Here is a 144179-nt window from a genome sequence, read left to right as displayed (position 1 = left end):
AATATGTCTTTATGGTTTGTTCGGAATGCACATAACTTCAAATAAACAACGAATAGAAAAAAAATTCGAAAGTTTTGAAAGTAAAAAAAATGATGTATGAAAGGACACAATATTAGTTAATAAGATGGTAACCAATTCCAGCGAAAACCCCCAATATGAAAATATTGTCTGCGGGGGGGAAATTTCAAAATTTCACCAACATTCTAACATTTATAAGTTAAGATTTATAAGAAAAGAAACGGGTGCGTATGCTAGACGAAATGATACAAAACTATAAAAAAAAACGTAATTTTCAAAAAAGAATCCACACAAAACTTATGCGCATCGTTTGTAATTGTTGTAAGCTGGCCTTTGTTTTATTTCTAAACATTTTTTTTAATTGTTAATTTTACATTTTTTTAGGATTATAAAAAACACCGAATAATATGTGTATATGTTATTATATTTGATATTTTTTTCATCGTTCATGTCTTGTACAGCACACGACATGGTGTGTTTAAAATAGGCTGAATATACAATACATTTCAATTGTATTTATATAAGTTACACTGTACCATTACAATTATAATTTTACGTGATTATTATATTGTTAAGTGTGCAGTCATTGTTGTTTTTTGTAACTGTATGTCTTCATTTTACCAGAAACATGTGAATACTAGTATCTATTTCACGTGACTGTCAGAAATTTGTTTCGTAACAACATACCAATATATATAAAGTATACATATACCTTCCGACAATGTACCGTATAGTGTTTATCTTGAAATTTGCCCTAACACTTAAAACATGCAGCAGTTATTTGAAAAATCTAAATCATTGTCTTTAATTCCTCAAAGAAATCGACATAGTTGAAACGCAGACCGCGAAGAGGACCACAAAATGAACTGGTTAGGAAAAAGAAGTATTAATAATCCAGCTTGCTCGACATGGAAGTAGGGTAACAGGAGGTTCACATGTACAAAAAAAGCAAAAATGCATTGGTATACCTGTTATTTGCATACTAGATGGCTAATTGCAGGATAAAAAACTTTTAAACAGTAAGCATAACATACCTACCATTGATTATTTCATTGTGTAAACGATTGTAATAAATTATCATGCACAGTATGAAGATATACGAGATGTCAGCGCCGCGTGTAATTGCGTGTAATAAATCCAATCAGCGGATGGGTTAATACTCATGCAATCAGACATTTATTGGTATTCCTAACAGGCTTGTTATACTGTTTTTATACGTTACTGATTTAAATTACCGTTAACAATATGACAATCTCAAGGGGCAACTTACTATGTAATGAATAGAGGTAATGAGCCTCTTAAATACATCACTTAGCAAGGTTCAATGATATACGAAGAGGGTTAGAAATGCAAATAAGATATCTATCATTATAAAATCATTATGACTTGCTGCAATATATCACAAGTCTCTGAAACTTATCTGATGTCACTAGTTGCTCGTTATGCGTTTAACAACAGCCACAGATGCATCAGCTATTTGGCAGACCAATTAATCTCTATTTGTCTTACAAGATGGTAGTTCCGCTGATGCAAGTTGATGATGGTATTCAAGCGATTATCTGAAATTTGCACCTTCTATTTTATACTGTAAATTCAGAAATTATTGCGTGCGATTATTATTTCGATTCTGTCATTTTTTAATTAAATGCGATTTTAATTTTTACGATTTTGAGAAAAGTCATGCCTAATTCAGTTAAAATATTACAAAATGCGAGTTTAAATTATTGTTGTTTTTAAAGTATAAATTTTCACATACTCTCAAACAGAGGAACCTAACTTCAGATTTGTTTTTTTTGGGCAGTTAATTGAATTATATATACATTTTGAAAATAGAAAGAAACTGAAATTTGTTGCTAAAAAAAAGGTTATTAAATCATGATACTACACAAAAACAGTCATGGCATTTCTACTTGAATCTTATAACACGACATAGGACATTTTCAACTTCACACTGTATGTCCAAAATGAAAATGTAAAATATACTGTATGAGTTTGAAGTGTAAAAAACAAAGACACGTTCTAAATTTAAAAAGAAATTCAGTTATTATACATTTTGGTGAATTAAGACATTATTAATGTCGTATTCAGTATATAAACATCTTAGTAATTTTAATCTTTCTTGTTTTTATGAAAAAAACATTTACTGCATTAACTTCAGACTCAGAATAATGCGGAAATGGGAATGGCCGTTCATAGCGACGACATATTTTTATTACTGATGATGTCATTATAATCTTTTAAATATCCTGTACATATAATGTTCTTATCATGAAAGATTGCTAAATTAAAAAAAATAAAAAATAAATACTAATCTGTTATTAAGTCTATATAGCTAGCATTGAGCATTTACTCATGAATGCTGGGAATATCGCATTCATGGGTGTAACCTATTCATTCAATCGATTTGACAACGAAACAATATCACAGCTCAATGATTATATTGTATGCATTCCGCAAATGATTATGTAATACAGAACCTTCTGTTTTAAGATCGTCTCCTTTTCACCACAGTTGCAAAAATAATAAAATGTATCGCTCATTTAATTATTTTGTTCTTCTATGATATGAAACATATAACAGGTGTTGGCTTCCGGGTCAGAAATATATGATATTATCTAAATGCTGAGGTGTTCTTATCAGACGTGATGTAAAGTTCAGCAATAAATGTGTTACTTGATTTAAAGTTCATGTATTTGTATTTTTTTTAAAGACGTAAACAACTGATGTAATGACGATACTTTAATGTGTATTGGTTGATAAATTCATTGATTCAAGCAAAAGCTTACATTTGTTGTAGCTTACTTTTCATTTCCTGTGAACTTTTCCACTCGATGTGTACTACCATGATTTCCGTATTGATATACATGGTATATGGTTGAATTCAATACGAAGCACAGCCATATGGATATTCACCCAAACACATAATCAAACAGTTTGCATGAACCTATTCACAATAAACTTTGACTGTAGAGGTCTAAATATTTACTTGGATGTTTCAAATATTGATGTTTTTTTTTTTAAGAAAATGCCTGCACCAAGTCCGGAATATGACAGTTGTTTTCCTTACTTTACTTGGTTGTATTGAGCGTTTTATTTTGCCTTTTTATTACGGACTTTTTGTTTTAATTTATTCACACAGGTTGGTATTTTTTTTTCATTTGACATTGTATATTTAACATTCAAGATTAAAACATGAAAGCTTTGAAGTATCAAATGCTTATGAAGCGATACAAATAGAACATTCAATAAACATTCATCTACCATGGTCAACACATGCAGTCGATCAAACTACACCAAAAACACTCAACTGAAAACCAAACGGTGATAATAAAGATCTCATACAAAACAAGGATGCAATATACTTGAATTATACAATGGAAAATAACTGTATATAATGCATTTACAACATTTGAACATTTTTTTTTATATAAACATGAGTTTTGCCGGAAGCATGTCCTATTTTATATTGTGTATCAAACCCTGTTTACTTGGAGGGTAACTACTTCAATATTTAATTGATAGGGTTGTCACTGGGGTAAGGTGATCCTACCTTTTTTTTTATATAAGTTAGATGTTTAAAATGTATAATGTTTCATATATTGCGTAGGTAAACTGTTAATCTTCATATGTGTTGGGGTTCGTTTGGGTTTGTTGGGAAAGTTGTATAACGGCGAGACTTTCGACTGTGAAAAACATGATAAAGGATCGACATTATCATACAAATGTCTGTTGTATGTTTCCTTTTATATTTGACTGTGAATTCATATTATTATAAGACGTGTCACAGTACTTTTCTATCCCTGATTCAGGTATTTAGTTTTGATGTTATATTTGTTATTCTCATCGGATTTTGTCTAATACTTAGCTAGTTTCTTGTGTGTATTACATTTTAATGTTATGTCGTTATTCTCTTAAATTTAATGCGTTTCCCTCGGTTTTGGTTTGTGACCCAGATTTCTTTTTTTTCTATCGATTCATAGTTTTGAACATTGGTATACTACTGTTGCCTTTATCTATCTACCGAATTAGACTGTTTACCGGATTTGTTATCTCATAACCAGCACGACGGGTGTCACATGTGGAGCAAGATCTGCTTACCTTCCCGGATCACCTGAGATTACCACTAGTTTTGGTGGGGTTCGTGTTGTTTATTTATTAGATTGTTTCATGTGTAGTATTGCTTGTTTGTTTGTCCTTAAAATTTTTAGCCATGACGTTGTCAGTTTATTTTCGATTTATGAGATTGACTGCCCCTCTGGTATCTTTCGTCCTCCTTTAAATATTCACAAGTGTAAGTGTTTAAAAAAAAACATGTATTGTCTATTTTGTTATATTTATATTGAAAAAAGCAAACACATGTATTCTTTAAGTTTTAACATATTTATTTATAGTGTATTGCGAAAAAAGAAATTACAACATCTATTTAACCCTGTAATCGTTTCCAATGCATGTGATTCCTGGAAGCAGCATTTACATGCTCTGTATTGTAATCTACAAGGTTGTCTGTTCCGTGTAAGAGATATTGCTCTTACTTAACATGAGCCAGTCATTTATCGGCCACTTTCGACGAACTATCATTATTTCTAAAGACCATGTTCGCAAATGGAAAGCCGAATTTCAAATCCCTAAATTGTCTACCCGCAACAAGGATTGGACTTTGTGTTGGTAGTCTATTGCGTTTATTATTTTTCACCATAGTATTTTTTTAAATGTATCGTAGCTGTTTGTTGATTAATCTTTTGTCGTTTTTGGGGCTAAACTTCTATCATTTTTTACTTAAGCTAAACTGAAGAGTCTTTTGTCGTCGAATCGCACGTCTGCGCACAACATGTTAAGCTAATAGTTTTAACTACCTAACACAACTATACGCTATATTTTTTTTATCATGTTCCTCACATGGATAATGAAATGCACCATCAGATCGTCTGTATATATTTAGCTACCCAATGATAATGTTTCTGTTTCGGTTTTAAAAATTGTTCCACTAAATACTTTTTTCTTCGTCTTATTCGTTTTAGAACGAAACATTTTCTGGTTGAAAATAAGAAACACTAAAGGATTAGCCAAGCTGTTTACCGGAGCAAGTACATAGAGTATCTGAAACCAAAGCCCATATTCTGCTATTCCATGGTGCATTAGGACTGCTGCGATTGTAATTGGAGCCCAGCAAATAACATATGCTGTAAAAATATTTGAAATGATATTATTATTAAGTAAAGTAATATTAAGTTGACATTTTTTCATGAATATATAAGTATAAATATAAGAATCATGATAATCATAATAACTATTAACATGCAGTTTTAGTACTTTTGAAATAGATATAAATACCATGTAGCTCACAGGAGGATATATGTTTTGCACCAGTTTGTTAGCCCATACAAGTGAGAATAGAAATTAGGAATGTGTCAAAGAGACAACAACCCGACCATAGATCAGTTTGATCCATCGCATCAGATTATTCGACTGAGCAATGCTTACTTTTTCTTGGTGAAGTTCACATTTTCCTACTTTTGTAGCAGAAAATCGTAGAAAATACAACTTTGTTTAATATTGATGACGAAGTTACTAAACGAACTTTTTCTCATGCTTTAAGTTTGAAATCGTCTCATATTTCAATGCATCTGTTGTAATTTCTATAGTCATTTGTTCAGGCAAATATAAAACAAATGGTTATATTGTTGATATTTAAGAGTCATTCTCTGTAAGCATCAAAGGATTTCAAAGAAAATCATAAATGCATACTCATGGATATCCTTTATTTTCATATCATGGGTTAGTAATGGTGCACTGACAACAAAAATAATAATCATTTAAAAATTTTAAGTGTTGGTTGCCATGGAAACAAGTTGCTCTGATTTTGGTTGAAAAACGTCAAAAATGCTCGATGAAAACTCCATTTTTACCCTTTTTTATCGCTTTTTTTCCAATAGACTGGATACATCTATCCCAAGTTTTCCTTTGCTCTACAACTATTATCTATTAGTGTTTCAAAATACATTTGAAAGTTTCGAAAGTTTTTTCATCTAAAGTAAAAAAAATGAAATTCAAAATTTGATGTTTTTAAAAAAATCCAGATTTGCAAAAAATCACAAAATAACCCAATTTTATGGCTTCAAAAAAAAAAATCCAGATTTTTTTGCATAAACGAAGATCATCATTATAAAATATTGCATCTGATGCATTCTTGACAAAAATATCTCAGAGGGTATATTTTTTTATTTTTTTTTAATTTTGTTTGAAAAAAGGTCACTTCTGAATTTTTGGATTTTTTTTTTATAATTTTAGTGGGAAAAAATCTAGGCATAAATATTATTATTGCAATCCTTATATCAGATGATTGGTTATGATCAAATAAGAACATGAAAATAAACTACACACATTATGATACCTTACATACTAGTACATGTAGTCAACGAAAAAAAAAATGAGATATAAATATCATGTTTTTTATACGAAAAATGACCAAAAAAAATCCTTCGAATGATCTTGTCTGTTAACTTTTTTCATACATTCCCTGATTAGACAACTGAAATCTACATTTTGCATGCAAGTTGTTGGAAACTGGTAACTTTATAATGAACGACTGAATTGCAAGCTTTCAATTATCTGCCTTTTCTTTTTACATAGTATGTGTCGCAATTGTTTTCATAACCATACTTAACTATTGCTATCAAAACTTATGTTACGATAACTTGACGTGATAGAATTAACTTGCATTATTTATTGTACTATTGACAACTGATCTCTGTCAAATAATGCATACATTTGTTGATCCATATACTATAATAGGTTTTAATCCAACACAGTAAGATTAAGATATTGTAGTTTTTATTCAGAGAAATATTTTTAATTTCTACAAAGTACAAATATACAGCAATGATTATAGTAAGATAAAAAGTAAATGAAGCAAAGAATGAATAACGAGTAAGCTAAGTTGTTATAACGAGTGAAATTAGCTAAGTCGTTATAACAAGTTAGCTACGTTGTTTAAACAAATAAGCTAAGTCGTTAAAACAAGTTAGCTAAGTTGTTATAACAAGATAAATATGCTAACTCGTTATAACAACTTAGTTAAGTTGTTTAAACAAGTAAGCCAAGTCGTTAAAACAAGTTAGCTAAGTTGTTATAACAAGCTAGCTAAGTTGTTATAACAAGTTAGCTAAGTTGTTATAACAAGATAAATATGCTAAGTCGTTATAACAACTTAGCTAAGTAGTTTAAACAAGTTAGCTTAGTCGTTATAACGACTTAAAAATAAAACTGTACCCTGACACTAACTGGTTTCCGTAGATTTTTTTACCCTTAAACATACAGATTTCCCTCGGACACTGACTTCGGGGGAAACATGGTGAACAAATTAACATATCTCCCATGGGCCAGGGAATCAATTGTAAATTTGTATAATATTCAATGTTGATTCTGGTTGTTTGAGAACTGATATTCAGGACATCTAATTGCATCCAAAATGTCTCGAAATATCACAATATAGCTGAAAGCGGCATACAAACCATCAATCATTGTTAACCTAGTTAATTTTATAATGCTTTAAATGATAAATTGATCTTTCAACCTTTTCAAAAAATAACAGTGGGCAAATTATACATTTAATTTTCAGTGAAATTATAAATTAAATCTAAAGATATGAATATAGAATGCAAATTCATCACCGGTCTTCGTCCACATATGGCGATTTTTAGGAAATGTTTACCGCAAAGTGTAACATGAAAGCAATGGTTTTTGTTCTGTTATTTAAATAAATTCCATTGGACACATATAATGACCTCGCTTGCATAAAGTTATAATAAGACATAATTGAGGGATGAACAGTTGAAAGTGATGCAATGTGTACTTGGTCCGATTTTGTGGCAATAAGTTTTGAGTATACAATTCATAACATTTTTGTCGAGCCTGCAACTTTTGTTGCAGAAAGCTCGACATAGGGATAGTGATCCGGCGGCGGCGTTAGCTCACTTTTTAAAAGCTTTATATTTTAGAAGGCAGAAGATCTGGATGCTTCATGCTTTGTATATAGATGCCTCGTGTTACGAACTTTCCGTCAGTCACATGTCCAATGTCCTTGACCTCATTTTCATGGTTCAGTGACTACTTGAAAAAAAAGTTAAATTTTTTTGTAATGTTAAATTCTCTCTTATTATAAGTAATTGGATAACTATATTTGGTATGTGCGTACCTTGCAAGGTCCTCATGCCCGTCAGACAGTTTTCACTTGACCTCGACCTCAATTCACGGATCAGTGAACAAGGTTAAGTTTTGGTGGTAAAGTCCATATCTCAGATACTATAAGCTATAGGTCTAGTATATTTGGTGTGTGGAAGGACTGTAAGGTGTACATGTCAAACTGGCAGGTGTCATCTGATCTTGACCTCATTTTCATGGTTCAGTGGTTGTAGTTAAGTTTTTGTGTTTTGGTCTGTTTTTCTTATACTTTATGCAATAGGTGTACTATATTTGGTGTATGGAATGATTGTAAGGTGTTCATGTCTAGCTGACAGGTGTCATCTGACCTTGACCTCATTTTCATGGTTCAGTGGTTTAATAGCTAAGTTTTTGTGTTTTGATCTGTTTTTCTTATACTATATGCAATAGGTCTTCTATATTTAGTGTATGGAATGATTGTAAGGTGTACATGTCTAGCTGACAGGTATCATCTGAACTTAACCTCATTTTCATGGTTCAGTGGTCAAAGTTAAGATTTTGAGTTTTGGTCTATTAGTCATTTTTTTTTCAATACTTTATGCATAAGGTCAACTATATTTGGTTTTTGGAAATATTTTATGATATATATGTCTGTTACGCAGGTTTTACTTGACCTTGAACTCATTTTCACGGCTTATTCCTCAGTGTTAAGTTTTTGTGTTTTGGTCTGTTTTTCTGAATTTATAAGCAATAAGTCAACTATATTTGTTGTATTGAAGAATTGTTAGCTGTACATGTCAGCCTGGCATGGTTCATTGATCAATGTTTCGTTTTCTTGGTTAATGTTGAGTTTATGTGACAGTTGTAATAAAGCTTTACATTTTGTTCTATCAACATAATATCTATGATTAGTAAAGAAGGCGAGACATTTCAGCGTGTGCACTCTTGTGTTTAAGTAAACTTACATATAAGTTGGAGAACTGAATTGAAAAATTTAGAAATTCTTCTATATGTTAAAGGACATATAACTCGCAGTCTCTGCACTAAACTACAAGTAAAATTCTTCTATTCCAACTAACAGTCTCAATTTCATTGTCCGTCCGTCATCAATATTTGGGACATTTAACTCAAAAACGCTTTTATCAATTTGCATAAAACTTTGGTGAATTGTTTATATTTATTGACCATAATTCCCTTTCGTTTTTAAAATTTTTAGATTTTACCTTTCTAAGTTTTTCGGGTTTTATTCATCAAAAAAGGAGAATTTTCCAGTTTTCAGACAAAAATCAAAAATGCTTTTACCAACTTGCAAATAATTTTAGTGAATTGTTTATATCTTTTCACATGGACTCCTTTTTGTTTTGTAATTCTAGATATTACATTTCCAGTACATACCTGCCAACTTTTCAAAATGCCCATGGCAGTTTAGCGTGCAATATTGCTTTAACAGTCTTACAAATCCTTCAAGGGGGCCTTAATATATATTTTAATGTTGTTTTTAAGCTTCTTCATTCTGTGACAAGCCTATAATAGCCCTTGTAAAATCAAATGTTTTGTTTAAAATTGTGAACAACATTGCTCTTTCAAAATTTCCATTTAGGAGCTTTCATGGGGGAAAGCCCTGCAAATAGTGACAGTTGGCAGGTATGCAGTATACAGGATTTTATTCATAAAACCAGAGGCTCTAAAGAGCATGTGTCGATTACCTTGGTATATGTGCATGTAAAATAAAGGACACAGATGAATTCATGACAAAATAGTGTTTTGATGATGGTAACGTGTTTGTAGATCTTACGTTAATGAACATTATTGCTGCTTACAATTATCTCTATCTATAATGAACTTGGCCCAGTAGTTACAGTGGGAAATATTTTGTAAATATTTAAAAAAAATGTATACAATTCATGAAAATTATTTAAAAGTGAATATAAAGGGCAATAAATCATTAAGGGGTCAATTGACCATCTTGGGTATGTTGACTTATTTTTAGGTCTTACTTTGCTGTTCATTATTGATGATTACAGTTTATCTCTTTCTATAATAATATTCAAGATAATAACAAAAAGCTGCAAAATTTTCTTAAAATTACCAATTAAGGGGCTGCAACCAAACAACGGGTTGTCCAATTCATCTGAAAATTTCAGTGTAGATAGAACTTGATCTGATTAACAATTCCCCTCCCCCAGGTCGATTTGCTCTAAATGCTTTGGTTTCAGAGATATAAGCAAAAATCTACATTTTACCCCTATGTTGTATTTTTAGTCATGGCGGCCATCATGGTTGGTGGGTCGGGTCACCGGACACATTTTTTAAACGAATACCCCAATGATGATTCTGGACAAGTTTGGTAAAATTTTGCCCATGAGTTCAGAGGAGAAGATTTTTTTTAAGTTAACGACGGCAGGTGACGGACGCCGGATGCAAAGTGAAGAGAAATGCTCACTTGGCCCTTCGGGTCAGGTGAGTTAAAAAGGGTGATTTTCCACTTTTCAGACAATATCTCAAAAATGCTTTCAGCCATTCTTTTCAATCTTTGATGAATTGTTTATATCTATTGATGTAAGCTTCCTTTATAATTTTACAAATTTTACAATTTACATTTCCAAGTCATAAGGTTTTATTCATAAGAAAGGGGGATGTATAAGTTTTTTTTTTATAATAACTCAAAAATGCTTTTGGCAATATCATGAAACTTTAGTGAATTGTTTATATCTATTGATGCAAGCTAACTTTTGATTTTCATACATTAGCTAATATGACATTGAGAAGTAATCGAGCTTTTTTCTTTGAAAATATGACGGACGTATCATGCACTCATGGCGCAGCTGTTTAATAGACAGGTAAATACTGCTATAAATGGTGATCTTGGCTTGAAGTCCCGTTCCTTGTCTCAACCCCCACATCAATAATTTCATACAGTTAAAGATTTGATATTTTTTTCGTGTCACAAGTATGTCTCTTTCTGGCAGAACATTTTCTCTTGTCATCAGGTTCACAGCAAGTACTGCTCGACCCAATCTCTTCTTTTAATTGTCTACATGTTTGGTGTGTTCCAATTTCACTCAACACCAGGCAAAGAGTTTTCCTTTTCCTTTCTCCATTAAATGGCATTTTGCATGAGCAATTGTTGGGAATGTGTTAAACATTACAAAAAAAAATCATTTCTTAAATTTCAACTAAAATAATTTAGCACAATAACCAATTGATGGAATGATTTCATTTTCTCAAGTTCAGTAGAGCACCGGGAATGTTTTCAACAGTCTTATTTGTGATTAAACCGAGAGCGGTAAACAAAGCACATTATATTGTGTTTATAGTACTTTAAATACATTTGTCATGGTCCTACAATTGGAATTGTTTTCTGTAGACAAACAAAAACGTTTGTGTCTTCTTGTCTGAAGAGTAATTCAGGGGAAGCTACTCCTGCTACACAGGGGTAATTAAAAGGGGCTTTAAATTGAGATTTTAGAGTTCAGCAGTTGTTATATTTAATTTTGATTACATTTATTTTTTTCTGAGATCAAGATTAAGTATTTGCAAACATTTAAAGCATTTTTGTCAATTTCAATAGTATTTTTGTAACAATATAAAAAACGGTAATTTCGAAAACCATGTTTTCAAAAAATTGAATTTACCAAAATTTTCAAATATACCCCTCCCAATTTTTTGTATTTTAATTAAGCAATGGTTAAACTATTAAGAAATTATTTTAACCATATTGGGAAAATCTGGGTTGAAAATTTTCGAAGCTTTCGGAACAGGGTAAAATTGGATTTTCAATACACATGGAATTTGACCCTTTTTGGAGCTAGGTTCTTGACATACATGCAATTAAATAAATTTTTTAAATGCAATTAAGTATATATATAGGATTATGCAGTGCATTGGTACTCTACAGTGCGATGGTCATGCTAAAGTGCCATGGTCTACGTTAAAGTACGATTGTGTCTCATGCTAAAGTGCGATGGTCTACGTAAAAGTACGATTGTGTCTCATGCTAAAGTGCGATGGTCTACGCTAAAGTGCGATGGTCTACGCTAAAGTACGATAGTGTCTCACGCTAAAGTGTCATGGTCTATGCTAAAGTACGATTCTGTCTCACGCTAAAGTGCACTGGTCTACGTTAAAGTACGATTGTGTCTCACGTTAAAGTGCGATGGTCTACGCTAAAGTACGATTGTGTCTCACGCTAAAGTGTCATGGTCTACGCTAAAGTACGATTCTGTCTCACGCTAAATTGCGACGGCTGAGTGTTTGCTAAAGTACGATGGTATAGCAAGGTTAAGTGCGATGAACTATTACAGTAATGTTTAAGGGCTTAAAGTACATAGATGTTAAAAACAAGACTTTTTACAAAAGCTATGAAGCTAAGGTATAACATATGATGTGGTAGGCTTTATAGTTTACCGGTAGACTTAATTGTATCTAAATTAAGGGGTTTAGCCAGGTAATAAAGGTAAATAATGTAATATTTTAATTCTTAATTCAAGTGTGAGAAACGGCGGTGTGATCCATCATTTACTCTTTTTCTTAGCGACTACATTAACATGTTATAATTCCTTACAATGAACAAACGAATGTTTGAGTCAACAACTTATAACTTAGGCTTGAAAAAAAATTGCCTTTTCACCGACGTTACATTTAATAAAAGCGACAATATCTTAACGGGGACCGCAGAGTAAACTTAGCGTGCAAAGGCATCGCATTTCAGCGTGTATCATCGTACGTTAGCGTGATTATCGTACTGTAGCGTCCCCGTTGCACTTAAGTTTGTCCAACATATATACAAGACATGTCCTTAAAAGAAGAAGAGCAGACATTTGTAATGTTCTGTTTTTTAAAACATTTCTATTTTAGAAGGTGATAGAGGAATGATACACAGGACCAAGCATTATAAAGTTTATTTTGACAATAACACAATTTTATGGATATCCAAATTGTAGAAAACAACATGCTTCACGAATGATCATACAACTCAACATTGTACATTGCAATTGTGTGTCGTTATTTTCTGAAATAAACAATAATATACATAAAGCATGCATGTTTAGAAGTGTAATTATGGTAATTGTACTTCAGATAACTCCCCCTAAAAATGGAACTTTCCGTAAGCAATCATTCATTTAAAAAACAAAATAAATATCATTTCTAACTGATAATTCATTTTTAGCCTAATCATGCTAATGAGTTGCAACTGACATGTAAACATAATGCAAAGAAGGGTGAAAAAAAGATACTTCTTACCACATACAACAACGCATAGTAGTTTAATGGTCCTGATCTTTGCCTTTGAAATGCTGTTATTTCTTACATTTGTATCACAACCATTATCTATAATGATTAATCATATGTTCTAAAAGCTAATTTTAATTTTTTTTTCTATCTAAAATTTAAAATATTAACATCCTTCCTTGTTAAGTAAATTGTGGGATTGTTTTCTTTAATTCAGAAAAAAAACAAATATAAGATATTTTTTTTATTATTTGTTACAGATCATTTGATTAGTGTGCATGGTAAAACGATGGTATGCAGTCTGAAAGCATCTGCATGTTGGTGTGCATTTTTTATAAGGTATATGTGCTCATCGTTTCCCTGTTTTAACTACTATTGATTTGAAAATGACTGTGATTAGGTTCGCTTGATCATGACTGTTCGAGTGAGTCAAGAAATAGACATGAAACATTATTAATAAAATCAAATGTATTATCAATAGTTTCCTTGTTTACAAAAGTAAGAATTCTTCGAAGGATTTTCTTATCCAAATCATATATTACCTTAGCCGTATTTGGCACGACTTTTGGGGAATTTCGGTCCGGCCGCAATACTTTTAATGCATTTTTACTTTCTGACTATTTTGATTCGAGCGTCACTGATGAATCTTGGGTAAACGAAACACGTGTTTGGCGTTTTGAATTATCAGCTCTGTACCTTTGATATCTAATTAGATTGACAATATGTACCTGCATCATTGTTTTTACCACGCAAGAATCCGTTTCGTTCCCGACCGCGTATTGTAATAATGATAACAATGTAGCATACTGTTATGATTCCGATTGGTAGTATGATAATAGTGGTAAGATCTGCGTATAGCAATACCTACAACAACAAAAACAAGCACATAATGCCAATGCCTACATTACATATAAAAACAAGCACAGTGCCTACAAGAAATAATAAAATCTCCGTATTGCAATATCGAATAAATGCATAATAGGTGTAATAAGATATAGTATGAGTGTCAATGAGACAACTATTCATCCTAGTTAAACAAATGTAAAAGTATAATAGAAACGATATATACATATATTATGTCAAACTTCAGTTTTAAACACAGAGCCTCTGCTCTCACCAAACATAAAACTGTAAACGACCCAAATATAACTAGTATTTAACCATTCAAACAGGAAAACCAACGGTCTTATTTATATCAACAGCGAGAATCGAGAAACAGTAATGAACTTTTAAACACGTCTGGCGTACTAAATTCAAATCCTGGTACCTTTGATAACTATAAACAAACTACTTTACCAAATAATTGTGTATTAATTTACGTTTTTTGATTGAGTTAAGTCTGCCAATTGATATTTTATCTTGTGTTTTTTTATGTTGTGATGTTATGCTATTGTTTCAGAAAAAGGGAGAAGGTTTGGATCCATTTAAACGTTTAATCCCGCTGCAAATGTTTTCACCTGTCCTAAGTCAGGAATCTGATGTACAGTAGTTGCCGTTTTTTTTATATAAATTAGACCGTTGGTTTTCCCGTTTGAATGGTTTTACACTAGTAATTTTGGGACCCTTTATAGCTTGTTTTTAAGTGTGAGTCAAGGCTCCGTGTTGAAGGCCGTACATTGACCTATAATGGTTTATTTTTTTTTAAATTGTTATTTGGATGGGGAGTTGTCTCATTGGCACTCGCACCACATTTTCCTATATGTTCAACTGGCGAACATCATATGTATGACTTAAAACAGGTTCAAACAAATGCAACGGGTTCAAACTTGTTAATAAGTACAAATCTTTGCCCTTATCTGACACAATAATGTAACATCAAAACATTGAAACACGCACTATTAACTATCAATTAAAATTACGTTACTCAATCAACAGACCTATTACTACACTTGAACATACACTGAACGAATACATTAAATACACTACTATTAAAATTTAAAAGTAGGGCATGTTATGTTCAGAAAAATTCTTTGTATATGCATTTTTGATACTTGATTATTTGTCTGTTAATTATGTTTGTTTTTTAACTAGCTTTGGGTAACTGAGTATGCTATCAAATTGTACTGTAACTTTAAGCAGTTGTATCAATATGTTTTGCCTTTTTTTTTCTTTTTTTTTTTATCTCAAGTCAAATTATGTGGTGTTATTCTGTTGTTAATGTACCATCTTTTAAAATATACTATGGACAATAAGTTCATTTATTTTGTAACAAATATTTCCCTTTTCATATCAACAAAATGAGTATATTAAAATCAACCTTTGAATATTATTTTATTTAAAGCCATTTTGTTTCAGGTTTTAGCTGTCCTCGCAGTTTGACATTGTTTTACATTACCCATTTTATTTGATAGTGTACATATTTCACAATGCATTAATATTGTGTCATAGATAAAGTGGTTTCATTCAGTTAATGTAAACCGGTTCCAATATCTTGTGGGATGTATTCATAAATCTAGAAGGCTGTACGGTTTCACATAATAAGTCACATCGCCTTATATGAAGTCTATTTGAACGTTGTTCAATGTTCAATCATTTACATCTCGTTTAATATATATCTAATGTATATGTTGTGAAACATATGATACATTACTTTGAAATTATCATTACGCTTAACTACAATATATTGTTATCTAAATTGGCTATTACGAGAGATGCAATTTGTTACAATGGCTCATCGGAGGTAATTGTGTGGGTCCATCTGTCGACTTTAGCACAAAATTGCAATAATACACAGGAAAAGCGAATGTAACTGGTAACACTCATTTCAAGGACAATGCTTAAGATATGGATTCATCCAATTCCTCGTTTGTTGTTTTACTAATAACAGAAATTTGGTAATAAACATAACAAAATAGTTGAATACTTTCATTTTTTTTTAAAAGGACAATAGCTACAAATCATTTTGTCTACGGATAGAAGATCTAATTGTACAGACCACTAAGGGCACAAAAGCAGATTTTGAATACCTGAAAAAAAAAATCGACCTTATGTATGTTTTTGTGAGGTAAAAACTCTTTATCTGCTCAGATATTTGTCTTTTGATAATTAACATGTATAACAACATCAATATTCAGACTATTGTAACTTGTAAAAAAAAACTTACTAAACTTGGCGAATCATGCTTACAGTATACCTTCTCTTCACTATATGTACCAAACACTCCGTATGGAATTGCAAGGATACATCCAATAATCCATGCAGATAATGCCATACCATAACGGTAAGGTTTGCCTTTCGAAGCAGCTGCTAATGGTCTTACAATAACGTATGCACGGTCAATTGACAAAACAACAATTGCGTATGTTGACACATAAAAAGGAACCATTGAGAAATATACGTAGTAAATATAGCACACATAGAGATTCCATGGCACATCAAACCCATTAAAAAGGGTTTCAGGTAGAACAAACAAAAGTCCTACACAACAATCTGAAAATGAAATATATAGCAGTATTTACATTTATCTTGGGTTATGTATGTATTAGTATGCAACCTTTCTCTTACATTTGATATTCTTACATGCAGTGGTGTTTGTTTGAAAATGTTTTTAATATATGAGTGTTCGTAGAGATTATCTTATGTATTCATGTTAAAATCTTTAAATCATTATATTAGTAATAACGTTTTACCTTTCGTAACACCTATATTTCACATGGTTTTATGATATTCATGGCTTCCAATTTATTATGTCGCATGTTATGGGAATGGTTTTCTTCGTATGAATTTGTTTGTCCTTTTAAGTCGACAAATGTTGAGAAAAGAGACGTTGTGTAAATATAGATTACTAAATTGCAACAAATATATTTTTCTACTCTCGAGACAGTTAAGTTTTATTATTCAAAGCATGAGGCTTGAACAGCTTTTTAGATGACTAAAATTTAACAGATTCTCTTCATACACGACGTATAGCGTAGGAATATGTTTCTATTGGGATTATAATCCTACTTTTTCAAATATTTTTAGAAAGCTGTGTTATTTCTTTATGACTTCACAATACATGGTCACCTTTTTTTGAATTAACAATAAGAACATGTATTATTGTTCGGTATAATTAACTTATTTTCCAAAAAAACAGCTGGGAAGTTTGCTATGTCATATAATTTGCTCTTTTAGTGAAACAACGATTAGTACGAACTCACTCTGTATTTCAGATACTAGTAGTGAATTTATGATCATTTTTAAAAATGGCAGAAGGACAAAATATTATGCCAATAGAACTAAATTGACATACATATCAAACTTATCATGATAATGTACTTTGACATTTTTGGGAACATATGGAAAAAAAGATATGCATGTGTGACGTGTTAGTTTATTGCGACACAATGTTGTTGAACATTACGGGTTTTTAAGTAGTCATGTTAATGAAAATGCTAAATGTGTGATGATCCAGGTTTCCAAATGCGATCTGAGTGCTAAAACAATGTTTTTACAAAAATCAGGACGCATATTGTGAACCAGTTCCGTCATTCGAACATTTTGAAAAATAATAAAACAAAATGTGTTGTTCTGTACATTTGACGTCATTCAGTAAGATGTATCTTTGATTATTTAAACTCGTCTTTTTTAATTCAGTATTTATTAGAAATAAAAATGGTACATTATATTTTTAACATTTTAACATTTAATCATTGTTCATTCTATAAAATTATTTTCTGGCATTTTGTAAAATGTCTTTCAATTTTTCCAGGCATTTTGTAAAATGCCTAAAAAAAATAGTCATTAGGTATAAAAACTAAATCTTGCAGGCATTTTAGGAAATGTCTAAAGTTTTCAGGAATTTTACAAAATGCCTGTAACATATATATTATATTGCATATTTACACTACAGTGCTGACTATAAGACAGAATGTTTCTTTAGGATATAACGTTCATCAGCAGTGGCTTCGAGCTTAGTACGACCTTATCAAAATCACCGGGGTTTAAATTTATATCAATGCTTAAAAATACAACAAAATATGTGCTGAATTGCTCTATAATAGATTTATACTATCCTTACCTGCAATAGCTAGATTAATTACGAAAAATTGCATTCTTGATTTATGATTTCTTAAAACCAAAAGCACTACCACCAAAAGGTTAAAGAATAGTATTCCAAGAAGAATTATCAATGATATCCATTTAAGACCCTGTAATAGATTAAACTTTTATCATACATGCATTTTAAATTATTAAGATAACACTAGTATTATTATTTAATGACGGCAACCATACTTTTTCTAAACTACTTTTGTTCATGCATTATGTCATATATCACATTTATCCAATGTTATCTTAATTTATCATGAATAACTCGTTTTAATAAACATTCACAAATATGAAGATGATGTTAAATTGCAAATAAGACATCTATAACCCAGAGATGGAACAGCTACAACACACTGTAACTTGTAGTCAAAGTATGCAAAGCCAATGCTATTTAATAAGATAGATGACTACCTTTTCACCTTTCTTCGGTGCGAGTACACATACATTTTATATTTCCGACAAATTTACATATACATTTGTAATGTGTTCATCCTGAAATAATCCAAACACTTGAAAATTTTGTTAATGAGATCTAAATCATATCTCAAAGAAAACGACATAGTTGAGATGCGGACCGAAAATGACCACACAATTAACTGGTTAGGAAAAAGAAATATTCATATTACCGTTTGCTCAACATGGAAGTGGGATAACAGGAGACTTTGTACAAGAGCAAACAATGCAAAAGTTTATTTGTATACCTGTTATTTCTACAATAGGTGGCCAATTGCGGGAAAAATTAGAAATATATAATTTTGTGTGAGACTTATCAAATTAGTCAATTCTACAGAATCAATAGACGATACAAAAACAAATTCGATGTTAATCTTTTTTACGTTATTTCGAAATCATTATTTACGTTACATAATTCAGGAGCGCATTATTTGTGTTACATGTATCATCGAATAGTTCATATCATATAATGGTCCATTAAATGTAGTAACTTACTGTGAAATTTTATGACTGGCATTCATACTTAATACAAGAGAACTGTTATCCTTCAATATCAAAATTATGACGTGTGATATGATGACTAATGATGTCATAATCACTTATGATGCTTATAGAACACACGTCGTGGTGCATGCAATCAACGATTGGTGGAAATATGGCCGTTATCTAGCAGTAAACTCTCGTACGGTACAAGGCTCACAATCCCAATATTTAGTTAGAAAAAGCACCAACATTAAACACATGAAAACCAAAACAGCTTTTGTAATAGAAAAAAGACTTTATTTTATTTCTTATATATTTTAGATAATGTTAAATTAATAAAAGCGAGTCAAACGCGCAAAAAAACCCAAAAAAAAACAAATTACCTGATATTGTATTGTGTCGTTGGTCGCCGTCTTATTCAACATACTCCCGTTTATTTGAAATGTCATATTACTTAAGAACGCCATTGTATCTAAGATTGAAGTAAGCCTGCAAAAGAAACAAGTTGGCAAAATCAATTATGTAACATGTAATGTATCAACAAATCTAATTAGAAGAACAGACTTTCAAACATCTGATAAATCGTAATATATACAATCGTGTGGTCGTTCTTGCTATCATTATCAATTCTTCAGATATAGAAATAACAGTTGTGTTGCTCTGTTGTACATCAATGATCCCAGATTATGTAACATATTGCATATCCGCTGAGACAAGAATCAAAATCTATCAGATGATGTTCATTACGGCATCATAAAACGAGTAAAGAAAGAAGACGTTGACAAAGTTAATACCGAGAAAACCTTTTACTAAAACAAATTTTATCATTGTATATGAGACTTTCAAAAAGATAAATTAAATGTAATCTTTAGAATGAAGTAGGTACAACTTCTGATGATAAATTTTGAGATTTCTGATCTCATCTCTGGTTGATTCTTAATATCCCTAAATCTGAAACTTAACGGTATTTTAATTCAAGTTTTTATTTTAAGAGTAAAATCAAAATTATAACATTGTTTTAATGGATTAATGCCTTAGGACTGCTGACAATTGCAACTGTGACAACTTGTTTTTATATTTCACCAAACAGATTGAAAAAAACAATCCTTGATTAACTTTAGAGTAACTTCAATCTCATTAGTTTATCATTAATACTAATCAATATTTTAGTACCGTCAATTTCTTTAAAAAAATATACATATTGACTTTTAAAACGAAACAAAAGCATGATCAATTGACCCTTATTTTTATGTTTTTGTATGTTCGTTTGTAAATGTGAATGTTCGTGTTTTTGTCTAACAACACTCTTTGCGTGCAATTCCTTAAAAATAAGTAATAAATATTTTGTAAAATTTTATGAAAATCTTATATTCCTGATGAGGCATGTGTAGATGTATCTATACAAACATTTTGTAAGATCTAAAACAATACTTTTTTCCTTTGCAATCTACATAAATGTCATATATAGACAATTACCGTGAGCAAAGTACGTTTTCTAGTTTTATATTTACAGGTAGATTAACTTATGACATTATTCAATTTTCCAGAACCTCTTCATACATTGACATAGATTCTACATCACGGAAAGTTTATTTTGTTTAGAAATATGTCGTAATAGTTTAAACAAAAACATGATATTATTTTTGTTTTCAACAAATTAAAGTTAGCTGTTGAGTAATTCATGGCAGGTGGTTTTGATAAATGTAAACCATATCTGCAGTTAATCAGGAATAAACCCTAATGTTTCACGATTTGGTTCTTTTAGAATTTTAAAATCAAGTTTAATATCTAATGTTATCGTGAAAAGATCAAATGAACATGTTTGCAGATTTTTGTATATATGTAACACTTATGAGAAGTTGCACATCTCTTCGTAGTTGCCATACTCATCAAAAGCTAGGAAACACGTGCTGTTTATCCATGTTATCTGTTAGATTTCTTCAGTGGTTTTTGAAATAAAACTTCCATCATTATGAGTTCAGATCTAGTTTTTGAATGGGCTTATCATTTTTTCATTTATTTATCTGGTTGGATTGAATGTTGTCTGTACTTATCGTACTTTTATTGGTTTTTTTTCTCTACTGGGCATTTTTTTCTTTCTCTTTTACATTATGTTCTCTATTATCAATTAATAATATGTTATCACAAAATTCGAGAACACCTTAACCTTTGCGGTTTAGCGATATATATTTCAGAGCTTTCGATAGTTTTCTGACACTCTTTTTTAATTTAGATATATGTGTTACTAGTTACGAATGACTTTTCTGTTATGATATTAGATAGAAGGTTAGTCACGTGTAGTAGTCGCTATATAAAAAGGAGAAACTGGGTTGAATACACAGGCAAACTTCATTCACATCAATTCCACGTGAATTTAAATTCATGTGAATCTCACGTGAAATTTACCTCAAACGAGCTTATACGTGAACCTCCGATTGAATTAGTTTATGTGAGTTTCACATGAATTTCATATGAAATTCACGTAAATTCACATGAAATTACATGAAATTTGTTCACGTTAATTTCACATGCATTTTTAAAATAAAGTTATTCAAACAGCATCTAAATTTGTATATTCAAGTAAAATCATGAAAAATACCAATATTTTTTTTTTAAAATTTGCATGAAATTGATGTGAAATTTTAAACGTAAGAATCATTTGAATCTCAATTTACATGAACATTTGCACGTATTACCTTACTAAGGCATTGCCACTATGTCTTAATTTCGGTTAAGCATGTACGTTTTTCAGTACCAAATATGTCCTTTTCACGAATATGACTGTTTTGCTAAACTTCGAATGTAAAAATAAAATAAATAATTACTAAGTTCTTTTGTAGATTTTTAATTTTATAAAACTGCATTAAATTTGTTTGTTTTACACACTAAGATTAAGAAGAAAATCGATTATAATTAAATAACACAATTAAATTCAATATTACAAGCACAATTCTATATTAGTATTCTTATGCACAATACAAAATAAAATAATTATAAACATAAACTTGATTTATATCATATTTTCGAAATTTCAACTGTGATGTCACTTGATGTGGCATTAATATATTCGTGTGACTTCACTTGTTGTAGCATTCATACTTTCGTGTGACGCAATCGTTGTTAGCATATTGAAATGTCAGGAATATAGCAGTTGTCATCTAAGAGTTCGTTTGCATGTTGTATTGTCGTTTTTTTGGTGTGTTCTTACTTCTATGCTTGTGTTGTGTAATTACATCGGTGTTTCTGTCGTTACCAGATTATTTTACTCGATTAATGATTTTTGTACAGCAGTATACCTATCGTGTCTACAACTTGAAATCTTCCCTAATCCTCTCGCTTGTTATTGGTGAATTGCCTCGCTCGGATCGGTTACCTCCTTTTGTTAACATGTATGTACTTTGGTCTCTGTTGGATAGTTGCAAGATTTGCAATCATACATTTGTAACACATCTTCGTAATATCATAATGACTTTACAGATACAATGGGATAATATTGGATTTAACTCTTAAATTTATGTACTTTTTACGCAATTTCCACTCACATGCATGACGGTCATAAAGGAGTTTACATAATAGAGAATAATGGATCAACAACACATCTTTTGATTTTCCTGGTATTTTTCTATCGACAGTTTTATGGAATATAGTCCAAACATATGAAAAATCGAGCATGATAATGCAAATGATGTACTTGAGTTTCATACAATAAGGGAATATATACATGATATACAGAATGCAGATCATATATCCAGGCCTGTGTAATTGAACTATATATTCCTTTTATTTGGTCTCTCAATCTTTTATACTTAACCTTTGACATGATCCAGTGTCTAAATGCAATTAATGCATTCTTTTCACGATGATCTAGAAAGCCTTATATTAATTTACGTGTTTTGATTGAGTTAAGTCTGCCAATTGGTATTTCATAGTGTGTTTTTCTATATTGTGATGTTATGCTATTGTTTCAGAAAAAGGGAGAAGGGTTTGATCCATTCAAACGTTTAATTCCGTTACAAATGAGTGCACCTGTCCTAAGTCAGGAATCTGATGTAGAGTAGTTGTCGTTTGTTTATGTAATATATACGTGTTTCTCGTTTCTCGGTTTTTTTATATAGATTAGACCGTTGGTTTTCCCGTTTGAATGGTTTTACATTTTTTGGAGCCCTGTATAGCTTGTTGTTCGGTGTGAGCCAAGGCTCAGCGTTGAAGGCCGTACATTGATGATGGTTTACTTTTTTTTAAATTGTTATTTAGATTGAGAGATGTCTCATTGGCACTCCCACCACATCTTTCTATATCTATTATAATAGTATTTAGAAAAAAATAGGAAAATGATAAATTCTTAATACAAACTAGGTTGATACTGAAAGCGTGAGTAACTTAATATCCTTTGTACAAGACTCAATGTAGGCATTATCCATAATATAAATACAAACAACAATCATGTTATAAGCCTAAAAAAAGTGATAGCCCCAATTTGCGAAAAAAAATTTAAACATTACCAATATATATCTTGTTTCAATTGTTTCATATATAGATGGTTTTAGACCGGTTTTGACAATTAAAACAAATTAGAAAATTATTTTTTGTCTGCGATCTATCGAATTTTTGATGGATTAATCGACAAGAAGTTTGATCGTTTTAAGGACTGTATTATAATTTTCAAAGCACAAAATATCATCAGTGACGGTCTTATATCAGAGAGACATTACACTTTTTCGGTATAAGCCGTTTGATAACTGCCTGTTTATTCCTTATAAATGAATCCCTCATTGCAATTCCTTTTTTATCCCCGAAATACATAAATATAATCAGAGAAAAAAATCATCGATGAATTCCTCTGACACGGTTAACAAAGATAAGTTAAGAGACAAACAAATTATGCAATTGCAATAAATATAAAAATGACATGACTGTTTAGTCTGACATTGTTTAAAAACTGGCAAATTAACTTAAAAAATATAGTAAAAAATGTATTAAATGTCGTCAGTATAAACCGGTATTTATTGTAGGGAATGATGATTTTGAAAATTAAAAAAAAACTATCCATATATGTCTATACAAACGAAGAAGTTTACCAAAGTGTCGGTATAGTAGTACCTAATAAAAATAGTGTAAATGTATACATGGTAGATGTCGTTTTCGATAACAATTTATTTTAAAGTATTGTTCACCGTCCTCGCTAGTCACACGTGCATCAAATTAACTAAACAACTTCTTTGCAGCATGGTTATCCATTTAAAATCATATGTTTATACGTGTTTAACTTGGATTCGAAGTGTTTATCACTGCATATTTTCATAATCTATTACACTTGTCATTTCATATAGTATTCGAAGGAAAATCTATAATTTTAATGATCTATAACATATTATATAAATAACTATTAAACGTCCTGATAGAAAAAAAATGGCCGTACCGAAAGTCGTAATAGATACAATTAGATAAGAATAATCAAATTGATTCAAATTCATGTGAGGAATTAGAGCTTGGCATGAGTGAGATGCATTCCTTAATTTATAATAATTTCTAATATTTGGTAACAGCAAATTTCAATAAAACAAAAATCCGTATTTTCATGCCAGTACCGAAGTACTGGCTACTGGGCTGGTGATACCCTCGAGGACTAAGAGTCCACCAGCAGGAGCATCGACCCAGTGGTAGTAATAACATTAACGGTACCAATTTTCCTGCACCAGATGCGCAATTCAATAATACATGTATCTTCAGTGATGCTCGTGGCCACAATACTTGAAATCCAAAGTTTATATAAAAGATGAAGAGCTATAATCCAAAAGGTACACACAGTATAGCCAAATCCATGAAAGGAAACAGAGCTTCGCCTGAGGGAGATACATTCCTTAATTTAAAATGATTTCTAATATTTTGTAAGAGCAATTTTTAATAACACAAAAAAAAACGTATTTTCATGCCAGTACCGAAGTACTGGCTACTTGACTGGTGATACCCTAGGGGACTTATAGTCCACCAGCAGAGGCATCGACCCAGTGGTAGTAATAACATTAACGGTACCAATTTGACAAACTATGCAATAGCTAAAGATGTGTCTACAGTTCGTCGTTCGTCGTTTGTTAGTACAAAAGCTACATTTTTTTCTAACTTGAACTTGATTAAATGATATATTTGTTCTACGTTTGTAAAAAATCTGTTTACCAACCATATGTGCATGCATAATTGAAAGTTGCATCAGGGTCAGGAGAGACGTATTAAACATTGTATTTGTTTCTACTTTCGTAGCGTTTAGAAAACAACAACAAACGCCGCACAACGTTTACAAAATTTTGGTAAGACAGAAATGCAGCCATGGTATGCAAATGTTAAATTTCATAATCGGTATTTGAAATAAATATTTCGGTATTTCAATGGAAAGCAAGCGTTTTTAAGATCAAATAATTCTACAACTTGTAACTATTGGCCAATTTTGGCCTTGACTAAATTTATGTTCACGTGTATACAGCTAGTACGAAAGCTAATCGTGACTTATATTGAATTTTGGTAGCATTGATGTTATTAGGTTACTTTCTCAAATTACTTAGCGCTGTTAATAACCTAAAATCACGATAATATTGATTGCTTTATCAGCCCTTAAAATTAATGAATTATTCAATTCTTACGAATAATGTTTGTAATATAACACACTAAAACTGTTAAATCTAGTATTTTGTCTGTCTTTGCATATATGTATCGTATTCATGGAATATACGTTTTTTTCAAATCTGTTGCATAGTATTCAGTAATCAAATGTTACTTTATGAATAAATAGACCAATCAATACAACAAGATCAAATGCGTACACTACAATGTTGTTTTTAAGATGACGAACAGAAGTTCAAGTATAATGTATACTATTTCTCAATGTAAAATCTTTCAGAAGCTAGTCAGTATTAAAATAAATTGCGACATAGTCAATAAAATACAACTCGTACTAACCATTAATCAACGATATATGTCCCTAACAATCTAAGTTACGTTCTGTTTATGATTTGTAGTATCTGAAGGATATTCATTCCAACATTGTTTATTACATTGTTAACCTGACAGCAATGACAATACGATCGGTGATATCATTTATAAAAAATAGAGGTTATTTTTAGATAATGAAAATATTGTCGAATAGCTGAAAGATACGTATTTTCTTTCAATATATTATTTCCTGTTTCTTTTCATTTCATCCCATAAAATCAATCACACTTCCTGGCCTCAACATTTACTTGTTAAAACATGTTTTATCTGAATACAATTAAATGAAAATTTTAGTAAAATATACAATATTTTCTTTAAAGATTTGTAATTGGTGTATAACTGTCTCGACAATGGATTATATCACGTTAGTGATATTTTCATTTGTGCACACATAACATAATTTACGCTCCCTTTGAAGGTACTGTGTGTCCATTCTTTTTAGATGCTTATTTTACCATAATATACGTCTTTCTAATAGATTTATAAAATCTAATATTTGTAAACTACTTTGATCTACACTACCATTCTTCGTATAATTACGTTCATAACTCATATGAATAACTGGGTCTTCGGTCGTCAAGTTAACTGAGTTTTAATTAAACTACCAAATGCAGTTTTTGATTGATTTATTTCGAATTTTTCGTTAGTGCTCGAAACTTAAATGACTAAAATGATAGAACACGTTTATGTTGTAACAGAAACGAGATAATATTTCGTATTTCTTCTTTATTAATGTTTGAATTGTTTTTGCGTCAAGCAGTTGATTCCTATATTCAGTCTAATGCATACAGAAGGCAAACCATTACATTCATCACACCTCACTATTTAAAAAACAATATTGTATTCCCTCAAGAAATCTCAATATCTAATGTATAAAGCAATTCTAATACTTCCTTTGAGATAATCTAAAACCGATTTGACTTTTTTGTCGTAAAACAATGTATTGTACTTGGTCAATCTTATCAAACTATCGCCTACATTTCTAATTAATATATTCTTTTTTGAAAATGATCTTCCACGTTTTACCAAGGGAACACATTAATCACATTTATAATCAGTTTTGATAATATAGTAACTCTCTTTTTCTTCTAGCATTATTCAAAGTCCAATTATTTTTGTAAGCTGATAATAGGTATTTATCTGGTCAGTCAAAGAGTTAACAACTGGAAGACGTAGTGTTGTGATAGTATATTAGAGAAGTAAAACAATGGAGAAATCAAAATTCGAAATAGTTGTACGGCGGGAAAATCAAAGCGGTTACGTTATCAATGCAATTCCAGTAAAAAATATTGAAAACGGAAGTGTCTTAATCAGATTAGTTTTCTTATTTTTTTACCAACAAGAACATATGTTTAACACAACTTCAACTCTTTCCTGGACTTCATGACTTTGATAGCTTATTTTTTCGTCATTGTAAACCGATATGTTACCTGTATTTGCTTACATATACTTTGGTTTATATTGGATAGCTGCATGATTGCCTATTATAACGTATGACGTGTTTGATTATTGACTGTTGAGATGATGCGAGATTACGTTTGATTTTACCACTAACGTTAATTTACTAGTCACCAATTTCCAATTGCATACATGCTGGTTTGAAGGAAGTTACATGTACATACAAGAAAATAATTAACAAATACAAGACCTTTTAATGATTTTTCTTGCATGTTTATATCTACGGTATCCAGACCAACCCATTTTCAATTCCAGAATATTGGGTATCAGAATACAAGAAAAAGAGACCCATTTACACAATCAGGTCATACAAAAATAAAAGTCCCCCACCTCGATCCTTATAATTGAATTCACATTTATTTTATTCGGCTTTTCTGTATTCGTCATGTTCGTTTATTCTGAAAAAAAAAATGTGATTTCTGAATTTTCTATCAATATTGATATAATATAACATGACGTGTTTTCGTTTCTAAAGTAATACATTTTATTCACGATGAAGTAGAAAATCAATAGACATGTATTAAAGTATTGTTATGAACAGTTTTTATTGTTTTAAGACAGAAAATGTAAAAAAAAATCGGTAACCCGGTTTAGTTTTTCTCTCAATAGATTAACGACTTTTGAACATTTGTATACTTTTGTTGAAATTATATCTATCTAAAAAAGTGAATAATATACTGAAAGACCAATCATGATTTGCATAATGTCACAGCAGGAAAACTCTAATTAAACATAATCCATCAAGTGAATCCTGTTATTATCCCCTTTTCAGTAATTGTCTGCATTTTTACCACAACATAACAATATATTTATGATATTGTCTCGTTTCAATTGATCAACTTTTTTTTCAATTGATCAACTTTTTTTTCAATTTGGTACGTTTTATAGCCAACAATAAGGAGTGGCGCGTATTTCTGAGTACCGTATAATCTCTATAATAAATTTAAGATTAAAAGGAGCATATGTTTTCCCGTTTGATGGAGAGTTGTCTCATTGGCACTCACACCACATCTTCCTATATCTATATATGTTGATTTCCATCTCATTTTTATCTTTCAGAAAACGATTCAAAATCCAAAAGTTATTAAACCTACATTGTACCTATACTATTTTATCAAATAGAATACATATGGTATATGTATGTTTAATTAGATAAGCATTTTTTTTTATATTCCGTTTTGGTTTTCGTTTACAAAATCTTCTTTGCTTATTCTTTTGGAATTATACTTTGTTGGAGACAGTTTATTTTTATTTTTATTTTTTTACAAGTCTTTTTTTGTTTTGCGTTTATAGTGCGGACGTAGCTTTTTTAGTGTGTAATACTGTTTAGATTTTACATTTTTAAATTGCAATAATATTAATATTGCCATAGCGTATTACAGAACATCTGCAACTGTTCTATTACCATAACACATTGAAAAAAGGAAGCATAAGCAATAACAATAGGGAATGAATAGACTAGCTGAGAAAATTACAGTGATAATACCAACATTTCTTAATTAAAGACAACTGTTGCATACACTAGTAGTGAAGTTGTAATTTGGATCATTGGTAATACGTCTCGAGCCTCCGAAGACTATTTATCCTATAAAATGTAAAAAATTAAGTAGCAGAATTATTTTGTCACTCCTGTTTTTAATCTACTCTTGAAATAGTCGACGGTGATATATTGATATTTGTAAGCGTGAAAACAACAATCATCGACAACATTTCAGTTCGTTGTTTCTCTCTTTTTTCGTTACTGCAGGCATTCGATCTTACGTTGTCATGTCTTGGGATTTTTGTCAGATTTTTAGAGTCCTCTGTTTGAATCATATGAACGCATCAAATAAATTTCCCATTGGCCCTTCTTATTCGTTGTATAATTTTTTTCATGTGTAGTTATTAGCCAACTGTAAAAATCTGATAAACTATTTGTTATTTTTTTTAAATAGTTTTTGAGAACTTAAACTAAACCAATTTTAGAACTTCTTGTTTTGATTCATTTGGTAAAGTCTAACCGTTCTAACTTTACATATCGTTATAAAACATAAGAAGTTAGCAATATCCTTTAACTCTACATTCCGCTATATAGATGATGTTCTTTCACTAAATTATTTAAAATTTGCTGATTATGTCAATCGCATCTTTCTCACTGAACTAGAGATAAATGACACAGCAGATACAGTTAAGGCTGCCTCATATCTTGACTTACCATGAGGGTCGGTTGAAAACAAAATATTACGACAAAAGAGATGATTTCAGCTTTCCAATTGTGCACTTTCCATTTCTAAGTAGCAACATTCTAGCAGCACCTGCATACGGTGTATATATTTCTCAATTGATACAATATTCCCGTGCTTGCATTTCCTATCGAGATTTTCTTGATAGACATGATAGAGGGTTGTTGCTTACAAAAAAGCTATTAAATCAAGAGTTTCAAATGGTGAACTTGAAATCATCTCTTTGTAAATTTTACGGACGCCCTCACGAGTTGGTTGACTGTTATGGAATAACCGTTTCACAAATTATATCGGATATTTTATTTACATCGTAACTGCAATCCCCTTCATAAATGTGACCTACAGAATTAGATTATTTACCGGATCTGTTATCTTATGAGCAACACGACGTTGCCACATGTGGAGCAAGATCTGGTTACCTTTTTGGAGCACCTGAGATCACCTTTAGTTTTTGGTGGGGTTTGTGTTGTTTATTCTTTAATTCTCTATGTCGTGTCGTGTGTATTGTTGTCTGTCTGTTTGTCTTTTTTATTTTTAGCCATGGCGTTTTCAGTTTATTTTCAAAATTTATGTGTTTGACTATCCCTCTGGTATCTTTCGTACCTCTTGTTTTGACTGAGACATATACATGAGGTAATATCGTTTCAAGAGATAATCGTGCTTAAGTAAGGCACCAGATTTACTATCTTGGTTACACAATAAATACGTCTTGTCAAAAAAGAAAAAAAATAACTACAAATTGATTGTAAAATTTTAAGGAGAATGTTTAACCGAGTCAGTGTATGTGTATTGTACTTTAACCAAAAATTCATAGATGAATAAATAAATCGATGCCGTACGGCAAGCTTAAAAAACAGCACTGAAACAAAAAGAGAAAAGAGAAAACTGACAGCATGATTTATGCACAAAACATTTGCGAAAAGAACAAAAGTGATAGGTATATGTATCCTAGACTCAAATATCAAATATTATCTTACCTCCTATACATTTCTAGGAATATAATTGGTTAAAAAGCGACCCCTTAGTGACCGTGTATATGCCATATTAGGTTTGTAGGGAGGCGGGGCTTATTTCAATACACTGTTAGTAGTTGTGAAAGTTCTGTTGAATGCTGTTATATCACGGTTGTTAATAACATATAATTATCGTTTACATTAGTTTTTTAGTTCATACTAATTGAAGAAGGTTCTTTAAATTTTACACATGAACACTTCATACAAAAAAAAAGATGTGTAATGATAGCAAATAAGACTACTTTAGTCTATATTCAACAAATAAAGATAGTCGGTAGGATAAGTTCGTTACATAGTGTGCTAGTAATCTAATATGATATATACAGGGTGAGTAAATTCCATATGTTTTCAAGCTTTGCTCTCACCCCATATGAAATTTACTGACCCTGTATATTTTATATTAGGTCACTAACACACTATGTAACTACAAAAAAAAAATGTAATATTACACATCCAAAATCAAATCGTTTAATTTTGTGTGTAACGCGTCATTTGATTTGCAGACAGTGTTCTATCTATGAGTTCATAACATAATTTTGCCATGGGATCATGACGTCATCAACGTTTTTTTCCTGATTTACCCCGATTTAAAATTTACTTAATATCAATGAAAAAATATTAGGAATAACTGTAATATCTGTACTGTCTCTTTAAAATGAGAAATGTGGTGCAAACTTTGAAATAACCCGCTAATAATCACATATGAAGTGATAAACAATTGACATATATAAAACATATTACAATTAAAGCCAACTGTTATATTTATTTTTCAATAGCTACCAAATGTAATCAAAAACATTTGACAGTTTGGCCGCATGATTCAAGACATGCACATGTTACTGCGTTTTATTTCTATCTATTTTATGTTGATTTTTAAACCAAGTTTAATCCATCATTTTCTGCATAAGAAAATTATTGTACCTAATCAGGAATATGGCAGTTGTTTTCTATTCGTTGAACGTTTTATTAGCTTTTGGTTTTCCTATTGATGAAGGATTTTCCGTTTTGAAATTTCCTCGGAGTTCAGTATTGTTGTGATTTATTTATTTTCTTCTCAAACCTTCACATTGATTCCTGCGTGGAAAATCGTATAGTTCATAAATCAAATCGTTATATTGTTAACTTAGCTTATAAAATTGTATTTTGTTTTTAACAAATCAAAGTAATATTTTGAATAATCCCAAAACATGTGGTTTTGATAAGAGATAATGGTATCAGCAGTCAATCAAATATCAAGCACAATGTCTGACGTTTCGGATCATTTATATCTGATAATATCATAAAGAGATAAAATGAGCAGTTTTGTGTTGCAACATTTTGTATAGTTAGTATCGCTTATGATAAATTATACAACATATCTTACTCTAACGTGTCAAAATTATTTTGCCACTCCAGTGTTTAATTAACATCAGATTACAGTCAACGATATAAAAAGTAAATGCAAATTTAAACGCACGAGAAATCAACATAGGTTGTATCTATTAAAGTCAGATATTATCCTTGCAATGATAATTTCAGTCAGCTTGCTTTCTCCTAACAGCGTCACATTTTAACGTTTTAACGTATAATGTGTTTCCAAAAAAAAAAAACACGTTAGACACCAAATTACGTCATCTAAAATCAAAAGACTTTCATATCATGATAACAGTTTGGATCCGATGTATTTATTAAACGCCACATGAGCGCATGTAATGCAATTTAAGTTTTCTGGTTGGATTCTAGTTTTGTTAACTATTATTCATTTCAGTTAACGATATAGTGTCACAAATTACCTTGCATATGCTTGGGAGTCTGATTTGGGTCAGAACCCAACTATTCTCAGATCATTTTTCTATCTTTGTTACATGTTTTTCCATAATACTAAGCACCTTTTCTGTATTTTATCAACCCAACCAACATATTTATATAAATTAATTGCATCAAAAATATACTTACTATTTGTGTTCGATACAGTTACATATCCTCAGATATTTTTGAAAAACTTAAACATCTGTATTCAAAACAGAAGACTAATCAAATAGTGAGTCTGCTCATTATCATTGGAATCCACATTATTACATAATATCAGTACGTATGTCTTCACACATTTATGAATAGGAAAATCTCATCAAACATGAATCTGAAACATCTATCTCAATAAAAGCAACTTTATTTTATAATGAAATTTTTTCATAAGGTTTTAAGTTTTCTTGGATAAAGTATTGTATGATTAAAATACTGATTGCTTCGTTCATTTTAAATAGGTCGTCACTATGATAGATTAATCCTCAAAACTCATTTCGTAGACCTATTTTACCGTAAAGATAACTTTGATATACAACAAAACTATTGACAACCTTTGGGGATAGTGCATGCTATTACAATAAGTTTAATACATGATGTTCATTAAGCTGCTGCTGTTTTGAAATATCATTTCATGTTAATATTTAACGAAAACAAAAAGCAGGTAATATTTGTATGATACAGTTATACATGTGTTGAAATAAATTGAAAAAAATATTACTTTCAGAACATTGATCTTTTTTTTTCAAATCCGTATTTTATATTACTTCATATTTAATGCATTCATTTACCATCAACAGTAAATGGGTGTGTTGTTTTGGTAATGTCATGCATACAATAATATCTACATTATCCAAGAGTAGCATTACGTCAATTATAGCATAGTAATGAGTTGAATGTTTCTTAATTTGTTTGAACACTTTTTCAATAATGTTTTTCTTTATTATTTACAGTGGGTAATTTCTGCAGGTCTTGCAAGAATATAATGAACATTTTGTTTTTTTTTAAATATTTTCTTACTTTTTTTGTAGAAATCTTAGACATTAATACTTCATTCAAGGGGCCTAACGAGAATGCAAAGTGTTGTGCGTACGGTTTATTTGTTCGAATAGCTTCTGTATTCGGAATGACAAACTGTCTTTCTTAGCTTTGCTCAAGGTTTTGTTCAAAAATACTTTGTTTGCGCTTTAAGGCAAAGAATGAAGAAATAACGTTGTACTTGTTTATACTACTAATATTAATGTCTCAGGTTTTCATTCAAAATGTGGCCTACACCAAGGGAACTTAATTATTAGTTACATACTAATAGAAAATTATCATTTCTAACATTTTTCTGAATTCTACCCATCAATTATACAATACAACGGTATTTAATAAATGTGTTTGCAATATACATTCCTATCCAATTAGAAATATTTCTATTAAACTCCATGATCGTCCTGAACCTTCATGACATATTTGCCACTGAATGTTAAGCAACTAACAATGAATCAATTAATCAATTAAACTTGATGATGACCGCATATATCAAAATCATCAAAAGGGCTTTAAGAGCTTTAAGAGCTACGTTTTCGTACCTATGCTTCTCAGAGACGGATCTCTTTGTTGTCAAAACTATGAATCCGATTAGGGTAGCATGTTTTTTCTGCGAGCTACTATGTTCTAAGTACAAGCACACTTAAATTTGAAATAAACGTGTGCCTCGCGTACAAATCATGATCAGGAATAATAATCGTATCGCAGACACATGTTCTAAGATTCTAAACTACGTCATTCAGAAACCAAGGAATTTCATATAATGATATCAATTGGGATCCGTTGTATTAACTAAGCGCAACATGAGGGCATATAATGCAATCTATGTGTTATGGTAGCATTTTTCTTTTGTTATCCATTTCTCCTTTCAGTTAACGATACAATATCACAACTGCATTTTATTGGGAGTCTGTAGTGGGTCTCCTTCATTACATGTGTATTATTTCGTTACTTAAAATATAATATTTGTTTCTCTCCATTCATTTTTACTCTTATTTTCTAACATATGTGTTACAAAAGAGAAAAGAAAGATAAAAAGGGACAATCAAACTCCTAAATTGTTAATAAACTGACAACGCCATGGCGTAAAATGAAAAGGACAAACAGACACTTAATGGTACACAAGAAACAAAATACAAAACTAAAGAATAAACAACACGAACCCCTCCAAAAACTAGTGTTGATCTTTTTCTATAGCTGCTTTATGGTTTGCCCCTAAGTCGAAGCATTGTTCTGTATTTAACCAGCCTCTTCCAAACATTCATATAAAGTATACGTATAAACAATACTTACTGATTTTCATAGAATTAAATATCCTTAAATATTTGTTTAAGAATTAATTATCCAAAGTGAAAACAGCACACAAGTCATGTATTGAGAATGATTATCAACATCTGCATCTAAATCATTAAATACCATCAATGTCAATGTATCAGAGGATATATGGATAGCATAATACAAGAATCTCGCTAAACACGAATCTCCGACACCTTTCTCATTTCTAATAAATTACTAATTTAGTGAACTATATTCGTAACGTTTTTTTTGTCTCCTGGGATATCGTATTTTATGACTAAAAAAATGAATACTGCGTTCTTTTTAAATAAGTCGGCATCATGATTTGGTAATTCATCGAAGCTAAATTCAAAAGAAATATTTTACTATAAATGTTACTTTTATAGACAATAAAGGTGTTAACGCATTTGGGAATAGTACATAGTATTTCAATACATTTAATATATTGAGCTGCTGTTGTGATGAAACATCATTTCGGGTTAATATTTAATGAGAACAACAATCAGATAAAGTTTAAGATACAAATGTAGATGCTCTGAAATTAATTGAAAACATGATTTCTTTCAGAGTATTGATCTTTTTTTCCAAATCAATATTTTACTCTAATTCACCTTCATTGTTTTCACTTACTAAACACAGTATGGATGTGTTGTTTTTGACATGTTTCAGGCATACAGTAGTATGTACATTTTTAAATATACTTACCGTTTTTTTTCTTGATAAATATATTAAATATCCAGATTTAAACAAAGATCAAGTCATACATTGAGATTTCTTAAGGACTTCAACCTCCAATTTATGAATTGAAATAAGTAATTATGCGTTCATGGAGAATGGTTATAAAAAATTTCTCCTTACACACTAATCTCAAACACCGCTCTCACCAATAGTAACTTTAAGTTAATAAAATGAAGAACTTTTAACTAACATAACACGTATCTTTTCCTAATAGATTTGATGATTCAAGGCATGAATGGTTGGTTTATTTTCTATGACGACATGTATAATACTACAAAAAGCTGTTACAGCTAGGCATATATCAGGGTAATTACTTTTCAAAGATTATGAGTTATTTAAAGATCGATTTGAAAACAGATTCCGTTAGTTATACATGTTATATTTGAATTTAAGAGATGTGGTATTTTTGCAATTCAGACGCATATTCAATAGAGTTCAAGGAAAGATGATTAATTTTACTATCGACAACGGTTCTTCTTGTCCAAATGAGCAAAATGCATATTCTGTAATCATCTTTAAAAGACTCACCATCATTAAATGTGAAATAAAAGTACTAAAGAAACAAAACTATCACACTAGTCGACAACAATCACGACATACATTTTAGATGCAGGTTACAGACATGGGATAAACTTATAAAGAGTTGATAAGGTTAACAAATGTTTTATAACACAAAATCCAACCCCTTTATTCGGTAAAGTGGTGTTACAGTAGAACATAAGTAACAAAGTATAACCATCAACTTGAAATGTCCTTGACAAAACTGATCTGAACTAGACTTAGTATACAAAGAACTTACAGAAATAAAAAGAAAAAAACATCAGAAAACGCTCCTTTATGTATTTTCAATTATTGAAAGCTACTTCAAAGTCAATTGAAACTCCAACATATATAATATGTATTTCAAGTTTTAATTTTAATCAGATCACATGTAAAGACGCCTTTAGCCCCTTTACAAAACACTAGCGTTGTTCAATGTCAATATATAGGTAATCATAGAACGCAAGAACATAGTTAATAGATCTTCTAACTGTTCTACTGTACACAGTTAGTCCAGTAGTTTGTATATTTTAAAACTTTAACTTTCATGTATATTCAATTGCAACATTAGAGAGAAGAAAAACAAACCCAAATAGTTTTAGAATGAAGTATGCATAATGAAAACGTCATATGTTAACTATATTTTTGTTATATAAGGAACTATCAAATTCGGGAAATATGTTCTTATTTAATATATTATTAGTTATATAAAAAACTTCGAGAAATTGCATAATTGCCAAATAAGACACTTCGCCGCCGGAAACATAACGACGTTAACAATCAAATCATTTAATTTTGGATCTAACGCATCAATTAATTGGCCGAGAGTGTCTTTTCTATGAATTTATAGACACAATTGTGCCATGTGACTATTACGTTATAAACGTTTTCGTATGATTTACGCCGGTTTAAAATTGAATTTAGAATTGAATTATAAGGAGTGACTGTATTATGTTTTCGATCTAACAATCAAACATATCGTGCAAACTATAAGATATCTGGCTATTTGTTTTCTTCATAGACCGAAAACAGTATTACAATCATACCTTACATGGATTAAGTATGAATACATCATTAGAGTCGATGAGAAAAATGACCTTCTGCATCGAAACACAGATTTTGAGACACTGAATTTACAAATGTAACAATGAAAATATTTTGTTTGGTTTTCCCATATAATAGCTACTTTCCCTTGGAGTAAACAACACTATTTGAAAGTGCCTATCATAATCGTTTAATGAAAAAAAATCAATATGCATATGAAGACGTTTACAATCTTAGTCAGAAATAATCATGAGATACAGTATATAATTGTCATGCAATCGCCGATAAAAAAAAAGTTTAAAGTTGCATGCGACCGAAGCGCTTTTTCTGGATCTACCTTCAGGAGGAACGTCAAAAAGGAGAATAATACTATTTGGTTTACTGGTAGTTGGTCAGTTTTCACCATTACTTCTAAATGTTGGGCACTGGGAACGCCAAATAGCTCTGACTTATTTATCGCAAATGCTAACCTTATGTATAAGAGATTTTAATCAACTTATTTGATTCCGGTTTAAACAGATGAAACTATTTGGGTTTTGATAGATGCACAACCGTAAAATTTTAGGATACTGTTATCCCATGTGATGTCTAATATGTTTTATAAAAAAACGACTTCTTCTTTTCCTTATTTATTTTGTAATTAAAAATGTTTTGATATATTTCCTGCTATTTAATTATGACTAAGAATGATTGTTATCAGAGCCGTGCTTACATCAGTGTTTACAGATACCCCTCTTTTCGCCCCTTTTTTATTTTTGATATTTTAAAAAAAATCAAATTGTCAAAAAGTGAAATAATTAAAATTGCACGTTATGTTTAGTATTTTAAAAGTTTGAACTAATTCCTAAACTATCAAATTTATAAAAGATATTTAAAATTTTAATATTTTAATAATTTGGTTAAAATTTCAAAATTTCAAAACTTTTCAAAATTCGAAATTTTGATATTTTAAAACTTTGTTCAAAATTCTAAAAATCTAAAAATTCAAAACTTTTTAAAACTTTGAATTGATAAGTGTTACACGGACTTTTTATGCATTGTAAAATTAGTAAAATTGTTTTTAAATAAAAATGTAAATTAATATTTAATATTTTATGATGTAAGTAACTAATACTAAATATTTGTATGATGAGACGGTTGCAGTATCAATAAATATAAGAAGATAGTGTATACTAATATCAACAGACACATGTTATTAACAGTTGCATTCTATAATTGAAAACAAATATTTACGGTATCAAATGAAAAGTGTTTAATTATAACTATTTTTTTTAATTTACTTCTATAAAACTTTTAGGATCTTCCAAACTACTTGAACATTAAATATCATTGAGAATACAAGAACACATATCCTTCAATAAAAACACTACTTGCAAAAAAAAAACAGAAATTAATTTCACTTAATGAAAAACGAACTATGGTACGTGTAGCATATACTTGAAATGAACTTTAATTAAAAGATACAGTTTGCATCATTTAATCAGTAATCAATTGAAAAACAATAATAAATAAAACACAAGCAACTCATTAATCTTGCTCTTAGATAGATTTGAACATCGGTATACTACTGACGCCTTTATTTATACACATAGTTGTCATTAAGCAAGCGATCAACAATTGACAAATTTAATACCGACAACAATCTATAAATCAACAGTAATTCATCAAGTACTATGAAATGTAAACAAACACATCTACTGCCTGGTCATGTACTTGAACATGTTGCCGTATTACATTTTCACCATTGTGTTTATATATTTTATGCATTTTTCTACAAATAGTATAAAGAGTATCGTAGAGAAAACACAAATGCAAAATTTACAAAACAATGTACCTGTGAAATCAATTACACGGTACTGGGGGGTATTACAATTGATGAAGTTAATTAATATCTCGGGTGAGCGTTCTTCACAACAATCTAAAATGTGGAAATTTTTGGAAGGAGTTAAACCGCCGGCCAAAAAAATTAAGATAACTGAAAATCAAAAGGAAAATCTAAATAAAGTATACGAAAGTGACGAAAGGAAATGCAAATACCAAAAATAATGGGAAAAAGATCGTGAATGGTTGCATTATATAGTAGATCGGAATTAAATGAACTGTGCAATATTCCTTTGTTACTGTCTAACTTATGTAAACGAAAGCATCAACATAAAATTAAACATCTGCCATATATATTAGTGTTTGTCAAATTAATGTCATTTTAGCAGGACCAGTAGATTTGGAGCCGGACCAGTAGAGTTTTCAGTCCACTGGTCAGGCTGGCCAGTACACAAAAAGCTTAAATTCGACCCCTGGACACACCTAACCTTATATGAAGTACAAACAAGGGAAATCAAAAGATACTAGATAGAATGCGTTTACGTTTGTTTCTTCCAAAATTTATTCAATGTTTTGTTTTCAACCTTTAGAAACTTATATATTAAAATCGTGCATCAATGATGTTGATTACACACGTGCAGTCAAGTATTCAGAATAAATGCATTCTGTCAACAACAATTTTAAAAAACGAGATTAAATAACAGATGTGATTCAATCAATTAATAGAAAACTCAAGTGGATGGTCTTTAAAAATGAGCATGAAACTACAAAATCAATCAGTACACATCCAAATTTCAATTAATTGTGTTTAAAGATGGCATGTACAGTCAGAGAAAAAATAACCTTGGGCAAACATTGGTATGAAACAATTGTAGTACTTTGCATGTAAATATTGTTTTTTTTTGTTATACATTTATTTCGAGTAACCCATACTATTCAGATGAACTCATCATAGATAAAAGGATGGATTTTTTGTATTTGCGCCATACGCTTGTTTCGTCTATAAAAGACTCATCAGTGACGCTCTAATAAAATAAAAAGTTCCTATGATAATTAAGGAAGGAAAATCAAACTTTATTGCGTACTATTATCTTTATAATTTCAATCAAAATGTATCATTAGATACAGTGTGCACCATTTTATCAGCTATCAATCAAATAATTTACATAAAAACGCAAGGGGAACACATGGTCTGTACCATTAAACTTATATATTGTAAATCAAATAAAACAATTGACAGTTTGAGAATAAATACAGTTAACAACTAAAATCAAGTTACTGAAAATCATCAAGAACTGTACAATTTCAAATTAAAAACCAGGAACTGTCAACATTCTTGATTAAGGACCGACACTTAAACGTAATGCAAAGTCCTATATTTACTATGCTGTTTGTATCATTTAAATGGAAACAGTGAGTAACGCATTGAAAACAAGTAAACAGAAACGCATGATCTGATAACATCGATAGTACTGTCAAAAATAAAACCACGTGATCTGATAACATCGATAGTACTGTCAAAAATAAAACCACGTGTGCTAATAAGAAAATGTCTACACAACTTCCCCTTAAAAGGTACTACAAATCACGTGACATATCTGAGTTGTGTTCTTAACAACAAGATAATTTGATCCCAAATGGTCACATCTTCAATATCAGAAATACTTGTCAGTGAACAAAAAGCATCCAACAATCAAGCAAATAGATTAGACACATTTTAAATACAATGTATTGAACCCCCAAAAAGAGAGGCGCAAGATACCAGAGGGAAAGCCAAACTCGAAAATAAACTGACAACGCTATTGATAAAAATAATAAGAACGAATAGACAAATTTATAGTAGACATGACACATTATAGAAAACTGGAGACTAAGCAACACGAACGCCACCAACAATTAAGGGTCATCTCAGGTGCTCCAGAAGAGTAAGCAGATCCTGCTCCACATAGGAAATCGTCATTGAATTATTATATTTCTATCTAAAACGCAAAATTATATTTTCAACACATCAAAGTATTCTTTTGATTAATCTATGACATGTTGTTTTGATAAACTATAACCGTATCAGCATTCAATCAGATATATACCTAAATGTTTCACGTTTTGTATCATTAAAAATAAAATTTTATTATCACCAAAAGATAAAAAAAAAAGGATTGTTCGCAAAATGTGGTATATAGGTATCGTTTATGAGAAGTTATACGACTTCTGTGATATCACTTGTAGTAAGCTTTTTTCATAAAAGTGTAAGAAACCTATGCTATAAAGGTATTTGAAATAAAATTTTCGAAATTTCAATAGAAAGTAAGAGTTGTCAATATCTAATTATTCTACATATTATAATTGTCGGCCAGTATAAAAACACATAACCTATTCATCTTTTTATTTCATAGTTCTTTTAATATACACATGCACCTATTTGAAGAAGACGAAAATATTACAGTGTAGCGACGTGAATTTAAAAAAAATGAATTTTGTTCTTAATTTCAGCATTGCTTAATTGACGAAATCCAATCGAAACATTGCGTCAACAATCTAAGAAAGCAGGCTTTTGAGCTATCCATCATGTTTGCAATATATGTTCTGTACCATTCGTAAATGTTACGGACGCCATCACGAATACGTTGAGCGCTATGGAATAACTGTTTCACAAATGATATTAGATATGTTCCTTACGTCGTAACTACAATCTCCTTCCCTTTTATAAATGTGACCTACCAAATAAGATTATTTAACGGATTTGTTATCACATAAGCAACGCGACGGGTGCCACATGTGGTGCAGGATATGCTTACCCATCCGGAGCATCTGATATAACCTCATTTTTTTGGTAGGGTTCGTGTTGTTTATTCTTTAGTTTTCTATGATGTGTCAAGTGTAATATTGTTTGTTTGTCCTTTTCATTGTTAACCATGACGTTGTTAGCTTATTGTCGATTTATGAGTTTTACTGTCCCTCTTGTATATTTTGTCCTTCTTTCCTAATTGATACGATATTCCCGTGCTTGCATTTCCTATCATGGTTTTCTTGATAGAGGGTTGCTGTTAAACCAAAAGGTTCAAAATAATGAAGTTGAAAACATCCCTTCGTATTTTTGCGGACGCAATCACGAGTGGGTTGACCGTTATGGAATAACCGTTTCACAAATGATATCGGATATTATCCTTACGTCGTAAGTACGATCCCCTTCCATTTCATGAATGTGACTCACCGAATTAGACTATAAACCGGATTTGTTATAACATTAGCAATATGCAGGTGCCTCATATGCAGCAAGATAAACTTACCCTTCCAGAGCACCTTTGACCACTTCGTGTTTTTGGTTTGGTTCCTGTTGTTTATTCTTTAGTTTTCTATGTTGTGTCATGTGAACTATTGTTTGTATGTTTGTCTGTTTCATTTTTAGCCATAACGTTGTCAGTTTTTTTTTCCGATTTATGTTTTTGACTGTCCCTTTGGTATCTTTCGTCCCTCTTTTGATGCCACTGCTGGTGGATTTATTTCCTTCGAGGGTATCACCAGCCCAGGAGTCACTGAAAGACTCTATGATAATCGTTAATTGAAAAACAAACTATTCTGCGTGGTAATACATACAGTTTCTATCAAAATTAATTATAAGACGCGTTTGGTTTATTTTTTGTCAAAATGCAATTAAAAACCACTAGAGAATCATATGGTCTTCTCTCAATCAATGTTTTTTAAATGAAGCAATTGCAATTGAACAGATTCAAAGCAGACTACAAGTTAAGAACTACTTTAATGTATCAAGAACTTAAACATGTAAACAAAGGCACTGCTGTTGAACATGTTGATTTTGAACTTGCACTTTTCAATGCTAATGTTCAATATATATTTACAAAATGTTTTCTTTTATCTTTAAAATATCCACGTATGTGTCTAAGTAATACAAATGCAGAGGACGGCCCGTCATATAACATCTAAATTTGATGAAACCGCATACTCTTAATAAAAACAAGTTGGCACATTTTCACCTCAAAATTCTTGCAGTAGAAAAATATCTCTTCAAACGCGTCTTCTGAATCAGAGATAATATAGTTGCAGTAAAAACTTAGACACATTAGTTTATACTAGTTCTCTTCATAGCACTTTTAAACTATGTCATGTTTGTTCATGACACATCGTCCAGTGGCAAATATGCAATGAATGTTAAAAACAAAATATCCAGTAAAAAATATCAAATGTTTGTTCATGACACAACGTCCAGTGGCAAATATGTCATGTTTGTTCATGACACAACGTCCAGTGGCAAATATGTCATGTTCGTTCATGACACAACGTTCAGTGTCAAGTATGCCATGTATGTTCAGGACATAAATTCAAGTGGCACATATAATATGTATGTTCAGGACAAGAATACATTATCATATGCAGAGTCAAAAAGATCCGTTCACTTCTACCTCACTTTTAACTTAAGTTTGCTACAAGGCAACAGAGAAGCTTTAATCAATGCACATTGCATTTCAAAAAGGGTCAGGAATTGTTTGTAAAATAAGGACATTTACTTACAATTGTATTATATTATACAAAGTCAACATAGATTGTCAACTTAAATCTGTCATGATTTTAATTTTAGAACTGGGAATGTGTTTTAAAATCTCTACACAACAAGGGAGACAAACCGTGACAATTCATTGGAATATATATTATGATTTAATACATACATGCAGTTTGTGGAATTCTCATCTGCATACAATAAAACGGTATGATCGTGTATTGTGTATTTTTTATGAAACATATTTGGTTTGGTCTTACACTACATGAAACATGTAAGTTATAACTAAATACCTACCATATTCAGTTCATCAAAGACGTAGACAGAGAGATATGTCAAATTATGTCTGATGATATATAGAAAGACGATGTGGTATGATAGCTAATGGGACATATCTCCATCAGGAACCGACACATAGAAGTTAACAACTTTATTATAAATAGAGACAGACAGACAAACAGGCAGACATACACAGAGATTTTTAGCAACCATTATAACATATAAACAATCAATAAGATAGCTATTGTTTAATATATATTTGATGTAATATGAATTTACCACTAATACTTCATGATGAGTTGATTTGAACAAGGAACATCGATAGGAGCTTGGACTCCTGAAGGGTATTGTAAAAAGCCAATAAGTGCAATACTAATTTAATTATGTTATAAAAAAACAAAGAAGAACAAAGACAAATAAAACTTACCTAAAAGTGGTAAACATAACAGGTGGATACCGATTATCCAGTATAGTAAACCGTTTTGGTAAAACATATTAATTATCTTCGAAGCTATATTAAACTTCTGAATTTAAAAACAGTTCCTGTAAAAATATGAAGGAAGACGAAAATAGCACGTTGCTGTTTTATTGACAATCTCAAATCACAAGAATGTTAACAAGCAAGATGTAATGATATATATCATTTCATCAATTAGCAGGAAACTAAATTATCTAACGTATCAATAAAGTGAAATAATATCGAAAAACGTTGAAAGGAATCTATAATTACATGTTTATATAAAGTAAATTAAATCAAATTGGCAGTGTTTGTCTATCTTGCTGTTTACAGATTTAAAAAAAATAAGTGACTTTTTAAATGATTAAACTCAATATAACATATACTTTTCTGGACTGTCTGTGTTGTCTCTGTTTTAAAGAGTATGTGTGCTGGTGCATTCCTTGTTTTACAAATCATCCCCAACCCGTTGTTCAGTGCAAATTTGTATTCTATTCAGCTTCTCTATCGACAATTATAACATTTATGCTGAGGTAGGTAAACGGAACAGATCGTCCTGACCTGGCAGTTGTAAATATGTTATTGCGCTGAACATACACGGCATATTAGCCACTGAACTTTTTGTCATGAATACTTCAGTATATACGGCATATTTGTCTTGTCCTGAACAATCATAGCATACTTGCCACTGAACGTTGTATTTTTAACATACATGGAATATTTTCCACTGGACGTGAAGCAACGTATATTGATTCAATAGCAATGTAGCAACAAACTTTACGTTGAATGAACAGAACAGCATTGTACGCTATTTTTTTTGGGCTCGAGGTTTCATTTAGTCCATGTGTGAATATTGTATCGTGAATACATCAGTTATTTTCTTTTTTCCATTGTTAAAATAATAAAAAAAAGATTCATTATCTTATGGGAAGTACATACATATAATTATGTTTTAATATGCAAATGAGATAAGAAATAATATAATAAGAGAAAATATCCATGAGCCAACTCATATCTAGATTTTTATAAATTATAGCAAGGCTTTTATTTTGTTAATTGCGATTCATTTTTGTATTCGGAATACGTTATATCTTATAACTATTAGTCTTTATTTTAAGGGACATTTGTTTAATTGTCGCTTAGTTCGTTTACAATACACGTTTGTTTCTTCTTGCAATTGTATCAACATATGATAACCTGGTTAAAACATAGAATGAAAATGAAGAAGATGTTTTAATCTACCCCATTGATTTTAAAAACAATGATAATGAACTGGTGTTCTTCCTTTATCTGTTTGAGTTTCACTCAAAATGTGCAGACTTTATTTTATAGTTCATGTGGTTTTCATTAGTTTGTTTATCAAATCGCGATGTAATGCGACGGGCGGTTTACTGCATTTGTTTTACATTTAACATATACATTGCAATTTCAAAGATAAGAGAAAATATTTTGTAAATATGTTATACACTATTTAATGATCTATAGAGCATTTTTGTTTATATTTTAAAGCAATTGAAAAGTATTTTACTTAACTCGTAGTCTGATTTGAATCTGTTAATTGATAGTCGCTTCGCCTAAAAGAAATATGTTCTTATGAAGCCCAGGTGATTGTCGGGTGGTCTAGAGGGATTGCTAAAGTACAGGCGATTTGGTGTACGATATCTCAGTAGCATGGGCTCCAATCCCGGCGAGGGAAGAACAAAAAAATTGCGAAAGCAAATTTATAGGTGTAAGAAGTAAAATCACAAACCAAACATTCAAAAAGGGAGGACCCTTATCAAATGGCAAAATAAAAAAGCTTCAACCCAACCAAAGAATGTATAACAGCTGTCATTTTCCCAACTTTTGCTAAGTTTCTATTATTGAGAGTGTCGTAAAAAGTAACCATTGACTAAAGACTCGTCATTGGTTAAGGAATCAAAACATGGTTATCAATACCCAACTAACAGAAATTGATTGCCTGAATAATATATCAAACAAATGCTTACAACTTGGCTGACGATACACAAACGCTTAACTAAAGAGGGGTCGAATCAGTGACTGTTAAATCAACGATACCATGACTGATGATTTATGAGCATATATGTTCCTCAAATAACGAAAGGAAGAGACATTTTAGTTGTCTTTTGCATGATTTATTATGCTTGTGTATTTGTCTAATCGACTAAATGCATTTTGATTATTTTTGGTGTCTTTTTCATATTTTTAAAGTTTAGTTCAACTTATGTGGCCTAGCAATAATAAATAAGTAGCTGTTATATTTTCATTTTGACCAAGTTTGGTTTTTAAAATATATAAAAAAAAAAGAAAAGAAAAGCAAATGCAAAATTAGGCTATTGTTTCAAAAAAATCCTTTTAACAACAGTATAATCATCACGCAAAGAACAATATCTATACTTCCTTTAACGCAAACAATACATGTATTTAGCAGCTAAATGCTAAATGATGCATTTTGATTCTTTAGAAATGGTAAAAAATAAAACTCATATGATCTGCAAAAACAATAGGACTTCTGAAATTAAGCTCGATCATTGCATGCATACCGGAAGGTCAAATCACGTTGAACCCTACATTATAAATAAACGGCACTTGCTGAGGCGAATATCGGTTTATAGCCATACAGTTTACATGTCATATTTGTTAGTTATTAAACATATCGATTAATAGAAACATTTTGCATTATACTTAATCATTTGTATATATTTATATGTAGTAATCATAAATAATTTTAGTAAACAAAAATCGTTCATTATTTTGTTTTTGAATTTGAAACGTCTTTTTGTTTTTATATTTAAATTTTGTATATATTTGCTTTACACCACAACCACGACTTACACCTGTACACAAATTTGCAATGGTTTAAAAGGTATATGTACTGGGTATAACCTAACTTTTCATTTCGTTTCATCTGTCATTCATTTTGTATCAGGAGAGTCCTTATTAAGAATTTCAAATAAATCCTGCCCATAAAAAGACTTTAATAAATAGGAATATATAATATGATCGAATAAACCAACAGTCCGGGATTTGAATAATTCTTAAACACTTTACAAAATATGCAGGAATAATACTCTAATAGTAAAAGAGGAAGAGCATACAAGTACAAGGTACCTATAATGTACTTTAAGATGTCATTGCATTATTGAAATTTTGTCAAGTTGTACAACTGGAAATAATTACATGTACTAAGTAGATTTTTTTTTAAATGTTCTAAACATATTTGTGAATAATTATCATTCACTTTCCCCTAAGTTCAGTATTTTGGTGATTTTACTTTTTTTGATTTTAAAGACAAGTTAAGGCAGGAATGCATTGCTCTTTACGTATTTGTTTAAACGTAAGAAATCTTTGATTTTCTGAAAACTGATAATTCAATGAAAATGTAATTAAAATTTAAGACACTTATACATAATGTATCCAGCGAGGCCTATCATAAGTTTGATAACTGCGACTATTGTTAAAAACTAATAAAAGAGCGGATCTAATATACAAACCAATTTGAAAATAGAAATGGAGAATATGTCAAAGAGACAACAACCGACTTAAAAGCAGATGACAGCCGAATGCGACATATGAGTCTTCAACAAATCAATTTCCTGACCAAAGGTGGTCCTCAGCTTTCCCTGAAAATGTGTACTAGATCAGTGAGATTGATGTCATACTAAAATCCAATATAAAAAAGCTAAAATTCGGAAAAGAAACATACAGGACTATTCAAGGCCAAAGGCTCCTTAACTTATTAGATATAACAAGATGTGGAATAGGTTCAGTATGATATTTCTCTATGAAAGTCACACAATGTAAGAGTTTACTCTCATCAATGTACAATCTTCAACTCATCCTGCACACAACGATACTTAAGTTAATAGGAAAACATGAAATGATTACACAGACACACAGTCCGGGATTTGAATAGTTCTTAACACTTAACACATAACACAAACTGCAGAAACAATACTAAATAGTACATGTAGTAAAGGTTGTACATTTAACGTATAAAGTACTTTGAAATATCAATTGCTTTTTTTGAAATTTGTCAAGTTGTACAAATGAAAATAATTGCATAAAATTAGTGGATTTTTTTCATGTTCTGTAATATGTATGTGAATAATTATAATGACTGGTAATTTGCCTCGTTTGCAAAATTTGCTGAAAAAGTACAATCTCTTGTTTTAAAATGAAGTATGAATATTTTGTAAAATATAAATGCACATTTAACGTTTATACATTTTGGTGTTTGAATGGTCTTCAATGAGTGTCTTGAAAATGATTAATAAACCTAATCAAGTATAATAGTGAGTATAAATAAGAAGATATGGTATGATTGTGCAATAAAGAATTTATGAATGTTAAAAAAAAAATAATTGCATAAAATCAGTCGATTTTTTTCATGTTCTGTAATATGTTTTTGATTAATTGTTTAAAAATGAAGTATGAATATTTTGTAAAATATAAATGAACATTTAACATGTTTAACGTTTATACATTTTGGTGTTTGAATGGTTTTCAATGAGTGTCTTGAAAATGACTAATAAACCTTATCACGTATAATAGTGAGTATAAAAAAGAAGATATGGTATGATTGTGCAATAAAGAATTTATGAATGCAAAAAAAATAAATGATTGCCAATGAGACAACTATCCACACATGACACAGATATTAACAACTATAGGTAACAGAATGGCCTTCAACAATGAGCAAAGCCTATTCCACATAGTCAGCTATAAAATGCCCCAATAAGAACAATTCAAACGAGAAAACTAACGGCCTTATTTATATAAGAAAATGAACGAAAAACAAATATGTAACAAATAACCAAACGACAACCACTCAATTACAGGCTCCTGACTTGGGACAGGCACATACATAAATAATGTGGCGGGTTTAATCATGTTAACGGGATCCCAACCCTCCCCAAACCTGAGACAGTGGTATAACAGTACAACATAAGAACGAACTATAAACATCAGTTGAAAAAGGCTTAACTCATCAGATAGACAAAAAATACAAATGAAAGAGGTGTATGTCTCTTTTTTCTTACAGGCCCAGAACATTATCTACACTTCCAAATACAAACAAAACATGTATATAGCAAACCAATGCTACATTATGCATTTTGTTCTTTAAATAAAGATAGAAAATAAAATCCATAGAATCCGAAAAATATAATAGGACTGTTGATTTTTAACAAGATGTTTGCATTCATACCGGATGTTCAAATTACGTTGAAACATACGATATGAAAACACGGTGCTCGATAACACGAATATGGTTTTACAGCCATACCTGTCATAATATACCTCCTGTTCATAACAATTCCTGATATGTGTTAGTTATTTAAAATATAGATGAACAGATATAGTTTGCATTATGCGTAGTCAGTTATATATATTTATATGTCGTAATCATCAATAATTCGAAAACAAAAAATCGTTCAATATTTGCATTTGAATTTGAAGAAGATAATTTATTGTATAGATTTGCTTTACATCACAACCATGACTTACACCCGTAAGTGTTGTAACTTATGAAAAGTTTAAAAGATCTATGGCTAAGTCTCTCTCTCTTCATTTATATTTGTCATTGTATTTGCATCAAGAGCGCGGTATTTACGAATTTCTAGTACGTCCTGCACACAATACTACTTAAGTAAATAGGAATACTTGAAATGATTACACAATCTGAAGGTCAGGAATTTAAATAGAGCTTAAACACTTAACAAAAACTGCAGAAACAATACTTAAAAGTGAAGGTGGTATATTGTACATATCAAGTATTTTAAATGTCAATTGAAATTTTTGAATTTTGTCAAGTTGTACAATTAGAAATAAATGCATGTAATTAGTATTTTTTTTTTAAATGTTCTTATGCAAAATTATGATCACCATTTTCTTTCTTTGTCTTCAAAATTTGCTAAAAAGTATATTGTCTATTTGTATATATAAAGAATGAACATGTCGTAATATACAAATGATCAACTAATTTTTATAAATCTTGATATTTGAATGGTTTTCTTAAATGTCCTGAAAATGACGACTAATGAATCTTGTCCAGTATAGTTGTAAGGGTTGACCTTACATCAGCTTTCAGATATTTAACACTGATTGGTCAATCGTGTCTGTGTTTTTGTCTAACACTCAAAGTACAATATCTATAATTACAAATACAAGCAATACATATATATAGCAGCCCAATGCTACCATGTGTTTCTATGTCTAATACGGTACGTTCTCCCATTTATTTGTATTGTAGTCCTGTAATATTATATTATCATTTCAATGTTATATTTAACATTGCCATTAAAGTGCGAGGTTTGGCATGCCACAACACCAAATTCAACCCACCGTTTTTGCCATTAAAAATATCCTGTACCAAGTCAGGAATATGGCCAGTAATTATTGTTGTATTACTGATCGTTTCTGTGTGTGTTACATTTTAACGTTGCGTCGTTTGTTTTCTCTTTTTTTAGAGTGTAAGTTCCCATTGCGATAAGACGTGTCACGGTAATTGTCTATCCCAAATTCATGTATTTGGTATTGATGTTATATTTGTTATTTTCGTGGGATTTTGTCTGATGCTTGGTCCGTTTTTGTGTGTGCTACATTTTAGTGTTGTGTCGTTGTTCTTCTCTTATATTTAATGCGTTTCTCTCGGTTTAAGTTTTTTACCACGATTTTGTTTTTTGTCCACAACATTATTAGTTTTGAACAGCGGTATACTACTGTTGCCTTTATCTAAAACTTACGCATCGATATGAAATACCATCATTGACCAGTATTTTATCTTTAAACTATAAAGTGAAGTGTTCTTCTTCTAATATTTAGATTACATCTTTTTGTTAACACGGATCGAAATTAAAAAAGACAGGTAATATTGTTCATTCTTACACTTATGCCTTGCTCGATTATATTCTTTTTGTGTGAATTTACACTAAAAAATAAGAGAAAACAAACGACGCAACGTTGAAATGTAACACACACAGAAACGAACAATAATATAACAATGTTATTTAAGGTAACTGTTGTTCAACAAAATATCAAATTAAATGTTGTTTGGAATTATTTCAAACTGTCTTAAATCGCCCCAATCAACTGATCAGATAGTACTTTTAAGATGACAAAATGCATATAAGTACATTAGATAAAGCTCGATAGGTAGTATAACCATTTGGCTTTTACAATACAACTGGTATATAATAATTGTAACGATACTATGTGGATAACTTTATCGGTTTACTAGAGCTCAATCCTGTAAATTAACAACGCGTCATCTCTAGTACGGTTCTATGTTTACGATTATAAAGATCAGTTGGTGTAATGGGGAGATCATTTTGACACAGAAGTTCTATGGCTGTATAAAGAACATCGCACTTTTAATCTATACAATGCTGTTGATCTAATTTCTACCAATCTTTTTCATGTTTTTAAGGATGAACTAAACGTTTTTTCGTTGAGGAATTCGTCGTTCACGGTTTGTCTGTCTGAAAATTTCAGAGCAGACAAATTTTGACCTGATGAACAATTTTTAATTATAATCCTGGTACCTTTGATAACTATTTACACCACTGGGTCGATGCCGCTGCTGGTGGACGTTTCGTCCCCGAGGGTATCACCAGCCCAGTAGTCAACACTTCGGTGTTGACATGAATATCAATAATGTGGTCATTTTTTTAAATTTCCTGTATACAAAACTTTGAATTTTTCGAAAAACTAAGGACTTTCTAATCCCAGGCTTAGATTTCCTTAGCCGTATTTGGCAAAACTTTTTTAAATTTTGGATCTTCAATGCTCTTCAACTTTGTACTTGTTTGGCTTTATAAATATTTTGATATGAGCGTCACTGATGAGTCTTATGTAGACGAAACGCGCGTCTGGCGTACTAAGTTATAATCCTGGTACCTTTGATAACTATTTAATCCGTGTCAGATTTGCTCTAAATCCTTTGGTTTTTTGAGTTATAAGCCAAAAACTGCATTTTACCCCTATGTTCTATTTTTAGCCATAGCGGCCATCTTGGTTGGTTGGCTCGGTCACCGAACACAGTTTTTAAACTGGATACCCACAGTTGATTATGGCCAAGTTTGGATTAATTTAGCCCAGTAGTTTCAGAGATAAGATTTTTGTAAAAGATTACTAAGATTTACGCAAAATAATTAAAAATTGACTCCAAAGGGCAATAACTACTGAAGTGGTCAACTGACCATTTCGGTCATGTAACTTATTTGTAAATCTCACTTTGCTGAACATTATTGCTGTTTACAGTTTATCTCTATCTATAATAATATTCAAGAAAATAACCAAAATCACCAAAATTTCCTTAAAGGTACTAATTCAGGGGCAGCAACCCAACAACGGGTTGTCTGATTCATCTGAAAATTTCAGGGCAGTCATATCTTGACCTGATAAATAATTTTACGTTCTACCAGATGTGCTCTAAAGGCTTTGGTTTTTGCGTTATAAGCCAAAAACTTGGTTGTACCCCTATGTTCTATATTTAGACATAGCGGCCATCTTGATTGGTTGGATGTGGGTCAGTGGGCACATTTTTAAAACTAAAAACCCTAATGTTGATCCCGGCAACGTTTGGTTGAATTTGGCCCAGTAGTTTCAGTGGAGAAGATTTTTGAAAACGTTAACGACGACGGACGACGAAGTACGACGGACGCAAAATGGTGGGATAAGATCACTTGGCCCTTCGGGCCAGTTGAGCTAAAAAGTAATGTCCTTTTCTTCTAACCTGTAAAAGCATTTTCTTTTGTAGACAATAGCTGTGTTATACTAACCGACACGAACAATAAATGAATAATATAATGCAACGAAACAAAAGAACGGCCCAAAGAAATAAAATTTTGCAAAAAGCGTTGATCACCAAAAAGAATAAATAACTAGAAATATTATATAAATGGATAAAAATAAAACAGATTGTAGTGACGAAAACATATGTCTATACAATATAATTGATTGAATGCGTAATGTATGTAATTATTCAAAATAGAAGGTGTGTAAGTATTTAAAGAAGAAGGTGCGTAATTATTCAAAAAAGAAGGTGCGCAATTAGACAACTGTTGCGTGTTGCAATTTAAGATCAATATCTTATAAATAACTTTGATTTGCTTTCAGTAACAGATTTTCGTGACTAAGAAAGACACAGGTTTGTACAATTTGGTCCAGTTTTCAGTATTCTGAGTAATCTTCATGTACATGAACATTTTGTTTTATTTTTTTTGTAAAGGGAAATAGTGAAAAATGTCATTTGATATGTATCAAGTATTTTTGTATGATTTATGAACGAAGAAATTTTACTGTTGCCTGCAGTTTTTAACCTAAGAAAATATAATTAATGTATCGCACCCATTTTATCGTTTTGTTAAATCAAATTTATGTTTAAGCTAGCTAAAGAACGTGTGAGTTAATCCACGATTTTGTTTTGCAATTTGGTCAATTTACTAGTATTTCATTATTTTATTATTTTGATAGTTTTGCAAATGACATCTCAGTAAGAACATGATGAATATTTTGCATATTTGATAAAAAAAAAAAAGAGGCACAAGTTCCTTGTATTCAACCCTTAAAAACAGTTTTTAATAATGGCGGGTGTTTGACACAAATAGTGAAAAGAAAATTTTTGAATGAGAAAAAGGTGTTATAAATTTTGAAAAAATCTCTACCTCTACTTTATAACTTTGATTTAATGAAGGGCAATACTATATAATCTAAATAAATTACAAATTCGAATACACATTTTCTAATCGGTAAATACGTTCTACTACAACATCCCAGTGTTAACTTATATATTATTGGATCCTTTATAAATTAGTCGTTAGAACTTAGTACAGGGGACTCTTAGTCGTTTCAACTTCATGCTGCTTGAGAAAAGTGAACCAGTCGATTTTGGTAGGTGCAAATTCACGTAAACATGTTTTTTTGAATATATTACATTTTCAAGGCATCCATTTGTAATTCTGTCACTGTGTAATTTTTTGGGGGGTGGGACATCTTTAACATAGGCAATAATTTTAACATAAAGAGGAGAAGTAAAATATTCCACATGATATAGTCAGTATCAAAAACGAAACTACCTAGTATCCTGTTAATCGGTAATTATGACGTCACACAATGTATTGCCTAATATTTTTTAGTAATATAGCCAGTACGTTGATACTCGAAAACATTAGGCAGTAAGATCAAAGGAAAACTATACGAATTACCGATGAAATTCAAATATTACATGCTTATTCCGCTTGGTAAACAACACAATTCAATTATCGAAATATCTTTGAGAGACTCCAGAATGTACATACTAATGGCTTGCAAAATGTAACCCCCACGTAAATCCACATATATCTGGATCTATGCGCAAATGCCTGTCGATTTCAATATGTTTCAAAGTACAATTAAAAAATTCCTACAGAACCTTTACTCTAATTCTGAGGCATAACAATAATAATTAGTCCATAACTGATCGAAAAAATGTGAAATCAAAATATATTAAAATCCGCGAAATGTCCATTATTGCTTTTTGCGCTTTATCATCATTTTTAAACATAACGAATGAAAACGACAAAGCTGAAGAGTTTTCCAGTGTATTTACGTTCTAAACACGGATATTATTGCAATACATAATACATTACATGTTTTTTATGTGAGATATCTTGGTTATAATTTATCTGTATAAACACAAATAGCGATTCGTACAATTAACGAACAATGAACTGTATTAGATAACACGGGGAAGTTTGTAATGATCGACGTAACTCACAGAATGGAAACAAATTACAAATGCATAGGCAATACAAATAAAGTCGTAAGAAAATTGAAACCGGAAGTGAACGTCCTGTAGTACCCCCATTGACCAATATGTTTGGTCACGTATTGTCCCTGTTCGAAAAGCAATATTAACTCTTAGTTTACATCGACAGAGGGACATCACAGTATGATTTGTCCATTTTTTTCTCATATCATTTAAAAACACATGTTAAATGAATACTTTAAACATGTTAAATGCCAATCTTTATATTTAATGAAATCTAAATGAAATATGAGTTATGCAAATTTCATATGTATTTCATGAAATATGAAAAATGCAAATATCATATATATTTCATGAAATATGAATATTGTAAATGTTTCAATGTTTCAGCACCATGTTTAACTGTTGGTACGTGATTGTTATTGCTCTCAGCATATACCATGAGACGAATGCAACAAGTAAGCTTACATTTTATATACATAGCTAAACTGTAACTTATAAGCAAAATATATTTAAATGTTTAATAGTGCATTGTTCATTATGGCAAATATATCGCTCGAACACAATGCATATGGTTAAAGTAGAAACATGAATGCAAAGAATTTCATTAGAAAATGTGTCAAACTAAATGTATTTTCCTTATTAGTCATTTAAATGCAATGAAGTTATATTATCTTGATCTAATACATATAATATATAAACTCTATTGCTTTTGACAGAAATATCAATTTGAATTTCAGAATCAATTTTGGAAACAATTGTGTCTATCCTCTATATTTGCCAACCTTTAACATCTTATAATACATAATTCACTGTTGAGAATGTAACAATCTCATGATGTAGTGACATTTTAAAATATAATGCCTTCATTTTTAAGAGTTTTTAACACGTCAATGTACGGCCTCACAGGGAAAATGCGCCCTAACAAAAAATGCCAATTGTGAAAGTAGTTTTGGTTCTGGATGGACAGCGAACGGCAGCTGTTGTAGAATGAAACCGTGTTGTGTGTGTAAGTATTCAACCATGCAAGTCGTCGTAAACTAACATGTATGTGCAATTAATCGATGCAGCTGTTGTCGGAGGAAACCGCGTTGTGTGTGTAAGTATCAACCATGTATGTCGTCGTAATTAACATTGATGTGTATTTTATCGTAATGATTAACATTGATGTGTATTTTATCGTAAGTAATAGTCAATTATTCAGTGAGCTACAATAAGCAGACGAATATTTTGTCTTACAATAGTTTTCAATCGAGTGTTTTTCCTAAATTATTCTATAAAGATGCAATATAAAAGGTATGCTTAATAAACTTGATTTCCCCTTCTGTTCGTATGCTAATTTTTCCTATCACTCTATTTTGCTGAAAATGAAAATAACAAGTCAGTAGGATTAAAGGAACATTTTTTGAAATGACAATAAACATGATAAATAGTTAGATACATTGAGTTTCATTTAGCGCACTGCTAATAAAAAAAAAAGTGATCTATTTTCAGGTTCTTTTGCAATTTTCTCGCAGGATTGTTCGTAGATATTGTCCCAACCCGTATTCATCAATTTTGATTTGCATAAAAGAGATATATATTTGACACAGCTCACATATAAAGAAATTCCCCGTAGATTTTTTTTTTAATTTTTAAATACAAGTATAACACAGCTAACTGTTTTATTTTGATCTTTTTTTTCTTTGTAATGGTTTGTAAACTGCTGATATTCTTGTAGTTCAGTGTCAAGATATTCCACCCGACAGTCTAACTAATGGCACTGTCACTGTAACGGAAAGAAATATTGGATCAACGACAAATTTTGCCTGTGACGCAGGACACTCACTAGTTGGAAAAGCATCTATTACATGTACAGCATCAGGCTGGGATGGATATATTCCACAATGTAGTAAGAACAAACACTTATATATAACATGTACACCATCAGGGCGGAAGGGAAATATTCAACAATGTAGTAAAAACAAACACTAGTCTATAACATGTACAGCATCAGACTGGAATGGAGATACTCCATGAGGTAGTAAGAACAAACACTAATCTATAACTTGTACAGCATCAGGCTGGAAAACATACATTCCACAATGTAGTTAATTTAAGCAATAACCTCTGTACTTTGATTTTTGTTGTATTTGAAGCAAATAAGAAAAAATATTACGAGTTGGTTAACCGCTTCACAGAGGATATCGGATATTTTCTTCACGAAGTAACTACAATTCCCTTCCCTTTCATGAATGTCACCTACCGAATAGACTGTTTTTCGAATTTGTTATAACTTAAGCAAAACGACGGGAGCCACATGTTATGCAATATCTGGTTACCAATCCGGATCACTTGATATTACCCCCAAGTTTGGGTGGGGTTTGTGTCGCTTGTTCCATAGTTTTATATGTTGTGTCATATGTACTTGTGTTTGTCTGTTTGCCCTTTTAACCAACCATGGCGTTATAAGTTATGCTAAGTAAAACCTATGATTTGTTTAGATTTGTTTATGACTTGTTTCTATTTTGATATTTGTTTGGTTGACATCTAGTAGGGTGTAAAATACATATTCCATAAACTTTAATAACCAAAAGAATGTGTCTGCGTATCCCAATTAATACAAATATGACATGAGAAAATAAACGATGAACAGTAAACTCAGACAATGTTTCATACACTGTAATGAATGACAGAAAAAAGTTTTTAAAAACATTTAATGCTGTTTTGATAATTTTAGCAAAAATAATATGTCCTGAGACGGTGGCATTCTTTCGTGGTTCAAAGTACATATTCAAATGTGACATATCAACTTGGTTTGATTCTGAGGTATGGAATATAATTTTATGATATAACATTTGTTTTTTGCAATAAAAACATGTTTTTTCTACATTATAATTGGATTGCTCTTTTAAGTCAAATATTATGTTATAGACAATGCATATTTTAAGGTTTTTCTTGTTGTTTTACGTAAATGTTTGACTTGGATGGCAGGTGGTCAAATTGACACTCATACCACATCTTATTATATCGATGTGTAGCATACTATTACACATCAACTTAAACTACCGGTTAACCGGTGAATCGGTAGAACGATTATACGAGTAACAGGTTAGGCAGACGTGTACGATTTGACAACACTTACCAAATATTCATTGGATATACATGACAAGACCTTACGAATGTTTGATTCCGAAATGCACTTCAGTTTTCTACCTAATTTTTCCTTTTACCGATTTCGATTTTATGATGAGTTGTAGACATATGCTCGTAAAGAATGTTAAACATGGTATATTTAATGATATTTTTAACTGATATTCATTCTTGAAGGCTTACTGCAATACCAATGGTGGACAATTGACTAGTATTGAAACCGGTGACGAAAACTCTTTTTTATTAGACGTAATGGCATTGATGAAGACAAAAGAGCTAATTGCGAATGGTAGGAAAATTAGCAATTGTTTCAAGTTTTGTCTATTTGTTTTGCATCAATTAATAAGGTTTCACAGATAACAGAGAAATCAGCCGATGTTTGTAATACAACGTCCTATGCATAATTTAAAAAAACCTAAGACTATAATTCTATATGGTAATATGTGCGCTGATCGTGCGCGCATTTGTACTTCTGCACAATGTGAAATGGAGTTAATGGGTCACACTAGATCATATGTGGGATAAACTCTGTTCATGTCATAACACAAGTTTTTTAATATGCTATTCTGAAAACTTCTGGAATTAAACTGTTCAACGCACATGTGTAAAGCAAAGAATGATTATCTTTTTTAAAACGGTATAAAATAGCATAGACGTGACACTTAATATTGGTAACGATATATTTATGTTATAACAATGAAATCAAGAGGCAACACTGAGTAATCTTTCCATATGTTTAATTTGTACTGTTATAAATTTTGATAAAAAAGTATCATTTTGAAGACCATGGTGAATGTTTTTCGGCTCCTACAAAAAATACGGTCTGTTAAAGGATAGTATGAACATGTCATTTTTTGGCATGATCTCTGAATTTTTCAATTTGTTCTTAACCTGCTCTCATATCGAATATATATCTAATAACACATTTGAATTATATAGTATGTTCAGCTTTTAATGATACAGTATGACATATATAGCATTAAACAAAGCCAGACTTTAATGATAATATTTGATTCTGTCTTTTAAGGTTTATTTAAAATATACATTTTTTTTGGCATTACAAGAGAACAATCTTACTCATTGTGTTGATATTATTATTTTTAGTATATTTCTGGATTGGCCTTACAGACAATAACGATGACATGTCATATAAATGGTTGTCTGGTGAACCACTTAACTACAGTAACTGGTATCAAGGAGCGCCACTGCAACCAGATAATTCAAATATTCATGGTGAGACAGATGCACACTGTGCGTCGATACATTTCCTCTTTTCTTTGAACTGGGCTGACGAATGGTGTAATGAAAGATATTATTCCGTTTGTGAAATTCGGTAGGTAGAATTGAATCCCCATTTTCTTTGGTTGAAAAGGGAAACTGTAAACATGGAAAACAACTACTTCCTTAAGGCAATCAAAGGGAAAAAGGAAATAAGAAAATTTAATCGTTTTACTAAATCAGGAATATGACAGTTGTTGTCCATTCATTTGATATGTTTTTCATTTGATTTTGTTATTTGATTATAGACTTTTCGTTTTGCATTTTCTTTGGAGTTAATATCTTTGTTATCCACACCACCATATAAAGACGATGTGCGTGTTATTGCCAATGACACAACTCTACACAAGAAACCAAATGAAACAGACATTAACAACAATAGATCACCGTATGGTCTTTAACACAGAGCGAATCAATTACCTCACTGTCAGCTATAACAGACCCAAAAATGCTTCGGATCGTCCCAGATTAAATAAAAGACAAAAGTAGTTTTACAAAGGAGTAGGTCCGGTAAGGGCCGATTTTTGCCGCAAATTTCAGGTTAATCTAACGAATGATTTTGGACACTTTTAAACACTTCAGTGTCTAATTCAATTGGTACAATTAGTTTATGTGAAAGTTTTTAACTGATTAAGTCATCCAATTTAAGCTTAAATATACAAAAATCAATCAAATATGCCAAAAAAACGTCACTTTTCATACGGGTTTTCTATCTTATAACTGATAAGTTTATCATATCTGATATATATGTATTCCTTTTGTAGATTGACATAATACTTGTCAGTTTGAGAGAGTCATATACATTATCTGAGGACGACATTCTATTTGCCAATTTCAGAGCCAAATTTGAGTTATCTAAGGACGATATGCTTGCATTTCTAATAAAATATTGAGAGATTTAATACAAAACCGTTCTTAATTTCAAAGTTCCAGATGACATTTATATATTAACTTCAATCGATAATGATATAACCTCAAAGTTTAAAAGTTAGGGATGAATAAATACGTTAACACGTACATGCATGGAGAAATAAGACGATAGTGACCCTAAAGAAAAGAGACCTAGAGCTTCTTGTTTGTTTACTAAATTCTTCTTCATCACCTGACAATTATAAAAATATAAGTTATTGTTTTGCTGTTACACCATATACTAACTATCTCCTGTATTTGCTAGAACCAAGTCAGGAGCTTTTTTAATCACTGGTTGCCGTGTGTTGCATAATATCCAATTTGGTTTTCTTTCCATGTTTTAAAAATCAATGAGGTCGTTCTTTTCTTGTTTGAATTTCTTTGAACTTTTCTTGATTACCCTCTATCAGAAACGCTCAAATCATAAATTAAAACTACTGGAGGTGTAAAAATGTGTGTAAATAGCTAGAATGAGCTATATAACCAATACATACATTAACAAGGCCAGTAAAGGCATAGCACATATGAATATCGGATTATGTTCTGTTGAACCTGATGTGTCTTGCATATTTGATTGAAGTTGTTCTCTGTCGTTTTAAAATGTTCAATAATATATTTTAGTCCGTTGTCTGTTAATTTTTAAAAGAATCTTCTTCTCTGAAACTACTGGACCAAATTTAACCAAATTGGCAACACTCATCATTTGGGTATTTACCTTAAAAATGTGTCCGATGACTCGGCAAACCAACCATAAAGGCCGCTTTGGCTAACAATAGATCACAGGGGTAAAATATAGATTTTAACTTATGAATCTGAAACGATAACATTAAGAGCAAAGCTGACTGGGTAAGAATGTTCATCAGGCCAAGATCAATATGTCCCCAATTTTTCAGACAAAATAGACAACCCATTATTTGGTTGCTGACCCTGAATTTGATAATTTTGCGACACGTTGCAGTTTTTGGTTATTATCTTGAATATTATTTTAAATAGAGATCTTAGTAATATTGTATCAATTAATTATGCTAGTTCCTGGTGCTTGTATATCTTATTGTTAAAAAATACCATATTCATATAACAGAAGTATATTTTTTTCTAATAAATCGGTACACGTTTACAATACAACAACAAAATGATTCTGGACGGCACTTCTCAATTTACGAAAATCAAATATAGAAGAGATGAACTTTCAACAACCAATTGACTACAGGCTTTTACAGAATGAACCATGCTTCTTATACATGTTATACTCCACAATAAATGAATCATCGTGGCGTTGTGTCCTATAGATACCATGCAAACTAGCAATTGTCATCCCCGGTTTTGATTATTCTGTTTTGGATATTTTGGGAGAAAGAAGGATCATAAAGGCGTCTGAATATTGGTTCGATCCGTCATCGGTTGGACTTTTAAGTTATGGACTTCCCATTTAGGACGGTTAAATGACACATAGTTTTCAGAAGGGTCGTAATGGGGTACCTTCATGAGGAATAACAGTTAAAATCCTTGCCACATGACGTAAACGGTAATTTTTGGTGTATGACGATAAAATGTACATTTTCTTTTAAACGATAAAAACTTTGAAAATGATAAATATGAAAATGAAAATGAAAAGTATTAAGGTGGTACTTAACACTACAGGGAGATCACGCTGTAACATCAGCTAAACGTTTTAATTATAATGTATTGTAAAGGGTATATTAAGCTTATCAATGATCAAAATTGGTGTTTGTCAAACTGCTATATAACCAATGTTAATTTTTTGACAAAACGGTTGGTTAACATTTTTGAAATTTTTATATTAATTTTGTATTTAAGGGTCAAAGTAAATACTTTGTCAAAATGATATGAAAATTAAACGAGTACAATTTATTTTTGTGAAAGTGTTGGGTACCACCTTAACATATTTATTATTACCATTCTCAATATTTATGAATATTTTTTTTTTTCATGATAATTATTGAAATTTTATTCGAAATGGAATTGAAATATGAGTTGATAATTTGTTTTAATTTGGAATGTAATATATAATAATCTTATCTTAACCGTGAACAATTGTTATATTCGGTAGATCGAGTACCCGCTCAATGAAATGCTCCTGCACATACGTTAATATAGTATTATTAAATCTACTAGGAACAAAATAATATGTATATATATATATATATTTATTATACAAAACCGTAAGTTAGAAAATAATTCCCAAATATGTATGTCACAGGAAACTCGAATTTTTATTCACGTTGTTGAGAACAAAAAGATGTACTATTTAGCTAATAAAGAAACACAACAAATATTTGTATTGCAATCAACATGAAATTATACAGGAAGAGTAATTAAATTAGTTGACAATCATAAGACCATCATCATGATCATAAGTCAAGTCGCTGTGTTTAGTTCAGACAAAAGTATTGACAGATCGTAACTTGGGAAACTGTTGAAAACATATATTACGACTATGCCATGTCGTAAGACCATCATAAGACATATATCAGTCATAAGACACTTTCGAAAACCAAGCCCAGGTGTTTATAATGCAATTCTATTTAAAATACGCTTGAAAAAGAGAAAATAAATATTTGTTTAAAGAGGGGTTCAAGAAAACAACTACTTCGGAAAGATTTGAATTTGTGTATTCTCTGACTTAAAAAAAAATAGAATATAATAGCTCTCTGGATTATATCCGCCGCTGTAATTGCATTGTTACATTAATATAATCGACTCGAATGCACGAGTTTGTAATATCAAGCCATATCCTGATAAAAGCAAAGATTTTTTTCTGAATATGGCATGTGTTGCCTCGTCGACAAGCTCGCTGCATTTTGCAGTAATATATCTGTGCTATATACTATCTGTACCTCTATCTGGCATTTCTGGTTACATAATTTAACCTGGTTTATTTTATACGGGAATGAATATCTTTTTAATGGTTGTTGGCGGCGAACAGATAGTGTCGTCTGGCTTTACATGTGCGTGTTCAATGGCAGCTGTATACTTTTATAATTCGTAAAATCGAGACTTCATTTGTATTGCCCCCCCCCCCACTAACACCTCGAGGCAACAAAAAGAGTAAGGCCACAACATATGTCTGCACAGTGACAGAATACAGTGTCCAGACACAGAACATGTATAATGTCTCCTTGCAGACTGACATGATTTGAACTAGCACGCAGAAAGTGCAGTTAATTGTGTTGGCAGTTGCAGATCCAGAAAATTTCGTAAGAAGAAACCCAATGACCACATAAGTGGTGCCCGATTCAGACATGCTTAATTTGTGATTTCCTATATAGTCAACTAAATATGCATTCAAGAGAGGGGGTCGCGGGCCCCTGAAAAACGCTCTAAATCCGCCTCTGGTTGATAGAGATTAAAGCACGGTTCCAATTCAAATCTCATTATCTTATTCTTGTTTTGAAAGCATTTTATATTTACAAATTTCATTGAATTTAAACACTTTATGAAGTTCTAAAGAGTATGCAATATTTACTACTTAACTTTAAACCATTATCCATTATCATTATCTACGGCGGGTAAAGGTGAAAATGTCAATAGTATATAATATAGAGTACATGCATGCATCCTTCTAACAGTTGAAATATGTTAAGATCATAACGATCTGGTCTGACTGGCAATTTAATTAAAGTTCCCAAATGTTGTCATTTAAATCATGATTATAGATATCTTACTGTATGGAGGACATGAGTGGAAGAGCAACTGGCCAAACAACAATGGACTCTTGCCATAAGCTGAAAACTTTTCTACATTGGCTAGAGGTATAGAGGGAGGGTTGAGATCTCATAAACATCTGTAACCCCGCCGCATTTTTTTTTAGAGTACATACAATCTAACTCTCTTTCATCTTGTAACAGTATTAAAACATTTGACTTTTCTACTCTTTACACAAGTATTTCACATTCCAAACTAAAAGACAAATTAAAAGAGTTGGTATTACTTTGCTTCATAAAAAATAATGGCCAACGTAGATACAAGTATTTTGTCTTAGGGAGGGATAAATCCTACTTTGTAAAGAATCATTCTGATTCAAACAAAGAATTCTCTGAAACCGATATTATCAAGATGCTTGATTTCTTGATTGACAACATAATTGTTACGTTCGGAGGACGTGTTTTTCAACAGACTGTCGGCATCCCAATGGGAACAAACTGTGCCCCTCTACTTGCTGACTTGTTTCTTTATTATTATGATGCTGACTTCATGAAGGAACTTCTGAGGAAGAAAGATAAGAAGTTAGCAATATCCTTTAACTCTATTTTCCGCTATATAAATGACGTTCTTTCACTAAACAATTCAAAATTTGGTGACTATGTGGATCTATCACATCGAATTGGAGATAAAGGATACTACAGATACAGTTAAGTCGGCTGCATATCTTGACTTACATCTAGAAATTGACAATGAGGGTCGGTTGAAGCCAAAACTTTACGACAAAAGAGATGACTTCAGCTTTCCAATTGGGAACTTTCCATTTCTTAGTAGCAACATTCCAGCAGCACCTGCATACGGGGTATATATCTCCCAATTGATACGATATTCCCGTGCTTGCATTTCCTATCAAGATTTTCTTGATAGAGGGTTACTGCTCACAAGGAAGCTATTAAACCAAGAATTCCAAATGGTGAAGTTGAAATCATCCCTTCGTAAATTTTACGGTGGCCATCACGAGTTGGTTGACCGTTATGGAATAACCGTTTCACAAATGATATCGGATATGTTCCTTACGTCGTAACTACAATCCCCTTCCTTTTCATGAATTTGACCTACCGAATTAGACGGATTTGTAATTAAATAAGCAACACGACGGGTTCCGCATGTGGAGCAGGATCTGCTTACCCTTCCGGAGCACCTGAGATCACCCCTAGTTTTTGTTGGGGTTCGTGTTGTTTATTCTTTAGTTTTCTATGTTGTGTCATGTGTACTATTGTTTTTCTGTTTGTCTTTTTCATTTTTAGCCATGGCGTTGTCAGTTTGTTTTAGATTTACGAGTTTGACTGTCTCTTTGGTATCTTTCGTCCCTCTTTTACTAGGTATAATTTTTTTTTTACTTTCTTAAATGTAGTCTAGTAAATGTTTTGACATATGCAATTCGTGAAGAAGAAAAATAGTTTAATATCCAAAGTTTCGACATCAACAACTACCGAATAATCATCAGACTGTGAATGTATTCCATGATTTTCCTACCAGCAATTGTATCATTCGATGGGGAATATTTTTCAAGTTTCAGGCAAAAACAAAACAAACAAATAAACAAAAAGAAATAACAGTTCACTTTGAATGACGAGGTCTGACATTATAACAGAATGCCGACATGATTAATTTACCTGACAAATATGTACACTATTGGTAGCAATGGATGTTCAAGTTCCTCAATGTTCAGCCTAAAGAAAACGAGGGTTATGATTTCCAAATACGTCGGGACTAATTCGCATCAATCCCTGGTTTAGAGGGAGTAACGTGTATCATTAAACAGTCAAGCTCGAAAAGGTACCAATTCAGAACCGGTCACTCAAGCTAGATATGGGAGGATCTCAACAGAACTCCCTGCGATACCGCATGAGAGACAAAACCGAAAATGATCCGACGAACAATTACAGGAAACGATCTTAACTCCTTAAGCATGCCATATCGCGACATCCCGACATAATTGATTTAACTGAACAATTTTTGCACCGTTGGTAGCAATGGATGCTCAAGTTGAAGTTGCTATAGGTTTAGCCTAAACAGAACGAGGGTTATGTTCCAAAAAAACTTCGGGTACTATTCGAATCACCCCCAGGTTTCAGGGTAGTAAAGATTAACTATTTCTATATAATAAAACTCTATATGTAAAAGATGTGGTATGATTGCCAATGAGACAAATGACCACATAAGACCAAAATGTCACAAACATAAACAACTATAGGTCACCATACGGCCTCCAATAATGAGCAAAGCCCATACCGCATAGTCAGCTATTAAAGGACCCGATAGGACAATGTAAAACAATTCAAACGAGAAAATTAACGGCCTTATTTATGTAAAAAAATGAACGAAAAACAAATTTGTAACACATAAACAAACGACAACCACTGAATTACAGGCTCCTGACTTGGGATAGGCACATACATGAATAATGTGGCGGGGTTAAACATGTTAGCGGGATCTGAATCCTCCCCTAACCTAGGACAGTTGTATAACAGTACAACATAAGAACGAACTATAAAAATCAGTTGAAAAAGGCTTAGCTCATCAGATAGACAAAAAATGCAATGCATGCTGAATACATAGTCCATACTATGTATCATAAAACCGTCAAGCTCGAACTGGTACCAATTCAGAACCGGCCTCTCAGGGTAGACATGAGATGGTCTCAACAGAACTTCCTACGGTGCCGTAGGAAAGGAAAAACAAAATATGATCCGACGTACAATTACGGGAAACGATCATAACCCCTGAATCTTGCCACGTCAGAGTGTCTTTACTTACTACTCAGAATCCCTCATATTTTCCATAACCTAAAAGTCAATTTAAGTGAACTAGCTAAGAAGGCATTACTCTTTGTTAATACGTTTGAATCTTCGACAATCACATTTTTCCTTTTGTAAAAGCTGTGTCATAATGGAGCTGTTATCCTTCTATTCTATCCTCTCAGTAAGATTTGTTTAGGACTATATCATGTCACAAGTTGTATTAATGGCGTAATGTTATTAATTGAGATAGAGATTGACGAATTTTCACGTATTGCCCTCGTGTGCATCTTGTGTGTTGTAGCGCTAGATGCGTTTTTCAAACGACTGCATAGTGATATAAAATATTGTACATTAAAACCGTGACATGTAAAACAGAACTGTGTACATTTATGTATCTGTTTAAGGTGGCTTTGGACTATTCGACTGCGCATAATTTCACGCATGAATTACAAAAGTATTTGTCGTAAATTCGAAACATTTTTTTTAATATTTTGATTGATTAGAAATATGTTAACTCATTGTAGTTATGTCACTATTATAATATTTTCGTTCATATCCGTGTTTGTTAAAGGGTCAAAATGACATTTCACCCATTTTCACCATTTTCCCGCCAAAATTTGGGTTTTAAGGCAAAACAAATCCTTTTTCCTTATCGGTGACCTATGTTTGTTATTGACTCATTCTTTGAAGCTATATTCCAGCTTTTCATATTACAGTTTTGGACTAATTGTCATAGAACATTTTTTTGATATTCCGATTAACAATTATAAAAATATGTCAACACCTCTATTTTCCCTATCATTTCATTGAACAATTATCCCTTTTACACACCTGTTTAAAAGTAAAATGTTGAGCTTAAATGGTCCGTGACCCCCTATTTTTTTCGACGAATTTGATTCAATTTCTTAAAAGAAAAAAATAACCAAAATTACGGCACTTCTGATAGAAACTTCGAATAGGCCCCAGATAGGATAACGGAACTTTGTGAGCAATGATGTGGACTCACTGCTGCCATACCATGAGTGTAAGCGTATTATTAATATATAATTAGTGATTAGAGAATTCAATAGTTTCTTTTTTTATTGATTAAAAAGAAGAAGAAATCTTGATACATACATTTACGGCCCCTTGATGAGTTGGATATCTACAATATATATTTCTGACGAAGGGTAATTTCCCGTTGGGTATCACGTTCTATTTTACAAGTCAAATAATTTATTCAACTTTATGGTGAGATAATGATAAATATGTATTTCTTAATAGTACAGAAGCACATGCACTTGTTAAGGTAAAACTTTGATCGTTCCAGTATGATTGTTTTTCTTCCTAATTTGTTACGACTGGGTCAGAGAGCAGTGAACATACAAAATTACTGTGAAACGAACTGTTCGATTTATATCACACATTGGTTAATAAAAATACGCTACCCTCACAAGGAGAGCTCATTTCTGATACTAATGTTGTGTTTAATTGTATAAATAATTATTGTTCGTCCACGTCTGGCGAATAAGACCATAACATTCATATACGGTGCCCGTCTTCTGCTGATCTGGTACCGCACATGTTGCAAATCATATAAAATATCATTATGTATGCTTTGATCTTTCTTGTCTCACAAAGACAGATTGTTGTTTTTAAGTTCTTATTTATAACAGTGTACGATGACGCAGAGAACATTTGCTACAACATTCATTTTAATTAGTTTTAACTATACTTCAGATAAACAAACGAAAGCAAAATAATTGACAAGAAACAATCTCTCTTTCTTTTATATATCGTTTACTTATTATTTTTCTTTGTTTTGATTCTGTTTGACAGTTATATAGTATCGTGTACTTAGACAATTTGGAACGATAACTATGATACGCTTATACTGTATGCATCACATTGGTTTTGGCAAAAGTGGGAACGTTTGATGAATAACAAGCCTCCTGTGTTACAGTGTCTATTGTTATTAGCATCATATATCAAATAATTAGAAAAAAACATATTATACAACAGCATTTTGTTAAACCTTGCATTTTAAAGTTTCATAAATAATTATCTCGAAGTATCGTAACAATGGATTAGTTCTACAATGTATGCGCATGTACTTGTGTCGATACTGTACATTTGAACTATTGGAAACGTACCTTTAAATTGGAGTACCTTTGTCAGAGCTTCGACATCATTGTACTATTTGTAGAATTTATTGTGGGCGTCATGTTGCATGAAAAGCAACAGTTTTATATGTTCATGCTTTAAACAAATAGGACATTTGAATAACCTTATTATTAAATCAAGCTAACGATGATGTAATAACTCGGTTCACATTATGTAAATAAATTGTTCATGCATCGTTGTTGAAGTAACGGAATTTGATGCAACTGTCATACAAGTGAGAGGTTTAGCGCTTTGAAACCAGGTTGAGTCCACCATTGTCTACATTTAAAAATGCATGTCCTAAGATAATGATTTGACAGTTGTTTTCCATTCGTTGGATTTGTTTTATCATTTGATTTTGCCATTTGATATGGACTTTCTGTTTGGAATTTTCTTCGGAGTATTGTTGTTGTTCTACTTTTAAATGATGTCTGAGTTGTTTACAAAAAAGCATAACCTCTTCAATGATTTTTTTTTGCAATTAAAAATGATCATTCATTTCGTCTTTTATTATTGCTACTGAAGAATATAAACATAACTTAAAAATTTCATTTAAGTGTCACGTGATGATTAAGAGTTGAACAATATACTATACTTATATCAAATATAAGCAAGGGTTTATACTTTTTATAATTAGTTGTCCACTTTTGAGAAGTATAACATACCCTCCCCCTCCCCTTGAACCTGTCAGTTGGCGTTTTGCATTTACGTCGATCTACATTTCATTTGTTTATCTTAAAAAAAGGAATAAAATACAATTTTGAATAATTAAAAGTGATGACATATCCTACCCCAAAAAAACTTTTATCGGATAAATGGATCCGAAAAGTGTATTTATTGCACTGAGATGTAATTGGATGCTTAAGAATGGTAAGTAATTGACCTGTTAATTGGTGATTAACAAGTGCTGACAAAGAATGTTGTTGTCTGTGAAAAATGTTTGTAAGCAGTCAAATTCACCAAGACAAATTAATCACTGTTTGAAATAAATCATGGCATGGTTTCTTTTGACAACACGTACAAAGCACAATCTAAATCTGTTTTTAAATCAAAACTTTTCACATACTTGCCCTTCAACCAGATTAGAACTTTGCAATATTCATCTTCAATGAAGAGAATGTCACTATTACATTAATATTATCTATACATATTATCTGATTCTATGATGACGTTATTGCCTTGGTCTGATCGATAACAAATAATTTAACTATCTTTTTTATTTTAATACAATTTTTTAATTTCTGAGATCAATTAAAAGATTGCATCTAGTATGTCTGTATGGTTTGTTAGGAATGCAATTTACGCTCCTACTGAAGTTATTGATATTCCTTAATTTTTACATTTTTATTTCAGAAATAATTCAGAGCAGTCATAAAAATGAGAATGGAAATAAGGAATGTGTCCAAACGACAACAACCCAACCATAGAGATTAGCGAGAAACTCCTGCGATGGCAAACGTCCTTCAACTGGTCCCTTGACAGATATGCATACTAGTTCAGTGATAATGGACGTCATACTTAGCTCAATATACACCAGAAACTAAAATAAAAAAATCCAGATTAACAATGGCTGTGAACTATTTCAATTCTAATAGGAAACATACGGTCATAAAAAATTTGAAGCGACTATGAGAATGCCTTGTGTGAGGCCTTTATTTTTATTCCCTGTAAGAAAAGGATAAACATTATAATGAATATGCAACTTGCATGAATTACTTTGTAAATAACCGCTTGAAAACAAAAATCTAATTCTTTAATTCTTAAACCGAACATTTTCCTTGTTTAGTCTACATGTTTTTCTCGTAAGCTACCGTCAAATTCAAAGTGGAAATTTCGTAGATAAGAACCCATCATGTTGACTTGCTGAAATAATTAAATATGCGAATAATGCAATAGAATAAAACATTGAACACAAACAAACTAGATAACATTATATAAGGAATGACTGTAATATTTTTTCTGTCTATACAGAAATAACATAAAAATTTGGTGCACACTGAATAACGCGCGTAGCGGGTTATTTAACAGTATTAAACAATTCTTATGTTATTTCAAATAGACACAAAATATTACAGTCATTTCTAATAATTGAATTCTAAATTTCATTTTAAACCGTAGAAATAGTTATCAAAAGTACCAGGATTATAATTTTATACGCCAGACGCGCGTTTCGTCTACATAAGACTCATCAGTGACGCTCAGATCAAAATAGTTAAAAATATAGAAAACCATGAAAAAACGTTGATGACGTCATGGTTACAAGACTGAATTATGTATATGGGCTCACAACAAAATAACGTCAGCCAATCAGGAGACGCGTAACATCCAAAATTAAATTATCATGTAATATTATACGAATTTCAACTGTTCAAGTCACTTACAAACCTTTAGTTTTGTCGTTTTGTTTGTATGAAGTCATGTTTTGGAATGATTCAAATCCACCAAAAGCATTAATGAACTTTCGCAGATTTTTTGTTTAATTTTGATTTGATAGATTTCTACGAACTCTTGCGCATAAACTATTTTTGTTATATATTCGAATAAGAATAACAGTACTGCAGTTTTTTTGGATAGCATTTTTTAAGATACTACAAAAGGCATAGCGTTCCGATATATTTAGATTTACGTTTATTGTAACATTCGTTATTATATATATCCCCCAGTCTGCGGTAAGTATGAATACATCGAGAATTTTATCACGGTGTTCTTTACAAAGCGAAAGAAGCACTTTATATTAGAATAAATCATGATACATATCTCTCTGAAGGATTTATGAGATTCGATATATGTAAATGATTTTGATCTATTCTACCACCCTTTGTATTATTATGTTCATAACTCATATGAATACCTGTGTCAAAAATCGTTAAGTGTAACTCTTTTGTTATTGCACTAACATAAACAGTATTTTGATTGGTTTATTTTTGAGTTTGCGATCGTGATTGAAACTAAAATGACTACAATGCTAGAACTATTTAATGTTTAACAGAAACTGGAAAACATTTCGTTAGTCTTCTTCCGTTATGTTTGAATATGTTTTGCGTCTTACAGTTTAATCCTATTTCCATTCTTAGGCATAAAAAAGACAAACCATTACATTTATAACACTTAAGTGTTTAAAATAAGATATGTTATTCCCTTAAGAAATCTCCATATCAAATGTATAAATCAATTATTATTTTTTCTGTGAGATGATCTTATATTTGATGAACTGGTCAACACAATCGTACTCGGTCTGTCTCATCCAACTATCGCCCACGTTCCTAATTAATGTATCCTTTACTCAAAATTATCGTCCGCGTATCACCATGGGAATATATTTATTACACCTCTGATCAGTTAAATATTGTGTTAACTGTTTTATTTTTAGGATAACCCATAGTCCAATGATTTTTGTTAGTATATAATTGGTATTTATTAAACAATTAATCTTCTCAGTCAAAGATTAAACAATGGACAGAAGTTGTTTTGTGATTACATAATTGTAAAAGTATACAAAAGTATATAACTCAACAATAATTACTGTAAATTCAGAAATTATTGCGACGTTTCTTTTATTGCGAAACATGCGACAGAGTTGTAAACACACTAATTTAAAGTCGCATTTTGAAATATTTTATATGATTTAAACAGGATTTTTCCCAAAATCGTCTGTCGTAGAGTAATCAAAAAATGATTTTGATTTGTGAAAAAACAAAAACATAATTTTATATGATTAGTCAAATACATAATGATTCATTTTATGAATTAAAGTATTTTCTGCGTATGGATCAATGTAGAGGTTTGAGAAAGAAAAAAAACTAAATAGATCCCAACTGCATGTTGGAATTGTTTTTACGTCAAGCAGTTGAATCCTATTTACAGTCACATGCATACAGAAGGCCAACAATTCCATTCATCACACCTCACTGTTTAAAAAACGATAATATATTCCCTCAAGGAATCTCACTAACTAATGTTTTAAGCATTTCTAATATTTTCTTTGAGATAATCTATAATTCTATTTGACTTTTTTTGTCGTGAAACAATATATTGTACATGGTCGATCTTATCCAACTATCGCCTACGTTTCTTATTAATATATCCTTTTTTGAAAATGATCGTCCACGTTTTCCCAAGGGAATACATCTATCACAATTGTTATCAGTTTATTAATATGGGAACTCTCTTTTACTTCTAGGATTTTCATAGTCCAATGATTTTTGTTAGCTGATAATTGGTACTTATTACACAATTTATCTTGTCAGTCAAAGAGTTAACAATTGACAGACGTTGTTTTGTAATTGTATATGAGAGAAGTATCCACCAGAGATTTGTGGATAATTGCTATAAAAAAAAATGGAGAAATCAAAACTCCAAAGAGTTTTTCGGCGCGGAACAGTCAAAGCGTTTACGTTATCAATGCAATTCAAGTAAACACTATTGAAAAACGAAAGTGTCTTAATCAGATTAGTATTTTCGTTTTACTAAAGTAAGAACATAATTTTAAAACAACTTCAACTCTTTCCTGGAATTCATGTCTTTAATAACTGATTTTCTCGTTATTGCAAACCAATATGTTACCTTCATTTGCTAACATTTACTTACTTTGATCTATATTGGATAGCTGTATGATTGCCTATGATAACACATCTCAATATTGATGTTTTTAATTTATAACTGTTGAGCACTAAAATTAATTTACTAGTAACAAAATTCCAATTGCATGCATGCTGGTTTGTAGGAATTTTACATATTAAGAAATAACAGATCAAAACAACTGAATATTTTGATTTCCATGCATTTTTATATCTACACTTTTACGCACAAACAAAATACAAATTGGACAATAATTGAGTGTTTCATAATAAAGAATAGAGATGAATTACATATAAACCAGGGAATACAACATGAAGGTTCCCTATCACGTTTTTTTTCATATTTCAAGTGTACATCTATTTTCTTTGGCTTATCTGTAGTATTGTCGATCTATATAATATACGTTAATAGTGTAAAATGAGAAATCTGCATTTCCAACATATATCGATCGTTTTGTTAGATAAAATAACAAATTGATCCTTTTTATGTGCAGTGAGTTGGAAAACAAGGAGAAAAGGAATCAATCATTGTTTTAACATTTAACATACTACTATCTCAAGACCAGGTAATGTATATAGAAAAATGTAACAAAATTAAGAAAGGAAAATAACACAATGATTTAAAAAAAAAAATTGATTGTGTTAGTTGATTAGGAACTTTCCGTTTTGAGTTTTCCTCGGACTTCAGTATTTTTGTGATTTAACTTTTCATATACAAACATTACTAATAAAGTAAACAATTTTATGACGATCTGTTCACGTAATATTCTACATTTGCACATATACACTAAACCTTAACAATCCATTAATGTGTTCAATTGTTATACAGCTCAAATGTTAGGGCCTTTCATAGTTGAGTGTACAGTAAAGTAGGTCTTTCTTATTTTTAAACACGTACAATGGTCTATAGTAATTATTACATACTACTACTTCATTTCAACTGTTATTCTGATTAATAGTTGTCTCATTGGCACTCCTTCTACATCTGTATTTTCATGATAACTCAATATGTCTATGAAACAGCGAATATGTTGTTTCATTCAATTGACAAACTCGAAAAGTTTTTAAAACATATTAAACTTACTTAAATTTAAATATAAAAGAGTCTATAGTATATAAACAACGAGTTTATTTGTTTTCAAACACTAAATTCAGCGATGTATATATTATTGCAGATATATTTGTTTTATCTAGACACCATTTTGGTTTTGATGAAACGAGATAGTTAAGGAAAGTATCCTTGCTATTTTTGTATTGATATACTTAGTTTGCGAACATCGATAACATGTATAATCAAGCCCGTATTTGGGTATGTTGTTTTTTAACGGGAGTAATTTATTGTGTTAAAATTGTGGAATAAGCTTTAATATTGTGAGAACCTAATTAAATATATCGCTGTTATACTTTAAATCTTAGACATCGTATCATTTCCATACATAATAATTAAGCATTTATGAATAATTAAATAAAAAAGAGAAAGACAGATTTAAAAAACAAACAAACATGAAAGTAAAACAAAAAACAAACAATAAAGAAAAATATTTGATATTTTAAAAACAACATATACATGATCTAACAATATTATGTTAGGAGGAATAAGATGTCATGCAGACGGTACTCAAACTACTGGAAAATATGACAACACAAAAAGTACGTTATAACTTAAAATATTTTCCCAGCAAACACACGTAAGACTCTAAACTACGTCATCCAAAAAAAACAAGGAATGTCATAGAATGATATCCATTGGTATTCGTGGTATTAACTAAGCGCAAAATGAGGGCATATAATGCAATTTATGTGTTATGGTAGCATTTTTCTTTTGTTAACCACATCTCCTTTCAGTTAACCATACAATATCACAAATGTAGTGGGTCTCCTTCATTACATGTGTGTTATTCTGTAACTTAAAATATAATAGTTGTTTCTCTCCGTTCATTTTTACTCTTATTCTCTAACATGTGTGTTACAAAAGAGAGATGAAAGATAACAAAGGGACAATCAAACTCGTAAATTGTTAATAAACTGACAACGCCATGGCTAAAAATAAAAAGGACAAACAGACACACAATAGTACACAAGACACAACATAGAAAACTAAAGAAAAAATAACACGAACTCCTCCAAAAATTGGGGGTTATCTTTTCTATAGCCGTGTTATATGTTTTTCCCTTAAATCGAAGCATTGTTCTGTATTTTTCCAGCCTCTTCCAAAAATTCATATAAAGTATCCGTATAAACAATACTTACTGCTTTTCATACAATTAAATATCCTTAACTATTTGTTTAAGAATTAAAAATCCAAAGTGAAAACAGCACACAAGTCATGTATTGATAATGATTATCAACATCTGCATCTAAATCATTAAATACCATCAATGTCAATGTATCCGAGGATGTATGGATAGCATAACACAAGAATCTCACTAAACACGAATCTCCGACACCTTTCTCATTTCTAATAAATTTATAATTTAGTGAACTATATTCGTAACGTTTTTTTGGTCTCCTGGGATATCGTATTTTATAATTAAAAAAATGAATACTGCGTTCTTCTTAAATAAGACGGCACCATCATTTGTTAATTTATCGAACCTAAATTCAAAGGAAATGTTTTTACCGTAAATGTTACTTTACTAGATAACAAAGGTGTTAACTCATCTGGGAATAGTGCCTAGTATTTCAATAAGTTTAATATATTGAGCTGCTGTTGTGATGAAACATCATTTCGGGTTAATATTTAATGAGAACAACAATCAGGTAAAGTTTTAGGATACAAATGTAGATGTTCTGAAATTAATTGAAAACATGATTTCTTTCAGAGTATTGATCTTTTTTTCCAAATCAATATTTTATTATAATTCACCTTCATTGTTTTCACTTACTAACCACAGTACATGGATGTGTTGTTTTTGACATGTTTCATGGATACAGTAGTATCAAAATCATTTACGGTAACAAAACGTCAAAGTTTTCATCAGAAATTCCGTATTCAAATGGCACAATCAAAAACTCTTGTACATAAAACAAATTGTTATATTCCTGACTTTGTTAAAACATTTTTTTAATATGTAAACCTGATTGTGAATCTAGCTTAACATCTCGCATACAATTCCTTTACATTATATTGACAATGATTTGTGAACAAAACAAACAGACATAATATGTAAACATATCAATGGGCGTACATTAGTCAACATTGTGTTTTAATCTCTATAACTATTAAAACAGGCAAGCATGTGGACGATTCAATATTACAAATTATCATGCTTATATGTGCATTTAAAAAAAAACTTACCGTTTGTTTCTTGATACAGTTATATTTCCGAAGCGCTATATTTAGATGTCCAGATTTAAACAAAGATCAAGTCATTCCTTGAGGTTCATGAATTGAAATAAGTAATGATGCGTTCATGGAGATTGGTTCTAAGACATTTCTCCTTACACACTAATCTCAAACACCGCTCTCAACAATAGTAACTTAATGAATTGAAGAATTTTTAACTAGCATTATACGTATCTTTGCCTTACAGATTTGATGATTCGAGGCATGAATGGTTGGTTTATTTTCTATGACAGAGTGATTGTCGAAACACTTTTACACAGAATTATTTTATCAAGTTGTCTATAGACAAAAACACCTTTAAATTCTTGAGGATCTTCAATGCTATAACGACATGTATAATATCACAAAGAGCTGTTCTAGCTAGGCATATTTCAGTGTAATTGCGCAGGTACTTTTCAAAGATAATGAGTTATTTAGAAATCGATATGGAAATTAGATTCCGTTAGTTATACATGTCATATTTGAATTTAAGAGATGTGGTATTTTTTCAATTCAGACGCCTATTCAAAAGAGTTCAAGGAAAGATGATTTGTTCTACTATAGACCACGGCTCGTTCTGTCCAAATGAGCAAAATGCATATTCTGTAATCATCTTTAAAAGACTCATCATCATTAAATGTGAAACAGAACCAAAGAAACAAAAGTACGAAAGAAACAAAACGATCACACTAGTCAACAACAATCACGACATACATTTTAGGTGCAGGCTACAAACATGGGGTAAACGTATCAAGAGTTGATAAGAATAAACATTGTTTGATAACACAAAAACCAACCCCTTTATTTGATAAAGTGGTGTAACAGAAGAACATAAGAAAGACAGTATAATCACCAGCTTGAAATGTCCTTGACACAACTTATCTTAACTGGAATTAGTACACAAACAGCTTACAGAAAGAAAAAAAAACCCATGAGAAAACGCTCAACTAAGTATTTTCAATTATTGAAGGCTACTTCAAAGTCAATTGAAACTCCAAAATAAACCATATATTTCAAGTTTTAATTTTGATCAGATCACGTATAATGAGGTCTTTAGCAACTTTAAAAAAAACTAGCGTTATTCAAAGTCAATATATAGGTATTCATAGAACGCACAAACATGATTAATCGATCTTCTTACATTTCTGTTGTACATATTTAGTCCAGTAGTTTGTATATTTTAAAACTTTAACTTTCATGTATATGCAAATACAACATTCGAGAGAGGAATACAAACAAAAAAATGGTTTGAAGTATGAATATCTAAAACGTCATATGTTAACTATATTACTGTTATATAAGGCACTGTCAAATTCGGGAAATATGTTCTTATTTAATATATTATTAGTTATATAAAAAACTTCGAGAAATTGCATAATTGCCAAGGAGAGATTTCCAATACAATGACATACGTACCTTATTCGACGTACGCACGTAACGGGACCGGTTATTGCTAACCAATTAATTTTGTTAAACGCTTCAATCAAGTCTTAACTAAGTTTTCCTAAACTATGAAACCTATTCACAATAGATTTTATCAATATCAAGTATTTCTAAGACGATGAAAAACGAAAGAAATCATGAATTTTATATATCACGTGATTATTTAGATTCCCGCCTAAACTTATCTGTCATAAGACAACGTAGATATACGTATCTTTACCTATCATAGGTTGTGTTTCATGGTTTTGACCATGATTTGTTTTACCAAAATACATTGTAAAATTTGATGACCCTTTTATTATTTGATATGTGTATGGCTTCTGTTTGTCGTTATGCGATTGGTGCCCCTTCTTCTTTTCGTTTAATGTTTTACAATAAATAATTTCCGTGGGTATTTATTATTAGATATATTTTGTTTCTAGAAACTCTAAGTGTTAATCAGAATGAATCTCTGTTAACGTTGATAACTGGGATTGCATCATACATTAGTAAGCATCATTTCAAATGTTCTCGTCTCCTGCCTGTCGGTTATTTTATTATTTTACAATCTCCGAATTTAAAAAAAAAGGGGAAACGTACGTCAACGAGATGTGTATATTATAATAAAATAAATACAGGTCTTGTACTTTTTTGAATTTTAAAAGCTGATATACACTTTTCTTTCAAATGAAAGTCGACGAAATTATAAAAAAAATAGTCTAACTGATAAATTATAAATGTGTACACCTATTTGTTATATAGATTGTAGTTTGGACAGTGTACTTGATTAGCAATTGATGACTAATAATCTGCATATAAACATTGACCACTGTGAATAGTAATGCCTTAAATTATTGTTCATAGTATTTCGCTAAAAATATCCTGCCCCCAAGTATCTCTGATTAAAAGTGGACGAGAACGCTGATTTAAACTAGAATGTCACTTCAGTCTTTACGGTAATTTTCTTTTACTCTTACTTATCCAATTAGAAGAAATTCTAAAGCTATAACATATATTGATTGAGTTAGCGAAAAGTTAATATAATAGTTTCTTTTTGTCTCACTTTGGAGGTATACGTATAGAAGTGACAACTGTGCGACAGATCCATTGACATGATTGTAACACAATTTGTGTTCCAATTTACTAGTTACATAATTAATACAATTTCAAGTACATGTACATGACCCTTGTAGACATGTATCGTTCATGTATTTTACTGACGTTATATAATTGCACTGCGCAGATGTTAATAACATAGTAAACTGACCAACTTAGTACATGTATTACTCAAAAGCTAGACTACTCTATACAACTGTTGACATTTATGACCAGTTTTGGACAGTTGATGGATTGCCCCTCTGAACTATATAAGATCCAGCTTTGGACTCGAACGGACGGATTGGTACAAGCTATTGGTACCGGAGATTCCGCCAAGGTCTTCCCCCTCGTGGGTAGGCTGGAACTCATGCGCTTTATATTCAAACGTATTCTATCAGGACTGAACATTATACCACTATGCGAGCACGTGCCCTTGTGACAATTCTAACATTTGAACTATTCAACTTTAAAGACAGTTTGTGCACATTCGAACATTTGAACTTTAGTATCTTTCTTGACTTTATTACTTCGTAATAAAATTATTTAATCCACTGACTATGTTACATGATCACCAGTGACGGTTTTACACGACTGAACAAAAAATATATATTCATTAATATAAACTAGTATATCGGATTGACTGATAGCAGGCTAGTCTCGAATACGGGTTCAATTATTTTGTTTGACCCCTTGATCGAATGACTTTAAGACTTTTTCGGTTCTCCACCAAGTACGATGTATTCATGAGAAAGAGCAGGCATTGGTTTACTCATAAATAGACAAGTGTGTCTTAATAGTGTTTACGCTATCTTGTTACCTACCATATGAAAATGCGACTTAAGTGTTGGGCATGTACAAAAAGGTGTATACATTTATCAATATCATTTCATCATCCTTAATATATGTGTAATATTTGTCGCTGGATATAAGACTCGTCAGATTCATCATCATCATAAGAACTATAGCTTGAAGCTAAATTTCCGTCGTGACTGCATGCATTATATTTATATAGCTTGAGGCTTCTTTGTCGTGAGTATGATAACTTGAGTAACTCTTATCGGATATTTTAGCCAATATATGTCGAGAGTTTACTTTCCGCATGCATTTCTAGGCTACTCAGTTTATAAATGTCCAGAGGAAAGCCCATAGAGATCATAGAAACATGTTTATCAAATGATCATGTCACAACTAAACAGCAAGAAAGGGATTGACTCGTGAGACTAAAACGAAGCATGAAAACAGCAATTTCTAGTATTTCCAAATAAACTTCATGTACCAATTTGATAATATTCACAGCTGCTGAAAACAATCTGAAAACCAACCACAATTAATAGATAGAGAATAATTATCCAGTTTATAATATTTATAATATTTATCAATTATACCTTACTGTTACACCATTGTCCTAGTATGGTTGTACCTGTTCCAAGTCAGGAGCCTATAAGTCAACACTTATCGTTTGTAGTTCGTTCATTTTGTGAACATTAATTTGGCCGTTAGTTTTCTCGTTTTAGTTGTTTTTTTCATTTTTCATTCTGTGGCCTCTTATAAATATTTTGATCTGAGCGTCACTGATGAGTCTTAGGTGGACGAAACGCGGGTCTGCGTATTAAATTATACTCCTGGCACCGTTGATATCTACTTATAGCTGACTGTGGTGTATGGGCTTTGCTCATTGTTGAAATCCGTACGCTGGCCTATTAAAGTTATTAAAATGTATGTGTCATTTGGTCTCTTTTGAAGGGTTATATCATTGGCAATCATACTACATCTTGTTTTTGTATGGAGAAATCACAAATTAAGTATAAAAAATTCATAGACAGTCTAGAAAAGCACGACCTTTTATCATGTCAAAAGCACAGAGTGACTGTATGACCATTAGTGGTCATAATTGTATAGTAGATTATATGTAGTTTTCATGTGTTTAATAAATTACACGTCAGTATCACATTTCTGTGTTCAGTGAGCTACTTAATCATGGACAAATAAATTTAGTATGTAGTCTTAATCTTTTAAATATCATGCGAGATGCCTTACATGTTCAGCCATTTTTGTTTAAAAAAAATATTTATTAAAGACAAACGACGATTATTTCACCCCTTTCCATTCACACCGGTACAGCTTACCGGTGAAGCCATTTTCAAGATTTTTTTGGGGCATTTAGACTGGTTCCATAGCCATTTGCTGACGTAAAGATGTGGTTAAGGGCTCAAATTAATCCTCAGATAACCAGCAATGCGATGTGATGTGCAGATAAACGTTATTAGTTAATAAAAAGTCGCCTCTTACTGATGTGTAATTCTTCTGTAAAAACTTTTTTTTTTCTTCGAATTTTGAGGAAAATTCTCAAAAAGAAGGGCAAAGAAAACTGCTCTTTTAAGAGGATTTATGACTTTTCTCAATAACTGTGCAGTGAGTTTTTGTAGAATAGTATTGAACTAATAGTTTTAACTTGAACACTAGTTGCAAATGTAATTTTCAAATATACCCCTCCCAATTTTTTGTATTTTGATTAAGCAATGGTTAAACTATCTAAAAATTATTTTAACCATATTGGGAAAATCTGGGTTGAAAATTTTCGAAGCTTTCAAAACAGGGTAAAATTGGATTTTCAATACACATGGAATTTGACCCTTTTTGGAGCTAGGTTCTTGACATACATGCTATTAAATATATTTTTTTAAATGCAATTTTTAAATATGTCGTTACCATACTTATTCATAATAGCAAATACAATTTTCTTTTTTATTCTCTTGAAGGCCGTATTTATCTGACTAAAATTGCACATTTTTAGCCTTTTTTCCTTGCCAAAATTGACCAAAAAGTGTTCAAACCGTTACCATAGCAACCAAAATTTTTTACACGAAACTGGTTGTATTTTTCAGTATATCTCAACTGTTAGATCATTTTTACAAATTTTTAACTAATTCTGTGACATGTCATTTCCACATGATTTTGATGCTTACAGAGAATGACTCTTAATATTCATGAGCATGACAAGAGTTATTTGCCCCTGACAAAAATGCCTGAACATACCCGCGCATGAGTTTTTGTAGAATAGTATTAAACTAATAGTTCTAACTTGTACACTAGTTGCAAATGTAATTTTTAGAGTAGAAGCGCACTCACAAACTTGAAATGCGCTAAAAATCCGAAATCATTTCTTAGAGATATTATGAGAAAAGAGACAAAAACCACTAAAATATTCTAATTTTTTTTGGCAAAGTTGCAATAGATGTAACAAAACATGGTTTCGTAAGTGTTGGGGGATGATAAAGTTGAAAACACATTTGTTTGAATAAAGGAACATGTATATTTCAATGAAAAAATGACATTGTAAAGAGTGGATTCCTCCTAGATTTGTGTAAAAATCATGCATTTGGCAACAAAAAATTATAAGTAAAGGTCTAAAATGCCTGAATGGGAAGGGGTTAAGGTTTTTTTTCGAGCAATACACTGGTGATCTAATATATATTAGTTAATTTCCTTAAGTGGTTGATGAAAAGAATAAAGATGGCGTATTTCACAAAGTCACTGGATCTCATAACCATTGAAATGCCAGTTTTATTATTACTTTTCATTTCAAATATGAAAACACGCTTTTATTTACACATTTCTGCTCATAATTTTTCAACGTTGGCTATATGTCATTTTGTGCACATGATATATCTTATATCGTCTCTGTTAGATGTATACTCAACTACATTTGTTTGGGTTATGTTATTGTTGTTTTTGGTTGTTGTTGGGATTTGGTCGTTTGTTTGTTGTTGTTTTTTTTTTGTTTTTTTTTTGGGGGTGGGGGGTGGGGCAGTGTTAGTGATTGGGTGACTGCAATGAATACATCACATTCCCTTTTTTTTCTTACTTAGGTACGAGTAATCAAGTGTCTTGTTTTAATGTCTAATGCATTGTAAAAAAATAACTAAAATTGTTTAGTGAATTCTTTCCTTCCATATCTGAATTTACCCTTTTTTGATAAAAAAGTAAATTTATATTTAATATTTAATGTAAGTAAATAATAATACTAAATATGTGTATGCTGAGATGGTTGCAGTATCAATAAATACAAGAAGATGGTATTTACTTATATAAACAGACAAATGTTATTTACAGTGACATTCTATAATTTAAAAAAGAATTTTACTGTATCAAATGAACAATGATGAAAGGTGTTAATTAAAAATAGAAATTTAAATTTACTTCTATAAAACTTTCTTGATCTTCCAAACTACTTGAACATTAAGTATCATTGAAAATTCAAGAACATAATTCCTTGAATAAACAACACTATTTGGAAAAAAAAAACAATAATGAATTGCACTTATTGAAAAACAAACTATGGTACGTGTAAATGCTTACAATTTAAATGAACTTTAATTAAAAGATACAGTTTGCATCATTTAATAAGTCATCAATCGAAAAATAATTTTAAATAAAACACAAGTAAAACATAAATCTTGCTCTTCCGCAATACATTTGAACATCGGTATACTACTAATTCCTTTATTTATACACAATATTTATCATTAAGCAAGCGATCAACAATTGACAGATTAAATACCAAAAACAATCTGTAAATCAACAGTAAGTCATCAAGTACTATGAAATGTAAACAAACACATCTACTCTACTGCCTGGTCTTGCAAAAGACACCTAACCTTATGGGAAGTACAAACAAGAGAAATTCAAAGATACTAAATAGAATGCGTTTAAGTTTGTTTCTTCCCAAAGATATTCGATGTGTTTTTTCAACGTTTAGAAAATAATATTAAAATTTTGCATCATCACTTTTTTAATCATTTCTATTTAGAAAAAGTATCATTACACCACTCAATTCAATTCTGGTGTTGATGACAACGAAGAGAAAAAGAAAGACACAGTAATTTATATTTATAACATGTATCATGTTTCAACTTTGGCAAATACAGTGATCCTAACAAATATAAAAAAAAACTGAATTTAAATATTCTGGTTTTTCCCATTGTGCTTTTATATTTCTACAATAAGAAACTTTACAGATATCTAAATTATGCCTCTGTCTTTTTACAGTAAAATGTATAAACTCACTAAGTTTCTAATAGTTGTTTTCGACAACATTTAAATTGTTCACTTGACTAAAATGGACATGGAGTTCATCTTCCACTTCTTTTTTTACAAAGATTGTAAATTCTATCCATCGCCTAAAGTCCCTTGTATCTACCTCTCTCTATTTGTAAATCATGATTACTAATTCTGAATTTTATCATCTGCATTCTCAGATTCCTATTACATATAGCCAAATAAGGTTCAAAATATATATTTCTCTTAAAAAGTCTGTATGTTTTCAGTTTCCAAATGACATATTTTTTCTGTCATTGTTTAAAGATCTTTTCAAGATTGATTTAATATTAAAAACTTGTGATAAATCTATGTCCAAGTATTTTGCTAATGAGCTTATAGAAATAAACTAATTTTGTTTACTATGGTTTGATAAGGATTTTGATACAAGGAGAGCTTTAGACAATAATTGGTCCTCTGTACTTGTTAAACGTGATAAGTATGAAAATATATTAACTATAATTTCAATAAATAAAGGATATCTCACTAGCTCACCTATCACTGACATAGTTATGCTTTGTTTCCTACTTCCAGTGAAAATATACAGATTTTTGAATGAACTGATTCAGTTTTCAACATATCAAAGTAATCTGTTGAATAATCTATGGCAGGTTGTTTTGATAATATATAACCGTATCAGCATTCAATCAGATATAAACCTTAATGTTCCACGTTTCGTATCATTAAAAATAAAATTTTATTATCACAAAAAGATAAAATAAGAGTTGTTCGCAACATTTGTTATATAGGTATCGTTTGTGAGAAGTTAAACGACTTCTGTGATATCACTTGAAGTAGGCTTTTCATCAAAGTCTAGGAAACCTATGCTATTATTGTATTTGAGATACAACTTTCGTAATTTAAATGGAAAGTGAGGGTTGTTGATATCTTATTATTCTACAGATTATAAGTATAGGATGAAATTGACCTTGTCGGACAGTATAAAAAACATAACCTAGTCATCTTTTTATTTCAAAGTTCTATTAATATACACATGCACCTATTTGAAGAAGAAGAAATTATTACAGTGTGGCGACGTGAATATAAAGAATTACATAAAAAAATGAATGTTGTTCATAATTACAGATAGACAGTCAGACAGACAGACATAAGTGAGAGATACTATTTTATATATATTTGATGCTATATGAATTTATCACTAATACTGCATGATGAGTTGGTTTAACAAGGAACAGCAGAAGGAGCTTGGACTCCTGAAGGGTATTGTAATAAGGCAAATAAATGCACTAATTATTTAATTATGTTATAAAAAACAAAAAAAAACAAAGAAAAATGAAACTTATCCGAATGTGGTAAACATTAAAGTTGGATACCGATTATCCCGACAACGACTAAATCTAAAAAGTTCCTATACAAATATGAAGGAAAACGAAGATAACTCGTTGCTGTTTTATTGACAATTCAAATCACAAACATGCCAACAAGCAAGATTGAATGATAGATATAATTACATCAATTAGAAGGAAAATAAATTCTCGAACGTATCAATAAAGTGAAATAATATCGAAAAACATTGAAAGGAATCTATAATTAAATGTTTATATAAAGTAAATTAAATTACATTGGCAGTGTTTGCCTCTCTTGTTGTGTAGCAATTGTTAAAAAAAAATACGTGACTGTTAAAATGATTAAACTCAACATAACATATAATTGTATTGACTGTTTGTGTTGTGTTTGTGATAAAAAAATACGTGCATTCATTGTTTTACTAATCATCCCAACCCCGTTGTTAAATGCAAATGTTTATTCTATTAAGCTCCTCTATCGACATTTAGAACATTTCTGTTTAGGTTCGTCAAAGGAACAGGTCGGTTTGACCTGGCAGTTGTTAATGCGTTCTTTTCCTGGACATGCATGGCATATTTGCCACTGAACTTTGTGTCATGAATATATACGGAATATTTGTCACTGGACGTTCTATCCTGAACAATCAGAGCATACTTGCCAGTGAACGTTGAATTTTTAACATACATGGAATATTTGCCACTGGACGTGAAGCAACGTACATTGCACCAATACCAATACAGCAAAGTGCTACGTTGAAAGAACAGAACAGCATTATAGGCTATTTGTTCTGCTCCAGGTTCTATCTAGTGCATGTGTGAATATTGTATCGTGAATACATCAGTTATTTCCTTTATTTCATAGTTAACATAAAAAAAAGATGCCTTATCATATGGAAAGTACATACGTATAATTATGTTTCAATATGCGAATGAGATAAAAAAATCAGAAAATAAAAAAAAAAAAATCTATGAGCCAACTGATATTTAGATTTTTATAAATTTATTATAAGACTCTTATTTTGTTAATTGCGATTCCTTTGTTTTTTTTCGGAATATCTTATAATTATTAGTCTTTCTTTTATGGGATTTTTTTTTGTCGCTTAGTTAGTTTAAAATACACGTTTTTTTCTTCTTGCAATTGTCTCAAAATGTGATAACTTGGATTAAATATAGAACGAAAATGAAGAAGATGTTTAAATCTACCGCATTCATTTTAAATACAATGATAATAAACTGGTGTTCTTCCTTTATCTGTTGTGTATCACTGAAAATATGGAGACGTTATTTTACAGTATAGTATATGTGGTTTTTATTTGTTTGTTTATCAAATCGCGATGTAATACGACGGGCGGTTCACTGCATTTGTATTACATCAAACATTTACATGGCAATTTCAAAGATAAAAGAAAATATTTTGTAAACATGTTATACACTATTTTATGATCTAAACAGCATTTTTGTTTATATTTTAAAGCAATTGATCGGTATTTTGCTTAACTCGTAGACTGATTTGAATCTGTCAATTGATAGTCGCTTCGTTTACAAGAAATACGTTCTTATGAAGCCATGGTGGTCGTCGTGTGTTCTAGAGGGATGGCTACAGTGCAGGCGATTTGGTGTAACGATATCTCAGTAGCATGGGCTACAATCCCGGCGAGTGAAGAACAAAAAAATTGCGAGAGCAAATTTACAGATGTAAGAAGTAAAATCACAAAAAAAAACATTCAAAAGGGAGGACCCTTATTAAATGGCAAAATAAAAAGCTTCAACCCAACCAAAGAATGTATAACAGCTGCCATTTTCCCAACTGTGTAGACGTTTGCTATTTTGATAACAAATGAATAACATTAAATTGGTTTTGAAGATCGGTATAAATCAAATTTATAAACAACTAATTCATTCTTTTTGAATTTGAACATACATCTTATGATATTGGAAAACGTTGAAACCGTTGCTAGGTGCTGTTGAACACATAGACACGTTAAGTTCCGTTCTATGAATAGAGGAAGAACAATTGAAAAAGTAAAATCACAAATGCACTGAAGTCCGATGAAAATTCAAAAAGGAAACCATAATCAAATGGCAAAAAACAAAACTACCTGAACCTCTCACTTGTCTGACACTCGCATCAAATTCCGTTTTATTTTACAAAAGCGCTATTTCTTTACAGATTTCTGTTTCAATTTGCACTAAGTATTTTTGTATCATCTATTGGCAAATGATATCATACAGTTTCCACCAAATTTGGAACAATATTTTACAATGCATTTTAGCACATTAATCATTTAGATAGTATAAAATGGAAGCAGAGATTTTGTAACGTTTAAGCAGTATTTAAGTACACGTATTGAAAAAATATCATTGATACATTTGAGAATTGAGTTTTCTAGTAATTGAAAGAATAATATCTACTATTCAATCTTGTTTGTGAAAATTCTTGTGATCCCAAATTGTTAATTTAATTGCAACGTTTCATCAGAATTCATTTATTCGGCTGTATAGTTTCAAAATTGTTATTTTTCACATGAAGACTTTTTACAACTGAAATACTGTAATCAATATCAACATTGTATGTTCACTACAAAGTCTGGTAAGTAATCTTTTCTAAGTAGAAATTATTTTACAAATATTGATGCCATATTTTGATATTATTTCTTAAATGTTGTAAACAAAACATCGAATATCTTTGAAAAGAAGCAGGCTAAGATCATTAATCAAACATCTATATATATATTGGACTCTGACCACACTCTGGTATGCTGCAGACCATTTCTTTTAGTATCGTTTAATTGCCTTTGTTAGTTCTTCTGATAAGGTTCATCGTTTCTTTGCAGTTTTTTCCCTGTATTTGGCTCCATTGCTTGATACAGGTTTTTTAAATGTTTAAAATGATGACATATTTATTTTGTTTAAATTGCATAATACAATGCGGTGGTTTAGAACATTTTATATTCAATTCACTGTTATTATTCAATGGCCAGATTGATTTTTTTGTAAAAAGCCAATAAGTGCAATAATTATTGAATTATGTTATAGAAACAAAGGAGGACTTACCTGAATGTGGTGAAAATAAAGATGGATACCGATTATCAAGTCTGGTAAGTCTTTTTGGTAAAAAACATCAAATATTTTCGAAGCTATATTAAATGCCTGAATCTAAAAAAAAATGAAGGAAAACGAAGATAACACGTTGCTGTTTTATTGACAATATCAAATCACAAGAATGTTAACAAGGAAGATTGAATGATAGATATCATTACATCAATTAGCAGGAAACTATAATCTATAACGTATCAATGAAGAGAAATAATATCGAAAACACATTTAAAATCATCTATAATTACATGTTTATATAAAGTAAATTAAATCAAATTGGCAGTGTTTGTCTCTCTTGCTGTGTATATATTTAAAAAAAAATACGGGACTGTTTAAATGATTAAACTCAATATAACATATACTTTTCTGGACTCTCTGTTTTGTCTCTGTGTTAAAGAGTATGTGTGCTGGTGCATTCCATATTTTACTAATCATCCCCAACCCAAATTTGTATTCTATTCAGCTTCTCTATCGACAATTATAACATTTCTAATGAGGATGGTCAACGGAACAGATCGTTTTGACCTGACAGTTGTAAATATGTTCTTGTGCTGAACATACATGGCATATTAGCCACTGCACTTTTTGTCATGAATACTTTAGTATATACGGCATATTTGTCTTCTCCTGAACAATCATAGCATACTTGCTACTGAACGTTGTGTTTTTAACATACATGGAATACTTTCCACTGGACGTGAAGCAACGTATATTGATCCAATGCCAATGCAACGAACTTTACGTTGAATGAACATAACAGCATTGTACGCTATTTTTTTCTGCTCGAGGTTTCATTTAGTCCATATGTGAATATTGTATCGTGAATACATCAGTTATTTTCTTTATTCCATTGTTAAAATAAAAAGATGCATTATATTATGGAAAGTACATACATATAATAATGTTTTAATATGCGAATGACATAAGAAATAATATAATAAGAGAAAATATCCATGAGCCAACTGATATCTAGATTTTTATAAATTATAGCAAGACTCTTATTTTGTCAATTGCGATTCCTTTTTGTATTAGGTATACGTTATATCTTATAACTATTAGTCTTTATTTTAAGGGACATTTGTTTAATTGTCGCTTAGTTCGTTTACAATACACGTTTGTTGTTTCTTGCAATTGCATCAAAATATGATAACCTGGTTAAAACATAGAATGAAAATGAAGAAGATGTTTAAATTAACCGCATTGATTTTAAAAACAATGATAATAAACTGGTGTTCTTCCTTTATCTGTTTGAGTATCACTCAAAATGTGCAGACTTTATTTTATAGTACATGTGGTTTTCATTAGTTTGTTTATCAAATCGCGATGTAATGCGACGGGCGATTCACTGCATTTGTTTTACATTAAACATATACATTGCAATTTCAAAGATAAAAGAAAATATTTTGTAAATATGTTATACAATATTTAATGATCTATAGAGCATTTTTGTTTATATTTAAACATATTTAAAGTATGAATTTAAAATTAGAGAGGCAAACAGATATCCAGAAAACAAAGATTTGAAAAGAAAAGAATTGCCACTAATAGTAATATGATATATCTGACTGGGAGCAACATCTACTATTCAATATGGAAGGATTGACAATTTTGACTGAGAACAAGGTGAACTCTGATAACGCTATGACTATCAATCAATACTTGACTGGATATGAGGAGTAAACTATTTACATAATTGTAAATATAACAGTTATGTGTTTGCTTGATTATTGAAGCATTCAATAAGTCCCTTATTTGGCCCAAAAATTACTGCAAATTTAAGTTATCACACATAATCTTTAATTACTGAAAACTTGACCAAGGTAAAAGGTACAAAGAAAAACAAAACAAATTTGACATCGAACAAGTTACCATGGCAACAAATCATGACCTAATTTGCATATTTTGTTAAATTTCGTGATTTTCCTTGTTTTTTCATCAAATTTTAAGTATATTTCAGATTGAAAAAGTATGTGCGCACCCAAGAAACAACTTTAAATTTGGTGAGATTATGCCAATTGATATAATAAAGCTTCTGTTGAATTATTTTGTTGTTTCTCGGCTGCGCAGGATGTTTCCACAACGGAAATAAATACAGAAAACTGCATAAGTTCTGTATTTTTCATCGTTTTTGTGAAAACAGTACATATCATGACGTATTTGTGACGTCAACAGATATAAATCTTTATGTTTTTCATTTATATTTCTTGACCCTATGCATTTCTTAACATTATGTGTGAATTTGAAATGGTTATTAAACATTTTATTTTCTTGGGCTAAAACTAGGCCTTAATGCCCCTACTCCTTTGAAAAACCTTTGAAAAAGTTATAATTTCATCATATTTTGGTTATGTTACTACATGACAACTAAAATATATAAAGTTTTATCATTGTGCTTCATTAAACTTAAATCATGAATTGAGGAAAAGGTGACAAAGTCTTTTTTAATCCATTTACTTGCCTGACTGTTATCTATGAATCGACAATATAAAAAAGAAAATATTTGGTGATTTTCGCTAACTTCTGAGTAATTTATTTGCTCATTTAAGACCACAGTAATACTTATATAAGCTGCATTATAATGTATCATATTATTTGTTTACATTTACATAGCAGCCATGTGTTGTTGCTCTGAAATCATGGTATTTGATCTGCTATTGTCTGTTTGGTTGTAACTCTTGCACATCAGAACAATGCAAAAACTTGAATTTTCCAACTTCATGTCCTGTTGCCGTGGGAACCGTTGTTCATAGAAACCAAAACATTGTTCTCATTTGATTGTCTTGTGGAATTGTGCTGCTGTTGTTTTTTTCTTTTGTCGGGTTGTTGTCTCTTTTACACATTCCCCATTTCAATTCTCAATTTTATGTATTGACAACTTACTTAAATGCAAGTGATATATCACACCAGGTGTAAAATCTGCTTTCGACTAGATGGATAATACTCCCGAGGATATGTGCTTTTAAATTTTTCTTTGCTTTTCTTTTGAATCGTGAACTATTATAAGACATGAATTAAACAAATTAAAATAGTTCAAAGAATATCATTTTCATTTGAGTAAAAAAAAATGTGTTTTAGCTATACGATATTACTTTACTCAGAATTAGTTTCAGAATCTAATGCATCCTGGGTAACATTTTCAAAAGCGTACTACAAAGCGTTTTGATTGGTTTAAAACGTTATCAACAATGGAAATTCAACCAATGACGTAACGTTGTTTTTGCTTTGGGGTACGAACAATGAAATTACCCATGATGTTCTAGATCCTAAAACGGCCAATTAGTAAAAACTAAATGCTAATTTGATTATAATCTTGTTGTTGTAAATACTTATCAAAAGAGGGATGAAAGATACCAAAGGGACAGTCAAACTCATAAATCTAAAACAAACTGACAACGCCATGGCTAAAAATGAAAAAGACAAACAGAAAAACAATAGTACACATGACACAACATAGCAAACTTAAGAATAAACAACACAAACCCCACCAAAAACTAGGGATGATCTCAGGTGCTCCGGAAGGGTAAGAAGATCCTGCTTTACATGTGGCACCCGTCGTGTTGCTTATATGATTACAAATTCGGTAAATAGTCTAATTCGGTAGATCACATTCATCAAAGGGAAGGGGATTGTAGTTACGACGTAATGAACATATCCGATATCATTCGTGAAACGGTTATTCCATATTGGTCAACTAACTCGTGATGGCGTCCGTAAAATTTAAGAAGGGGTTAATTCAACTTCACCATTTGGAACTCTTGGTTTAATAGCTTCCTTGTGAGCAGTAACCCTCTATCAAGAAAATCATGATAGAAAATGCAAGCACGCGAATCTCGTATCAATTGGGAGATATATACCCCGTATGCAGGTGCTGCTGAAATGTTGTTACTTAGAAATGGAAAGTTCACCATTGGAAAGTTGAAATCATCTCTTTTGTCCTAAAGTTTTGTTTTCAACCGGCCCTCATTGTCAATTGCTAGATGTAAGTCAAGATATGAAGCTGACTTAACTGTATCTGTAGTATCGTTTATCTAGAGTTCGATGGGATAGATGCGTTCTACATAGTCACCAAATTTTGAATTGTTTAGTGAAAGAACATCATCTATATAGCGGAAAGTAGAGTTAACGGATATTGCTAACTTCTTATTTTTCTTCCTAAAAAGTTCAGCCTCATAATAATAAAGAAACAAGCCGACAAGAAGAGGGACACAGTTTGTTCCCATTTGAATGCCGACAATCTGTTAAAAACACGTCTCCGAACGTAACAAATATGTTGTAAATCAAGAAATCAAGCATCTTGCTAATATCAGTTTCAGAGAATTTTTTTTTTTGAACCAAAGTGATTCTTTACAAAGTAGGATGTATCCCTCCCTAAGACAAGATACTTGTATCTATGTTGGCCATTCTTTTTTATGAAGCACAGTAATACCAACTCTTTCAATTTGTCTTTTAGTTTGGAATGTGGAATACTTGTGTAAAGAGTAGAAAAGTATTATCAAAGGTTCCAAGATTATAATATAGTACACCAGACGCGCCTTTCGTCTACAGTAGACTCATCAATGACGCTCATATCAAAATATTTATCAAGCCAAACAATTACGAAGATAAAGAGCATTGAGGAATCAAATTTCCTAAAAGTTGTGCCAAGCACGGCTATGGTAATATTTTCCTAAACATATCCTTATTAGCAATTATATGAATTGAAAACAGATTCCCTATCTCTAACACTAATGGTCTCCACTTTCAACTTAATATTAGGATTGATTAAGTCATTGCTTAGGTTTGCAGACACTCATAACTGATACATTACAAACTCCCTGCTCCGAGTCCCTTTTTCTGCATTGACCTCGAGGTCAAATCCAACAAGAATTTAAACGAATTTATTTATGATTTCTTTGATAGAGGGTTACTGCTCACAAGGAACATAGTGAAGTTAAAATTGTCCAATTTAGGACATATGTGGTTTTTTTTTCAGAAGGCCTTATAGTGAATCTGTTTTATTTCTTTTTACCTACTGGCATTCGACACTGATAAATGTAGTGGACAATATGGAAATGAAAATTATGGAGGGTTAAGTCGTCTTGTGGTATTATCTCTAGCTGGAACTCCCATGGGTATGTATATGCATTTGTATTTAAACTATTAGATCGATTGGGATCAATGTATTTGAATGAAACATAGGCATATGTAAAACATATGTAAATCATGGAACCTAAAACTGATCATTCGATATTAGGTTTTAAAATATGATTCACTTTATTGGTTTTAGCTTAAAAGCTTGGAAGGTTTGTATTCGCATTGATTCTGAAATCATTTGATGATTGATACCTTCTGAACAGAAATTACAAGAACTTCGACATGTTTCACGCTATTACCCACAATACAAATCCAACTACACTTCAACAACATCCTTGGTATAAGTAGGAAGTATGTGTTCTTGGTCCCCCAAAACTAAAAAATTCCCTGTCCTCCAGACGCCACATGGAATGTTTTGACAGTCCCTATGTAAGTACTCTCTTTGTGCTTATGTATGTTATCTGTTAGCATTATATTGTACTAGATCAAATCGTCAGACCATGCCTTTTCTAATGATTATGTTTATGTTTGAAAACCAAAAGACATGTAAAAGAGGGACGAAAGATACCAAAGGACAATCAAATTCATAAATCGAAAATAAATTGACAAAGCCATGGCCAAAAATTGAAAAAGACAAACAGACAAACAATATTACAACTGACATAACTTAGAAACTAAAGTATAAGCAACACGAAAAATATATATATTATGAGTGAGGAGTCTCTGTTATATATGGCAATCAATGTTTTTTTTTTTATAAATTGTGACTTGAGTTGCTCGTTGAGTATCACATATTCTTATATCTATTAAGCACAAATCAACCAGTTACTGGAATAGTTTAGAAAAAAATACTTTATAACTTCATTTTTTAATTCATATTCTTCCAACTAAGTTTTTAACAAACCTTTCGAGATTTTCTCCCATACAGCAGGTCTCCCCCGGAAGACTCCAACTATATCAGGTGCAATCCTATTGCCTTGATTGTCTTGCTATTTTGATGATATTGAGTGTGCTTCGACCTATAATTCATTGATCTAGAGATAATAAACCAAAATACGGCATTTAAGGAATATCAGTACTGTAGTTGAAGAGTTGCCACCGTCAATTGTAGATTTGACGGTCGCAAATGCAGTTTTACTGGCGACGCGTAGCATTACAACAAGAAAAAAGACGATAAAACTTGAAAAAAATGTCTAAATTTGACAAAAAGAAAAAAATCCGCGAAACTTCATGAATGCTTGAACAGTTTCTAAATAGTTTATACGATCATAGACAAATCTCTGAAAATTAGTTTAATTGTTTTTTCAAATATTCACAATTACACATGAAGGAGTAATGCAATTGATAATTTTGGTGAAAATAGGCATGTTTTGAGGACTGACAGTAAAAAAACAAATTATTATGAATGGATAAATAATAATATGTTAAAATTTTAATCATCTTACACGTTACGATTTTGATCGCCTTCTTGGTTTCTTTTCAACCCCTTTGCGTCATTGCGTCATGTTTTCCCCCCTGTTTGACCAAACAGAATCTTAAGGAATAATGAAATTGAAAAGGTGTGTATTTAAGGTAAATTAATGGAAATAAATTGTACTAAAATGAAAATATAAGTACTCATAATTATATCTCTTTTTTATGATATTTTAGTTGCATATCAAATGTCACTAGGAATGCCAATGGTTGCATCTCAAATGTCATCAGAAATGCCAATGGCTGCATCTCAAATGTCACCAGGAATGCCATTAATGATGACCCTAATGACGTTGCAGACGATTTTGATGATTGTGATGATGATAAAGGAAATAAAATCATCATAAATACCCGGATTTAAATTTAGTACTTACCCTAGACGCGCGTTTCGTCTAAAAAAGACTCATCAGTGACGGTCGAATCCAAAAAAGTTACAAAGGCCAAATAAAGTACGAGGTTGAAGAGCATTGAGGACCAAAACTCCTAAAAGTTTTGCCAAATACAGCTAAGGTAATCTATTCCTGAGGTAGAAAAGCCTTAGTATTTCAAATATGTTGTTAACTTACAAATATTACCATATTACCATATCAATAATAATTCCTGTCAACACAGAAGTGCTGACTACTGGGCTGGTGATACCCTCCGGTCTACAACTACAAAAGGAGAAACTACTACTGAATAACCTAAACAGACATGAGAACCTCTATTAATTTACAATTGAGTTACCAAGTCATTGGACTATCAAACGTTAAAACAATTTAAATGTTCTTTTATTGGCTGCCTTCAGTTCATTTAGAATAAATGCACCTTTAAGTTTAGATTGCAATTTGTCAATCAAAGTGTTTATGAGCAATGAAGGATAAAGATTGCTTTTATTTTGCAGTTTGTAAATTTTTAATTAACATATTGAATTTTGTTTTGCTAGATTGATTCAAAATATGAAATGGAGTTGTCTTCCTTTGTTTATGATTGTACATTTGTAGTCCAACTTATTTTATAACAGATTCATACACCATGCATTACATATGATTTTTTTTCTAAACACGTATCATGATGGTATTCCAAATACACATCATATTGTAACATACATGTATCTATATCAACGTATAGCAGATCATCAATAAATTGCATGACATTGACTGGATAGGATACAAATAATGATCCCATCACTGCACTCTTTGTTTAAACTATCAAAGGTAGTAATCAACCTTGGAAGATATGTGCTCTAGAGTTTTGATTAAATTTCATGCAATCTTCACCCAAAAAATTCAACTGAATTAATTGACAAGATCATCAGACACAATTTTAAACAAGATATCACCAGAATAATTGGGGTTTTGTTTTAATTAGACACGTAGCTACAGATGAGATCATTGATTTGAAAGTTTACAGACAACGACAGACCTAAAGTGACGAGAAAAGCTCATGTGACCCTTTTGGCCAAGAGAGTTCATAAACAACAACGGACACAGAGTGAAAAGAAAATCTCATGTGACCCTTTAGGCCAAGAGAGTTCATAGACAACGACGGACCCAAAGTGAAGAGAAAAGCTCATGTGACATTTTAGGCCAAAAGAGTACATAAAAAGTTATACTGTTTACCATACTGTTTACGACATTAGTGACATATATATATACGCAGATCCATTGTATAAAAAAGAAGATGTGGTATTATTTAATGTCAAACACAGAGCTTAAGTTAAACAATCTTGTAAACTTTATAAAATTTGCAGGTTTTTCAAAGAACACCAATGGATACTCGTGTCAATAAGAATTCCATACGAAATCAATATTGGAGATGTTTAAGACAGATGCATCGGATCCTGTTCGGCGTTTGTTGCTTTATCTCTTCCTGGACATGGCGTATATATATCTTTTAAAGAAACTTTTGCAGAATTGTATGACTTATTTTGGTCTACTGTAGAGGGTAAATATACAGTATATTGCATCCTGGGAAAACATCCTTAAATTATGCCCCAAATTGTTTGTCACTGGTTGTAAGAAAGACTTGGCATATAGTCTGCTGTTTGTTTAAGTTTCTTTACAATAAGGACTGGAAAATCATGACATAAGATAAACTTTACAAGTCTAAAGTAAAAGCCAGAAAGTCATACTTCAGTTAGAAAACTTTTGAACTCAAATTACGTTCGTTCAAATATCCTGTACTTCAAGTCTGTCCAACAAATCTATCAAGCGAAAAGTATTCGACATTGGTCTAAAAGTTATTTTAAACCAACAATACATTAATCTAAATGTTATTTTAAACTAACAATACATTGATCTAAAAGTTATTTTAAACCAACAATACATTATTCTAATAATAATAAACTAGGGTATCTCAAGAGCCTGTGTGATCACATTGGTATATGTGCAGATTCAACAAAAAAAACTCTCCAACATTGCAAACAAGAATAGAATTCTTGACAAAATTTGTTTTGTTGATCTTGTATTGCTGATTATGTGCTGTTTAGTTTCCTTCTTTTTCAAATCTAGTCCAAATCACAAAAGAGAATAAAACAAATCATCAATTAAGAGCTATAACTCCTTTAAAGATTTACAATATAGCTTGACTATATAAACTCATTATAGATACCAGGACTACATTTTGAATATATACGCGAGACGCGCGTTTTGTCTACAAAAGACTCATCAGTGCAGCTTGAATCCAAAAAATTAAAGAGGCCAAATAAACTACGAAGTTGTAGAGCAATGAGGACCAAAATACCCAACAGTTTTGCCAAATACAGCTAAGGTAATCTATGCCTGATGTCAAAAAACCTTATTATTTCAAAACTATGTCGGCAACACTTGTGTTTTAGTAACTGTAGGTCTTGACCTGCTGAACATTTTTGTGCTTTAAAGCGTATCTATATCATAGTAATACATTATTCATGATAATTTTCTGCAATATATGGCAAAAATCGTCTTCACGGTAGTATGATAGGAACGATTAAAAATGATAGAATGTGTTCAGACTAAGCCAAAGCGTAGTATATATTGTGAAATTATCCAAAATTTATAATATGATAGGTCAACGAACATTTTGAAATTCTCATTCTACATGTTGTTACAAAATTGCGGATTATGTGGGGGAATAATAGCATTATGTGACCAGAAGCTAAACTAAATGATAGAATTGAAAACAAAAAGCGATAAGATAGCTTTTAAAAAATTATTTGAGAAAATCAGTAGATAATATATGGTCACCGTTCGTTTTTTCCCTTTTAATGTTTAGAATAGCAAAAGTTCTTAGAAAATGCACTATTTTAGAGTTATCTCCCAGAAAATTCCAATTCAAAAACATGAAAAACAAAAAAAGAAAATCTACGCTTGTAAAAATATTAATAATAATTATAGGTTCAAATCTTTTAAATTTGTTCTTTTAAATGCAAAGTCACTGCATTTCTGCATACAATTTAGCTTAATTGATTAAAAATTGGACCTTACGTTCTCTGTTATTTACAATCAAATAATGCGAAAGACACTACATAAAAGTGCAAAAATTTCAAAATGAAGTCGCTTTCATATTGTCTTTATTGTTGATTTAAGATATGAGGCAAAATACACAAAAATTTGGTCGCAATCATCATCAAAGGACATTAACTGTAAAAAGGAGTCGATGGACGATATAACTTTATAAAAGAACAAAACTTAAGAACGACAATGTGACACTATCCAAACTTGTATTTGATCTAACTTCTATTAAAATGAGCATTGTGTATAAGTTTCATAAATTTGCTAGAGGCAAACTTAAGTTAGAAAAGAAAACCGTTAATGTCAACATTTTTTCAAGGGGCATAACATGAAAAGCGAGGCCATCAAAATTCATACTTCACCTGCGTTTTGTGGTAATACAGATTGCACATTAGTTTCAAACTTTGTTTGAGGCAAACTGAAGTTAAAGTAAAGAAATAAACAAATGCAGCAGTTTGTTTTATTTGAAAATGGGCATAACTCTAGAAATCGTATAAGTAACTATCTTGAAATCACTTCAGAAAATATACTTAGTCTAGAATGATACCATATTTTTCTTTCTTTGAGACGACTCATTTATTTTTTCTGTAAACTTTTGTCCTTTTCGAGAATTTCAAATCCATCCTGCCCATAACAATACTTAAATAAATAGAAATATCTGATATAAACACATAAATCAACAGTCCTGGATTTGAAAATTCTTATAAACTTTATAAAATTTGCAAAACCAATACTTATTAGTAAAGGTTGTTTATTCTTCAAGTACAGGGTACCTATACACTACTTTAACTTCATAGCATTATTGGAATTTTGTCAAGTTGTATAAATAATAATAATTACATGAATTCTTAGATTTTTTCAAATGTTTTGTAACATATTTGTGAATAATTATGAAAATTATTAACTTTCTTTGTCTTCAAAATTTGTTGAAAAAGTACAATGTCTAGTGTTTATACATGTAATATATATTATGAATATGTTATAGTATATCAATTAACATTTAACTTTTACAGATTTAGGTATTTGAATGATTTTCTATGAGCATGATGAGTGTCCTGAAAATGACGACTTATGAACCTTGTCAAGTATAATTGTTATTGTTGACTTCACTTCAGCTTAAGATACCTAACATTGACTGGTGAATAGTGTATGTGTCTCTTTTTTTCTTAAACTCAAAAAAACAATATCTACGCTTCCAAATACAAACAGTACATGTATACAGCAGCTCAATGCTACCTTATGCATTTGTTCTTTAAATATAGGTAGAAAATAAAACACATATAAACTGAAAAAAATATAGGACTTTTGATTTTTTGCACGATTATAGCATGAATACTGGAGGGTTAAATCACGGCGGAACCTACGATACAAATCAACGGCGCTCGATAATGCGAATAAGGTTTTAAAGCCATACATGTCATTAGATACCTGCACATAAAAATACTTTAATAAATAGTAATATATGATATGATCAAATAAATCAACGGTTCGGGATTTGAATTTTTTTGTAAACTTTACAAAATCTGCAGAAACAATACTTAACAGTAAAGGAGGAACATCATACACGTACAGGGTACCTATAAAGTAATTTAAAATGTCATTAAATTATTGAAATTTTGTGACATTGTTTCCTACAACTGGAAATAATTACATGTAACTAGTAAATTATTTTTCATGTTCTGTAACATACTTGTGAATAATTATGATAATTATTTACTTACTAGCTACTAACTTAAACTAAAAAAAAGACAATGTCTTATGTGTATATGAATTATGAATACGTTGTAGTATATAAATGATTGTTATTCAATTTAATATTTGAAGGGTTTTCTATGAGTGTCCTAAAATTGACGACTTATTAACCTTGTCAAGTAGAATTGTTATCGTTGACTTTACTTCAGATTTCAGATACCTAACACTGACTGGTCAATCGTGTCTGTGTTCCTCTGTGTCATTGTCTTTACATCAAGAGTCTCCTTTTCAAGAATTTAAAATACCTCCTGCCATTTACAATATTTAAGTAAATGGGAATTTTTGATATGATAAAAACAAACCAACGGTTGTGATTTGAATAAATCTTGAACAATTTAAAAAATCTGCAAAAACAATACTTAATAGTAAAAGGAGGAACATCATAAGTACAGGGTATCTATTAAGTACTTCAAAATGTCATTGCATTATCTAAATTTGTTCACTTCGTATAACTGCAAATAATTAAAAACCAATTGTTCAGAGAACAATTGAAGGTCTTTCCATCAAAACAATGTATTTTGATATGAAAAGTTGTGAAACTAAGTTTAAAATGTCATTTCAATCGTCAAATGATAGCTCCTAGTAAGCTGATTCCAAAAATATATTGTTTCCATACATTCTTTTTTAAATAAGGGAGATAATTTGTTACTTCCGGTTTGAAAAATGTTACTTCCGATAATATTTGAATATTTACTTGACACTGATTCCAAAAATATCTGGTTCTATATACTTTTATATTAATAAAGTACAAAAAAATAGCTATTTCCGGTTTACAAAAGGTCACTTCCGGTTGTTTTTTACAAGGTTAAATGGTTTGATACCTTTTTCTAAAAGTTGTATATCTTTATCATGTATACATATAGAATAAAAGCAAAGGTCAAAATCTAGAACATCAAATTAAGCTATGACCTTGAGATCAATTTCAAGGTCATAAACCAAGGACCTCAAATCAAAAGACCATAGGTCTTTATTATATTTTGTTAATGAGTTATATCACCAAACGCGTATTTTTAAATACAAGAGGGGAGAAAACTCCCTTTTACATTCAACGTACGCTTGCAATCAAAATTTACATCTTACGACATGTCGCAACTAACAATTTAGTAAAAATAATTTGTTGATATCTTATACAGTCTTTGGATATAAGTGAAAATAAGCCAAATTCAAATATTAGAATATGACCTTGACCTTTGACCTTGACCTAATTTTCATTTTTTGGGACCAAGGACCTCAAATCAAAAGATCCTAGGTCTCTATCACTTATGATTTATAAGATAGAAATTCATATCACTTATATCAGATGCATAAGGGGAAATAACTCTCATATGGAGCGGTCATATCGCTTCGGTCAAAACAGGACAAATCATGCGAAGGATATAACGAGCAATTTTGTAAAATAAATTTGTCATAATCTTTTACGGTTGCAAAGGAGATGCGCTAACAAGGAAAACAGTGTTTGGGGAGATAACTCCTACAAAGAAAAGAATTCGTTTACGCAGGGTAAATTTCAAAAGCGCATAAACTGTTTGATATCATATACCAAATATCTAAGCGACATATTGCGAAACAAATGTTTATCGCAAGAACAAAATTAGGCGGAAGAAAAAAAAAAAAAAAAAAATAATCAGAAGAAAAACAATAGGTCTTTCCACAGAAAAGTGGAAAGACCTAATTACATGTAATAAGTAGATTTTTAGCTCACCTGGCCCAAAAGACCATGTAAGCTTTTCTCATAACATGGCGTCTGTCGTCCGTCGTCTATAAACTTTTACATACATCTTGTTCTCTGAAACTACTGATCAAAATTTAACCAAACTTCATCACAAACATCTTTTGGGTATCTAGTTTAAAAAATATGTCTGATGAACCGGTCATCCAACCAAGATGGCCGCTACGGCAAAAAAGAGAACATGCAGATATTGGCTAATATCGCTGAAACAAAAGCATTTAAAGCAAATCTGACAAGGCATACAATTGTTTATCAGGTCACGATTTATTTGCCCTGATATTTTCAGACAAATCAGACGACTCGTTGTTGAGTTGCTGCCACCGAATTAGTTCTTATAAGAACAGTTTTTGGTTATAATCTTGAATATTATAGAAGATAGAGATAAATTGTAAACAGCAATAATGTTCAGCACAGTAAGATCTACAAAAAAATAAACATGACTAAAATTGTCAGTTGACCCCTTAAGGAGTAATTGCTCATTATAGTGAATTTTCAAACATTTTTCTAAAAAATCTTCTCTCCTGAAACTCCTGGACCAAATCTAACCAAACTTGGCCACAATCATCCTTTGGGTATCCAATTTGAAAAATGTGTCCGATGACCTGGCCAACCAAACAAGATGGCCGCCATGGCTAAAAATATAACAAAGGGATACAATGTAGATTGTAGATTATTTCTGTAAAACCAATGCATTAAGAACAAATCTGGCAAGGTAAAATTGTTATTCAGGTCAAGATCGATCTGCCCCGAATTTTCAGACATATTGGACAATGCAAAATTGGGTTGCTGTACCCGAATTAGTAATTTTAAGAATCTTTGCAGTTTTGGGTAATAATCTTGAATATTATAAAAGATAGAGATGAACTGTAAACAGCAATAATGTTCAGCAAAGTAAGATCATCAAATAAGTCAACATGACCAAAATTGTCAATTTTGACCCATTAAGGAGTTATTGCCCTTTGAAGTCTGTTTTAACAATTTTTCTAAAACATTAGTAATCGTTTTAAAACATCATCTCATCTGAAACTTTTTGGACAAAGGACAAGTGACGATAATACCCGTGTTTGGCTCCCTTTTTTCTCAGTTTTCAAAATGTGTTTTAGAAGTCTAATAATCACGTTGAAGTACTATTTAAGTTTGAATTTTGTCAGGATGAACTGCAAACCAATTAATTTTAGAAAATGGATTAGGTGAGGGGGATAAAAGGGCAGTAAAACGCCAAACGATGGAAAAATAACGATTTTGGGTCATTGTTTCTTAAAATTTGAAAGTGTGCGCCTGCGTGACCCAGAGAAAATTATGGCGATTTAGACAGAAAAAAAAACTGTTCTCATGACATTGGAATACAAAAAAAATCCAGGGTCACGTTGGTGTAAGCATTTAAAAACTAAAAATTAGTTGTACTGAAAACCTTCAAAGTGAATAATAGTTACAATATTTGAATAATGACAGAAAGTATACCCCCTCACCTCACCCAGTTGCGAAAATTAGTGGTTTTGAAGCATATCCAAACAAATTTCAAAAACAAGGGAATGTTTAAACATGAAAAGTAGCTTTCCAAAATGAATTTGAAAAATGAGAAAATATGGGGCCAAAAACGGACCTTATCGTACTTTGTCCTTTAACCAAACATGATGACCATCATCTTAAAGGTATGTAGTTTCAATAATGTGGCCAATGACATTCGTCCACGAACCAAGATAGCCGAGATGGCTAAAAATAATTCATATGGGTAACATGCAATTTTTGGCTATTATCTCAGTATTCAAAGCGTTAAGAGCAAATCCATTCATTTAAATATTTTCATTAAATAAAAATCTAAGTGCCCTGAAATTTTCAGACAAATCATGTAGCCCGTTGTTGGGTTCCTGCCCCTGAATTAGTAATTTTATGAAAATTTTGTAGTTTTTGGTTATTATCTTCAATATTAACTTAGATAAAAATAAAATGTCAACAACAATTATGTAGAGCAAAGTCAGATTTACAAATAAGTCAACTTAACCAAAACGGTCAATTGATCCCTTAGGGGTTATTGCTCAAATTTTAAACATTTTCTTAATTTTTTGTAAATTTTTGTAAACTTTTAGAAAATATTTTCCTTTCCAACTACTGAGCCAAGTTCATTATAGATAGAGAAAATTGTAAACAGAAAGAATATTCAGTAAAGTAAGATTGATAAACACTTCATCATCACCATAACATAATGTTCTCATGCATTCTATTCTCATCTATTATGTATGTTCTTTGTTAAGTATGATCATAAACTAAGGTGAGCGACACAGGCTCTTCAGAGCCTCTAGTTTAAATTTTCTGTAACATATTTGTGAATAATTATGACAATTATTAACTTTATTGGCTGCAAAATTTGTTAAAAAAGTACTGTGTCTAATGTTCATATGAATTATGATTATGCTATAGTATACAAATGAACATTTAAATTTCGGTATTTGAAAGGTTTTCTATGCATATACTTGAGATGACTTCTTATGAACCTTGTAAAGTTTAATTGTGAGTGTTGACTTCACTTCATCTTTAAGTACACTGACTGGTAATCGTGTCGGTGTCTTTTAGTACCTTACACGCAAAGAACAATATATACACTTCCAAATGAAAACATTACATGTGTATAGCAGCTCAATGCTATTTTATAAATTTTGATTCCTTAACTATAGGTAAAAAACAAAACTCATATGAACTGAAAAAATGATAGGACTTCTGATATTAAACACGATAATTGCATGAATACTGGATGGTCAAATCACGGGAGAAACTACGATATAAATAAACGGCGCTCGCTAAGGCGAATATCGTTTTGAAGCCATACCTGTTATATGTGTTAGTTATTTAAAATATAGATTAATAGATACATTTTAATTTATACTTTTAATTAGTTATAAACATTTATATGTCGTAATCATCAATAATTTGAGAGAAAAAACTTCGTTCATTATTTGTGTTTGAATTTGAAACATTTTTTTTGTTTTTAAAATTAAAATCTTGTATAGATTTGTTTTACACCATAACCACGACTTTCAACCATAGGTGTTGTACAGGGCTTTCGAAATGTTTAAAAGATATATGGGCTAGGTATAACTTGACGTTTCATTTCGTTTATATCTGTCACGGTTATTACATCAATAGAGTCCTTTTCAAGAATCTTAAATATACCTCCTGCCAATAACAATACTTAAATAAATAGGAATATATGATATGATCAAATAAACCCACGGTCCGGGATTAAATAATTCTTGAACAATTTAACAAATCTGCAGAAACAATACTGATAATAAAGTAGGACCATCATACAAGAACAGGGTACCTATAAAGTACTTTGAAATGTCATTGAATTATTTGAAATGTGTCACGTTGTACAACAGGAATTAATTTCATGTAGTTAGTAGATTTTTTAAATGTTCTGTAACATATTTGTGAATAATTTCATGAGTATTAACTTTATTTGTCCGCAAAATGTGTTGAAAAATACAATGTCTACTGTTAATATGTATATGCTATATTATACAAATGAACAATTTTCTTTTATAATTTTTCGTATTTGAACGTGTTCTAAGCGTGTACTTAAGATGATGATTTATGAGTTAAGTTTACTTGTGAGTGTTGACGTCACTTCATTTTTAAGATACCTTTCACTGACTGGTGATCGTGTCCGTGTTCTTTTCCCTCAAAATTTACAGTTCTAAATGCAAACAATACATGTGTATAGCAGCTCAATGCTATTTTATAAAGTTTGATTCCTTAACTATAGGTAAAAAACAAAACTCATATGAACTGAAAAAATGATAGGACTTATATGGACCATCATACAAGAACAGGGTACCTATAAAGTACTTTGAAATGTCATTGAATTATTTGAAATGTGTCACGTTGTACAACAGGAATTAATTTCATGTAGTTAGTAGTTTTTTTAAATGTTCTGTTACATATTTGTGAATAATTTCATGAGTATTAACTTTATTTGTCCGCAAAATGTGTTGAAAAATACAATGTCTAATGTTAATATGTATATGCTATATTATACAAATGAACAATTTTCTTTTATAATTTTTCGTATTTGAACGTGTTCTAAGCGTGTACTTAAGATGATGATTTATGAGTTAAGTTTACTTGTGAGTGTTGACGTCACTTCATTTTTAAGATACCTTTCACTGACTGGTGATCGTGTCCGTGTTCTTTTCCCTCAAAATTTACAGTTCCAAATGCAAACAATACATGTGTATAGCAGCTCAATGCTATTTTATAAATTTTGATTCCTTAACTATAGGTAAAAAACAAAACTCATATGAACTGAAAAAATGATAGGACTTATATGGACCATCATACAAGAACAGGGTACCTATAAAGTACTTTGAAATGTCATTGAATTATTTGAAATGTGTCACGTTGTACAACAGGAATTAATTTCATGTAGTTAGTAGATTTTGTAAATGTTCTGTAACATATTTGTGAATAATTTCATGAGTATTAACTTTATTTGTCCGCAAAATGTGTTGAAAAATACAATGTCTAATGTTAATATGTATATGCTATATTATACAAATGAACAATTGTATTTTATAATTTTTCGTATTTGAACGTGTTCTAAGCGTGTACTTAAGATGATGATTTATGAGTTAAGTGTAATTGTTAGTGTTGACGTCACTCCATTTTTAAGATACCTTTCACTGACTGGCATTCGTGTCCGTGTTCTTTTCCCTCAAAATTTACAGTTCCAAATGCAAACAATACATGTATATAGAGTTGTCTCATTGGCACTCACACCACATCTTCCTATATCTATATAGCAGCTCAATGCTTCTCTATGCATTTCGAATCTTTATATATAGCTAGAAAATAAAACTCATATGAACTGAAAACATAATAGGATTCTGATTTTTGCATGATCATTGCATAACTAGTAGTAATAAATCATTCTCATGGGAACCCCTGATTTTACATACAAGTATACTTTTAAGAAAAAACCCAATCCTCCCATTATAAACTGCCTCATTTGGCAAAAATTGAAAATCTGAAAATTATATTTTATGCATACACAATATCTGAAAGAATCGAATATGGTTGTATAAAATTCAGACAATGTGATAAAACTATGAACACTAGAGCTGAAAAATTATTAAAATACTAGTGATTCCAATATGTTTACTTTTTACATATTTTAGGTTAAACAATGAGTTGTAACTTAAAAAAAGGTCAAGGTCTATCTGATGAATAGTTTTCGAAATTCCATCCTAAAATTGGTCATCGACTGAACCTTAAAGGTCATTTGTTTTGGAATAACAGACGAAAATTAAAAATATGTCTAATTATGCAGTATTTGCTATTATAATCTAAAACTGTATTCAGTAAATAAAAGCGACAGTAGTATACCGCTGTTAATAGATTTGTAAAAATGTAAAACTCACGATATCTTACAGAATTACAGCGGCTTTTGAGTGTTATATTGACAATACAGGTAGTGTACTCAAAACTATTAAAATCTATCAATAGTTATCAAAGGTACCATATTTTGATACGCCTGACTTGCGCGTTTCAAATATATAAGACTCAGCACTGACGCTCAAATCAAAAAAGTTATAAAGCCAAACAAGTACAAAGTTAAAGAGCATTGAGTACCCACAGTTAAAAACATTGTGTCAAAGACGGCTAAGGTTATTTGTTCATGGGATGAGAAAATCCTAAGTTATTCGAAAAATTCAAAGTTTTGTAACAATTTATAAAAATGACCATATTTTACACAAGTAATGTTCGGGCCTTTTATACATGTTGCTTGTTGTTCGGTGTGAGCCAAGGCCCCATGTTGAAGGCCGTACATTGACCTATTATGGTATACTTTTTAAACTTTGTTTTATGGAGAGTTGTCTCTTTGGCACTCATACAACATATTCCTATATCTATATAATTGATATTTATGTCAACACTGAAGTGTTGACTACTGGTTTGGTTATACCATCGGGGGCGAAACGTCCACCAGCAGAGGCATCGACCCAGAGATGTAAATAGTTATCAAAGTTACCAGGTTTATAATTTTTAACGCCAGACGCGCGTCTGCATAAGACTTCAAAATAGTTATGAAGCAAAATATGTACACAGCTGAAGAGCATTGAGCATCCAAAATTCCAAAATATGTTTTAAAAAGACAGAAACCCATACATTGTCGTAATATTACATTGAATTTCGTAGTCGAAGAAAAAAAACATACTCGCTAAGGTATTGTCAATTTTATTTTCAAATTTCAAGAATTGTTTTAGGGTCCAAAGGCCTCAGGTAAACTTGCTTAATATGATCTTCGTTTCGCTGTGCTGGTCTTTGCATTGCGTTTGCATGCTCACCATTATGTGTTATCAATCCTCATTGAGTTCATGTGAACTTCCGAATTTTTTAAGAGTTATAATCAAGAAAATCGCTTTGGATGCACAAAATACAATAGAAGTGTTACTTTTATTTACTTGCAATGAGTTGATACCAATGCCAGTCAGCAATTTTTATCCGCGAGTTAAACCAACTCTATAATCAGTGTTTCAGAAGTGGCTTGATTCATAACAAACTTTTCTGACATTTTCCTCTAATAATTTTCAAAATTATTATACTAAGTCTGGCTAAGTATTTGTAAATTTGTTAGATCTCGTAAGGTCTTGTTGGTCAAAACAGGTTTTTTGACTACACATCCTGTACAAATTTTAACGTTACAGCATTCCGAAGGAAGGTGCTTTGGACGGCGTCAATAATGAAATATGTTATCGTTATGTAGTCCGGTTTGTCTAAGAAATGACAATTGGTATACATATCAAACACTTATCATAGCTGGTATATAGAACATATATAACCCTGAAAATGTAACATTAAATAACAAAAACAAAACCATTAAAATAGTATCAACAGGTCAAATTATCGAGAAATAACGATTTAAGAGTACTCGCAGTTACTGACAGCTAATAAAAGCCCAAACACAATTGATAATTAAAAAAGCATGCATCAGAGTCTAAATTTCAACTGAAACACATCCCAGTGATTTCATTAATTAACGTCATGAACAGTCAAACAGACACACCTTGTGCAACCCCCCCCCCCCCCCCCCCCCGCCCCCCTAAAAAAAAGTCTCGACCGGCAGTAGTAGGATAGTTGGAATCACATATTGATTTCCACGTTGTTAGTACAATTTTACTGTAAATTTAGGATGTAAAATACTGTTTTAATATGTTTTCTACAAGTACAGTCACATTAAGTAAAATCTATCGGTTTAACTTTGACTTTTAGTAGCTGTTTACATGTTTGTGGAGCAGATATAAAGATATCATACTTAAAACTGGGTAAGACAGACGCGCTTTTCGTCTAAACACAAGTTATCAGTGTTGCTAAACTGAATTTCTTAATATTGTAACTTTATCTTTTTTAACGACATAATGTGACCTATAATTTTACCAGTTAGTAAATTGCACGTCGCAATGTGCATTTCAACTGTTATATTTGTTTGATTATTTTTATCTTTCAATTCAAAATATAATCCGGAGTTAAATTTAACTTACTTTTTATACAATCTCGATGGATGTTAAATGGTTCTTAAAATGTCATTTTTTTTAATTGAAAGTTCATTTTTACATACATGTACTTTTTGTGATCGTTGCAAATGTTGCTTACATATTTTTATAGATTTGATTTTTGATTTTTTTGTAATAAATTGTACGCCTACGTGTGCTTCTAACAAGCAATTGGATTTAAAGCGCAATTGCGTTATTCTAGTTTAGCCAATGGAATCAAAACACTATTACATCATTTTGCTTCATTCTCATATAAATATGTGCATTCATTCTATGAAGTATCTACATGCGAAGGTTAAGGACGTTATAACATTTGCTAAGCTTGCATCATCCACTTTTTGGACAGTTTTAATTGTAAGTATATATGTTGTTGTCGTAATAAATGCTCAATTATGGATTTTTTTAAATGAGATACTTTTATTGAAATTATGAATTGTACCAATATCCAGTTTTTATTTTTGCAAATGTTAAAATACATTTTATTTGCGTAATTATGTAAATACTATACTGCAACTGATATTAATAATATAGATATTATTCATATCATATGCATAGTTTGAATGTCATTTTTTGTAATGTTAAATGAATACTTTAAATATTATGCTCCATGTTAAATAAATACTTTAAGGGAGTTCACTTCTCAGTTTCAAAATAATTCGATTTTCAAAACACTTTTTTATTTTGATAGGGGATAAATAAAGGAATCAAATGAGCAAAATACACATAAATATATATAGGTCATTGTGCCTGTTTTCGAGATATTTGCCATTGAAATTTTGGCGAGAAAATATCCTCTCTTTATGTTTATACATAGCTTTACAATTGAAAAGTTTGAGTTCCGAAAAACTATTGAAAAAAAATTCAAAAATGACAAGCGAACTTCCTTAAATGTTATACTTCATGTCAAATGAATATTTTAAAATGTTATACTTCATATTTCATAGATATTTTCAAATGTTATTTTTCATGTTAAATGAATACTTTACATGTAAGTGTTATATTTCATCTTTAACCCCGAAAATCGTCAGTCCGGACTGAATTTGTATGATCTGAAACAGCTACAATATTTTATCTACTTGTGACAGATTTAATTGCCAAACAATTGAGGTTTTGGTTTCACATCTGATAACAGTTCGCTGAGAAAAGACAATGACCTTAGTTTTAGAGGAAATAATTTGTATTATCAAAATACATATGCATTGAATATTCACACATAATGATTTCAGAGTTAAATTGTTTGTATAAATTGAAAATTTATTTTTATTTCTTATTATTTATATTATCCCTAGTACAAAATAAAACTTTCGAAAAGCATGATGAATGTGTCCACTTTTTAGCAAAAGTGTCCACATTTATCTTTCTTCAATGAAGCAATATACTCAAATAGGAAAGAAGTATTGAGTAAAAGTACATTGTCAAGATTTCAAATCAACATGATCAATTGAAATGAAATTACAATTGAATATATGGAACCATTAAAAATTGTAAACACACTTTATATGTTGACCTTCATTATACATTCTTTACCTAATGACCTTTCAAGTATAATATTTGTAACCAAAGTAAAACAAGGCTAGGCATCTGCAAGTCATCAGCTTCTCGTTGTCAAATATATGGTCATAAATTCATTGATAAAGAGAAACCATACAGTGACTTTCCTCATCACCAAACTGATCAAAAAGCGGTGTACTTCGGGGTTTAAGGAGGCTCGCGGGTATAAAAAATTGAGCAACAATTAAACATTTGTTTTTTTCATTACAAATTTTATTTATTACACTATTATTATTACTTTATAATATGGTACAAAAATCAACCAGACAAATCTATTTGGTTTGGCCACAGATGACTTTTAAAATGTTTATATCATTGAAAAAACTCCCTTTGGTGCAAAAATGGCATTTTTTACGTTTAAATTGATATATATTTTTTAACTCATCGGTGACCTATATTTTTTTATTATTGTATTCAAACATGCTGTACATTAACTAAATAATTGTAAAATTTAAGCGATTTCTGTTATTTAGTTCTTTTTTTTTTCGATATTACCAATATTTCTTCTTTAAGTTCAACAGAAAAAAAGGACACTACGAAAATGTATACTTCTTTTGGAGGCAGATTTTTTAGATTAAATGAACAGTGACCCATATGTTTAGTTAATATTTCTATAAGTTATAAGATAAAGTTAAATCATAGCAACAATTAGCAAAATCCTATATTAGAAAAAAAAGTTGATTTAGACCTGCGAGCCCCCATAAATACGTACTTTAAGTATTATACTTCATGAAATATGGATAATGCAAACATTATATATATTCATGAAATATGAATAATGCAAACATTATATATATTCATGAATATGATTAATGCAAACATTATATAAATTCATGAAATATGAATAATGCAAACATTTTATAAATTCACGAAATGTTAATAATGCAAACAAAATATAAATTTATGAAATATGAATAATACAAACATTATATAAATTCATGAAATATGAATAATACAAACATTATATAAATTCATGAAATATGAATAAAACAAATATTATACTTGTATATAAATGTTTCAGCACCATGTTTAACGGTTGGTACGTGATTGTCATTGCACTCAGTATATATCATGAAGTGAATGCAGAAGAAAGTAAGCTTTATACATGTTATATAAATGGATGAACTTAAGACAAGAGTCAACATTAACATTGATAAATATAAATAATCAAAATATATTGATATAGTGCATTATTGATTGAGGGGAATATATCGCACAAAAACAATATATAAGGTTAAAGTTCATTTACTAAAATTTTATGCAAAGAATTTCGTTCAAAAATGTGTCAAACTTAATTTATTAATTTAATGTAATGAGTAGTATCATTTTGATCTAAAAAAAATAGTGCATTAACACTATCGAATTTGCCTGAAATAATAATTAATTTTCTTCATTTCTTTTGACTGCAAAAAAAAACAATTTTAATTTCAGAATCAATTTGGGAAACAATTGTGTTTATTCTCTATCGTGGTCAAATTTTATTTAATCATATTACATAGTTTACTGTTTGAAATGTACACATCGCATGATCTAAAGTCATTTTAAAATATAATATCGTAATTTTTAAGAGTTAACTCGTCAATGTGCGGCCTCACAGGGAAGGTGCGCTAAAACAAAAGATACAAATTGTGAAAGTAGTTTTGGTTCTGGATGGACAGAAAAAGGCAGTTGTTGTCGAAGAAGACCGTGTTGCGTGTGTAAGTATACTATTATGCAAGTCGTCGTAAACTAACACTTATTTGCAATATATCACGTAGATATTAGCTTGATTATTTATATAGTGACTAAGCTACCTTAGCTACAATTAGCAGAAGCATATTTTACTTCAATGTTTCGTCGAGTGCATTGATTTTTCTTATTCTGTAGAGATGATATATATACATTAATTATATATGGTGTGTTTACTAACCATTAATTTATGTGACTGTTGATGTGTTCGATTACCTTAAATTACTCTGACTGTTAGTTTGTTTAATACGTTAAATAAACTATATTTATTATTCAGATCGCAGAGAGGGTATATGTTGTTACATTCCGGGCTTAGATTTTATATACCCTGTCTTAGAATTAAACTTGTAATACGAATTACCATTTTCTAAAAAAATGTATAATTGTATGATACTAAACTTCTAACGGGAGAGATTATGCTGATTGTTCATATGATGAAGACAAAACCTGTCAATCAATTGAATTGAGGTTTTGATCCGGAATGCCGAAGACAGCTTGTAGTCCGTTGTTAATATATGTATCATTGTCAATTTTCTTAGTTTCTATTGTTAGTTGTTCTGGACTCTCGAACTTCTTTTTAATTGAATTTTAATGCGTGTATTGTTGAGTGTTCGTTGTTCTTTATTGGCTAGAGGATAGAGTATGAGGTTGATATTTCTTGGCTAGAGGATAGAGTATGAGGTTGATATTTCTTGGCTAGAGGATAGAGTATGAGGTTGATATTTCACAAAACATGTTTAAAACCGCTGCATGTTTGCGCCTGTCCAAAGTCGGAAGTCGGGAGATTCTGACCTTTGTTAGTCTTGTATGCTTTTGACTTAAGTTATTTATATAGTTCGGTTTTAAGTATGATGTTAATTATCACTGCACTAGTACATAGTTTTGTTAAGGGTCCCGCTGAAGCACGCCTCCGGCTGCAGAATTGTTTGTCTGGCTGTATAGGAAATACATTGGTAGTCTCCGGCTGTTGTTTGCTCGTCGGTCGGGTTGTTATCTCTTAAACGCATTCCAGTTTCAATTTTATTTCATAATCTTGAGAAATATTTTAAGTTGAAATATTCAATCTCTATCTAATGTTATCGTAGACACATTCCGACTTTTATTTTATAATCTTGAGATCTTTGTTGTTAGTTCAGTGTGAAAATATTCCAGCTTTTCAACGTTAAATGAATCCTAGCATCACTGTCAAAATGAAAGCAATTTCTAACAAAAACCCTACAAAACTCTGAAAGAGCATTCTTTTATGCCTGACACTTCTTTTGGTCAATTGATCAAAAAACAAATGTTACGATAAAAAAGAAATCGGGAAATTAACAAATACATTAAAATCAAATACAATATTTGTCCTATCTTAGTGTTTCAGAATAGTAATACATTCCTTTTCCACGTTAACAGATCATTGAGCGATGCAAGTTAAAATCTTACAATTAAAGTCTTCAATCAACAATCATAGTGTTGATTGTCTCTCGTGGATTTGTCTTTTAAATTTTATCAAAAAAGGAACTATTCCATCTGATGAGTTAAGCATTTTTCAATTGATTTTTATAGTTCGTTCTTATGTTGTACTGTTATACCACTGTCCCGGGTTAAGCGAAGGCTTGGGATCCCGCTAACATGTTCAGCCCCGCCATTATATGTATGATTGTGCCTGTCCCAAGTCAGGAGCGTATAATTCAGTGGTTGTCGGTTGTTTATGTATTACAAATTTGTGTTTCGTTCATTTTCTTAATGTACATAAGGCCGTTAGTTTTCTCGTTTGATTTATTTTACATTGTCATGTTGGGGCCTTTTATATCTGACTTTGCGGTATACTCTTTGCGCATTAATGAAGCCCGTACGCGGGTACCTGTAGTTGTAAATTTCTGTATTATTATGGTCTCTTTTGGAGATTTGTCTCATTGGCAATCATACCACATCTTCTTATTGATATACACTATATAAACAGTTTAATTGTAATTTTTGTTCATTGTTTGTTGGTAATAACTTGTAAACTGCAGATATTCTTGTAGTTCAGTGTGAAGATATTCCATCAAACAATCTAACAAATGGTGCTGTCACTGTAGCGGAAAGAATTATTGGCTCAACGGCAAATTTTACATGTGACGCAGGACATTCAATTGTTGGAAACGACACTATATTATGTACATCCTTAGGATGGAATGGGAAAATTCCACAATGTCGCTGTAAGAACAAACCCTTACCTGTGTTCCATTTTGATTGGTTGATATTAATGTAACAAACAAACAATAGTATTACAAAGTTGAACTATCTCAACAACACATTATGCAATTGTTATGCTATTGTGAGATGAATTTGGCTATTTATTTTATGTATTTTTGACATATAGCTCTTCAACGGTTTCGGTACTGATAAATCTTCGGATTTCAAATGTTTGGCTTTGAGCGTTCCTGATGAAGTAAAATCCAGAAAAGCGCCTCGGACGCAAGAAATTATTAAACGTGTTGTTTTCATTTTTTCATGTTATCTAATATTTATTATTGATTACTTCCTGTCAAAACTTTCGGGAAATCGAAAAATTATTCCAAAACATATATACGAGTATTGTTTGTTTTTATGTTTTTGGTAATAAATTGAAAACTGCAGATATTCTTGTAGTTCAGTGTGAAGATATTCTATCAAACAATCTAACAAATGGTGCTGTCACTGTAGCGGAAAGAAATGTTGGATCAACGGCAAATTTTACCTGTGACGCAGGAATTTTCCTGGTTGGAAGAAAATCTATAACGTGCACAACATCAGGCTGGAATGGGGATATTCCACAATGTAGTAAGAACACTAACCTCTTTTTCCTTTGATTGTTTGTTATATATGTAACAATAATTTTGCAATGTTTAACTATCTTAACAACAAATTAGGCAACACTGTCAAAATAAACGAAACGCTAATACGAAATCTACCAGACGCTGATCAAAGGATCATTCAATATGCTTTGTTTTAAGGTTTTTCTTGTCGTATAACATACCGAGGGGTGTCAAGATTGACCTACCAACCGTAGGAAGGTCTTTCCTTGGACAATTATAACACCGAGGTGTGCTCTGCGACAACAAAAACATTTAAATATGCATGCTCTGACTTATATACCGTAAACAATTTTTTGATTAAGATTTGCAAGGTTATAAGCATCCTTTTTTACCGAACACACGAAAGTGGGATATTCCTTTCCAATACGTTTAGGTTTTAATACGCCCTTAGGCTTATTTAGAATGTGAAATCAATCTCATTAATTAATCTAGATATAAACATTATACATTATTATATATATACATAATACAAATATTATTGTAACTGCACGAAGTAAGACAAAATGAATTGTGACAATCCGATAACAGTTGATAAAAAATTCAAGACACTTTGTAAGTAATTTATTGTATCAACTTAGTTTATGGAAAAGGGATAGGGGCTATTTTTATTTCTATTTGTAATGACATTTCTATCGCGGAAAAGTAAAATATTGATCAGCAATTTTACTTTGTAACTATTTTTTAACAGATGATCAGGATTACCTTCTATATCATCCCCACTCCCCTACCCTACCCCGTTGTGAGGTACTTGTATGTTATTCAAAAGAATATATATTTTATTAGTTGATAATTTGATAGAGTGAAGGGTATGCATAAATGTAAAAAAGATTAAAACTTTCACAAAGAACACTCAATCATAACACATGTATATGTAACACGAAAACGAATATCAATGCATACTTGCTATCGAGATGCATAAGTGGAAATATGATAAGTAAAACCAATGTCTTTTTTAGATTTATTAATGACTTGTTTCATTGTTGACATTTGTTTGCTTTACATCTAGTATGGTATATAATACAAATAATATAAACTGTAATAACCGAAAGAATGTGTCTGCTTGTCCCAATTAAAATCTATCAGTTTATTATCTTTGGAAAATACAAATATGACAGGAGAAAATATACTTTAAACTCGAACAACTTTTAAAATACTGTAATGGATGACAGTTACCAGAAAAAAATTATAAATATTTAATACTGTTTTGATAATTTCAGTAAAAATAGTTTGTCCTGAGACGGTAGCCTTCTTTCGAGGTTCAAAGTACATATTCAAATGTAAACCAGCAAATTGGTTTGATTCTGAGGTAAGGAATATAATATTTCTATATATAATTTGATATTTTGCAACAACAAAATGCTTTTCAACATTATAACTGGCTATCTTTTTAAGTGAAATATTGATAGTTTATGAATATATGAATTTGTATTATTATAAAAACTAGAAACTGAAAATCATGGAGCAAAAAAGAACGCACCGAACGAACAACAAATCAACATGAAAAATATGTTTATTAATGTTTGTTTACTCTTTACCAGAGGTATATGTACAGTGATGTCTTTCTGGCATAACAGTAATGAAAAGCAATTACCTTAGCAGTACCTGAAAAGACCTTACTGAATGTTTGAATCTGAAATGCACTTTGGTTTCGTACCTGTGTATTCCTTTTAACGATTTCGGTTCATTGACGAGTTTTTTTTAAAGGATGCTCGTCTTGTGTAAACAATGATGATCATGGTATGTTTGATGAACTTTTTAACTGATATTCATTGTTGTAGGCTTACTGCAATGCCAGTGGTGGACAATTGACCAGTATTGAAACCAGTGACGAAAACACCTTTATAGTAGATGTAATTGCGTTGATAATGAATATACAGAAATTAAGTGGTAGGAAAATTAGTAATTGTTTCAAGTTTTTCTATTTGTTTCGCATCAATTAAAAAGGTAACAGAGAAATCAACCCATTTTTTTAATATAACGTTCTATTCATATTTTCAGAAAAAAAAGACTATTATTAAATATGGTTACACAAATTTATATAGGTGCTGATCGTGCGCGCATTTGTATATCTGAACAATGTGATATGGAGTTAATGGAGCACAATAGATCATCTGTGGGATAAACTCTTTTCATGTCACTACACAGTGTATTTGATATGCTATTCTGAAAACGTTTTAAATTAAAGTGTTCAAAATATTAACATGTCGATTGTTTGTAAGATATTTGAATTTTTCAATTTGTACTTAACTTGCTTTCGTATCTAATATTTACTTAAGGTGGTACCTAACACTACGGGGAGATAACTCTGTAAAATCAGCTAAACGTTTTAATGACGTTGTGTTGTTAAGGGAATATTAAGCTTCTCGATGATCAAAATAAGTGTTTGTCTAACTGCTATATAACCAGTGTAATTTTTCTGACAAAACGGTTGGTTCAAAATTTTTGAAATTTTTATATTTTTGTTAAAGGGTCAAAGTAAATACATTGTCAAAATTTTATGAAAATTAAACAATCCAAATTAATTGTAGTGAAAGTGTTGGGTACCACCTTAATTACACATTTGAATTCTATATCATGTTCAGCTCATAATGATGCAATATGACATGTATAGCATTAAACAACCAAGACTTTAATAAAATTATTTGACTCTGTCTTTTAAGGTTTATCTAAAATATAGATAGTATCTAAGAAAGTTATGATTTGAAACAAATCTTAAAATTCAATTTGATTTAATGCAGACATTTTATGAGTTGATTAACAACCACTGGGTCTATGTTCATGATGTTACTACTGGTGGAGTTTTTATTTCCGAGAGTATCCCCAGCTCAGAAGTCAGCACTTTCGTGTTGATATGAATTATTTTTGATATGGTCATAATTACAAATTAACTGTTTGCAAAAACTTTGCATTTTTTAAATACTTATATATATATATAATTAGTACTTTAGTTGGCCTTTTTAGCAGTTTTCTTTTTCGAGCATCACTGATGAGGCTTTTGTAGACGAAATGCACGTCCGGTTCAAAATAAAAAAATCAATCTTGGTATCAATGATAAGTTTATTTATAACAAAATAACTATCGTGTTATAGAACTCCCCAAAGTTCTACAATGTTGAGAAGAATCGGCGTCTTGTTTCACTCCGTAATATTCTACACGTGCCTGTCGTCCCCAGTTAGGACCTTTAGTTCAGTGGTAGTTATATGTGATTTTCGTAAAAAAAAATATATATATATATAGAGATTAATACATGGCCATTTCAATATCACCCTGGGTATCATCCCGAGACCCCCATATCAGCCCGAGACGGCTGATATGGAAAAGGCCATGTATTAATCGCGTTATCATATACTTCCGACAATAGTTTTGTGTAAGGCAAACAAACAAATGCAATAACTAAAACAGTCAAAAACTTTTTTTTAAATTATGAATCAAATATACTATAATTGTACAACAACAGCATCACTACCTCCATATATATTTATGGTAATATTTCATATAGAGGCATTTTGAAACATTGAAAATTTGGAAGAGTTTGATGATCATTATTACTCCATGTTTGTTGTAATATGAAATGATTCCTAATTGTCAATGGCATTTGTTAGTAAGTACTTAACTATCCCTAAAAAAGTTGCAGTAATTTTGACGTTGTAATAACAAATATCTGACGTCACAATGGAAGAGTAAACAACCGATACCGGAAACACCGGAAGTAACTTGCACGAGAAGCACTATTATGGGTTATGTGCACGAGATGCACCTAATATGGGTTATCAGCCCGTGTGGGAAATTATGGCTTGTGTACTTCCGCTCATTACACATATGCAAAAGCTATCATATCAATGCTAAGTATTTGATAAAAACAGTTATCAAAGGTACCAGGATTATAATTTAATACGTCAGACGCGCGTTTCGTCTACATAAGACTCATCAGTGACGCTCAGATCAAAATAGTTATATAGCCAAACAAGTACAAAGTTGAATAGCATTGAGGACCAAAAAATCTTAAAAGTGCCAAATACAGTTAAAGTAATATATTGGTGGGAAAGAAAATCTTCAGTTTTTCGAAAAAATCAAAGTTTTGTAACAGGAAATTTATAAAAAAAATAACCATATAATTGATATTCATGTCAACACCGAAGTGCTGACTACTGGACTGGTGATCTATATTTATGACTTTGTATTCATAACACATACTATATTCTTGATGACATTTTTTTGTTAATGTTTTTTGAAAGAAAGTCATGCAGTTTGAAAATCTAATTGTCAGTCCCTTTTTTCTTTTGCATTTCATGACACTGTTACTTATAATGTTGACATCATTATTTTAGGATTTTTCTGGATTGGCCTTACAGACAATAACGATGAAATGTCATATAAATGGTTGTCTGGTGAACCACTTCACTACAACAACTGGTACCAAGGACAACCACAGCAACCAGATCATTTAAATTATCTGGGTGAAACAGGTGCACACTGTGGTTTGATACATAGCTTCTTTTCTTTAAACTGGGGTGACGAACGATGTAGTCAACACGTATATTCCGTTTGTGAAATTCGGTAAGTAGAATTGAACCCCCATTTACTTTGGTTGAAAAATGAAAATTTAAATATGAAAAAAACATATTATACAGCTACGTCCTTCTGACAATAAACATGATAAAAGGGAAAAGGGAAATAAGAAAATTTAAATTGTTTTACCAAGTCAGGAATATGACAGTTGTTGTTCATTCGTTTGATGCGTTTTATCATTTGATTTTGTCATTTGATTAGGGACTTTCCGTTTTGCATTTTCCTTAGAGTTCAGTATTTTTTTGTTATTTTACTTTATTTTGTAAAGTATCGAATGGTAAATGATTTTAACGTTTTGTTGGAATCATAAAGAGTAAATTAACTGATCATAGATACCAGGATTGAAATTTTGTATTTGCGCATAGTGTTTTTTGTCTGTATGGCTTTTGTGTTCCTTTGTTTTTATATAGGTTTGGATTTTGAGAAAATGTTGACTGTTTTACCATTATTTGTGACAGTTGTACCTTTTGTGTCTGTTTGTTTTGTTTGCACGTCGTTGTCAATATGGTGCCACTGTCATTTGTGAAATAGGTTTGACTAGCTATAACCAGGTTTAATTCATAAGAAAATGCATATACCGAGTCAGGAATATTACAGTTGTTATACATTCGTTTGTTGTGTTTGAGTTTTTGATTTTGCCATTTGATGAGGGAATTCCTGATTTGAATTTTCCTCAGAGTTGAGTATTTTTTGGATTTTAATTTTCACCCTGTTGACAGAAATAATAATCACTCTCTTTGCACCTAAGTTTAGTATTTAACCACAATAAATAAAGAATATGTGGTGTGATTGCCAATGAGACAACTCTCCACAAGAGACCAAAGGAAACATATATTTACAACTATAGGTCACCGTGTGGTCTTCAACAATGAACGAATCCAATACCGCACAGTCAGCTATAACTGGCCCAGGCTAGGATTGTCAAATGTAAAACAATTCAAACGAGAAAATTGACTGTCTAATTTATGAAAAAAAAAATGAAAAACCAATATGTACCACATAAACAAACAATAGCCACTGAATTACACGCTCCTGACATGGGACTTGCACATGCATACCGAATGAGGCGGGGTTAAACATGTAAGCGGGATTTCAACCCTCCACTAACCTGGGACATTAGTGTAACAGTACAACATCAGAACGGACTAAACAAATCAGTGGAAAAATGCTAAATTGTTATTTTCATTATGAAAGCTAAAATTTGTCAACTACTTTTGCCTTTTATTTTCCCTGTAACGATCCTAGAACGTTTTCAGAACACAACTTGTCAACATTGCTATTAAAAAATTGAAAACAACACGTTTAATAATTTCTTGCGTCCGAAACGCTTCCTGGATTTACCTTCATCAGGAACGCTAAAAGCCAAACATTTAAAAACTTAAGATGTAAAGGTATCGTAACCGTTGAAGACCATGATGTCAAAAATATCAAAAATAAATAGCCAAATCCATCAAAAGTCAACTTTGCCTGAGGGAGTTGAAACCTTAGTTTCTTAATAATTTCAAAATTTATAAACGGATTCTGATAAATTGTTGAAAATCAGTTATACGGACTTTTTTTAAACGCTTTCAGATATTGTGCTGATTTTTGGTATGTGAGTTAACCATGATGAGGAACAGATCAAGTTTATGTATCGTTCCTCTCGGCTAATTTTTGCTGTAATTTCTGGCTTTGGACTTTGATAATTTTTTGTAATCACAGTTATGCGAAACTTTTTTCTAAATGCTTTCAGATATAAGGGTGATTTTTGGTATGTGAGCTTACCATGATCAGTTACAGATGAAGTTTAATGGTCGTTCCGCTTTGTTATTTTTTGCCAAAATTAAGGGTTTACAAGTTCGAAATTGTTGAAAATCACAGTTATAGGGACTTTTTTTCTAAAGTCCTCCAGATTTTGAGCTGATTTTTGATATGTGAAACTACTGTCATGATTGTGTCCACATGTGTTATTGAAATTACAGATGGTGCCATTCGTGTCGCTATGATTCATCTACGTATCTATGCTTCCTATATCAGGTTGTTCATGTAGTGTATATTAATTGTCTTAAGATAGAAGCAGGTAGAAACGATACAGCATTACATTGATCATAAACAGTTTCATATCTAAAAAAAGGGTGTGCTACCTTAAAATAAATAATTATATCATATCTGATTATTATTCTGCCTTTTGTAGATTGCCATAATATATGTCAGTTTGAGAGAACCATATGCATTATCTGAGGACGACATGCTATTTGCCAATTTGGGAGTTAAATATGAATTATCTGAGGACGATATGTTATTTGCATTTGTAATAAAACATTGAGACACTAAATACGAAGCGTGTTTTGTTTCATAGTTCAAGATGTCATTTATGAAATAGCTTCCATTGTGAATGATAGAAACTTAAAGTTTAATAGACTGGATAAATAAATACGTTAACACGTATGGAGAAATATGACAATAGTGACCCCAAAGAAAAGAAACATAGATAAGCGTAATTTCTTATCTATTTCATCACCTTGCAATTATACTTAAATAAGTAATTGTTCGTATGTTCTGCTGTTACACCATTGTCCCATGGCGCCGGCAAACACCTTTGAAACAATTGCTTTGATATGTGCAAATACCAAGACATGAGCCTGTGAAATCAGTTGTTGCCGTTTGTTGCTTTATATCATATTTTGATTCCTTTTGTTGTTTCGAAAATCAGTCAGTCCGTTACTGTTCCTGTTTGAATTGTTATACACTAGTTATTTCAAGCCTATAGTAAATTTCTATTCAATATATTCTCTTGTGTCAAGTGTGTAGTGATGTTTCATTGGCAAATATATCACATCTTCTTATTTTATATTTCTCATGTCAGTACCAAATTTAGACAACTGATATGATGATACATTCGGAACTCAAACTCCAGCAACAGGGGTATCGACCAATTACTCATCAATTCAAATAACACCTTTATTATAATAATATCACGTTCCGTAGGGCGTTTTCAACATTAGCCCCCATCAGCAACTTTCAAATCAAAACTCTCCAAAACTAGGGATGTATAAATTCATCTTTATGAAAGAAACTATAGAAACAAGAAAGACATACAAATATGCCAATTATGGCAAACCACATATGTTTATATTGGGTTATGTCCGGCTGAGCATGTTATCGTAACAGTCCTGAATTTTTGGAGCACAGTTTTGGTTTTGCAATATTTTTCTGCAATTCAGAATGTCTATGAAATGGACTCATTTTTTTTAAACGGCAAATTTAAAAAATGTGCAGACGAATAAGAGATATCAATAGACAAAATGTTTGACCTAAAGTCCAAACTGATTGACTTAAACAGGGTCTGCTTACCTCTCCGGAGCACATGAAAATACTCCCAGTTTCTGGAAGGGTGGTTTTGCTCGGCATTTAGTTTACTATTAACTCACATATTAAAACACACAAAACTGTCAGGGTTTCTAGATTTCTATTTCTTTTTTAATTTAACAACCGCATCACCACATTTTAAGGTCACACAGAAGGTCAATCCATAAAATCATCATCAGTTTTGTCATCGGCATCTACCGAATTATCATTATCATCTTTTCCATTATCTGTGTCGTCATCGTTAGCAATATCAACGATTTGATAATGCTTATATCTACAAGGTTTTGAGCATTAACATACAGCTATCTGTTCATGATAAACCTTGTTGAACACATGCACATATTTTTTGGCATAACTAGCTTTACATGAGCAGCACATCAGAATTACCAAAGCATCTAACGCTAGTGGTTGGTCTAGAAAATTGATACTTATCAAAGCGCTCTAAAAAAATCCAACCATAGTTGATTGGCATCAGACCAGTGTTGTGTTTAAGAGCAGATTTCCAAATCTTGGTCTGAAAGTTGGCTTGTTTAATGTGATTTAACATTGCATCATTTGCATTCCAATACGTTCTGATCTTTATTTATCGATATTTTTAATTTCGTAGCCATTTCTAGAACACGAAAACCTCTCGAGTGCTTTGACAACTCCTCGCCAACCTCTTCCAAGGTTTCACCAAGATGAAGTAGACCTTCTAAAAACTCAACATAAAGTGTCAAAAAGCCGAATGCTTTGCTTTTTTATTTACCAGACAAAACACTTACTGAATCACAATCTGTATTGACGCGAAATCCTGGTAGTTTTCTACAAACATTCTCACCAAATTTGCACACATTGATTGCACTTTAATAATCTGCATTTGGGGGATGTATTTGTCAGACTTACAATGTTAGAATTGATATGCAACTGTAAAAAAATAGTAAGCCAATACTTCCACAACAGTGTCAGAAGATTTTTTAACATGGAGTCGTAACCTTTGTCAGCTGCTTGATTTTGCATTTTATTAAGAAACATTTTTTATCAGCTTCTTCCTGTTTGATTATAAACTAAAACCATTCTACGCTATTTCATTTTCAACATATATTTTGTGGCACATACTTCCATGTGATACAAATAATTCCATACATTCAAGTTTAATCTATAGGATTGTTTTCTCTTTTCAAAACAAAAGTATTCAACAAAAGCAACTTTGTTTCCCCCAACTAACAAACAATTCTTCCAATCCCAAGAACACGATTGTGATGATTTAAAACTTATCGTAATGATTTGCCCTCGCAAGGACCTGCCGTGCTAATTTCGTTATGAATATTGTGCGATACTATTCAGTGACAAAATCAATGCTTGACTATTTTTCGAAACTAAAAGGATGGTTTTTAAAATAACAATGTTTGCCAAATCGAAAAAAAGTGCTTGGTATCCTAGTAATGGTTTGAATAACTGCCATGTCATCAAATATCCACATTATTTCCTTAGGAACGAGCCTTTTCTAAAAAACCACTCAGGACAGGTTTTAATTTTTCATCACATGTGTACCATCAAAGTTTGCAAGAGACATTGGAAAAGGACCTAATTTAAGCTGGAGAACCTATCGCATAACCAACTATCTTGTCTGGGTTATGACAAGCAGGCGACATTTTTTTTTCATCTGCTCTCAATGTTTTGTTGTTCTTATCAGCCATTAACTGCTTGCCTTATATTTCCTTTTTTAAAAATGCAACCTATGATTTTCTTTTTTGAAGATATCGTTTGACTTTTGGGTAAGCCGTTCCGTAATGAAAATTTCTGAAGCAAATTTTCCCTTTTCATACGCGATTAGAAGGTCACCCATTAATTCCGAAGATGCAACAGAACCCTAGAACAAGCCATATAAGACTCATATAACTGCTCAGATGTTATAATGGAATTGGCCAGCTTTGCAGTGTCTGAAACAATTTCAAAACATCAGAAACTGACTCGCTTCATTCGAGTTTTTCTGAGTTCTTTTTGAGCGGATGTTTCAGGGTTAGCAATTCCTACCAAGTCTCGACATTTTAATGATATTGAAGCTCTTTCATGTGCAACCAACGTTTATCAGAGTCTTTATTTAAACTGAAACCAATAAAGCCATTTTTGTTTGTATCTCTATGAAACCTAAGAAAGTAAAAAGTATTGCAAAACTCCACAACTGACTATTTGACGTTCGTTCAAAGCGATGTTTGTCGATTGAATGACTTCTTAACAATCTTAAGTCAACCACTTCATTGCTAAAACACGAAATGTTATCAAGCACACCTTTATTGAGTTCGATAGAGTGCACCTTTTCTGAACGCAAAAAAAATCACCTTAATTTGTAATTTGTTCATCATTATTTCGTTACACATTCACTTTATCAAATAATCTGTCTCACAAAAACATCATAAATCGACAATCAAAAGTTTATTTTCAGTTGCAAATTGATAATGCTTATGTGTAAATACATTATACATGTTGTATACTGAATCAAAGACGGTAACTTGATGATTTCCGGTATTTTACCAGTATTTGCAAGTACGTATATTTTATTAAATAATTCATATTTTACAAATGTTTTAGACGATATATAAATACTGCAAATGATTTAAACATTGCATAATGATTAATTCTCAAGTTTAATTAACTGAAACGGGTAAATGTATAACGAATTGCTTTATGGAAGGAGAAAATATGCCTTAATTTGAACCAAAAAAATCGGATTGTTTGTAATGTAAAAATCATTTTTTTTAAACAAAAAATCTTCCAAGTTACATTTAATATGATAAGTTTTGTATCTGTTTTAGTTGTTTAACCCTATATTTTTTTTTTAATCGGTTGATATTAAAAAAAAATAATTAAAAATTACTTAGTCGTGATTGCTGAATGATGGGACCATTGGAAGGGACGTTTTTAATCCTCTTTTGGACACTTTTTGTTTAGTCTAACACCTTGTATTTTATCAATAAGATAATGAAGTTGAATTCTATCAAAAAAAATCGCGGTACCCTGTGGTGTAACACAAACTCCTTAACTAGAGCGCTTTTGAGAACTAGCTGATGGACTATATGTGGTGTCTTGTGTCCCATTGTTTGGCTGTCATCTTTTGTTAGCCATAACGTTGTCACTTTTAATTTCGATCGATGAGTTGAAATGTCTGTCTAATATTGTTCGCCCTTCTTTTACAACACATATTAAGAATAGAGGTGCTATGAAAAGTATTTGCAGAATTCCCATTTGTTTCGTCAGTGCAAGTTTCACATGTTGCTCATTAAGTGAAATTCATCGATGAATCATCCTTCAATTTTCTCAATTGATTGATAATGGTGGTCTAATAGTTCGACCTGGTTGTTCCCTATACATACTTCAAACTCGATCAATGTTGTTATGGCGAATGTTATTGGTGTCGGAACACATGTTGATGATTTAAATCTTGATTAGAATTTCTGAACTATTCTTTTTGTCGAAATGAATACTTACTCACGTAGTAAAATTGAGAATGGAAATGGGGAATGTGTCAAAGAGACAACAACCCGACCATAGAAAAAAACAACAGCAGAAGGTCACCAGCAGGTCTTCAATGTAGCGAGAAATTCCATCACCCGGAGGCGTCCTTCAGCTGGCCCCTAAACAAATATATACTAGTTCAGTGATAATAAACGCCATACTAATTTCCAAATTGTACACAAGAAACTAAAATTAAAATAATACAAGACTAACAAAGGCCAGAGGCTCCTGACTTGGAACAGGCGCAAAAATGCGGCGGGGTTAAACATGTTTGTGAATCAATATTAACGCCAAAATATGCAATCTTTAATGACCTGACAACAGTATCGTAACTATATCCTTTCTTAATAAGTCTATTCAAAGGTTTTGTTAGGTTCTGAGGTGAATACTGACACCTTTGTGCTTTATAAAGAATATTTCCATAAAAAATTGGATGTGAAATACCTGAACGTATAAGCAGTCTGCATATTGAGCTATATTTACGAATAATGTCCTTATACCGATGATAAAATTTAGTAAATGTTTTGACAAGTTTGTGATATCGAAAACCCTGGTGCAATAATTTTTCAGTAATACACAAATTTCTCTCGTTAAAATCTTAAACATTGTTACAAACACGAGCTAATCGTACAAGTTGAGATATATAAACACCGTAAGGTGGTGACAAGGGAACGTCACCATCTAAAAATGGATAATTAACGATAGGAAATGAAAAATCATCTCTTTTATCATAAATTTTAGTATTCAGCTTTCCGCTAGTGATATACATATCGAGATCGAGGAAAGGGCAGTGGTCATTGTTAGTATTAGCTTTATTTAAATAGTAGTTTAGTCAGGAATATGACAGTTGGTACTGGTGCATATGTTTGAGCTTTTGGTTTTGCCATTGATAGAGTGTTAAAGCAACGTTTCCGTTCAAGAAATAATGTTCAATGCGCTATAGATGTTATAGATATAAATATTTAGGTTTTGTAATCGTGTAACACATCCGGGAGTATCACAATTGATATAATGAAAAACAGACCGTATGGGTGTTTTCCGTTTTGACAACCCTGCAACCAACTGTGTGTTTTACTACAAGAGAAACCTTACAATATGCATTATCTAGATTATATACCTTCGACAAAAATTAGAAGGATGCATAGTTCTATATATCACATCAAAGTTTAATATGGGTTTAGATTTCAATACACCCTTTGACCGTTAAGAATGTGAAATAAAACACAGTAACAAATTTGGAAATAAACTCAAGAAATTATTGTCCGAAAATAATACTGACATTTCATGTTAAATGCAAAAACATGAATTGTTGCATTGCATGAAATATATAAATCACGCTGGAAGTAAATAAACTCATCATAGATACCAGGACTAAATTTTGTATATACGCCAGACGCGCGTTTTGTCTACAAAAGACTCATCAGTGACGCTCGAATCCAAAAAAGTTAAAAAGACCAAATAAAGTACGAAGTTGAAGAGCATTGAGGACCAATATTCCTAAAAGTTAATGGATCATATATTTTGTAAAAGGCTCATGTTATAATAATATAATTAATTTCATTTTCGTAAAGTTTGTTGTTATTTTAAGAATAGGCCGATATGGTATGATTGCCAAATGGATGTGAGCAAATTATAAACAACCGGTTGACCATCAACAATGATTAAAACCAATACCAAATTGTCGATTTAAAGGGTTGAGAAATAAAAAAACATAAAAGAAAAATCAAATGAGAAAACGTATGGCTTAATTATTAACAACAAAATATACGAAAATGAAATATGACAGACATGAATCCCCGACAATCACTGAAATACATGTTTCTGAATTTGGCAGAATACTAAATATGTTTGTGGGTACCTACCCCTCATCTAACTGTGGACTTTGGTGTAGCTGCACAAAGTGAAAGCAAGCTATAAAGATCATTTCAATAAGGGCTGAGTTCAGATCGATACAAAGCAGAAAAAATAAACTAAAACACAGACCGGACATGGCAGGTTATTCATTTATTCTTCATCCGATGAAGCTTTTCTGATTGAGTTGAATTGTTGTGCACTATTTTGATGCTCTAAAAGACCGCTGTGTTTCAGGTTTCAGTTGTCATTCAGAAACTGGGTGTAAAAAAATAACACGCGTCTGTGTTCGCGATAACACATTTTGCAGGCTGTAAATAGCAATATATATATATATAAAAAGAAGATGTGGTATGATTGTCAATGATACAACTCTCAGCAAGAGACCAATGTAACACAGAAAATAACTTAATATGTCTGTGTGTGTTCATTTTGCAGGCGATAAATAAAATGATATATCTGTGGCCGCCACTGCGTTTCGGGGATAGAATTGAAATGCAATGATAATCACTCGCTATGTGACGGCCAATGGAATAGAGAAAATATTCCCCACAACAACGGTTTCTATACCATAAATGTGACATAGCGAATGACGAAACATCAAACAAAATAGACAATACATGACTTATTTCTTTACATTCCAATTCACTATAACAGTATGTTAGTCAGTTGGTCTCTTAAACACCACAAAGGACCTCCATTCAGCACAAAAAAAGCATATTAATGTAGCACAAAGAATCACAAAAGGGTTTACAAGAGCACAAAACAAAATTTGTTTCGTTGGACTGTTGGATGAAAATGAAAATGAAAATATTGCAGTCCAGATAATTTCGATTCATACTTGTAATGAAAGTGTATCATCATGTCATGAAATGTATGGCCTTGCAGAATGTATTATTAAAAAAAAAACTCTCGGCTTATTTTATACCCTCTGATAAAATGGTTACTATTTCTACCTTTTTTACATCAATAAAAGATGACTGATGTCTTTGGTCACCGCTTGTTTGTTTTAGACTTATAACTTGTTTATTTTTCATACATTTCTTTATTCTACATTGGCAAGAGGTGTAGGGAAGGGTTGATCTCAGATCTCACAATACATATTTAATCCCATGGCATTTTTGTGCCCGTCCTGAATCAGGCGGTACGTCTAAACACCGCTCTGGACCTCATGAGTGCATTCAGGACATACATTTGTACATAGTGCACCAATGACATGAAATGTATGTTTTAGTGAGTGTTGAGTTAACACATCATTGTAAATATAACGGAATTTGATGAGACTGTCATCAAAGTGAGAGGGTTAGCGCTATAAAACCAGGTTTAATCCACCATTTTCTACATTTGAAAATGCCTGTACCAAGTCAGGAATATGACAGTTCTTGTCCATTCGTTTTTGATGCGTTTTGTTATTTGATTTTGTCATGTGATTATGGACTTTCCGAATTGATTTTCCTCTAAGTTCAGTATTTTTGTAATTTAACGTTTTAGTGAGTGTTGAAGGTATGAATTCGATATATAATTCAATTCTTCATCTTAAAGTTTTTGTTTTAATGAATTATTTTAAAAAGTCCAAAAAGCGTACCAAAATTAGACAAAAATCAACACATTTGCAGGCTACCTAGAGCAAAAGTGTGACTAGGAGCGTGTTTGTTGTTAAAAGTACAAAGTAAGGTTACCACTGCAAATCATATAAAACATTTTTATCAGTGATGATGCTTTTGTAATACGTTGCTATTGCAACAGGAAAATACAAAGGAATTCAAATTTGAAATATTAAGGAATACGACCTGATTTATATCATATAAATACAAAATTCTGGACTAACAGTGATATGATGTATTATGTAATCCTAATATTAAATATCTATACTGTTAATCAAAAAAATAAAATTGGGTAGACTTTTTAGAGAATTTTTTTGCTGACAGTTTCAAAAATGCCTTTTTCCCCATTTCTTCTGAGTTTTCTGAAGTGTGCCAAATATGGGGTGAAGACTTGAGATGACCTGGCGTCACCCTACTGCTTATCTACTAACATTATTACACTGTTTTGTTTCATGATATAACTGTTTATAGATGGAGTATGACAATTATCAAGTACTGGGGACTAATAAAGGTGGATTCAGGGTTTGAAAAAAAAGGGGGGGGGGGGGGGGGCTTTTAGTTTTTTTGAAATTGGTTTAAAATGTCTAAACATTTTACTATATTAATGGGCATTTAAAATTCACAATTTAAACCCTGTTTTATTTCACCAACCCTGGTTATGCCCCTCTAATGTAATACTAAGTCCTGAATTTCATAAATGATTTTGATTGTTTTAAATATTAAGTTCATTTATTCCAACCTTTCCAATTACACAAATGATATTTTTTTATATGTTCAACAGTTGATAATTTTACAGAATTGGTCTGATTATAATTCACTATAATTATTGATCTAACTTCTTTTTCTAATTAACGCACCCACAACACCCTATTAAAATAACCTAAATATTAATTATTTGCTTTATTTCAACTATGGTCAAGCATCTTTAATTCAAAAATTGTTGTTTTTTAAAATCAGTCAATTTACATGGTATTTGCTTGAAGTTTCTGAACCATTTTGGTGCGAAATTTTACAGTATTGTTCAAGACTAGTAGGGTTAAGCTTGTAAACAAATTACCCCCTCACCTCACACATAAGGTAAGTGCCTGTCCCAATTCAGGAGCATGTGATTCAGTGGTAGTCATTTGGTTGAGTTGTCTCATTGACATATAAATGTACCCCATTTTCATACTCAATTTTCAAAGTCTGCCATAAATATTATTTCTTAGTTTATAGTTAAAGCCTAAATAATGCATGTTTTTTCTAATTTATTTGCTTTAAATATTTGTTCATGCTGCTGGTTTTTTATCTTAGTTTATAGCTTGCTATAGAGTATGGGGTTTGCTCAATGTAGAAGGTTGTAAGAAGACCAACCGTAGACACATCAGTTTTTGGTATTTTGTGAGTTTCTTATTGGCAATTATACCACAACTCCTTATTTAAGCTCATCTAATACACAAAAAAGTCTGTCATTTTACTGACTCTTCTCTCATTTTTGTATATATCCATGGAAGATATATACCTAAAACTCTAACTTAAACTGCATTAATGTTGTATCTATTGTATTAGTATAAAGAGGTAGGGGTAGAAGGGTTCCTCATTCCGAAATCCCTGACTTGAATACAATAAATCCTGAGGTCCCAACTTTAAATTAATTTAAATCCCGATATCGCGAAATTAGAAAAAAATATTCCCTCATCCCGAAAGGGTAAATCCTGCAATCCTGAGCTTAATCACACCTGATCCCAAACTAGACCCAAAGTCCCGTTGAAGGTCCTATTTCCTCGGGTTTTCCCCCCTTCAGGGACGGTTTTCAATACAAGTATTGTTAGGTCAAATTTACTCCAATATCATACATACTTTTCTATTCATGTGATGTCTCTAATTTCTGATGAATTAGCTCTTAAAAAACTCTGATTAAAATATATTTGCGAAGAATACAAACTTTTCATCAATGCCAACTCGAAAGAACATTGATCAATTAGCGGGACAAGGTAATGCAGAGATTGATCACCAAATAAATTACAAATATGAAGAGATTGTCAATCATTTATGGAGTCCCTTAAGTGCCATGTAAATAAAATAGATATTTTCTTTTGCCAGAGGTTTAATTTAATGCAGACCAGTTTGAAAAATCGTGCCGAATTTATACTCGTGCACAACTTTTTTTTTAAATGCTTCGCCGGTAGCAGCCTGATACGACAGCTGAGGTAAAACACTGAACAGTTGGTGCATTTTTTTACACACTATTGAAGTTTGATACAGTTTGAATGGATTGTGATCAAGGTTTTGATATAATATAGGTTTCTGACACATAATAAATGTGGCGAAAGATCTTAAAAATTTGAAATAGGCAAAATCCCGCTTATATGTTTAACCCCACCACATTATGCATGTATGTGCCTGTTCCAAGTCAGGAGCCTGTAATTCAGTGGTTGTCGTTTGTTAATGTGTAACATATTTGTATTTCGTATTTTTTTTGTACTTAAATGAGGCCGTTAGTTTTCTCTTTTGAATTGTTTTACATTGTCATTTCAGGGCCTCTTATAGCTGACTATGCAGTATTGGCTTTGCTTATTGTTGAAGGCCGTACAGTGACCTATAGTTGTTAATTTCTGTGTCACTGTGGTCTCTTATGGAGAGCTGTGTCATTGGCAATCATACCACATCGTCTTTTTTTTATAACTTTTATACCAACTATTGTTTAATTATCAATTACAGATTTATTGCTATTGCAAAATACTTTGCGATCAGATATTTTTTTTTGCTTATTGCAAAATACTGTGGAATTGAACAGTTCTTGCTAATGCAACAACTTGTGTAATTGAAAATTGTCTGTTATTTGACAATTTTACTATGACGCAATTATGTGCAATTGAAGATTTATTGTGCAATACTGTAAAATTGAAGATTTTTTGCTATTGCGCAATACTGTGTAATTGAAGATTTCTTGATATTGTGTAAAATTGTGATATTGCGCAATACTGTGCAATTAAATATTTCTCAATATTTCGCAATACTATTCAATTGATGATTTCTGACTATTACGAAAAACTTAATATTTTTATATATATAAATCAGAAATGATCAATGGAAAAAAACTAAAAATATATGACACCCCCACCCTCCTAAATTTTTTTTTTTTAACCTTTCTTGGAGTTATTACCCCCAAACTTTCCATTTATAGTATGGTACCTTGTGCTAGAATTACAGAAATAAAGGTAATTGTCAGGAAAATGCAAAAATAACTTCTTATTGTCCCTTTTTGGTCCCCGATTCTTCTTTACCTGATGGTACCAAAACCCCAAAAAACAATCCCAAGCTTACTATTTTGATATTGAACCATCTGGAAAATTTCATAGAGATCCATTCTCTTAAATCAAAGTTATTGTCCGGAAAGCAAATGTGTCTTCTGACGACGACGACGGCGACTAAGATGACATCATTCAAATATACGATGTTTGCAGTCCTTTAAAAACTAGTGACAACGACTTTCAAACAAAGTTGACTGATTCAATAAGGAGGAGCGCACAAGTTTGAAAGTCGTGCGAAATATTTTTGAAAGTTATGCACACAAATTTTTGAAACTTATGCGCACAGCACAATTTAAATTTGTTCGGATGACGTTAGATGTCATGCACATGCTTTAAAAAGTCGTGTGCACCAGTTTTAAAGTCATGCACACGAACTTTCAAACTGGTGCGCACCTGATTAAATCTACAGCAAACAAAATATTTATATTTACATGGCACCTACGGGGCTCTGTAAAGGTTAAATCCCAAAAGTTTAAAAAGATAATAGATCAAATAATAATATTCACTTTAATTTCTATTTGAAATGACAACCCTACAATAAAGTCAATTGAGTATTTTTGTTGACAATCTTATCTGACAGAGGGAGGTATGATACAAGCCATTATCTAAACCCTGAAATTGCAGAAAAAAACTTCAAAGTAAAATTATACAAGTCTATCAAAAGTATGATAACTTTATTGATAAATCAACAGGCTATTAGACATTGAATTTTAGAACAAAGTTGGTTTTATTTGGCCCAGATATTTAGCAGGAGCTATTTTTGTAAAAAAATACAAAGTTTACTAAAAGTGTTGAAAAACTTTCTGCAAAGGCCAATAACTCTTTATGGGTCAATGGCAATTAGCAATTCAGCGGCAGTAATTCAACATCGGTTTGTCTATGTAATTTGAAAGGCCATGTCTCCTTGGCCAATTTTGGTTATGTTGACTTATTTTTAAATCTTACTTGTATTATGACTTTATTTTCGAATGCAGAGGGCCGAAAATATTTATGGTCTCCCTCTCCTTTAGCAATGTTTAGTATTGAAAAATCAAAGAGAAGTGTTTTTAGGGCATACAATACAGTTTTGATCCCATATTGAAATTTTAATGAAATTTGCATATTTATTAAAACCAGTCCTGATTAAATCAAATATGTAATAAATATATAACTTCATGTACTACTTTTTGAGTAAAATAAGGTCGAAATTTCAGATGTTTGCACAAAATTTGGATTTGTGGACTTTTCCATTTTCCATTCAAAGAAATACATAACTTTTTTTATTTTAAATGATAAACACAAGCTGTTTTTCATTAAATTATCTGTAATTTCTGTTTTATAAAAAAAAATCTTTAAATTCATGAATTCTTTTTAAATTTATATTTATCAAATATTCATGAATGTAGAAAAAACGCATTTTTGCTGTTTATTTATTAAATTAAAAAAAAATGCATTATTGACACTTTCTTGAAACTTGATACAAATAATCTTCGTACAAACATTATTAGTTTGAATGATAAAAATCAGTCGAATTATACGTTACTGTTGTGAACTGACTTTTTTTTTTAAATTTCTAAACAAATATTTTGTTGGTATTTTACATTTATTCGAAGGTTTAAAAAAAACGAATAATCTGTGTATATCTTATTTGTTTTGATAAATTTTTCATCGTTCATGTTTTGTACAGCACACGCCATGGTATGTTTAAAACATTCTGAGTATACAATACATTTCAGTTGCATTTATATAATTTACCATTACAATAATATAATAAAGTTTTAGTTTATCGTTGAGTGTGGAATCATTGCTGTTTTTTAACTGTAAGAATTCATTTTAAATAATCAAACTTATGTGTATATCTATTTCACGTGACTGTCATATTTTTTTCGGAATAAAATTTACCCTTATAGAAAACAGTCGGCATTATGTACGTAGAACTGTTTGACTCGTTGTGTAAACGATCGTAATAAATTATCACGCACAGTATGAAGATATACGCGATGTCAGCGACGCATGCAATTACTTGTAATAAACTTAATCAGCTGATGTGTTTATGCTCATACAATCAGAAGTTTATATGTATTCCTAACAGTCGTTTTATATGTTACTAATTTGAAATACCGTTTACATTTTGAAAATCTCAGGGGGTGCTTACCATGTAATGAGTGGAAGGGTGAACCTCTAATATAGGTCATTATGTAATATTCAAAGATTTATGGAGAGGGTGAGAAATGCATATTATTTATATATAATTATGTTGTCATTATCAATTGCGTTATTATATCACAAGTATCTGAAACTTATCTGGTGACAGTAGTTATTCCTGATGCAATTGAAAATGCATCTGATTCAGATATTTAGCATAGCAATTAATCTCTTTATCTTAAAAGGTGGTATTTCAACTGATGCTAGTTGATGATGGTATAAATCTGATAATTTGAAAAGTGCACCTTCTATTAACATGCAAAGGTTTGTGTAGATGCAACATGATAAGAATTATTTAAGGAAATTCCGTAGTGTCACTGTCTAATAAGATGGAACTGCAATAAGTCTTATTTATCAGTTCTTTAAATTATTAATTTAAAACGGAAAGTTTTAATATTTTACCAAACATGTTTTATACTTTATGTCTATTACAATATAATTTTATTTATCTATAATAAGAGACACACCAGAGGTAAATAGAAAGAAGTGTCGAAGAGAAGTCAGAGATTTGTAAATGTTGTCAATTGTTTATTAAAATAGTTTGGTCAGGTTTTCGGAATTTTTAGTCCTCAATGCCTTTTAACTTTGTTCTTGATTTACAACTATTTTGATCCGAGCGTCACTGACGAGTCTTATGCAGACGAAACGCGCGTCTGGCGTATTAAATTATAATCCTGGTACCTTTGATAACTATTTCCTTATATACTGAGAGTTATAAGGTTGCTGACACATATGTTTTTTTTTTTTTGGCGAGTTGTTGTTTTTTAAAGTATAAGTTTTATATATTCTCAAACAGAATAATCTATCTCCAGATCTGTTTTTTGTTTTTAATTGATTTATGAAAGACTTTATATTGTTGATAAATATATGAAAAATGTGGGGTATTTGAATGTCTTATATCTTAGCTCCTAATTAACCGCTACGAAATCCCCCTTTCGAGTTCTACATTTTACAAAAAATATTTGTCATTATTCCAATATATAAGACAAGCCAATCGAGGTGATAGTGCTTTGTTTCATAAAAAAAGAATGACCAACGTTGATACACGTAGGAAGGGATAAATCCTACATTTTGAAATATTAATCAAAAGATAAAGAATTACATGCCATTTTGACAAAAAAAAACGTATCAAATTGTAAAATCATAATTCGTAACATGAAGTAAAAGTGGCAAGACATTTACAAGTACCAATGAAAGGGGTCATGTCACTCAAGTGCCATAGAACAGCCTATTACGTGTGTCAAAAGTTCAGAAATACCCATCGACATACGAAACTTGATCCGTTTTCATTTTTGATACACCATTTATCAAATAATATATCAGTAAGTTTTATGAGTAATAATGCAATTTTTAAAGGAGATTTTCAACTTCAACTTGTATATTTATTTCACGTTTGTTTACATACCAAAAGACAGAGTTTCTACTAGGTTCCATCCGCAAAACATAGGTGCAAGTGACCATCACATACACAATTGTTTTTATTTAAGTGTTATCTTTCTGCACATGGCTTGGATAAAATGGTTAGAACTTCGTGTTAAATAGACTTTAAAGAGTCATGTTTTTTTATAATCGTGTTGAACAACTAGTTTGAATGTAAAGGGTTATTTTATTTTTGTAATCGTGTCGAACAACTTGTTTGAATTTAAATTGTTATATTTTTGTGATTGTGTTGAACAACTAGTTTGACTTTTAAATATTATGTTTTTTTAGAAAACACAAATTATTACTTTTAATAAATATGTCGATTATGAAATAAATCCAAGTGTTTTTTAAATTTCTTTTGTTTGTATCGGTTCAATAAGGTCATGAAGTCAGTCGGATCATATATAACATACTTTGTTATATCCATTTGTTAAAAGAAAAAAAAAGGATATTAAATCATGATACTACACACAAAAACAGTCGTGGTGTTTCTACTTGAATCTCATGACACGACATTGGACACTTACAATTTCATACTTTATGTCAAAAATGGAAATGTAAAAAATACTTTATCAGTTTGAAGTGTAAAACAAAAGACACGTTATAAAATTAAAAAGAAATTCAGTTATTATTTTTTGGGAAAACATTTTGTTGAATTCATACATTACTAATGTCGTATTCAGTATATTTACATCTAATTCATTTTAATCTTTCTTGCTTTTATGAAATCTACGGAAAAAGATACATGTATAACGGTGTAAGGTGTATGTTGCAACTAGGAATGGTGCATTGTTCTATATTAGTTGGTGTGACTTTGAATAGGACATACATTGACACGTTTGTTTCAGCTCGATGCTTTACCTAGTATGTGTATTTGTTTCGTTCATATATCGTTGTCAACAAAAAGGAATACAAATGATAGGTTTAGCTAGCTGTACAGTTGTACCACCAGGTCAATTCTACTTAAGAAAATGCAAGAAGGGAATATTACTGGTTATTGATACGTTTCTTTTAAGAATTTTAAAACGCCAATTTCCTCGGTTTTTTCGTTTAAATCACTTAAATAACCGCGAGAAAAAACAAAATAATCTGATCAGTAATTCGACACGCGGAGATGTGTTTTATTAGTTTGAACGTCTTTATCATATGGAACAAAGTCCTCTGAAATGCTTTTTTTTTCTACATTGTTTGAAGACATATCCGAATTATCGCTACAACAGGCTGCATAACACAGATGTCTCAGATATTTTTACATTGGAAACATTACGAATTAGTTCTTGATAGAACATATGTGGAAATGGGTCAACTTTGAAGTAAGCCATTTTCTACCAGGTGAACGAAGCCAATACATGAAAAGGAAATAAATCAAACAGTTCAGTTCAAGATAAAAAATCTCGTTCAGATGCAATTGATAAAATTGAGAATGGAAATGGGGAATGTGTCAAAGAGACAACAACCCGACCATAGAGAAGACAACAGCAGAAGGTCACCAACAGGTCTTTAATGCAGCGAGAAATTCCCGCACCCGGAGGCGTCCTTCAGCTGGCCCCTAAACAAAAATATATATATACTAGTTCAGTGATAATGAATGCTATAAATATATACAATGTAGATGGAACATTTTCAAGATGTATATTTCTTAACGTTTCAAATTGTCCGTTCAGCCCAGTATTGACCAAAACTATGATTTATATGGTTATAATTATAAGTTAACTATCTATCGGCTTGGACATTTGAAATACTAAGGCTTTTCTACATCAAGAATAGATTAACTTAGCTGTTTTTGGCAAAACCTTAACTGCATTTGGCAAAATTTTTAGGATATTTTAGTTTTCGACTTCGTACTTCATTTGGCGTTTTTAAATTTGTTTATAAGAGCGTCGCTCATGAGTCTTCTGTCGACGAAACGCGCTTCCGGCGCAAATAGAAAATTTCAATCCTGGTATCTTTGATGATATAAAAAAGAAGATGTGGTATGATTGCCAATGAGACAAATATCCACAAAAGACCAAAATGACACAGACATTAACAACTATGATGAGTTTACTCACCAATACAAGTATTGCTGCATAGATAAGAGTACATCAAATACAAAAAGATGTTTGATATAAAAGAATGTTGTTTTAAAAAAATCTCACAATGTCAACATTTCAATGGGATGTTAAAATAAGAGTACTCAAATTGAATACCACATGGTTGATAAATGCTTGTTTTAATATTATTACTTTGCATTACTTTTTATCAAATCAAAAACCATGTTTCAGTAAAAAAAATCTATATCTTAGTTCGATGAAACACAAAGCCCTGACTTTTTTATTTAATGTTATTATGTGGATCAATGGGCACTTCTTCTCATTTTAAACTTGAAATTAATCAGTTGAAAGTTTATTAAAGTAAATACATTAATTAAGGAAAACTAGGTTTTAGACCGAAAGAAGTAAATACATAACGTCGCTGTACTTCTAAAATGTCGTATATGACTTTTTTGTCACCAATGGTCTGGGCGAGAGGAAATCTTTGGTATTACAAAATAGCATACAGTTAGACTAATCAAAACGTTTGAAATAAGACATTTTACAAAATTGCCAATGTCAGTTGTTTGTAAAGTTTGCCTCCAAAATGTTGTATGAAAACTTAAAAATCGTTTTATAGTGACTTTGGGAATGAAATATTATAGTACATTTCTTTATTTCTGTGCAAAATAATTTTAAGTTCTCGGTTAATCTAGAACTGTCAAAGTTTTCATTTCACTGCTATTTGCAAAAATGTTCAAGTTCACATTCGACATTTTGGAAACATGCATTTTGTCAAAATGTTCAAAGCTTGTTTGTGAGAAATAATTTTCTTGAAAAATTTGTAATTTATAACATTTTGGAAGCCCAGCGACGATAACTCATTTATCATTTGTTTATAACTATAACAGTTTTATTTGTATTTCCATTGACACGAAACTTTAGAAAGTGTTTACCTAATTGAAAAACGCATTATAAAAAGTTAAGCTTTAAATATGCAGCTTTTTTGAAAGGAGTAGGTCCGGTAAATTTTGGCCTAAAATTTCAGTTTCATCTGACGAAAGATTTTGACCACTTTTTAAACACTTTAGTGTCTATTTCACCTGATTCAATTAGTTCATGTGAAAGATTTTTACTGATTTAGTCATTAAAAACGATCCGATTCAAGCTCAAATATGAAAAATCTCTCAAATATGCCAAAAAACGTCACTTTTCAGATGGTTTTTGTCAAAAATGAAAGTGGCCGCATCCGTGTTCATCCACAACCTTTATATATGTTATGTATTATCATAAAATACAACTTACATTTCAATATTATGGATGAACACGAATGCGGCCACTTTCGTTTTACACGGAAACCGTCTAAAATTTAACTAAAATGATAGAATTTTGAAGATTTCAGTAATTTAGCATGACTTTATGGTGCTACAACCCGATATATGTGCATTGTATTGTCAAAAACAGCCCATATTTATGTAGCAGAAGTATTCCACTGTCCAATAAATAACTAAAAGTTTACATTTTTACAATTTTTCAAAACTGTTATATTTTGGGGCCAAAAAGAGGTCTTACCGGACCTACTCCTTTAAGGAATGTAAGAATAACAGCAATCGCAATGGATAGTTATATTTAATATTGATAATGCATTATATACATGTAGGTAGAAATGATGAACTAAAACAAATATGATATGCAGAAACAAACAACAACCACTGAATCACAGTCTCCTGATTTTGGACAGCCAAATACAGAATGTGTATTTTCCCATATAGCTGTTGGTCAAATGTCTGAAAAAACATAATCTTGTCCAATATACTTGGTCATGTCCAAACAAGTTTCCACAGTGCCGAGTGCATACTGTATCAAGTTAAATCACAAAAATACTGAACTCCGAGGAAAATTCAATCGGAAAGTACCTTATCGCATGGAAATTCAAAATGATAAAACATATCAAGCGAATGGACAACAACTGTCATATTTCTGACTTGGTACAGGCATTTTCAAATGTAAAAAAACGTTAGATTGAACCAAGTTTTATAGCGCTAAAACTTTTATTTGTTTTACAGTCTCTTCAAATAACGGTATCACTTGGCTTCGCGTCAATAATGGCTGGGTATCAAACAACTGAAAATTCTAGTCTGACATCCGAACGAGTGATATTGTACTAAATCCAGAGGGAAGGTTGGGGATTGTCAGATGGTAATGAAAAACGTATTGAAAAAAAATAATTGATTGGCAACTTTAAAATATAAGAGTATTTCAACACAGACTATGTTTTTCTACTAAAAAATCATATTGTCTGAAACTTTTAGAATATTTGTACAAGTACAGCCAAAACCTGATAAACTGAATGTTTATGTAGTTGGGAAAAAGACGTATATGTAGGCATTCATGTAACTTCTTTCATGTTTTATTTATGACGGTTAAACTTATTACTTATATACACACACATATCGGAAAAAATATGTATTATGAGCAACTAAATTGTCAGTTTTTCGACATGAACTCTCTGTACTACATTTTTTTTAAACTAGAATGAAGTGCTAATAAGAATACTTAGGTTTTTGTATACAGACAAGGTCATACAAATAGTGTCTCAAAAAAGATAAATTGCGTCTGTCGCATCTTAAAATTAAAAAATAAAATGACAAATTTCAATCTGATTAACAAGTAAGCACCTGTGGATTTTCAAGATTTATTAAATTTGACAAAATGTCAATGTTAGTTCATAAACCAGAACTTCTGTTATGATCCCACTAGTAAATTCAAATTTAATATCGCAACTGGTTGTCTATGAAGCAGTATAAAGTCTTTCTGGACTACCTGAACGATAAGAATTCATACTATATTGGTTACACATGGTACAATATATCAAATGAATGCATTGCAAGAACGCCCTTCAATCATTCAACCTAACTAGCCGTTCGAAACAATCAATCGACCAAAATTTGTAACCTGACATGCATTTGGCGCCACTCATTGACTTCGCTATCAATTTTACACTTGATTAATATTTATATGAATCACGCTGATACATCTTATACAGACTTGTGTCCTTTTACATTATGAATTTAATAGAGTCAACGTCAGTTTTAAAAGACACAAATTCAACGCTTGTGTAAAAGAATGTTTTTCGTGAATTATTGAAACGGTAGTTAACTATTTCTGATACATTTTTTAAATTGGATTGTTGTAATGACAGGGATGATGAGGAGTTTTCATGTTATCTATTTTTCAATAACATTGTTACGAAATATGTTGTGTTCTAGTAATCCTGTTCTTTAAATATCGCGATAATACTAGCATGCAATGTCTAAATGAAAAAAGTATCAAATTGTACATTTTCACGGTTTCAAAACGTCAGAACAGCATTTTCAATTCGTTATTGTCATATGTATAAATATCGTGATAATACTTGCAATGTAATTTGTAGATGAAAAATTATTACGTTGTGCACTTTTCAAGATTTCAAACTGTCTGCTCAGCATAAAAAGTATTCCGGCATATTTCAGTATTTATAAAGAAGATGACATGCGTGATATAATTCAAATTTTTGTTAAAAGGTTTAAAGATGGCACTTCTTTAATGAAAGTATTAATGCTAACTTACACTATTACAAATTATATCAAACGACAGGAGGGTTATATTAAGAATCATTGATTGGCATTTTAATTATCAATAATAGTAAACGAATTCATGCCTGGCAAAATACATCATTCTGTTTTTTTTCATTTGATTCGTATGATGTGTTTGAGCTTTTGATTTTCTCATATGATTAGGGGCTTTTCGTTTTGAATTGTCACTGTAGTTCCGTATTTAACTCTTTGCAGAAACATTGTTACAGATGAATACACGGAATATGATAATGCATTTACAAAGATTTGGGGAAAATATAAAGAAATAACGCAGAAATTGAAACAATACAACCACGAAAACAACCACTACTTTGTACTATATAGTGAGTTCAGACGAGAAGTACACCATGAACAGAATTCAGGATGCACCGAAAGTACCAATCAAAATGTACAGGAATCATAAAATATTTCTATGAAAATAATTTTATCAGAAAGTTATGAGATTATTCAGCGAAGTAT

General features: G+C 31.1%; 2 protein-coding genes across 2 annotated transcripts; one reads left to right on the top strand and one right to left on the bottom strand.

The window, feature by feature from the left end:
• Nucleotides 1-4408: 4408 nt before the first annotated feature.
• On the bottom strand, nucleotides 4409-18466 carry LOC134694697 (cardioacceleratory peptide receptor-like). The gene is made up of 5 exons (XM_063555740.1): nucleotides 18410-18466; nucleotides 16514-16839; nucleotides 14139-14274; nucleotides 13423-13509; nucleotides 4409-5198 (listed from the first exon to the last, which is right to left on the bottom strand). Exons 1-5 carry the CDS (start codon nucleotides 18441-18443, stop codon nucleotides 4954-4956), a joined length of 828 nt encoding a protein of 275 aa, XP_063411810.1. The 5' UTR covers nucleotides 18444-18466; the 3' UTR covers nucleotides 4409-4953.
• A 37741-nt stretch (nucleotides 18467-56207) lies between these two features.
• LOC134694377 (macrophage mannose receptor 1-like) lies at nucleotides 56208-123148 on the top strand. The gene is made up of 11 exons (XM_063555381.1): nucleotides 56208-56315; nucleotides 57027-57197; nucleotides 58026-58114; nucleotides 58616-58727; nucleotides 59543-59671; nucleotides 115483-115668; nucleotides 116102-116272; nucleotides 117525-117613; nucleotides 118086-118194; nucleotides 120636-120864; nucleotides 123050-123148. The coding sequence occupies exons 1-11, from the start codon at nucleotides 56297-56299 to the stop codon at nucleotides 123057-123059; spliced, it is 1314 nt and encodes a 437-aa protein (XP_063411451.1). The 5' UTR covers nucleotides 56208-56296; the 3' UTR covers nucleotides 123060-123148.
• The last annotated feature ends 21031 nt before the right edge of the window (nucleotides 123149-144179 follow it).

The sequence above is a fragment of the Mytilus trossulus genome, chromosome 13, assembly GCF_036588685.1.
Source record: "Mytilus trossulus isolate FHL-02 chromosome 13, PNRI_Mtr1.1.1.hap1, whole genome shotgun sequence".
Taxonomy (NCBI): Eukaryota; Metazoa; Mollusca; class Bivalvia; order Mytilida; family Mytilidae; genus Mytilus; species Mytilus trossulus.
The sequence above is the reverse complement of the archived record's forward strand: the minus strand, read 5'-3'. Positions and strand labels throughout refer to the sequence as shown.

Excerpts from the sequence above, each read along its gene's own strand:
- LOC134694697 (XM_063555740.1), bottom strand. The coding sequence starts at position 18,443 with ATGCAATTTTTCGTAATTAATCTAGCTATTGCAG. Across the intron at positions 16,840-18,409 it reads AATTAATCTAGCTATTGCAG|ATTGTTGTGTAGGACTTTTG; the intron begins GTAAGGATAGTA and ends TTTCATTTTCAG. Across the intron at positions 14,275-16,513 it reads AGCATGATTCGCCAAGTTTA|GTATTGCTATACGCAGATCT; the intron begins GTAAGTTTTTTT and ends TTGTTGTTGTAG.
- LOC134694377 (XM_063555381.1), top strand. Across the intron at positions 58,115-58,615 it reads CAACTTGGTTTGATTCTGAG|GCTTACTGCAATACCAATGG; the intron begins GTATGGAATATA and ends TCATTCTTGAAG. Across the intron at positions 58,728-59,542 it reads AAAAGAGCTAATTGCGAATG|TATATTTCTGGATTGGCCTT; the intron begins GTAGGAAAATTA and ends TATTATTTTTAG.